We start from the raw sequence: 144,179 nt of genomic DNA on the forward strand, positions 1-144,179 counted from the left end.
GTTGAACCACTCTGTGATCCAGAACTTCCTGTAAAGTAAATCCCAATATAATGTCAGGTTCCCTTACTAGTAAAATGGAATAGAGCGATGAGTTTAAAGGTTAGATCTAGAGTACATATTGATTTGGAAAAATTTCTACATCCTATCTTTTTCTTTTCTTTTTTCCTAATTATTGAGCTTCTCTTCACAAGAGTCTTAGATCACAGTAATTCATATATACAATATACAGTACGCCCACACATCCACCATGAAACCTTGTCCCTTCCACAGCGATAATCTTTTAACTTATACATATCATATTTACTGAAACTGATGTACAGACTCCAAAACAATAGCTTTCAAACAAGGTGACATCTGTGCTTACAATGTGGTCCATACTTTAGGATATACAGTTTTCTAAATTTCTTAGTTATCCTATGTTTTACATTATGATTTACATTATTAGTCTCTCATCCCCTATATGTTTTTGGTGTAATATTACACGTTTTATTTTCATCCTCGTGTACTCTTGCGAAACTCCTCTCTTGCCCCCACATTTACATTGGTTCCATCCATTCAACATCCATTTTCCCCTCCCCTTGGGGTGCACAGCGACAGCCAATCTCCATTTCCCGAGGAGCCACGTCCAGAGATACTTGCAACAGTGTTCAGGGCCTGACTTGCTCAACTGCCCTAATACCCTGGGAGCCACCCTTTCTCTCGAGAGATACAGTTCTCTCTATTTGATGGCATTAGCCCTCCCCAGGATGTGGGTCCACCCCCACTCTCACTACTTGGGTCTCTATCCAATGGTACAACCCACCCTGGCAAAATGAGCCTTCAGATATTCCCCAGGAGTCCGTCCCGCATCAGACCATCCCCTCCGAGCATCCTAAACTGGTAACTCTCCTAATTATATTTTGATACGATTTTCTCAGCATTTTACTCTCAACCAACATCTGACACTCTCCTATGTTCATATATTGACCCTCCCTCTCCCCAATTTTGTGGGCAATATTACCCATCCGCCCATCCCCAGCCCCCCTCAAACCCGCAAAGCCCCACCCAAAGGCAACCCCTTGCTCCCATTTTATCTCTTCTTTGTGCTCAAACTTACCACCAGCTCATTATAGATTCCACCCCTGCAGATGTCGGCGCATATCCTTCCTTCACCCCCCAATTTCCTGTAAGCCTATTTTCCAGTCTCCAGCTCTCTGAGGCAGCTTGCTTATTTCATATCATTGAGGTCATGTAGTATTTGTCCTTCAATGCCTGAGTTGCTTCACTCAACATAAGGTTCTCAAGATTCATCCATGTTATCACGTGTGTTTGTAGTGTATTTGTTCTTACAGCCGAGTAGTATTCCATTGTATGTATATACCACATTTTATTGATCCACTCATCTGTTGATGGGCATTTGGGTGGATTCCAACTTTTGGCGATAGTGAACAATGCTGCTATGAACATTGGTGTACATATATTGGTTTGTGTCCTTGTTTTCAGTTCTGCTGGGTATATACCCAGTAGTGGTATTGCTGGGTCATATGGCAAATCTATGGTTAGTTTTTTGAGAAACCACCAAACTGTCCTCCAGAATGGTTGGATCTTTCTGCATTCCCACCAGCAGTGGATGAGTGTTTCCCTTTCTTCACATCCTCTCCAGCATTTGTATTCTTCTGTTTTCTTCATAGCTGCCAATCTTATGGGAGTAAGATGGTATCTCACTGTAGTTTTGATTTGCATTTATCTGATAACTAGAGATCTGGAGCATTTTTTCATGTTCTTTTTAGCCATTTGTATTTCTTCTTTGGAGAAGTGTCTGTTTAAATCTTTTTCCCATTTTTTAAATGGGTTGTTTATCTTTTTATTTTCAAGATATATGAGTTCTTTATATGTGCAAATTATAAGTCTCTTATCAAATATATGGTTGCCAAATATTTTCTCCCATTCTGTGGGTTCCCTTTTTACTTTCTTGACAAACTCCTTTGAGGCACAGAGGGCTTTAATTTTGAGGAAGTCCCATTTATCTATTTGCTGTTTTGCTGCTCGTGCTTTTGGTGTGATATTCATGAAGCCATTTCCTATTACAAGGTCCTGTAGATGTTTCCCTACACTGCTTTCCAAGATCTTAATGGTCTTGGCTCTTATATTTAGATCTTTGATCCATCTTGAGTTGATCTTTGTATAAGGTGTGAGATGGTAATCCTCTTTCATTCTTCTACATATGGCTATCCAGTTCTATAGGCACCATTTGTTGAATAGGCCATTTCCTCCCAGTTGAGAGGGTTTGGTGGCTTTATCGAATATTATATGGCTATATATATGAGGTTCTATATCAGAACTTTCAATTCGATTCCATTGGTCTGTGTGTCTCTCCTTATGCCAATACCATGCTGTTTTCACTACTGTAGCTTTGTAGTATGTTTTGAAATCAGGGAAGTGTGATTCCTCCACTTTCATTTTTCTTTTTCAGTATGTCTTTGGCTATTTGGGGCCTCTTTCCTTTCCAAATAAATTTCATAGTTAGTTTTTCTAGATCCTTAAAGAAGGCTGCGTTGATTTTTATTGGGATTGCATTGAATGTGTAGATCAGTTTTGGTAGGATAGACATCTAATAATATTCAGTCTTTCTATCCATGAACAAGGAATATTCTTCCATTTATTTAGGTCTTCTTTGATTTCCTTGAACAGTCTTGTGTAGTTCTCGGTGTATAAGTTTTTACCTGTTTAGTTAAATTTATTCCTAAGTATTTGATTTTTTTATTTACTATTGTGAATGGTATTTGTTTCTTGATTTCCTCCTGATCTTGCTCATTATTGGTGTACAGAAATGCTACTGATTTTTGCCCATTGATCTTATAACCTGCGACTTTACTAAACTAATTTATGAATTCTAGAAGCTTTGTTGTAGATCTCTCAGGGTTTTCTATGTATAGGATCATGTCATCTGTAAATAATGAAATTTTGATTTCTTCCTTTCCAATTTGAATGCCTTTTATGTCTGGTTCCTGCCTCAGTGCTCAAGCAAGTACTTCTAAGACAATATTAAATAGGAGCGGAGACAATGGGCATCCTTGTCTTGTTCCTGAGTTTACAGGGAAGGATTTTAGGATTTCACCATTGTAAACAGTGTTGGCTGTTTTTCATATATACTATTTATCATGTTCAAAAAATTTCCTTGTATTCTGATCTTTTGGAGTGTTTTTATCAAGAAAGGGTGCTGTATTTGTCAAATGCTTTTTCTGCATCTATAGATATAATCATGTGATTTTTTTCCCTTCAATCTGTTTATATGGTGTATTACATTGATTAATTTTCTTATTTTGAACCATCCTCACATACCTGGAATAATCCCACTTGGTCGTGGTGTATAATTCGTTTAATGTGTTGTTGAATACGATTAGCAAGTATTTTGTTAAGTATTTTTGCATCTAGGTTCATTAGAGAAATTGGTCTGTAATTTTCCTTTCTTGTGGTGTCTTTGTTTGGCTTTGGTACTAGGGTAATGTTGGCATCATAGAAGGAGTTAAGCAATGTTCCTTCTGTTTCGATTTTTTGGAATAGTTTCAGCAGGATTGGTGTTAATTCTTTCCGGAATGTTTTGTAGAATTCACCTGTGAAGCCTTCTGGCACTGGGCTCCTCTTAGGTGGGAGATTTTTAACGACTGATTCTATCTCTTTGCTTCTGATTGGTTTGTTAAGATCATCCATTTCTTCGTTCGTCAATATGGGCCACTTCTGTGTTTCTAGGAATTTGTCCATTTCCTCTAAATTGTCATTTTTGTTGGAACACAGTTTTTCAAAGTATCCTCTTATGATAGTCTTTATTTCCGTGGGGTCAGTGGTGATATCGCCTTTCTCATTTCTTATTTTGTGTATTTGCATCTTCTCTCTTTTTCTCTTTGTTAGTCTCGCTAAAGGTTTGTCAATTTTGTTGCTCTTCTCAAAAAAACAGCTCTTGGTCTTGTTTATCTTTTCAAGTGCTTTCTTATTTTCTATATCATTTAGTTCTGCTCTTATATTTGTTATTTCCTTTCTTCCTCTTCCTGTTGGGTTACTTTGTTGTTGTTTTTTTCTAATTCCTCCAAATGTGCAGTTAGTTCTTCAATTTTTGCTCTTCTTTTTTGATATATGAATTTATGGCTATAAATTTCCCTCTCAGTACTGCTTTTGCTGCATCCCATAAATTTTGGTATGTTGTGTTATCATTATTATTTGTTTCAAGGTAGTCATTGATTTCTTCTGAGATTTCCCCTTTGACCCACTGTTTTTCTAAGAGTGTGCTGTTTAATTTCCAAATCGTGGTGTGAAATCTGGGCCTCTGTCCCTTGCAAATTTCCAGCTTCACTCCACTGTGGTCAGAGATATTGTTTTGTATGATTTCGATCTTTCTGAATTCATTAAGCCTTTCTTTGTGGCCTAACATATGGTCTATCTTGGAGAATGATCCATGTGCGCTTGAGAAAAATGTATATCTTGCTGTGTTTGGGTGTAATGATCTATATATGTCTATTAGATCCAGCTCCTCTAATATACTGTTCAAATGTTTTGTTTCTTTAGTGATTCTCTTTTGAGATGTTCTGTCCAGAGTTGATAGTGGTGTATTAAAATCCCCCACTAAAATTGTAGATGCATCTATTTTTTTCACTTAGTTTTTCCAGCGTTTGCCTCATGTATTTAGAGGCACCCTTATTAGGAGCATAAATATTTATGATTGTTCGATCTTCTTGACAGATTTTCCCTTTCACTAAAATGTAGTATCCTTCTTTGTCTCTCACAATTGTTTTGCATTTAAAGTCTATTTTGTCTGATATTAATATAGCTACTCCTGCCTTTTTTTGGTTATTGTTTGCTTGTATGATTGTTTTCCAGCCATTCACTTTCAACCTCCATGAGTCTCTGGGTCTAAGATGTGTCTCTTGTAGACAGCATATAGATGGGTCATATATCCTTATCCAATGTCCCAGTCTGAATCTTTTGATAGGTGAGTTTAATCCGTTGACATTCAGTGTTATTACTTTCAAGGAATTATTTGTGTTAGCCATATTTTGATCGGATTTGTGTTCATCATATTTTTTTTGGTATTTTTTTCCTTCTATTTTTGTCTTTTTTGTTGCTCTGACACTCTTCTCCAACTCTGCCTGTCCTCTTTTTTCCTTTCTTCCTGCAGAACTCCCTTTAGAATTTCTTGAAGGGGAGGTTTCTTGTTGGTATACTCTTTCAGTTTCTGTTTGTGAATATTTTGAACTCTCCATCATTTTTGAATGCTAGTTTAGCTGAATAGAGTATTCTTGGTTGGAAATTTTTTTCCCTTTAGTACCTTGACTATATCATACCACTGCCTTCTTGCCTCCATGGTTTCAGATGAGAAATCAGTACTTAATCTTATGGAGCTTCCCTTGTATGTGATGGTTTTCTTTTTTCTTGCTGCTTTTAGAATTTTCTCTTTGTCTTGAGCATTGGATAATTTGACAAGTATATGTCTTGGGTGGGCCTGTTGGGGTTTATGACCAGTGGAGTGTGCTGTGCTTCTTGGATATGTACATCTGTCTCTTTCAGTAGATTTGGGAAGTTTTCAGCCATTATTTCCTGCAACACTCCTTCTGACCCCTTTCCCTTCTCTTCTCCTTCTGGAATGCCTATAATACGTATGTTTGAGCGTTTTGCATTATCATTCAGGTCCCTAAGCCCTAGCTGGATTTTTTCTTTTTATCGACCACTTCTACTATCTGTTTGATTTCTGATGTACTGTCTTCCACATCACTAATTCTCTGCTCTGCCTCTTCTACTCTGCTGATATTTGCCGCAAGTGTATTTTTGATTTCTTGAACTGTGGTGTTCATTTCCCTCATATCTGTTGTCTTTTTGCATATGTCTGCAATTTCCCCTCCAAGTGTTGTCTTCATGTTGTTAATCTCTTCCTTTACTTCATCAAATTTGTCATTGATAAATGTTCTGAGATCTTTCATTGCTTGTGTGAAGTTCTGCTCCCCTTCCTGATTTTTGGTTTGTTGATTGGATTCAGCCATGTTTTCCTGATTACTGGTTTGGTTTGTAAATTTTTGTTGCTGTCTGGTCATCATTTTTTACTTGATGGGTTTAATCAGTTCCTTAGTTTCTTTGTCTAGTCTTGGAGATTAATTAGCTGTTGTTTTTGCATAAATGTTATATCTTCTCATTGTCACTTTGTTCTTCTTATTCTATTTTCTTATTGCTCTTTAAGTTCACTTTAAAGGAAAGTATTAGTGCCGGGGAAAGGCAATTGTGTAAGCAAGGAAAAAGTGTAAAGTAGTATTGGTGATATATGTTAACAAAGCAACAATATGAGATCTGGGAGGATGGAGATTAGATTCATGTAAATTGTGTAGAGTTATAGCAGTAGGTAGAGTACCTATAATGAGGTAGATGACTGAATATGGGAGGAATATGGTATGAACTAAAAAGCTATTGTTTTTGTGAGAGAGGGAAAGAGAAAAGAAAGGTAATAGTTTCAAGAGTGGATAACAGACAGAAAACAAGACAAAAGTATTAGAAATTAAGAGTTAGACACTATGTGGATCAAAGAAAGGGAGGTGGAATATAGGAGAGACATTAGATGATGGAGGATATCAAGATGTAGGGGAAAGGGGATAGTGTAGATATCCAAAATCTATTCGCACAGAAATGAGGCAGTGGAGGATGAGGAAACCCAGCAAACATGAGGTGTTTCCTACAGCACCTATTGTATAGTTAAGATAAAATAGAATAAGAAGAAGATGGAGGATGAGAGAGAGAGAGGAAAAAAAAAGTCTTTGGGGGATATGCTGGGAGAAAAGACTAGGGGATAATCCAATGTTAGCAATCAGAACATTAAAAAAATAAAATAAAAAATAAAAATAGAATAAAAACAAAAACAAAACAAAACAAAAAAGAAAAAATGCAAACGTTGAGGGCTAGGACATTCAAGGACCTCAGATGGACCTCAGGGCATGATGGATTCAGGGATGCAAAGTCTGAGATATTGAGGACTCAAGAGGTGTGAGTCTCTGGGGTGTGGGCCACCATGGTTTATGGGACTCAGACCTGGCAACCTCAAGTCCGGTTAACAGGAAGCCTGGGAGCACCACAGTGCATCACAGCCTTCAGGGATCCCTGCAGGTGGGTGCCAGCCCTATGGGTGAGGTCATATCCACAAGCTCTATCCTGTGTTCTGTACCCCACAATTCACTCACTCACTGGGGTCTATTCTGGGGCTATATCACCAATTGACTTCAGGACCCCTCCCACCCTGTGATCCCCCAGAATGGCCACCTGGGGGTGCCTCTAGGCTGCAGCCAATTTAATGACTCAGATCAATAGCCAGGTCCAGGGAGGCTCCAGCCAGAAATGCTTATAACAGAGTCCAAACCCAAAATTCCCAGGCTTCACAAAATATTCCCGTAATCAGCTTCCAAATGTCTCCCACCCTGCCAGACCCTGGTGGCGTCTCTTTATTGCTATCACTTTAAGTCCACTGTAGATCAGCAGCCAGGTTTGGGGGGGCATGGCTCTAGGTGGAAGTGCTATTGTTTGTGTCCACAATCAAAAATGCCCCCCCGCTTTGCCATAAAACTCCCGTTTGTCTCCCCAAATCGGTCTGCAAGCGCCTTCTGTCCTATTAAGCCCCCAATAGGCCACTCAGGGCTTATGAATTCCCCAGTACTACAGAGCCTCAAAAAAAAAAAAAAAAAACAACAGCCACGGCAGCTCCACCCCCCCAAGGAGGGAACTTTCCGCGTGCAGCCGAGACCGCCGTGTATATTTTATAGACGTATTTTCTCTGTTACCTTCCCACAAAATCAATGTCCAGATGCCTCCTGACCTGCAAAAATCCTGAAACAGCCTGGTCCCCAAGAGCCTCCAACACTGCCCAGTGGCTTCTTTGCAGGAGATATTATCAGGTAAGCTCACTCAGCCACCATCTTGCCCCACCCCGGAAGAACTCTTATCATTGATGGAATGCAGGGGCCACCAGAGGTTTTGAGGAATGGGAGAGGGAAAAATAGGTGTAACATAGGGGCATTTTGGGGACATTATATTTGTCCTACAGGACATTGCAGTGACACATACAGGCCATTGTATATTTTGTCATAACTTACAAAATTGTGTGGGTCAGAGTGTAAACTATAATGTAAATTGTAGTCCATTGTTAGTAGCAATACTTCAGTATGTTTTCATCAATTGTAACAAATGTACCACACTAATGAAGGATGTTTTTAATGTGGAAAGTGTAGGAGGGTAAGGGGGGGGGACATATGGGAATCCCTTATATGTTTTGTGTAACATTTATGTAATCTAAATCTTCTTTAAAATTAAAAAAAAATGTAAAATAAAGAAAAAATAAAAGTAAAACCGAGGCTTTTATAAGCAAAGATGCCTTACATGGAATCTTCACCATCATTCAAATCCATTACTTTCAGTGAATTTAGCCATCAAATTTTGTAAAGATAGAAAAGACCCTTTGCTCTACTAATTACTGTTTGCCCCTTTCACTTGACAAAGTTTTTCAAGACTCTATGTAAGTTTTTTTTTTTTTTTGGTCTGATATTCTATAATACACAGTATAGTTTCTGGTACTAGAAGTGTGTTTTGTCTGAAAAATGGAGCCACCTCAAATATGCTGGGAGTAAAGGATTTGATATGGGAATTAGGGCTTACACCTATGTGGGAGGAACTGAGGCAGGGAAGGTCTGGACAGGCAGCCAGGGGATGAGCAAAACAATCCTCTTCAGAAAACTGGAGCAGTGAGGGAAGCTAGAGTGAACAAAATGGCCAAATATCCAAGGCCTCTGGACACCATGACCTCTTAAGAATGATGGCTTAGCTTTCCAAACCCCATGCACATTCCTCCCACTGGCAGCAATCCAATACTGGAGTATATAGGAAGGAGCATTCTGGGAACCATGGTTCCCAGACTTGGCAGTGAGAGGTGGTACTGCCAAGATGATTGTAGGTAATCCAGAAAATCAATTGCACAATGAAAAAAGAAACTTCATTTACTGAAAATGGGTCTATTTATTGTAACTGATAACTGGTGTACCTGCTAACAGAATGAATTCAGTTTAGCTAACTTTTATTTTGTGAAGAACAAAATATCAGCTGAAGCATTTATGAAATCTTTTCCATCAGATTTTAAACATAATTTTGCAACAAAGGAAGTCCTGTTTTTAATATCAAAGGCAGTCTCCCTGCCTTACTGTCTTGTTGATCAAGGTGAGACAATGGCAGTGTTTTGAGTGATATTGGGCTTCCTTGTCTTGTTTCTGATCTTAGACGGAAAGGTTTCAACATTCCCCACTGACTACAATGTTGGCTGTGGGCTTTCATATATGCCTTTTATCAGAGTGAGGAAATTTCTTTATATTCGTATCTTTTGAAGTGGTTTTTATCAAGAAAGAGTGCTGGATTTTGTCAAATGCCTCTTCTGAGATGATTATGCGTTTTGTTTTCCTTCAGTTTGTTAATTCAGCATATTATGCTATTTGATTTTCTTATGTTGAGTCAACCTTGCATACCAGGAAGAAATTGCACTTGGTCGTTATGTATAAGTCTTTGATAATGCTGCTAGGTTTGATTTGCAAGTATTCTGTTGAGTACTTTTGCATCTATGTTCATTAAAGAGATGGGCCTGTAATTTTCTTTTCTTGTAGTGTCTTCGTCTGGCTTTGATATTAGGGTGATATCGACTTAATTAAAAGTGTGGGGTTATTTTCCCTCCTCTTCAATTTTTTGCAAGAGGTGAAACAGAATTGGTGTTAATTATTTTGGAAATGTTTTGTAGAATTCACCTCTGAAGTCATCTGGTCCTGGGCTTTTCTTTTGTGGGAGATTTTGATGACAGATTCAGTCTCTTTAAATGTGATTGGTTTTGATAAGTCCTTGAATTTCTTATAGTGCCAGAGAAGATTGTGCATTTCTAGGAATTTTACCATTTCTAGGTTGTCTAGTTTGTTGGCATACAGTTTCTCATAATATCCTCTTATGATAATTTTTATTACTGTGGGGTCAGTCATTACTTCCCTCTTTTCATTTCTAATTGTATTTATAAGCCCCTTTTTGTTTTGTTAATCTTTCTATAGATTTGTCATTTTACTGATCTTCTCAAAGAACCAGCTTTTTAAAAAATATGAGTAAATGTACTTTATTAATTATTGCAGAACATAATAGTTTTTGTATTATCCAACTAAACAATTAGGAAATTTACAGAGTAGCTTGAATTCAATAGCTTGTTTCAATTGTTTGCCCATTTCAGGTTTTTAAGATGATACAATTTTTTCTGATACTTCTTTTAATTTTGTAAAAAGAATTATTTGTTATCATATTATTTTTAAATTATCATTTTTAATGTTAATAGATCACACAAAATGTTACATTAAAAATCATAAGAGGTTCCCGTATACCCCACTCCCAAATCCCCACACCATCATTTTGTAAATTGTATTTTTTGAAGATATATAGATCACAAAACATGTTACATTCAAAAAATATTAAGAGGTTAACATATAGCCCCCACCCACCCCATCCCACTGCTACCACAGCAACAACTCTTTCATCATTATGGCACCTTTATTGCATTTGGTGAATACATTTTGGAGCACTGCTGCACCACATGGATAATAGTTTACATTGTAGTTTACACTCCGCCCCAGTACATTTTGTGTGAAATAGTAACTTGAGAAAAAGATAATGAAAAAATAAAATAAAATATTTAAAAAATAAAGTAAAAAATAAATTGGGGTATTAAAAAATGAAAAATATCATAAAATTTTGTTTTTGACATTTGGCCTTTCATCACTATAATTGGTGTTACCTTGCATGTAAAGTGGCAAGGAAATCTCTTCCATTCCTTCCTCAGTGTCTACATCCTTTTTTTATTTTTAATTTTGTCTTCAAAAAAGTTTTAGATCACAGTAAAGTCACATATAAAATATAAGGGACTCCAATATAGCCAACATCAAACACTTTACCCCTATCCCCAGCAATGATCTTTTTATATGTGGTTGTTATGTTTGCTGCAGGTAATGTACACATGTAGAAACATAACCGTGGTTACATTTGGGTTTACATTATGGTTTATAGTTTAGTCTATATACTTTTCTAAATTGTTTGTCTTTCTTTTTTTATTTACGTTTTTTCCTTTCTTGACTGTATTTTTTGAAGATACATAGATCACAAAAAATGTTAAATTAAAAAATATAAGAGGTTCCCATATAACCCACACTCACCCACCCCACTCCTCCCACATCAACAACTGCCTTCATCATTGTGGCACATTCATTACATTTGGTGAATACATTTTGGAGCACTGCTGTGCTGCATGGATTATAGTTTACATTGTAGTTTATAGTCTCCCCCAGTCCATACAGTGCATTATGGCAGGATATATAATGTCCAGCATCTGTCCCTGCAATATCATTTAGGAGGACTCTAAGTAATTAAAATGCCCCTTATCACATCTATTCATCCATCTCCCTGTTCTCAGGAATTAGCATGACCACTTTCTTCACATCAATGTTACAATTTGTTCCATTACTAGCCACAATTGTTCTATAATAGATTCACAGTTAATCAATTCTAATGCATATTAATTTCTTCCATCCTGTGGACCCCGGATTAGAGATGTTCACTCCACCTCTGTATCAAGAGGGGGCTTAGATCCCACATGGCTGATTGGTACAAATCTCCTGCTTGCAGTTGCAGGCTCTCTTGGATCCCCTGTGTGGTGGTTTACCAACTTCACCTCCCTGTTAGCAGGCCTGGTTAAGACCAAGGAACCGAAGCGTATGAGTTGCAACCCTCCTGAGGCTCAGGGCCCAGCTGGAAAATGACCAGCCCAGGGCTTCAAGTCTCCTGGGCATAACCAACCCAGTGCCAAAAAAAAGGTCCAGTAAAAGTGACAAGAGAGGCATGTGTAGAAAGGTCCAGTTGAGTCCAAATCCATCACCCTCAGGAACCCAAATTACAAATTAGAGACCACTGACAAGACACTGAAGTTCAGAGCCATCTGCCATGACCAGAGAACTTGTGTGTCTCCATAGCCCTCAGGAGAACCAGTATCTGGGGTTGTATCTACTTTGGCTGTCTCTGGGATCCTGCTGATGGGTGCATAAGCATGAACCCTCTGATGACCTCCTGACACTTTTTTTTTTCATTTTTTTCTTCTTTATTTTCTTTTAAATGTTATATTAAAAAAAAGTGAGGTCCCCATATACCCCCCACCCCACCCACACCACCCCTCCCACATCAACAAACTCTTCCACCATTGCAGCACATCCACCGCACCCAGAGAATACATTCTGGAGAACCGCTGCAGCACATGGACAGTGGTCCACATTGTAGTCCATACTCTCCCCCAGTCCACCCATTGGGCCATTACAAGACACACAATATCCAGTATCCATCCCTGCAGCACCACCTAGGACAACTCCAAATCCTGAAAATGCCCTCAAAGTATATCTCTTCTTCTCTCTCCCAACCATCAGCAGCCACTGTGGCTTCCCTCTCCACATCACTACTACAATTTTTTTCCCTTACTAATCACAATAGTCCCCCAGCAGAAGATTTAGCCATTTAAATTCATTTGTGTATACCATTGCCTCCTTCTTTCAGGGTCATTTTATAGTTGCATCATCAATTAATGATTGGTAATAATCCCTTGGTGGCAGGGAGGTTCATCCCTGAGAGTTATGTCACACACTGAGAGGAAGATAATACATTTACATGCTGAATTTGGCTTAGAGAGTAGCCACATTTGAGCAATATGAAGGCCCTCAGGAGGTAACTCTTAGGCACCATATATCTCTAGGCTTAGTTGAAATTTCAGACACACAGATCATAAGCATAGTCATCAGTATCAAGGGCTCATCATTGGACTATCCTTCTTCACTGTGATGGAAACTGAGGCATAGTGGTCTCACAAAGAGAGATGTGCTGTTTCCATGGCTACACTTTTAAAATAGGAATGCAGCAATTAAGTCTTTTGGGTCAACAGGACAAAGCTGTCTGGGGCAGGGAGAAATACAAGCAAACACACTTTGCAGTTTGAAAGGAATACTAAATCTTTGTATTCTGAGATAAGTTCTTTAATTTGTGAGTATTGTTAATGTGTAGTTAACACTGCTTGTTATCTCGATAGCTTGAGTATATATAATGACACATGTAGAAAATAAAGTTGTCTGAGGAGTCATTACTTGCAGACCCCCTGATCCCAGCTCGCTCATTCTTTCTCTTTATTTCCTTCCCCCTTTTCTCTCTCTTTCATTCCTGATACCCTCTGGGTCCAAATCTCCAACACACTCGTCATTGCCCTTGCACTTGGAGAATTGTTGCTGTTCCATTGGGGAATGTGACAAAGCTTCCCTTGCTAGGAACTCAGTACTCCCTCAGTTGCCATTTGTAACTGTAACTTCTATGAAAATATTCAATGAATATCAGAAAATGTTTATGCACCCTATATACATGCCCTAGAGAACTCCCTCCCAACCATGTGCCCCCATCAATAACACCCCACACCAGTGTTCCTCCACTACCATAGTTGTATCCCTCTGCGATCCAAAACTTCTTCAAAAATGAAGCCTAATATATTGTCAAATTCAATTAATAGGAAATTGAAATAGAAAGGATTGGTTTAAAGTTAGAAAAAGAATAAATACTAAATTAAAAAAAGCTAAAATAAAGTAAAAAATGAATTGGGGTATTAAAAATGAAAAATATCATAAAAACTTTGTTTTTGATATTTTGCCTTTTGTCACTGTAATAGGTGTTGCCATGTATATACAGTAACAAGGCAGTTTCTTATTCCTTCCACAGTGTCTCCATTCTTTTTGTTTTAATTTTGTCTTCAAAAATGTTTTAGATCACAGTAAGGTCACATATACTATATAGGGGACTCCCATATACCCAACATCAAACTCTTTCCCCCCTCCCTAGAAATGATCTTTTTACATATTCATGCTATAATTGCTGTAGCCGATGTACAGATATTGAAACAAAGCTACCAAATATGGTTTAATTTTGGTTTACATTATGGTTTATATTTTAGACAGTTCAATTTTCTAAAATTTTTTTATCATTATGGTTTATATTATGGTTTACATTTTAGCCTATAGACTTTTTTACATTTTTGGTGTAATATAACATGACATATATCCATCATTGCACAAACTTGTGGAACACGTCCATTACCCCCCATTTACCTTGCTTCCATCTATTCTGCTCCTCCTTCCCCCTCCCCTCAGGACCCACAGTGACAACCAAGCTTCACTACTTGAAGGACCAGATTCACAGAAACTTGCATCAATGCTGAGGGTTTGACACACTAAACTGTCCTCCCCCATTGGTAGCCACCAATTCTCTCTAGAGAACCCTTACTTCTGTTTGAGTACATCAGGCCTCTCCAGGATGGGGGTACCCCTTCCCACACATTGATGGGTCTCCACCCAATGATATTACACACTATGACAAGATGAGCACTCACACACTCCCTAGAAGTCTGCCCCTGTGCCAGATGCCTCCCATTAAGCACCTTAAACAGGTAACCATTCCTTATTATATTTTTTAAAGAGTTTTCTCATCATTGTAGATTCAACCACATACCCGACAATCTCCCATGATCATCTGTTATCCCAGCCCTCCCTCCAATCTCTTGGACCATCTGACTCATTCTCCCAACCCTAACCTCCATCAAGCCTACAAAGCCCCACCCAATAGTATTCCTATGTCCCCATCTTATCCCTTTGGTGTGCAACTCCTTAGCACCACTTTATCATAGATTTCACTGATATAGGCATCAGCTTACAAACTTCCTTTCCCTCCCAATTTCCTGTAAGCCTATCATTCAGTCTCTAGCTCTCTGAGACAGCTTGGTTTGCTTATTTCTTATCAGAAAGGTCATGCAGTATTTGTCCTTCAATGCCTAGCTTGCTCACTCAACATAAGGTCTTCAAGATTCATCCATGTTATCCAATGTGTTTGTACTCTATTCCTTCTTATAGCTGAGTAGTATTCCATTATATGCAAATACCACATTTTGTTTATCCATTCTTCTGTTGATGGGCATTTGGATTGATTTCAAATTTTGGCAATAGTAAATAATGCTGCTATGGACATTGGTGTGCATATATCACTTTGTGTCCTTGTTTTCAGTTCTTCTTGGTACATATCCAGCAGTTGAATTCCTGGGTCATATGGCAAATCTATAGCTACTTTTTTGAGAAAATGTGAAATTGTCTTTCAGAATGACTGAATCCTTCTGCATTTCTACCAGCAAAGGATAAGTGTGTCCATACTGCCACATCATCTGCAACACTTGTAGTAGTCAGTTTTTTAAATAGCCCCCAGTGTTATGGGAGTAAGATGATATCTCATTGTAGTTTGGATTTGCATTTCCCTAATAACTAATGATTTCGATTATCTTTTCATGTGATTTTTAGCCATTTGTCTTTCTTCTTTGGGGAAGCATCTGTTCAAATCTCTTGCCCATTTTTTTTAAATGAACTGTTTTTCTTTTTATATTTGAGATATAGGATTTCTTTATATTTGCAGGATATCCACCTCCTATCAGATATATGTTTACCAAATATTTTCTCCCATTGGGTAGCCTATCCTTTCACTTTCTTGAAAAACTCCTTCAGGTGCAAAAGGCTTTAATTTTGAGAAGGAACCATTTATCTTCTTTTGCTGCTTGTGCTTTGGTTTGAACTCCATGAAGTCATTTCATATTAAAAGGTCTATAGATGCTTCCCTACATTGGTTCCCAAGGTCTTTATGGTCTTGGCTCCTATTTTTAGATATTTGATCTATATTGAGTTGCTTTTTGTGTAAGGTGTGAGATAGTAATCCTCTCATTCTTTTGCATGTGGATATCCATGCATGGGGTTTGGCAGGTACATGTTTGAAACTACAATGTTGGGAATGCTCTTTTGGCAATATGGCAAATGAGGGTTACTGGTTTAAGGTGTTGAATGTGTGAGACATTTGGGGAAGGGTGTGCTTTGGGCAAGCTTCCAGGGAGTGTGTGAGTGTTCCTCTTACCATAGTGTGTTATATCTGTGGTTGGAGACCCAAATAATAGCAGCAGGTGATGGAATCCCATCTAGGGGAGGCCCACCATGTTCTCAAAGTAAGGATCATCTCTCAAAAGCATGGGTGGTCCCTAATAAGTAAGGACAGACCAGTGTGTCAAGCCCTCAATATTGTTGCAAGTAACTCTGAATCCTGCAAAGAGTGAAGCCTGATGGTTATCAGGAGTTCTGAGGGGAAGGGAAGGAAGATATAGAACAGATGAAACAGGGGGCATTTCGGGGCTGATGGAAGTTCTACATGATCTTGCTATGATGGATACAGACCAGGTTAAATTACATAAAAATTTATAAAAATGTATGGTCCATCAGTGTGGCATATTCTATTCCTCTCTCCTCCTCCCCTCAGGGCCAACAGGGACAACAAAGCTTCACTGCATTGTTGCTGAGGGAGGAGTTGGGGGAGTGGGGTATATGGGAATCTATTAAAAATTTTAATGTAACATTTTGTGTGATCTATGTATCTTTTTAAAAAGACAATAAAAACTTTGCTAAAAAAAAGTGTCAGGTCCAAAATGTAAACCAAAATGTAAATCATTGACCTCGGTTAGTAGCTATGTTTCAGTATTTGTACATCAGTTGTAACAAACGTGTCATCCACATATAAAATATTATTAAGTGGGGAAGGAGGAAAAACAGGGAGGATGTTGGGCATAGGGGAGTCTCCTGTATTTGGTACATGATTTTCTGTAACCTAAAACTTTTTTGAAGACAAAATAAAAAAAGTAAGACACTGGGGGAACAAAGAGAAGAAAATGTCACTGTACATATAGGACAACAGATGTTACGGTGATGAAAGACAAATTTCAAACATTTTAAAAATGTTTTTTCATTATTTTTATCACATTTTAAAATTTTTATTTAAAATTTTAAAAATAGTATTTCTTATTTTTGAAACTATCATTATTTCATTCTCATATCAATTAGATTTTACTCTTTTATTGCTTTTTGAAGAAGTTTTGGATTGCAGAAGAGTTATAACTGTGGCAGGGGAGGATCATTGGCTAGGGATATCAGCGATGGGGGATACATGGGGGGAAGCTCACCTGGATATACACATAAAGCATATAAATGTGTTCAAATGTTCATGGGGGCATTGTCATGGTGCATGAAGATTCATGAAGAACTGGAGGAATATCCATTTCCCTTCCCGGGGATCTCTGTTACATTCTCTAATGGAACAGCTAGAATCCCTTGAGTACAGGGGCAATGACTAATGAAGAAGGATGGTCCATTGATTGGCTTTTGATATTGATTACTGTATGTATGAAATTTTCCTCTTGAAATGGAAACTTAGCCTAGTATTATAGGTTGCCTAAGAATTGCTTCTTGGAAGCCCTTTTGTTGCTATTATGTGGCTCCTCTCTAAACTGAACTCAGCATATAAATATATCACCTTCCTCCCAGCATAGTAAATGACTCCTGTGAGTGAGCCTCCCTGGCATTGAGGGATTACTACCAAGCAACAACCAGCATCCAAATGGGAAAAGACCTTGACCAAAAAGTGGGAAAGGTAAAGACAAATGAGTTTATATGGCTAAGAGGCTTCAAGCTGAGTTGGGAGGTCATTCCAGAGGTTGTGCTAATGCATGCCTCAGCAGGATCTCATTGACTGGAACGTAGATATTACCACAAATAACTGGGCTCTTCTGGGTGCTGGAGATATCGTGACACTAAAAACAGTGTAGATAGCTCAGGAGCTTTGTGCCTTGTAAGTGTGCCCTATTTTGGGGTTTGTACTCCCCAGTGTGACACAGATGGACTCAGTTGTGTTTTCCCTACACATGGCTTTTCTGTCCTTCTATATAGTACTATAGAGTTAGTACTAGAGTTGTTAGGTATATGCCCAAGAGACTTAAATCTTTGGTCTGTCCATGTGCCAGCTTGGCTCTGAATCTCAACAGAGTTGAAACACCTACACTCTAGTCCATTGTTCTTACCCAGGAGAGCTAACAAGTAGATGATGATGGACACCACCATACCAAGGAACTGAGAGAGTCTAAAACTGCAAACAAGTGAGCTCCATTCATAGGCCCTATGGGATCACAGCTCCGTCTCAATTAGAGGTGGAGTAGGCATCACCATTCCAAAATCTTCAGGATTGTGGAATGTGCTATGGACTAAAGTAGACATAGTGTTATTCTACTATAGACTTATTGGGATTCAACAGTAGAAGAAATTATATTACTGATGTGCAGGCCATGTCCACTAAAGGTTCTGAGGTCAGGGAAAGGGAAAAAGAGGTGACTACAGGGACATTTTGGGGACTTGGGAATTGTCCTGAATGACATTGCAATGACAGATATAAGCTATTTATATATCTTGCCATAACCTACAGAACTGGGTGGGAGAATATGTAAGGTACAATGTAAATTTTAATCCATGCTTAGTGGCAATGCTCCAAAATGTGTTCATCAATTACAATGAATGTACTACACTAATGAAGGATATTGTTAATGGAGGAAAGTGTGGACAGTGTGGGGAGTGGGGCATATGGAAATCCCCCATATTTTTAAAGTAATACTTATATAATCTAAATATCTTCTAAAAATAAGTAGACTTAAAGCAGAAATTAATAAAGGGAACAGCTAGTCAAAAATAGGAAATAAGAATGGTGAGGCAAAAGCTGATACAATAAAATGGAAGATAGTTCTTTGTTTAAAAAATGGGGTATCGGGTATATGGGGATCTCTTATGTTTTTTAATGTAACTTTTTTGTGATCTATATATCTTCAAAAAATACACTTAAAATAAATAAAATAAAATTTAAAAATCTGAATACAGTCGACTAATAAAAATGTAAATAAATGAGGACTGCTTATTGTTTGAAGAATTCACCAGAACCCCAAAATTGGAAGACAGTGAAGTCAGCTATGTTCTCAGAAAGGTTCCAAAATATAGCAGCAGTTTGCTCATTTCCCAAAGTCCTGCCTTGTTCAGTTTCTTCTTCTCAAGATGGATATAACCTCTATTTTTCAATACTCTCTTAAAACAGTCAATAAACCACAAAAGGACTATATTCAGGGAATCACACCCTGATTACACAGATAAAACAATCAGTGCTTCATTCTCTGGTATACATCTTCATTAGATATATATACCAGATAATTTCAAATTATAACCCTCAGATAATGTTGAATGTGTAAAACTATTGTGAAGAGAAACTATGAAGATTCCTTCATTTTTCTTTTTACTGCATTCAAAATTTCTTTTTACTGCATTTTATGTAGTATGAAATATTCCAGGTCCTGGAGATTCTTTAGGGATCCTAACAACTGGTTCTCTATAGATAAAAGGCTGGAACTCTCGGAAATAAATGTGGAACTAAAAACAAATGGAAGATAAATATGAACATTTCAGCAAGCTTAACGATGTGATGAAAGTACAACAGGTTACTGGGATGAAGAATGAAATATGGGATTGGTAGGGTAGAAGCTATATAGTACTCTATAGAGTGGGATAAAATGTTAATAATTATCTCTATAATTGTTTTGATATGGGGGAATTATATAATAATTATAATAAATATCACAGGCCAGGACATAATTTTATTTCATTTGCCATTGAATTGCTCAAATATTTGAGAGAAATTCAAGGGTTTACTTTATTTTGACATATTTATTTTATTTTTCTCTGAATATGTTATCATGTAGCATGAAAAAATAGCCTGAGAAAATAAAAGTTCATTTAAAATTTTTTATAAATCACATGACTAAGGAAAGGAGCCAGATATTTACTTGTTCAAACTATTTCATTGTTAATATGTGTGATGGTTAGGCTAGTATGTCAACTCAGCCAAGTAATTACCCCCAGTTATTTGGTCAAGCAAGCACTGGGCTAATTGTAATAAAAGGGTATTTATGGACTTTAGTCACCACTGACTTTGTTGCAGTGGTAAATCATAGATAACTGATTACAATTACGTCAGTCAGGGAGATTGCCATTAACAATGAGTGATGCTTTATCCAATCAGTTGAATACCCTAAAAGGGGAAGTGATTCCAGCATTCAGAGAGAATTTCCCAACTCATCTTTGGACAGCCAACATTTCCCAGAAACTCATCATGGACTTTCAATGGAGCCCCTGGTTGCAGCCTGCCTGCAGAACCTGGATTTGTGCATCCCCATGGCCACATGAGAAACTCTGATAAAATCTCTTACTATTGACAGATATCTCTTATTGATTCTGTTTCCCTAAAGAGCTCTGATTAATACACTATTTCATTATTAATATGCTTTGAGGGAAGTAGGTCAAATAGATTTTGTAATAAACTTTAAACTTTAGAACAGTTTTAGATATACAGACTGTTTTGAAGATATTACACAGTTCCCATATATCACACATGCAATTTTACCTGTTAGCATCTTACATTAGAGTGGTACATTCATTATGATTAATGAACTAATATTGATATATTGTAATTTAATAAAATTTATTTTTAAAGAAAAAATAAAAATTAATACACTCAGCTGACACTCTACTCAATGAAGAAACCGTGAACGCTTTCCCACTAAGATCAGGAACAAGATAAGGATGACCTCAGTCACCACTATTATTCAATATTGTGCAAGAAGTTCTAGCAAGAGCAATTAGGTAAGGAAAAAAACCACTAGAATAGGAAAGGAAAAAAGAAAACTTTCACTATTTGAGGATGACATTATTGAAAACATGGAAAGCCCTGAAAAATCTACAACAAAACTTCTAGAGATTAAAAAAAAACAAGTTCAGTAAAGGGGCAGGTTATAAGATGAACACAGAAATCAGTAGCATTTCTGTATATTATTAATAATCTCAGGATGAGACAGCAAATAGATGGCTCAAATTTTCTGTCCTGCAAGTTCCACTAATTTTCTATGCATGCTTTGAAATTCTTTGTGCTCATCTAATATCTTCTTTTTTTATTTTTTATTTCTTTAAAAGATATTTAGATTACATAAATGTTACATAAAAAAAAATAGGGGATTCCCATATGACCTGCTCCCACACTGCCCACCCTTGCTCTCATTAAAAACAACTTTCATTAGTGTGGTACCTTCATTGCAATTGATGAACTCATTTTAATTATTGCCACTAAGCATTAATTATAGTTTACATTGTAATTTACACTCTCACACAATTCTGTAGGTTGAGGCAGGATATATAATGGCCTGTTTCTGTCATTGCAGTGTCATTCAGGACAATTCCCAAACCCCAGAAAAAGTTCCTGTGTTACACTTGTTTTCCATCTCCTTGTCCTCAAAACCTCCAGTGACCACTGCCTTCACATCAATAATATAATTTCTGCCATTGCTAGAATCTTAATAACTTTATAGTAGAATACCAGTAAGTCTTCTCTAGTCCATAGTCCATTCCCCAATCCTGAAGATTTGGGGATGATGATGCCCACTGCAACTCTAATTGAGACGGGGCTTCAGTTCCACATGGCTGATGGTTTGGACTCTCATGGTTGCAGTTGTAGGTTCTCTTCATTCCTTGGTATGGTGGTTGTCCATTATTACCTCCTTGTTAATTGTCAAGGGAGAGTCCAATGAACAGGAGAGTAGGTACAGTAAATCCTTTGAGGTTCAGGGCCCAGCGGGATGGCATTTGGAAAGTCAAAACACTAAAGTCTCCTTGATGTACACCTACCAACACCAGCACTGACTATAGGTTCAAATAGAAAGGACTGAAGAGATGTGTAGGGCAACAACAACTCTTTCCAATTCTGTCACACAGGGGAGCGCAAACCCTAAAGTAGGGCCCACTGTCAAGGCACCAAACTCACAAGCTGTCTACCCCAACCATATGCCTGGGTGTCTCCAGAGCCCCTAGGAGTCCCACTAAATGAGATCTTGCTGGAACTTGTACAAGTGTAACCTCTGGAATGACCTCCCAACTCACCTTGGAGTCTTTTAGCAGTATAAACTCATCTGTCTCTACTTTTTCCTCCTTTTAGTCAATGTCTTTTTCTAGTTGCATTTCTAATTGGTGCTTAGTAGTAATCTCTCAGTGCCAGGAAGACTCAACTTTAGGAGTCATGTCCCATGCTGAGGGGAAATTTTTGCATTGATATGCTGAGTTTGGCTTAGAGAGAAGCCACATTTGAGCAGCAAGGAGGCCCTGGGTGGTAATACTTAGGCATCCTACAATACAATGCTAAATTTAAATTTCAAGAGTAAAGGTTCATAAGACTATCATCTATATCAAGAGCCCATCAATGGACCATCCTCCTTCACTAACCCTTGCATCTGAACTTGAGGCTTCTTGCTGTTTCATCAGAATGTGGCAAAACTCTCCAGGATGGAATTTCAATACTCTTTTAGTTATTGTGTGAATATCCATCCACTGTGACTAACCTCCATTAACATTTTAACACATTTATATGCCTAATATATATGCCCATATGAGCCTTCTCCCATTTATTCCCTTTAAGTGGCACCCCACATAACTATTCCTCCCCTGCCACTATTTAACCCTTCTGAGATCCAAAACTTCTTCAAAAATGAAGCCAATAAAACAACCAAATAAAAATTAGAAAATGGAATAATAATGATGGTTTAAAATAGGAAATAAAATATTTAAAAATTTAAAACATAAAAGTAAAACAATTCTGGGATAATAAAAAAATGAAGAATTATAAAATGTTTTGACACTTTGTCTTTCATCACTGTGAAATCTGCTGCCCTGTATGTAGAGTGATATTTTCTTCCATTTGTTCCTCCAATGTATTAATTTTTTCATTTTGTCTTCAAAGAAGTTTTAGGTCACAGCAATGTCATGTACAGAATATAGGGGACTCCCATATATCAAACAACCTTCCCCTTTTCTCTGTTGCCCTATCAATAACATTTTATATGTATATGGTACATTTTTTACAACTGATGTACAAATGCTGAAGCATATCTAGTGACAATAAGTGGTTTACATCATGGTTTATATTTTGGACTGTACACTTTTATAAGCTTTGATGAAACCTAATGTGACCTGTAGCCATCATTGCAAGATCATGTAGAACACTTTCATTGCCCTCAAAATGCTGCATGTTCCATCTATTTTATTGCTCCCTTCCCTTCCCCTCTGCACCCATAGCAACCAACAGGCTTCACTCTTTGCAGGACTAGATTCATAGTTACTTGCAACAACACTGAGGGCTTGACACACTGGTCTGTCCTCCCTTATTGGGCACCACTCATGCTCTCAAGAGACTCCCACCCCTCTGTTTGAGAATAAAGCAGACCTCCCTGGGTGGGATTCCAGCAACATCCTGCTCATTATGTCCATCTCCACCCACTAATATAACATGCTATATCAAGATGAACATTTGCACACTCCTTAGAAGTCTGTTCCTAGTGCACTTTCTCCCAAATGCCCCCCCCACATCCAATACCCTAAGCCAGTCATCCTACCATGCCCTATTGCCAAAAGAGCATTCTCAACATTGTAGTTTCAATCACATACTCACCAATCCAGGTGTTCAACTGCTTCTTCCCCAATCCTAACCCCAGTTCAATGGACAGTTCAACTCCCCATCCACAAACTACCTCCTAAAGTATCTGAACTGCCTAACCCAATAGCATTACTGCACCACTGTCATATCTGCCCACTGCATATTTACACAATTCCAACTTATCATAGATTTTACCCACGTGGGCACTGGCCACAGCCATCTTCTCCCTTTCTATTTCATAAAAATGAATCTTCCAGACTCTAGCTCTATGAGTCTACACAATTTTCTCAATTCATATCAGTGAGGCCATGTAATCTTTGTCTTCAGTGCCTGGCTTGCCTCATTCAACATAAGATCTTCAGGATTCATCCAAGTTATCCTGTGTTCAAACGTAATGAATGTGTCACACTAATGAAAGAGGTTGTTGATGTGGGAGGCATGGGGGACTGGGGGGTAGAATATGTTGAACTTATATTTTTGTTTAAAGATCTATTTATTTATTTATTTATTTCTCTCCCTTCTCCCTGCCCCGCACCAGTTGTCTGTTCTCTGTATCTATTTGCTGTATCTTCTTTGTCCACTTCTGTTGTTGTCAGCAGCACAGGAATCTGTGTTTCTTTTTGTTGTGTCATTTTGTTGTGTCAGCTCTCCATGTGGGTGGTGCCATTCTTAGGCATGCTGCACTTTCTTTTGCACTGGGCAGCTCTCCTTACAAGGCACACTCCTTGCACGTGGGGCTCCCATATGCAGGGACACCCCTGCATGGCACGGCACTCCTTGCGTGCATCAGCACTGCACATGGGCCAGCTCCACACAGGTCAAGGAGGCCCAGGGTTTGAACCATGGACCTCCCATGTGGTAGACAGATGCCCTAACCACTGGGCAAGTCTGCTTCCCTATATTGTTTAATGTGACATTTTTTGTGATCTATGTATCTTTAAAAAAAGTCGAGTTAAGAAAAAATTTTAAAAAATTAAAAGTACTGTATGTATATGCACAATTTGTATGCATATACCACAATTTGTTTATCCATTCTTCTGTTGAAGAGCATTTGGGCTGATTACAACTTTTGGCAATAGTAAATAATGCCACTATGAACATTGGTGTGCATGTGTCTGTTCATGGCCTTGCTTTCAATTCTTCTGGGTATAAACCCAGCAGTGGAATTACTGGATCATACTGCAGTTCTATAGTTAGTTTTCTGAGGAACAACCATTCTGACCTCCACAAAGTTTGCACCATTCTACATTCCCACCAGCTGTGCATGAGAGTTACCATTCCTCCATATCCTCTCTAACAGTAGTAGTCCTCTGCTTTTTTAATAGCTATGAGTCTAATGGGAGTAAGATGTTATAACATTATAGGATGTTTTCTTTCCCTTTATACATCTTTAATTCCTTCCTCCAAGACATTCCTTCCTTGTACTCTGTCAGGCATCTACTGATATTATTTAATTTATGTTCAATAATTTATGCAAATTTAATTATAGAGTATGTACTATTATTTAGTTTCTATCATCTGGCACAGGGGCAGGCTTCTAGGGAAAGTGTGAGTGTTCATCTTGTAATAGTGTGTTATATCATTGGGTGTAGACCTAGACAATGAGAGGGAAGGTGTACCCCATTGTGGGGAGGCTTAATGTTCTCAACCATAGGGAATTGTGTATCTCCAGGGAATTGGTGGCTCCCAATGAGGGAGGACAGTTTAATGTGTCAAAGCCTTAGCATTGTTTCAATTATCTGTGAATCTGGGCCTTCAAGCAGTGAAGCTTGGTTGTCACTGTGGACCCTGAGGGGAGGGGAAGAGAGGAATAAAATAGATGGAAGCAGGGGTAACTGGAGGGCAATGGAATTGTTCCACAAGTTTGTGCAATGATGGATATAAGGCATGTTAAATTTCACCAAAAATGTATAAATGTGTATAGGTTAAAATGTAAACCATAATGCAAAACATAATGTAACTAAAAATTTAGAAATTGTGCAGTCTAAAATATAAATCACAATGTAAATCAAAATGGAACAATTGGGAAGTGGCTGTGGCTCAATCAGTTGGGCTCCCATCTGCAATATGGGAGGCCCTGGCTTTACATCCCAGGGACTCCTTGTGAAGGCAGGCTCTCTCACAAGCACTGCAGAGTGCTGCCAGCCCACAAGGGCTGCAGAGGGCCAACTCAGCAAGATGACACAACAAAAAGGGAGACAAGGAAAAATCACAGGAGAGCGTGCAGTGAATGGACACAGAGAGCAGAAAACAAGCAAGCTGCAAGGGGGGGATAAATAAAAATGAAATACTAACACAGAAGAATACACAGTAAATGGACACAGAGAGCAGACAGAAAGCAAAAAGCTACAGGTAGGGGGAAATGGAACCATATTTGGTACCTGTGTTTTAATAGTATATCAAACTGCAGCAAATATAACATGAACATGTGAAAAGATCATTGCTGCTGAAGGAGGAAAAGGGTTTGATGGTGGATATATGGGAGTCCCCTATATTGAGTAGGTGAGTTTACTGTAATCTAAAACTTTTTTGAAGACAAAATTATTATTTTAAAAAAAGGATATAGATTCTGAGGAAGAAATGAAAGAAATTACCTTTCCACTGTACATATAGGACAACACCTATTACAGTGATGAAAGGCAAAACATCAAAAACAAAGTCTTATGATAGTTTTCATTTTTAATACTCCAATTTACTTTTTACTTTATTTTAGTTTTTCTAAATTAGTATGTATTCTATTTCTAATCTTTAAATCTATCATTACTGTTTCATTTTCCTACTAATTGAATTTGGCAATGTATTAGGCTTCATTTTTTAAGAAGTTTTGGATCACAGAGGGGTTCAACTATGACAGGGAAGGAACACTGGTGTGGGGTGTTAGTGATGGGGGACACATGACTGGGAAGGAGTTCTCCAGGACATGTATATGGGGTATATAAAAATGTCTGAATATTCTTTGTGTATGTTCATAGGAGTTACACTTACAAATGACAACTGAGTGAGTGCTAAATTCCTAGCCAGAGGAGCTCTATCACATTCACCAAAGGGACAGCAACAATCTCACAAGTGCAAGGACAAAAACCAATGAAGAAGGGTGATCTAATGATGAGCATTTTATAGCAACGACTATGCTTATGTTCCTGAGCCTGAAATTTCAACAAGGCCTAGAGCTGCAGGGTGCCTAAGAGTTACCTCCTGACAGCCTCCATGTTGCTCAAATGTGGCCACTTTCTAAGCCAAACTGAGAATATAAATGCACTACCTTCCCCCCAGCATGGGACATGACTCCTGGATATAAGCCTCCCTGGTGCTGAGGGATTACTACCAATCACTAGCTGGTGATGCAACTAGAAAAAGACCTTGAATAAAAGGGGGAATAATGGTAAAGACAAATGATTTTACATGGCTAAAAGTCTTTAAAAAAGAGTTGGAAGGTCTTCAGAGGGGTCGCACTTATGCATGCCTAAGAAAGATCCAAGAGACAGCCGAAGTAGATACTACCCCAGTTCCTGGTGCTCCTGAGGGTTATGGAGACCAACAGGTTCTGTGGTCATGGCAGATGGTTCTGGATTTCACTGCCTTTTCAATGGGCCCTGCCTTGTAATTTGTATTCCTGAATGTGATGGAGCTGGACTCAGATGTGAAGTTTCTACATGTGATACTTCTATCATTTTTTCTGAACCTGTGGTTGACACTGGGGTTGGTGTATACTCAGGAGACTTGAATCTCTGTACTGGCCATGTGTGTGCTGAGCTCTTAGCCTCAGCAGAGTTTCAATTCCTACTCTCTGGTTCATTGGACTTACCCAAGTCAGCTAACAGGGAGGTGAAAATGGTCAATCACCACCCTAGGGAACCGAAAGTGACTACAACTGCAAGCAAGAGAATCACATCCATCAACCATGTAGGATCTAAGCCCCCTCCCAATTTAGAGGTGGATTGGACACCACCATCCCAGTGTCCACAGGATGGAGGAATAAAATATGGATTAGAGTGGACTTACTGGTATTCTGCTATAGAACTATTATGACTCTAGTAATGAAAGAAACTGCATCACTGATGTACACACAGTAGCCATGGTAGTTGCTGAGGGCAGGGAGAGTGAAGAAGAGATGTGATGTAGGGGCATTTTTTGGGACTTGGAGTTGTCCTAAATGATATTGCAAGGTCAGATGCTGGATATTATATATCCTGCCATAACCCACTGAATGTCCTGGGGGAGAGTGTAAACTACAATGTAAACTATAATCCATGCATTGCAGCAGTGCTCCAAAATGTATTCACCACATGCAATGAATGTGCCACAATAATGAAAGAGGTTTTTGATGTGGGATGAATAGGGTGGGGTGTGGGGTATATGAGAACCTGTTATATTTTTTAATGTAATATTTTTTGTGATCTATGTATCTTTTAAAAATAGGCAATTACATTAAAAAAATTTTTAAAAGAATAATGAAGCTTTTCAAATACATACATTTAAAAAAGTGTTCTGCTTAACAAAATAAAATAATGTTGTCATTTAAAAATGCTATTTCATCTTTAAAATTTCTAAATTCTGTGTTCATTTTATAATGTACATAATATATTAGTACCACAGTATGAAAATATAGTCATGCATGAATTTTGGGTGATTGCTTCAAAAATTTTCCCTAACTGGTTTGTATAATCCAAATGGTCTGTGACAACAGCCTAGAGCTGTGTTGTCCAATATGGTGACCACTAGCTACATGAACCTATTGGGCCTTTGTGTGGTTTGTGTTACTGAGGAACCCCATGTTTTATTTTATGTAGTTTTAGTTAATTTAAATTTTACAAATTAAACAATGTGAAATATATATGAATATTTTTGTTAAGGAAGACATGTATGGTTTCAGTAAGACTACATTTCACTGTAGGTTTTGAAAATTTAGTACAGAAATTGAGATGTCCTGTAGGTTGAAAGTACACGTCATATTTCACAGTATAAAAAATACAAAATGTCACATCAATAATTCTACATTGAGTCCATGGTGGAATGATAATATTTTGGATATTTTGGATTGAATAAAATACATTGTTAAAATGAAAGAGATTCCTAGAGGCTTTGCTGTACTGGGGAGTTCCCAAGCCCTGAGCAGGCTGTTTTAGGGGGCTTGCAGGGTGGGAGGTGTCTGGAAGTCGATTTGGTGAGACAGTGATGGAGGAGATTCTTGCGAGAGGTGGAATTTTGGGTTTCTGATTCAGAGGTCAGAAGTTCCGGGTGAAGCCCCTCCCCCTAGGGCTGGTCGCTGGGCCACAGTGATCTCTGGGATCTTTGTTGTGTGGGGAGCTCCCAAACCCTGAGTGGGCTATTTTGGGGGCTTACAGGGCAGGAGGTGTCTGGATGTCGATTTGGTGAGACAGGGATAGAAGAGATTCTTGCAAGAGGTGGAACTTTTGGTTTCTGATGCGGAGGTCAGAAGGCCTAGGAGGAACCCTTCCACCTAGGGCTGGCAGCCCATCCACAGCAGTCCCTGAACTCATTGTAGTGCAGCGGCACCCCTAGCAGGCTCTTTTGGGGGATTGGAGGGCAGGAGGTGTCTGGATGTCGATTTGGTGAGACAGTGACAGAAAAGATTCTTGTGAGAGGTGGAATTTTGGGTTTCTGAAATGGAGGTCAGAGTTTGTGGGTGGGACAGCTCACCCTAGGGGTGGCACCCAGTTGTGGGGATCCCTAAAGGCTGTGTTGTGCTGTGGTGCTCCCAGGCCCCCTGTTAACTGGATGCGTGGTTTCCCAGGTCTGTGTCCCCTAAAGCCTGGTGGTCCATGCTCCAGAGACTCACACACCTTGAGTCTGCAATATCACAGACTTGCCATCCCTGAAACCGCCATGCACTCAGGTCCATCTGAGGTCCTTGATTATCCTAGCCCTCAGCGTTTGTGAGGGTTTTTTTTTGTTTTTTGTTTTTTGTTTTTTGTCTTGGTTCCTAATATTGTATTATCTCCTGGTCTTTTCTCCCATTTTATCCCCCAAGATCATTTTTTGTTTATTTAGTTTTTTTCTCCTTTCCTTGTCTTACTTGTTTCCCTCCCTTTTCTTTGCCCATCCCCTTTTCTTTCTTCTCATTTTTTTCCTTTTCTCTCTTTTTCTTCTTATTTATTTTATTTTCTTTATATAATAGGTGCTACAGGGAGCGCTTCACATTTGCTGTGTTTCCTCATCATCCATTTCCTCTTTTCTGTGGGAATTGATTTTGGCCACCTACACTATCCCCTTTCCCCCACATCTTGCTATCCTGCATCATCTACTGTCTCTCTTACATTCCACCTCCCTTTCTTTGGCCCACAAATTCTCTGACTCTTTAATTTCTAATACCTTTGTTCTGTTTTCTGTCTTTTATCCACTCTTGATATTATTGTCTTTCTTTTCTCTTTCCCTCTCTCATGGAAACACTGGCTTTTTAATTCATACTATATTCCTCCCCATATTCAGTTGACTTTCTCATTATAAGTACTCTACTTACTGCTAAAACTCTAAACAACTTACATGAGTCTAATATCCATTCTCCCAGATCTCACATTGTTGTTCTGTTAACATATATTACCAAAACTACTTTACACATTTGCTTTTCTTATGCATTTTGCTTTCCCTGGCCCTAATATTTTCCTTCAAAGTGAACTTAGCCAGCAACAAGAAAATAGAGGAAGAAGAACAAAGTGACAAAGAAAAGACATAACACTTATGCAAGAACAACAACTAATTAATCCCCAAGACTAGACAAAGAAGCTAAGGAACTGATTGAACACATCAAAATAAAATGATGACCAGACAGCAACAAAAACTAAAAACCAAACCAATAATCAGGACAACATGGCTGAATCCAATGAACAAACTAAAATCCATGAAGGGGAGCAGAACATCGGACAAGTAATTAAAGATCTCAAAACATATATTAGAGACCAACTTAATGAAGTAAAGGAAGAGATTAACAATATGAAGAAAACACTTGGAGAAGAAATTGCAGACATACGCAAAAAGGTAACAGATATGATGGTGATGAACATCACAGTTCAAGAAATCAAAAGTACACTCTTAGCAAATAGCAGCAGATTAGAAGAGGCAGAGGAGAGAATTAGTGACATGGAAGACAGTACATCTGAAATCAAACAGATAGTAGAACTGATCAATAAAAGATAGAAAAAATCCAGCTAGTACTTAGGGACCTGAATGACAATGCAAAATGCACAAACATACGTATTATAGGCATCTCAGAAGAAGAGAAGGGAAAGGGGGCAGAAAGGGTGTTGGAGGAAATAACGGCTGAAAACTTCCCAAATCTATGAAAGAGATGGATGTACATGTCCAGGAAGCACAATGCACCCCAAACACCATAAATCCCAACAGGCCCACCACAACATATACTTGTCAAATTATCCAATGCTTAAGACAAAGAGAAAATTCTAAAAGTAGCAAGAGAAAAGAAAACCATCACATACAAGGGAGACTCCATAAGATTAAGTGCTGATTTCTCATCTGAAACCATGGAGGCAAGAAGGCAGTGGTATGATACAGTCAAGGTACTAAAAGAAAAAAATTTCCAACAAAAATACTCTACCCAGCTAAACTAGCATTCAAAAATGACGGAGAGTTCAAAATATTCACAGATAAACAGAAACTGAAAGAGTATGCCAACAAGAACCCTGCCCTTCAAGAAATACTAAAGGAAGTTCTACAGGAAGAAAGGAAAAAACAGGAGAGGCAGAATTGGAGGAGAGTGTAAGAGCAATAAAAAAGACAAAAAGAGAAGGAAAAAACAAACAAAATATGACAAACACAATTCCAAACAAAATATGGCTAACATAAATAATTCCTTGAAAGTAGTAACACTGAATATCAATGGATTAAACTCACCTATCAAAAGTTTCAGACTGGGAGATTAGATAAGGAAATATGACCCATCTATATGCTGTCTACAAGAAACACATCTTAGACACAGGGATTCATGGAGGTTGAAAGTGAATGGTTGGAAAACAATCTTACAAGCAAACAGTAATCAAAAGGCAGGAGTAGCTATATTAATATCAGACAAAATAGACTTTAAATGTGAAACATTTGTGAGAGACAAAGAAGGATACTAGATATTAGTGAAAGGGACAATCTCTCAAGAAGAATGAACAATCATAAATATTTATGCTCCTAACAAGGGCACCTCCAAATATGTGAGGCAAACACTAGAAAAACTAAGTGAAAGAATAAATGCCTCTACAATTATAGGGGGAGGCTTTATTACACCACTATCAACTTTGGACAGAAAATCTCAAAAGAGAATCAATAAAGAAACAAAAACTTTGAACAGTGTATTAAAGGAGCTGGATCTAATAGACATATACAGATCATTACACCCAAATACAGCAAAATATACATTTTTCTCAAGTGCACATGGGTCATTATCCAAGATAGGCCATACACTAGGCCACAAAGAAAGGCTCAATGAATTCAGAAATATCAAAATCATACAAAATAATATCTCTGAACACAGTGGAGTGAAACTGGAAATCTGTAAAGGCCAGAGGGCCAGATTTCACACCAATATGGAAATTAAACAACACACTCTAAGAAAAACAGTGGATCAAAGAAGAAATCTTAAAATAAATTAATAACTGCCTTGAAACTAATGAAAATGATAACACAACATACCAAAACTTGTGGGATGCAGCAAAAGCAGTACTGAGAAGGAAATTTAGAGCCATAAATTCATATATCAAAAAAGAAGAAAGAGCAAAAATTGAAGAACTAACTGCACATTTGGAGGAATTAGTAAAGAAACAACAAAGTAACCCCACAGGAAGAAGAAAGAAAGAATAAAGATAAGTGTAGAACTAAATGAAATAGAAAATAAGAAAGCACTTGATAAGATAAACAAAACCAAGAGCTAGTTCTTTGAGAAGATCAATAAAATTGACAAACCCTTAGCAAGACTAACAAAGAAAAAAAGAGAGAAGATGCAAATATGCAAATTAAGTAATGAGAAAGGAGATATCACCACTGACCTCACAGAAATAAAGACTATCATAAGAGGGTACTTGGAAAAACTATATTCCAAAAAAAAAAGTCAATTCAGAGGAAATGGACAAACTCCTAGAAACTCATAAGTAGCCTATATTGATGAAAGAAGAAATTGATGATCTCAACAAACCAATCACAAGTAAAGAGATTGAATCAGTCTTTAAAAACCTCCCAACTAAGAAGATCCCTGGACCAGATGGCTTCACATGTGAATTCTACAAACCATCCAAGAAAGAACTAATGCCAATCCTGCTGAAACTCTTCCAAAAAATTGAAAGAGAAGGAACATTAACTAATGCATTCTATGATGCCAACATTACCCTAATACCAAAACCAAACCAAGAAACCACAAGAAAGGAAAATTATAGACCAATTTCTCTAATGAACCTAGATACAAATATCCTCAACAAAATATTTGCTAACCATATTCAAAAACACAGTAAATGATTTATACTGCATGACCAAGTGTGATTCATTCCAGGTATGCAAAGATGGTTCAACATAAGAAAATCAATCAATGCAATACACCATATAAACAGATTGAAAGATAAAAATCACATGAGTATATATACAGATACAGAAAAAGCATTTGACAAAATACAGCACTCTTTCCTGATAAAAACCCTGCAAAAGAGTGGAATACAAGGAAATTTTCTGAACATGATAAAGAGTATATATGGAAAACCCACAGCCAACATCATTTACAATGGTGAAACCCTAAAATCTTTCCCTCTGAGATCAGGAACAAGACAAGGATGCCCACTATCACCTCTTCTAATTAACATTGTCCTAGAAGTACTTGCTCGAGCATGGAGGCAAGAACTAGATATAAAAGGCATTCAAATTGGAAAGGAAGAAGTCAAAATTTCATTATTTGTAGATGACATAATCCTATACATAGAAAACCCTGAGAGGTATTCAACAAAGCTTCTAGAAATCATAAATGAATTTAGTAAGTCGCAGGTTATAAGATCAATGTGCAAAATTCATTACCATTTCTGTGCACCAATAATGAGCAAGCTCAGGAGGAAACTAAGAAACAAATACCATTTACAATAGTAAATGAAAAAATCAAATGCCTAGGAATAAATTTAACTAAAGATGTAAAAAACTAATACACAGAGAACTACACAAGTTTGTTTAAGGAAATCAAAGAAGACCTAAATAAATGGAAAAATATTCCCTGTTCATGGATAGGAAGACTAAATATTATTAAGATGTCTATCCTACCAAAACTGACCTACACATTCAATGCAATTCCAATAAAAATGAACACAGCATTCTTTAAGGAACTAGAAAAACTTGCTATGAAATTTATTTGGAAAGGAATGAGGTCTTGAATAGCCAAAGACATATTGAAAAAGAAAAACGAAATTGGAGGAATCACACTACTTGACTTCAGAACATACTACAAAGCTACAGTAGTGAAAACAGCGTGGTACTGGCACAAGGAGAGACAGACCATTGGAACCGAATTGAGAGTTCAGATATAGATCCTGATATATATAGTCATTTAATATTCGATAAAGTCATGAGACACTCTCAAATGGGAAGGAATGGCCTATTCAACAAATGGTACCTGGAGAACTGGATATCCATATGTAAAAGAATGAAAGAGGATTACCATCTCACACTTTATACAAAGATCAACTCAAGATAGATCAAAGACCTAAATATAAGCGCCAAGACCATAAAGACCTTGGAAAGCAGTGTAGGGAAACATCTACAAGACCTTTTAATAGGAAATGGCTTCATGAACATCACACCAAAAGCACGAGCAGCAAAAGAACAAATAGATAAATGGGACTTCCTCAAAATTAAAGCCTTCTGCACCTCAAAGGAGTTTGTCAAGAAAGTAAAAAGGGAACCCACACAATGGGAGAAAATATTTGGCAACCATATATCTGATAAGAGACTTATAACTTGCATATATAAAGAACTCCTATATCTTGAAAATGAAAAGATAAACAACTCATTTAAGAAATGGGAAAGAGATTTAAACAGGCACTTCTCCAAAGAAGAAATTCAAATGGCCAGAAAGCACATGAAAAAATGCTCCAAATCTCTAGCTATTAGGGAAATGTGAATCAAAACTACAATGAGACACCATCTCACTCCCATAAGATTGGAAGCTATGAAAAAAAAGAAGACTACAAATGCTGGAGAGGATGTGGAGGAATGGGAATAATCATCCAGTGCTGGTGGGAATGCAGAGGGATCTGGCCTTTGTGGAGGACAGTTTGGTGGCTTCTCAAAAAACTAGCTATAGATTTGCCATATGACCCAGAAATGCCACAGCTGGGTGTTTACCCAGTAGAACTGAATGCAAGGACACAAACCGATATATGCACACCAATGTTGAGAGCAGCATTGTTCACTATTGCCAAAATTTGGAATCGACCCAAATGCCCATCAACAGATGAATGGATAAATAAAATGTGGTATATACATACAATGGAATACTACTCAATTTTAAGAACAAATACACTACAAATACACATGATAACATGGATGAATCTTGAGAACCTTATGTTGAGTGAAGCAACCCAGGCATTGAAGGACAAATACTACATGACCTCAATGATATAAATTAAGTAAACCAAGCTGCCTCAGAGAGCTAGAGACTGAATGATAGGCTTAAAGAAAATTGGGGGGTAGAGCAAGGATGTAAGCTGTCACCTACATGGGTGAAAACTATGATAAGCTGGAGGTAGGTATTTGTACAAGGAAGGGATAAAATGGGGGAATAGGGTTACCTTTGGATGGGGCTTGAGGAGGACTAGCGATGGGAGGATGGGTAATTTTGGTGAGAGTGGGGGAACGTACGAACTTAGGAGATTGTCAGGTATTTGGTTGAGAGTATAATGCTGAGAAAACTTTCAAAAATATTATAAGAAAGGTTACCTGTTTAAGATGCTTAAAGGGGATAATCTGACACAGGACAGGCTTCTAGGGAGTATGTGAGTGCTCATTTTTCCATAGTGGGTTATATCATTGGATAGAGACCCATATAATGAGAGTGAAGGTATACCCACATCCTGGGGAGGGCTCATGTTCTCAAATACAGGGAATTGTATCTCTAGAGAGAAATGGTGACTCCCAATGCATTAGGGCAGTTGAGCATGTCAAGCCCTCAACACCATTGCAAGTATTTCTGAACACGGCCCTTCAAGCAATGAAGATTGGCTGTCAGTGTGGGCTCTGAGGTGAGGGGGAAAGGGGTATTGAATAGATGGAATCTATGTAACTTTGTGGGCAATAGAAGTTTTCCACAAGAGTACACAAGGATAGATATAAGACATGTAAAATTACACCAAAAAGATATAGGGGCTGATAGGCTAAAATGTAAATCATAATATAAAACTTAAGATAACTTAAAATTTAGAAAATTGTATAATCCAAAATATAAACCACAATGTAAACACAAATGTTACCTTGTTTGAAAGCTATTGTCTCAATATCTGTACATTAGCTTCAGTAAATATAGTATGAATAGGTCAAAAGATTATTGCTGTGGAAGGGAAAAGGGTTTTATGTTGGATATGTGGGAGTACTGTATAATGTATATACTAATTACTGTGATATAAAACTTTTTTGAAGACAAGCTTAATATTTAGGGAAAAAAAAAGAACAGACATAGACACTGAGGAAAAGACAGAAGTAGTTGCCTTGCCAATTTGCATACAGGACAACACTTATTGCAGTGATGGAAGGCAAAACATCAAAAACAAAGCTTTTGCATTTTTTAATGTTTTGATATTTATTTTTACCTTAGTTTTTCTAAATTAATATGTATTCTCTATCTAACCTTTAAACTCATCACTATATTCCATTTTACTATTAATGGAAACTGGCAATATATTGGGCTTCATTTCTGAAGATGTTCTGGATCACAGAGAGTTTCAACAATGGCAGGGGAGGAATACTGGTGTGGGATGTTATTGACAGGGGACACATGGTTGGCAGGGAGTTCTCCAGGGCATATATCCAGGGTACATAAAAATGTTTGGATATTTTCATAGTGGGTACAATTAAAAACAACAACTGAGGGAGTGCTATGCTCCTAGCCAGGGGAGCTCTATCACATTCCCTAGAGGAACAGCAGCAATTCCCTAAGTGCAACATCAAAGACCAAAAAAGAAGAAAGGTCTAACAATGAGCCCATGAACTAATGACTATGCTTGTAAGCCTGTGCACCTGAAATAAGAACAAGGCCTAGATCTGCAGGGTGCCTAGGAGTTACCTCCTGAGAACCTGTGTTGCTCAAATGTGGCCAGTCTCAAAGCCAAACTCAGCATGTAAATGCATTGCCTTCCCCCCAGCGTGGGACATGACTCCCAGGGATAAGCCTACCTGACACCGAGGGATTACTACCAAGTACCAGCTGATGATGGAACTGGAAAATGACCTTGAATAAAAGGGTCAACTCAGACCAGCAGAATATCTCAGTCTACATATAATACAAGGAGTTAAAAATGCTTTTTGACCTGAATAAAAGGGGGCAATGAAAAGGACAAGTGAGTTTATATGGCTATGAGTCTCCAAGAAGAGGCAGAAGATTATCAGACAGGTCGTCCTGTTGCACACCTCAGCGGAATCCCACAGACAGATGAAGTAGATACAACCTCAGGTTTTGGTTCTTCTGAGGGCCACAGAGACCCACAGTTTCTATGATCATGGCAGATGGAGTTCAGTGCCATGTCAATTGGTCCTACTTTGGAGTTTGTGTTTCTGTGTGATGGAGCTGGACTCAGATGTGATCTTTGTCCACAAGCCTCTCCTGTTACTTTTACCAGATCTGTAGTTGGCCCTGGGGTTTAGTGTATACCTAGGGGTCCTGATTCTCTGGCCTGACCATGTGATAGCCAGGTCCTGGGGACTCAACAGACTTGCAACTCCTACACTCTGGTTTATTGAACTTACCCCAATCAGCTAACAGGGAGGTGAAGAAGGTCAACCACCACACCAGGGAGCCAAGTGTACCTACAATTGAAAGCAGGAGAATTGCATCCAGCATCCATGTGGAATCTACGCCCCTTTTGATATAGATGTGGAGTGGACACAACCATTCTACAAGGATGGAGGAATATAGATTAGAGTGGACTTACTGATATTCTATTCATGAACTATTGTGATTAGTAATCGAAGAAAATGTGGCATTGGTGTGGAGAAAGTGACCATGGTGGCTGCTGGGGGTAGGGAGTGGGAGGAAGAAATGTGATGTGGAGGCTATTAAGGAAATGCAAATCAGAACCACAATCTGATACCATTTCACACCCACTAAAATGACAACTATTAGAAAAAATGGACAGTTACAAGGCTTGGATAGGATATGGATAAACAGGAACATTCACTCATTTTTGGTGGTAATAAAAAGTAGTGGCAGTTGCTGTGGACGGCTGACAGTTGCTCAGAAAGTTAAGTATGGAACTACCATATGAACCAGTAATCCCACCAGGATGGAACCAGATTCTGAAAACAGTTCCCACTCTAAGCCTTAGGCTTCTTTGCATTTGCTCCACAGCTTTGAAGAACTGTCCACGGTGCTGCCCTTCTCTGGTTGAAGTTCCTTTAGATTCACATGCTGAGAGTCTGAGTCACCATTTTAACTTTTTTTTGTTAGAAAAATAAAATATTTTATTTAAACCTCCTTACTCCAACACTGATGCTCTAACTTTCTTTCAGAAGATGAAATTTTCTGATCTATAACTTTTTCCTTTTCCCTGACAAATTTTGAAGGTTTCTTTTAGGACATGGCTGTTAGCAATAGGCTTCTACATTTTTTTTTTTTTAACTAGAAAAGTATTTATTCTTAAGATTTAATGCATAATTTCTTTAAATACAAAGAATTTGAATATATAGTGTTGAAATTTTTAAACATATTATATTACAAGTAATCCTTTTCTTACTTGCATGACTTTTCAGGATTTTTTTCTATCATTGTTTTTATATAGGTAATCTTTTTATTTATTTAACTTTCTTTCAATTCTTTCAAAACTAATACAGGTTGAACATAATTTGCCTAGATAATTTTTTAAAAAGATTTATTTATTTATTTATTTCTCTTCTCTTCCCTCCCACCCCGGTTTTCTGTTCTCTGTGTCTATTTGCTGCGTCTTTGTTGTCCGCTTCTGTTGTTGTCAGCGGCACGGGAATCTGTGTTTCTTTTCGTTGCATCGTCTTCTTGTGTCAGTTCTCCATGTGTGCGGCACTATTCCTGGGCAGGCTGCACTTTCTTTCATGCTGGGCGGCTCTCCTTATGGGGCGCACTCCTTGAGCGTGGGGCTCCCCTATGCGGGGGACACCCCTGCATGGCACGGCACTCCTTGCGCGCATCAGCACTGCACATGGGCTAGCTCCACACAGGTCAAGGAGGCCCGGGGTTTGAACTGTGGACCTCCCATGTGGTAGATGGACGCCCTAACCACTGGGCCAAGTCTGCTGCCCCCTAGGTAATTTTTTAAAATATATTTTTTACTTCCTTTTAAGAGATACATAGATCACACGAAATGTTACATTAAAAAATATAGGAGGTTCCCAAATGTCCCACTCCCCATGTCCCCCACTTTTCCCACATCAAGAACTTCTTTCATTAGTGTGGTACATGCATTGCATTTGACAAATACATTTTGAATGCTAGACAGCATGGGCTGTTATTTACAGTGTAGTTTACACTCTCTTCCTGTACATTCAGTGGGTTATGGCAGGATATATAATGTCCTGCATCTGTCCCTGCAATATCATTGAGGACATCTCCAAGTTCTGGAAATGCCTCCATATCACACCTCCTTTTTCCCTCTCCCTGCCTTCAGCAACTACAGAGGCCACTGTGTCCACATCTATGATATAATTACTTTCATTGCTAGAGTCACAATAATTCTATAGTAGAATACCAGTTAAACACACTCTAGTCCATATATTATTCCTCTTATTGTGAGGACCCTGGGATGGCAGTGCCTACACCTTCACTTAATTGAGTAGGGACTTCTTTCCCACATGGCTGGTGGATGTGACTCTCAAACGCACAGATGTAGACTCTCTCAGTTCCTTTGTGTGGTGGTTATCCTTTCTCACCTCCCTATCAGCTGACCTGGGTAAGCCCAATGAACTGCAGTGTAGGTGCTGCAACACCACTGAGGCTCAGGGCCCAGCTGGTACATGGATGGCCCAGAGATCCAAGTCTTCTGGGCATAGAGGAATCCCAGCCCCAACCACAGGTTCAATAAAGGGACAGAAGTGGCATGTGATGAAAGTCATTTCTGAGTTAAACTCCATCACACATAGGAGGACTAATTCCAAGTTAAGGCTCACCATTAAGGCACTGATCTCTGGAGCTATCTGCCATGACCATAGTACCGGGGTGTCTCCATAGCCCTCAGGAGCACCACTACCTGGGGTTGTCTTGTATCATCTTTGACTGTCTATGAGATCCTGTTGAGATGTGCATAAGCACAACCCCTCTTATGACCCCCTGATTCATTTTGAAGTCTCTTAGCCACATAAACTCATTTGTCTCTACCATTTCCCCCTTTTATTCTAGGTCTTTTTCCAGTTTCATCACCAGCAGTGCTTGGTTGTGATCCCTCGGTGCCAGGGAGCCTCATCCCCGGGAGTTATGTCCTATGCTGGGGGGAAGGTAATGAAATTATATGCTCTTTGGTCAGAGAGTGGCCATATTGGAGCATCATGGAGGCATTCCAGAGGTAACTCTTAGGCACCCTGCAACAATAGGCCAAGTTGAAATTTCAAGCACAACAGGCTCATAAGCATAGTCATCAGTATCAAGGTCCCATCACTGGACCATCCTTCTACACTGGTCTTAGCCCTTGCACTTGGGGGATTCTTGGTGTTCCATTGGGGAATGTGGCAGAGCTCCCCAGATGAGAACCCAGCCCTCCAACCCTTGTCATGTGAGACTTTACCCACTATAGCTATACCCCATGTACCCTATATGCATGCCAAGGTGAACTCCCTCCCATACATCTCCCATCAATGACATCCTACACCAATGTTCCTCCTCTCCCATAGTTGCATCCTCTGTGATCCAAAACTTCTTTAAAAATGAAGCCTAATATATTGACAAATTCAATTACCAGAAAAATGAAACAGTAATGATTAGTTTGAACATTAGAAAGAAAATACGTATTAATTTAAAAAACTAAGAAAAGTTTAAAAATTGGGGTATTAAAAAGTTAAAAATACTACAAAAACTTTTTTTGATGTTTTGCCTTTCATCACTATAATAGATAGGTGCTGTCCTGTAGGTACAGTGGCAAGGCCATCTCTTCCATTTCTTCCTCAGTGTCTTACCACATTTTTATATTTTTTGTCATTATGTCTTCAAAGAAGTTTTAGGTCACAGTAAAGTCACATACAGAATACAAGGGACTCCCATATACTCAACATCCTCCCCAATTTCCCCCTTCCCCACCAATGATCTTTTTACATGTGGATGTTACATTTACTACAACTGATGTGTAAATATTGAAACATAGCTACTAACCAAGGTCAGTAGTTTACATTATGATTTACGTTTTGGACCATACACTTTTTATAAGTTTTTAGTGAAATTTAACATGGTCTGTATCCATCATTGCAGGATTATGCAGAACACTTCCATTGTCCCCCAATTGCCCCTCTTCCATCTATTCTATTCATCTCTGCCCCTCCCCTTGGGGCCCATAGTGACAACCAAGCTTCACTGCTTGAAGGACAAGATTCATAGATACTTGCAACAATGCTGAGAGTGCTTTGACATACTGGACTGTCCTCCCCCTTTAGGAGCCACCCATGCTCTTGAGAGGCACCATCCCCTCTGTTTGAGAACATTAGGCATCCCCAAGATGGGGGTACAACACCTTCCCAGGCATTGTATGGCTCTGATATAACACACTGTGACAAGATGAGCACTCACACGCTCCCTAGAAGCCAGCTCCAGGTGCATCCTGTGCCAGATGCTCTCCATTCAACCCCCTGAACAAGTAACCCTTCCTTGTTGTGTTGCCAAAAGGGTTTTCTCAACATTGTAGTTTCAACCACATACCTGCCAATTCCCTGTGTTCACCTGGTTGCTCCCCCAACATTTCCCCCTTCCTCCTTCTGATCCATCTGCCCCAACATAGATCCTGTCAAGCTTGCACTGTCCAACCCAGTAGTATCCCTACACCCCTGTCATATCCCTTCACTGCACCACTCAATTCCACTTTATCATAGATTTTGTCTGTATAGGTATTTGCTCACAACCTTCTTCTCCCTTTATATTTTCTGTAAGCCTTTCTTCCAGACTTTAGCTCTCTGAGTTGGCTCAATTTGCTTAATTCATATCAGAGAGGTCATGTAATATTTATCTTTTAATACCTGGCTTGCTTCACTCAACATAAGGTTCTCGAGATTCATCCATGTTATCCCATGTGTTAATACTGCATTCCTTCTTACAACTGTACTCATTCCATTGTACGTGTATACCACATTTTGTTTATCCATTCATTTGTTGAAGGGCATTTGGGTTGATTCCAACTCTTGGCAATAGTGAATAATGCCACTACGAACATTGGTGTGCATGTATCGGTCATGTCCTTGTTTTCAGTTCTTCTGGGTATATACCCGGCAGTGAACTGCTGGGTCATGTGGCAGATCTGTAGTTAGTTTTTTGAGGAATGGCCAATCTGTCTTCCACAATGCCTGACCATTCTACATTCCCACCAGCAGTGGATGAGGGTTCCCATTCCTCCACATCCTCTCCACCACTTGTGGTTCTTTGTTTTTTAATAGCTGCCAGTCTATTGGGTGTAAGATGGTATCTCATTGTAGTTTTGATTTTCATTTCTCTAATAGTTAGTGACGTTGAGTGTCTTTTCATGTACTATTTAGCTATTTGTACTTCTTTGGAGAAGTGTCTGTTCAAATCTCTTGCCCATTTTTTAAATGAGTTGTTTGTCTCTTTGTTTTTCAGGTAAAGGATTTCTTTACATATGCTGGATATTAGGCTCCTATCAGATATATGGTTACCAAATGTTTTCTTTCATTGGGTAGGCTGTCTTTTCACTTTCTTCACAGACTCCTTTGAGGTGCAAAAGGTTTTAATTCTGTGGAGGTCCCTTTCAACTATTTTTTATTTTTCTTCTCCTATTTTGAATGTGAAGCTCATGAAGCCATTTCCTATCACAGTGTCCTGTATATGCTTCCTTACCTTATCTTCCAAGGTCTTTATGGCCTTGGCTTTTATATTTAGATCTTTGATCCATCTTGAGTTGATTTTTGAGTAAAGTTTGAATTGGTGTTCCTCTCTCATTCTTTTGCATATGGATGTCCAGTTTTCCAACCTCCATTTGTTGAAGTGGCCATTCTCTCTCAGTTGAGAGGGCTTGGTGGCCTTGTCGAACATCAGGGACTGTGTATGTGAGGATCTGTATCAGAACTCTCAATTCAGGTCCATTGGTCAGTATGCCTTTGCGACAACACATGCAGTTTTGACCACTGTAACTTTGTAGTATGTTTTAAAGTCAGGTAGCATGATTCCTCTGATTTTATTTTCCTTTTTCAATATGTCTTTGTTCAGGGCCCCTTGCTCGTCCAAATAAATTTCATAGGTACTTTTTTCAATTCACTAAAAAATGCTGTGTTGATTTTCATTGGGATTGCATCAAATCTGTAGATTAGTTTGGGTAGGATGGACATCTTAATGATATTTATTCTTCCTATCCATAAACAGGGACTATTCTTCCATTTATTTACATCTTCTTTGATTTCCTTAAACAGTGTTGTATAGTTTTCTGTGCATGTCATTTACATCATTAGTTAAATTCATTCCTAGCTATGAGATTTTTTAAGTTACTAGTATAAATGATATATTTTTTTATTGATTTCCTCCTCAGATTGATGGTTATTGGTATGTATAACTGTTCGATTTTTGCACAGGTGACGTCCTGCAAGTCGGACAGTATGTGATTGGGTGCCTGGCGCTGTCCGTCAAGGGTAGGGCCACGCCCTCTTAGGGGCGTGGAGACCCGGAGCGGGGCGGGACCTCATTGGCCCAGGCGCAGGCGCAGAACCTCCGGCCCTCAAGTCCCACCCAGTTTATGGCGCGGCGGCTCCTTTAAGAGCCCGTGGTGTTTAGGGAACGCAGGAGGACCTGCTGGCGTGTCCTGGGGGTGCCGCCCGGGACCCCGAGAGCAGGAGGGACATGTCGTCGGCCGGTGTACGGGGCTCCGGGGAGCGCTCGGCTCCGCGCCCCGGGACCCCGTCCGTGTCCCTGGCCCGCGGTAGCAGTAAGTTTGGGGACCCGACTTGGCGTCGGGGCGGGGCGCAGCTTCCGTGGGCGGGGCGGGACGGGGGGCGCAGGGTCCAGTCCGGGGTCCTGGCCCAGCCCGGCTGGCCTGCGGCGCGGGCCCGTGTCAGAATAAGGGTCCCGCAGCCCACGGGACGGGCGTCCCACCCTCCCCCACGCTCCTTCCTGCCCCCCATCATGGTCCCTCCTTCCCACCGAGCTCCTTTAAGCCCCCCACGGCCCCTCCTGCCGCCCCCCCCACGGTCCTCCTGTCCTCCCCAGGACCCTTCCTCCCCCCTCATTGTCCCTCCCACCCCCCGAAAGTCCCTCCCCCACGGAAATGAAGGACCACCTCCCGAAGGTCCCTCCCCACTAAGGTCTCCTCACTCTTAAGGACTCTCCTGCCCCTACAAAGTCTGTCCTGACCCTCCTCGGTCCCTCCTCCCCACCACAGTCCCTTCCCCCTACTGTCCCCCCCTGCCTCCCCACAGACCCTCCTGCCCCCCCATGGTCCCTCCTGCTTCCCCACAGCCCCTCCTCCTCTTCATAGTTCTTCCTCTCCCCTACAGTCCCTCCTCCCTCGCTGGTTCCTCCTGTTCTCTCCAACATCCCCTTTGTCCCACCACAGTCCCTTCTATTCCCTTTAAGGTCCTTCCTGTTCTGCTATGCTTCTTCTACCCCTACAGTTCCTCCTGCCTTCCCAGGGTCTCTCCTCCCCCCAAAGTCCCTCCTCCACCCCCATAGTCCCTCCTAGGGTTTCCACTCTCCCCCCACAGTACCTTCTCCCCACCAGGGTTCCTCTTCTTCCCTCCAAGGACCCTCCTGTTCCCCCTATGGTACCTCCTGCTCTGCCATTCTCCCTCCACTCCCACAGTTCCTTCTGCCTCCCCACGGTTCTGCCCCCCATGGTCCCTCCTTGCCCCCCCATGCTTCCCCTTCCACATTCACCCTTCTGCCTCCCCCACTCCCTCTTGGCCCCACCATGCTCCCTCTTCCACCCACCCCACAGTCCCTCCTGTCCCCTCAGACCCTCCCCCCACCCCGTGGTCCCTCCTCACCCCTATGGTCTCTCATTCCCGCCCCCCCCCCCCCCCCCGGTCCCTCATGTGCTCCCCATGGTCCTTCATTTCCCCACAGTTTCTCCTGTCCTCTACGATCACTTCCTGTTCACTCCTGCCTCCCCTTCCCCCCCACAGTTCCTCATCCCCCTCACGGTCCCTCCTGCCTTTCCAAAGTCCCTCCTCCTCTCCCAGGGTCCCTCCTTTCCATGATCCTCCATCCCCGTGGTCCCTCCTGCCCCCTACAGTCCCTCCTGGACCCCCACAGTTCCTCCTCCATCCCAAGGTCCCCCCCCCCCACTGTCCCTCCTGTCATCCCACAGTCCCTCCTCACTCCCATGGTCTCTCCTGTCCCCTCTTGCCTCCTCCTGTTCCCCATGTCCCCTCCTGTCCCCCACCATCCTTCCTACCCCCCCATGCTCTCTCCACTCTCACTTTCACTCCTGCCTCCCCATGATCCCTCCCTGCCAGAGATTCTTCTCACCCCCATGGTCCCTCCTGCTCCCCCAGAGTCCCTCCTCCACCTTTATGGACCCTCTCCCATATGGTCCCTTCTCTATCCCATAGTCCCTGCCCCCCATGGTCCCTCTTGCACCCCTATATGGTCTTTCCTCCCCTCACAGTCCCACCTGCCCCCCTCCCCATTCCTTCCTGCCTCCTCTCTTTCCTGCCCCCATGGCCCTTCTAGCCCATGACCCCTCCTCCACTGCAGTCCCTCCACCCCCTCCATGGTCCCTTCTCCCCCTCCACAGTCCCCCCTCCCTCCTTGCATTCCCCTCTCCATCCCCCCTTCCACCACTCCTCACCATGGTCCCCCCTTTTGCCCCGCTCTCTGCCCTTCTGATCCTCTGAGGTCCCTGGGGTGCTTCCCCTTTCAGCACCCTCTTCCCAGGCCTTGCACTTCAAATTTGCCTGTGGAGCCAGGCGGAGGCTGCCTGGCTTTCTTCTCCCACCTGGAAAAGTCAGGCTCAGGGACTGGCCTGCAGCAGTAGCTCTTAAAGGGGTTACTGCTGAGGGGAATTGATCACTCCCAGGGAACGGGCTCCTGGGAAGGCCCAGGGGAGCATGACTGACACCTGGTATGTGCCTGCAGGGAGCACAGTGAATGGGGACCCCTCCCGGGAGTGGTGTACAGGTGCAGGTTTGTGTCCAGCCTGGGCATTTTACAGGGATCACAACAGTTGCAACTAAAAGTGTGTATCAGACCCCAGAAGTCTGCAGGTGTGGGCTTCTCCTCTTCTTAGGTGTTTGCATTCTTTGGGTCAAAGCCCTGGTAAGTCTCTTGAGTCTCATTTTCTGTCTTCCTCCCCTGTTTTACTGCATTCTGCTTTCTGGGAGTACACAGGGCATGTGAGCTCTGGGTTCTAGGGACCCACTCCCATCCTGTCCCCTCCTGGCTGTGGCTGCACTGGAGGCCCAGGACAGCTTCAGCCTTGGCTTCCCTCAGAGCTCCCCATGGTCCCAGGGACACTCTTTTCCTTTTGGTAGTGGTTACATACCATATGATCTCTCCGAAGTGTATAATCAGGGCTTATGGTATAATCACAATATTGTGCATTCATCACAACAAAAATTTGAAGACATCTTCAGTACTCTAAAGAGAAAATACCCACGCCCCTTAGCTGTCCTTCCCCAGCCCTGCATAACCACTGATCCAACTTCATCTTTATAAACTGATTTATATTTTATGTAAATTAAATCATACAGTCTGTAGTACTTTGTGTCAGGTTTCTTTTACTTAACATAAGTGACATGATATTAATATTTTGTAGCATTAACATACATTTGTTTAATTTCAAAGAAAAGAGTCATATATGCAGTTTTATCCATATTCATATTTCACACATGGCTTTTTATTTTAAATAATTTTTATTGGCTTTTTAAAAGATAAGTAGATCACACAAAATGTTACATTCAGAAACATAAGAGTTTCCCATATATTGCACTCCACCCCCGTACCCTTCTCCTCCCACATTCTCATCCCCTTTCATCAGTAAGAAACATTCATGGCATTTGGTGAATAACCCAATGAATGCCCCACATCACACCTCTTCCTCCCTCTCCCTGCCCTCAGCAACTCCCGTGGCCATCGTCTCTCTGTCAGTGATATATTTTCTTCCATTTCTAGAGTCACAACAGGTACATAGAAGGACACCAGCAAGTCCACTCCAATTCTTAATATATTCCTCCATCCTGTGGACCCTGGGATGGCAATGTCCACTCCACATCTAAATTGAGAGGGGGTTAGATCCCACATGGCTGATGGATGCTATTCTTCTGTTTGCAGTTGTAGATACTCTTTGTTCCCTGGTGTGGTTGTTGACCATTCTCAACTTCCCCGTCAACTGACCTGGGTAAGTGCAACAAACCGGAGAGTAGGTGTTGCAACTCTGATGAGGCTCAGGGCCCAGCTGGTACGTGGACAGCGCAGAGGTTCAAGTCTCCTAAGCATACACCAACCCCAGCACCAACCACAGGTTCAGTCAAAGTGACAGAGGAGGCACGTGTAGAGAGGCCACATCTGAGTCCAACTCCATCACACTCGGGAGCACAAATTCCAAAGTAAGGCCCCCTGGCAAGACACTCAACTTCAGACCCAGCTGTCATGACCGTAGAACCTGTGTGTCTCCATAGCCCTCAGGAGCACCAGGACCTACGGTTGTATCTACTTTTGCTGTCTCTGAGATTCTGCTGAGACATGAGTAAGTGCGAACCTTCTGATGAACTCCCAACTCATTTGAAGTCTCTTAGCCATGTGAACTCATTTGTCTTTACCATTTCTCCCTTTTATTCAAGGTTTTTTTTCCTAGTTTAATCAGCAGCTGGTAGTGATAGTAATCCCTTGGTGCCAGGGAGGTTCAGGGTGCCTAAAATTAGATAAAGGTGCAGATCTATTTGTGGATGTACCACCTTTTGTTATCCATGCAGCAACTAATAGACATTCGTATTTTTTTTTTCCAGTTTTCACTGCTATGCACTTGCCCTAGGAATCGACGGACACAATTTCATTTGTCTTGGATAAATTTCTTGGAGTGAAATTAGCAAGAATTATGGTAAGCTTATATTTTTAAGAAACTGACAAAATTTTTCCCAAAGCGGCAGCACCATTTTGCATTCTCACCAGAAATGTACAAGGGCTCCAGTTTTTCCATATCTTCTCTAACAGTTCGTATTATGTCTCTTGATTTTAACCATTCTAGTATGTGTAGCAGATTTTAACCTGTATTTTCCTAGCGATGAAAAGAATCAAATGTTTCTTCTTTGGTAAATGTTTATTCACATATTTTCCCATTTTTAAGTGCTGTGTACCTTTTTTTGTTGTTTTTTTTTTTCAAAAGCATACAATTCATCCACAGTGGTCAATCAGTGGTATTCAGCACAATCACAAAGTTGTGCATTGATCACCTCATTCATCATTAGAGCATTTTCATTGTTTCAGTAATAATAATAAGAAATTAAAAACAAATAAGAATTCATCACCTCTCAATCTCTCCATGCTTCCCCTGCCATCAACAGATCCCATTTCTGGCTTATTTTACACAAATACTTTTTTTTCTCTATAAATTAATATATTTTTGTATTTTATGTAAATGGAATCATACATTATCTTACACAATACATTTAGACCATAGTAATGCAGGTTTCCTGTATTTGTCCTTTTGTGTCTCGCTTGCTTCACTGACCATAATGTTCTCCAGGTTAATCCATGTTGTCATATGGTTTACGACTTCATTTCTTCTTACCACTGCATAATATCTTCTAGTTTGTTTATCCATTTTTTGTTTATCCATTCATCAGCTGATAGACACCTGGGTTGTTTCCAGCTTTTGGCAATTGTGAATAATGCCACTATGAATGTAGGTGTGCAGATGTCTGTTCATGTCACTGCTCTCAGTTCTTCTGGGGTATATACCAAGTAGTAGTGTTGCAGGGTCATGTAGCAAATCTATATTCAATTTCTTTTTTTTTTAATTAAAATTTTTTTTCTATTGTCACAAAAAATGTTACATTAAAAAATATAAGAGTTTCCCCACATACCCCACACCCCACCCACCCACTCCTCCCACATCAACAACCTCTTTCATCCTTATGGCACATTCATTGGATTTTGTGAATACCTTTTGGGGCACTGCTGCACCGTGTGGATTATAGATTACATTTTAGTTTACACTCTCCCCCAGTACATTCACAGAGTTATGGCAGGATCTATAATGTCCTGCATCTGTCCCTACCATATCATTTAGAACAACTCCAAGTCCCCAAAATGCCCCCATATCACATCTCTTCTTTCCTTTACCTGCCTTCACCAACTACTGTGGCCATTGTCTCCACATCAATGATAAAATTTCTTCCATTGCTAGAGTCACTGTATTTCTATAGTAGAATATAGGTGAGTTCACTCTAATCCATATTTTATTGCTCCATCCTATGGAACCTGGGTTGGTGATGTCCACTCCACCTCTATATCGAGAGGGGGCTTAGATCCACATGGTTGAAGGATGTGATTCTCCTGCTTGGAGTTGTAGGCACTCTCAGTTCCCTAGTGTGGTAGTTGACCATCTTCACCTGCCTGTTATTCAGCTTCTTTAGGAACTGCAAAACAGTCCTCCACAGTGGCTGTACATTCTGTGTTCTTATCACAGTGAATAAGTGTTCTTGTCTCTCCACATCCTCTCCAACACTTGTAGTTCTCTGACTTTTTACTAGTGGCCATTGTGATAGCTCTGAAATTCTATCTCGTTTCCATATGCATTTCCCTAATCATTAATGAGGGCGAATATTTTTTCATGTGTTTTTTTCCATTGGTGTTTCTTCTTTGGACAAATGTCTATTCATGTCTTTTGCCCATTTTTTAATTGGGTAATTTGTCTTTTTATTGTTGAGTTGGAGCATATCTCTGTATATCCTGAATATTGAACCCTTAGGAAACATGTAGATTTCTAAATATTTTCTCCCATTGAGTCAGCTGCCTTTTTACCCTTTTCACAAAGTCCTGGGAGGTGCAAAAGTTTCAGATTTTCAGGAGGTCCCATTTATGTAATTTTTCTTTTGTTGTTTGTGCTTTGGGTGTAAGGTCCAAGAAACTACCATGTACCACAAAGTCTTTAGATGTTTCCCTACTTTTTCTTCTAGTAGTTTCATAGTATTTGCTTTTATATTTAGGTCTTTGATCCATTTTGAGTTTATTCTTTTTTTTTTTAAAGATTTATTTTATTTATTTCTCTCCCCTTCTCCCACGAGTTGTCTGCTCTCTGTGTCCATTTGCTGCGTGTTCTTTTTGTCCGCCTCTGTTGTTGTCAGTGGCACAGGAATCTGTGTTTCTTTTTGTTGCATCATCTTGCAGTGTCAGTTCTCCTTGTGTGGCACCATTCCTGAGGAGGCTGCACTTTATTTCGTGCTGGGTGGCTCTCCTTATGGGATGCACTCCTTGCACGTGGGGCTCCCCTATGCGGGGCATGGCACTCCTTACGCGCATCAGTGTTGCGCGAGGGCCAACTCCATATGGGTCAAGGAGGCCTGCGGTTTGAACCATGGATCTCCCATGTGGTAGACGGATGCCCTATCCATTGGGCCAAGTCTGCTTCCCAAGTTTGTTCTTGTACAGAGAGTGAGATAGGGGTCCTTTTTAATTCTTTTGGTTATAGATAACCAGTTCTCCCAGCAGCATTTGCTGAAGAGTCTGTTTTTTTCCCAGTAACATAGACTTGGTAGGCTTGTCAAAAACTAGCTGACCATAGAGATAGATGAGGGTTTATTTCTCTAATAAATTCAATTTCACTGATCATTGTGTCTCTCTTTATGGTATTTTCATGCTGATTTGTCCACTGTAGCTTTGTAACATGTTTCACATCAGGCAGTGAAATTCCTCCTATGTCACTCTTCTGTTTTACAATACTTTCATATATTCACATGCCCTTTCCCTTTGAAATGGTTTGGTAGTTGTCTTTTCTATTTCTGTAAAATAGACTGTTGGAATTTTGACTGTACTGCCGTGAATCTATAAATCAGTTTTGGTAGGATTCACATGTTCGTAACATTTAGTTTTCCAGTCCATGTACATGAAATTTCTTTCCAATTGTTTACGTCTTTTGAAATTTCTTTTAGCATAGTTTTGTAATTTTCTCCATGGTAGTCAAGTACTTCTTTTGTTAAATCAACTCCTAGGAATTTGTCTTATAGGAAATGGAATTTTCCCCTGATTTCCTCCTCAAATTGTGCAACACTAGTGTATAAAAACAAAAACATTACTGATTTCTCTGTGTTAGTCTTGCTGCCTGTCACTGTGCTGAACTCATTTATTAGCTCCAGTAGCTTTGTTGTAGACCTTTCAAAATTTTCTGAATATAAGATCATGTCATCCTCTTTTCTTATTTGGATGCCTTTAATTTTTTTTCTCCTTTTATTGCTCTACATAGCATTTCTGTTACAATGTTGAATAACAGTGGTGCTAGTGGGCATCCTTGTCTTGTTCTCAGTCTTAGAGGGAAAGCTTTCAACCGTTCCCCACTGGTTATGCTGTTAGATGTGGGTTTTTCATGTATGCATTTCATCATTTTAAGGAACTTTCCTTCTGTTCATCTCTTTTGAAATATTTTTATAAGAAAGGATGCTGGGTTTTGTCAAATGCTTTTTCTAGCTCGACTGAGATGATCATGTGGGTTTTTTTCCTTCAGTTCCTTCATGTGGTGTATTACATTAATTGATATTCCTGTGTTGAACCAGCCTTGCCTACCAGGAATAAAATGCATTTGGTTGTGATGTATAAGTCCTTTGATATGCTACTGGATTCGATTTATAAATATTTTGTTGAGAATTTTTGCCTCAATGTTTGTTAGAGAGATTGGTCTGTAATTTTCTTTTCCTTACAGTGTCTTTATTTGGCTCTGGTATTATGTTGCTGTTAGTTTCATAAACATTGTTGGGTTATTTTCCCGCCTCTTCAACTTTTTGGAAGAGTTTAAACAGGATTGGTGTTAGCTCTTTTTGAAATATTTGGTAGAATTTATCTGTGAAGCCACGTGGTCCTGGAGTTTCTTTGGGAGATTTTGAAGATAGATTCAGTGACTTTAAATGTGATTGGTTCAAGTTCTTTTATTTCCTGTAGTATCATGTTGGTTGTTTGTGCATTTCTAGGAATTTGCCCATTTCATCTAAGTTGTCTAATTTGATGGCATACACTTTCGCAGAATAACCTCTTATGATCCTTTTTAGTACTGTGGGGTCAGTCATAACTTCTCCCCTTTCGTTTCTAATTGTCTTTGTTTGCTTTCTTTTTTTTTCTTTGTTAATCTTCTTGGGGGGTTGTGCATTTTACTGATCTCAAAGAACCGGTTTTTTATTTTGATTTTCTCTAGTTTTTTCTTTCTTCTCAATTTCATTTATTTCTCCACTAATTTTAATTATTTTTTCTGCTTGCTTTGAGGATTGGTTTGCTGTTCTTTGTCTAGTTTCTCTTGTTGTTCAGTTACTTCTTTGAGTTTAGCTCTTTCTTCTTTTTTACCGTAGGCTTTTTGGTCTATAAATTTCCCTCTCAAGACTGCCTTTGCTGTATCCCATTAGTTTTGAAAAGTTGTGATCTCGTTTTCATTTTTCTGACTACATTTACTGATTTCACTTGCAATTTCTTCTTTGACCCACTGGTTATTTAGGAGTGTGTTGTTTAGCCTCCACACACATTTGCGAATTCACCTTTATCCTGTCTGTTACTGATTTTCAGTTTCATTCCCTTATGATCATCTGAGAAGGTGCTTTGTATAATTTCAGTCGTTTTATATTTATTGAGAGCTGTATTGTGCCCTAACATGTAAGTCTATCCTGGGGAAGGATCCATGGGCATGTGCAAAGAATGTATAGCCCACTGAGTTTGAACGCTGCCTTCTCTGTATGTCTGTTAAGTCTAACTCATCATATTGTTTAAGTTCTCTATTTCCTTGTTGATCTTCTGTCTAATTCTATCTAATGATGTGAGAGGTGTGTTGAAGTCTCCAATGATTATAGTAGAGGTGCCTATTTCTCCCTTCACTTTTCCCAGAGTTTGTTTCCTGTATATTGGGGCACCTTGGTTAGATGCATATATACTTATGTCTGTTATATCTTCCTGTTTGGTTGTCCCTTTTATTAAAATTCAATGTCCTTCTGTATCTCTCATAAATTTTTGCATTATACTCTGTTTTGTCCAATATTAGTATAGCTACCCCTGCTCTTTTTTGGTTACTATTTGCATGGAGTATCTTTTTCCAACCTTTCACTTTTAGGCAGTTTGTATCCCTGGGTCTAAGGTGTGTCTCTGATAAGGAGCTTATAGATGGCTAATGCTTTTTCTTTAATACATCCTGTCAGCGTACATCTTTTGATTGGTAAGTTCAATCCATTCACATTCAATGATATTACTGTAAATGCATTGTTTATCTCCACCATTTTCTTCTTTGGTCATCATATGCCACATCAGATTTTGGTCTGTCTTTTTACTTTCTTGGTTATCCTTTCTGCTATTCTTTCTCCTATTCTCTTTCTCAAGCCTCTCTCTCCTGTCATTTTCTTTGAGGTTCTAGGCTTCCTCTTATATGTCCTTTAAGATGGATTCTTTATTATGAACTGTCTTAGTTTCTCCTTGCTTGTGAATATTTTATACCCTCCTTCATATGTGAAGGGCGGTTTTGCTGGATGCAGGATTCTTGGCTGGCAGTTTTTCTCTTTCAGTATCCCAGTTGTATCATACTGCTGTCTCCTTGCCTCCATGGTTTCTCATGAGGCAGCTGTACTAAGTCTTACTGGGTGTTCCTTGTAAGTGATGGTACCCTTCTCCCTTACTGCTCTCAGAATTTTCTCTTTATCTCTGACATTTGACTTTCTGAGTAGTAGTGTCTTGGAATAGGTCTACTTGCATTTATTCTGATTGGGATATGGTGGCCTTCTTAGAAATGTAGGTTCATTTCTTTCATGAGAGTTGGAAAATTTTCGGCTATTGTTTGCTCAAATACACTTTTTTCCCCTTTTTCCCTTCTCTTCTCCTTCTGGAACTCTTATGAATGTTGTTGCTTTTTGCATTGTCATTCAACTCCTTGAGCCCTTGCTCATTTTTTTGCATTCTTTTCTCTCTTGAGTTTTAGCTGTTCTGTCTTCTGTATCACTTATTCTTTCTTCTATCATTTCAGGTTTGCTGTTTTATGCCTTTAATGAGATTTTTTATCTCACTTATTGTGTCTTTCATTCCTATTAGCTGTTACTTTTTTATGTCAGAGTTCACATTTTTCTTTGTGCTTGTTCAGTATCTTCTTGATGTCATTCATTTCTTTAGCCATATATTTTTTTCATCTCATTAATTTGATTTCAGAATTTGCACGCATCTTGTTAATTAGTTCTCTCAAATTCTGTGTGTCTTTTGGTGCTTTGACGTATTCCTTTTCCTGGGCCATGTTTTCTATTTTCTTAGTCTGGCTTGTAAATTTTTGCTCACGTTAGGCATCTGATTAGGATGCAGGTTACTCAGATGTTCAATTTCTTTCCCTTTTCTTGGGATTTGGTGGCAGGAGTCTGTGTGTTATTGCTGCTCTTTGATTCTTGTTTCAACCTGGGTCATTAGGCTTGTCCCTGTTAGTTGCTCAAAACTGGGCTCTGGACCCAGTGTCTTAGCCAAAGAAGCGCTGAGGCCAAATACCAGAAATCTGCTGGTCTTTGTAAAGGGTGTTTATTTGGGGTAGAAGCTTATTTACCAGGTGATAAAGTATAAGTTACTTCCCTCACCAATGTCTTTTACCACGTATTGCAGCAAGATGGCTGCTGATGTCTGCAAGGGTTCAGGCTTCTTGGGTTCCTCTCCTATTGTGGTTCATTTCCAGGATCAGCTCCTCTGTTTCCACCACAAGGTCATCTCTAGGCTGTGAGGCTCTCTAAGCTTTGCCTCTCTTCACAAGGTCAGCTGTAGAATATCAGGCAAACAGCTCTGTCCTCTCCTCATGGCTTCTTCTGTGTCTAAGCAGCTGTCTCTATTCCTCTGGTGGTGTTTTCCTGCTGTCCCAATGCCTAAAAGATCTTTTCCCAGTCCATTTCAGCCTGTCCTCCAGCTACTTTTCTGGAGAATGAGAGAGTCCCCTGTCTTTCTACTCTGCCATCTTCTTGGAAGTCCTTGCTGGTGTCTTCTTTACATCTCCAATGAATTCAGCCTCAATGAATGTGAATAAACTGACTCTGCATTAACCAAATATACTACAGGAATTTCTACTTGATTAAAGGTAAGATTTTTTTGGTGGAATAAATTCAATTGCAGGCAATCCATTCTATTACATCTACTCACTCATCTTTGTGGTAAAAATAATAGTTATAGATATGAAAATATTGATATCTTACCATTTAAAAATGATCAGTTAGTAACAGTGTATTTTTCTATCAGTCTTCCTTTTCTCCACCAGGTATGTTTATTCATTGACTTACTGACTCTCCATCTTTGGCCTTTAACAGTGGGACAGTCACTGTGGAAGGACGCAGAGGGTCAGTGCTGACAGCCTCTAAGGTTGCTCTTTAGTTGGTTTACAACAAAGGTTTTGGACACCAGGTTAAGAACCAGGTGGAATCTCAGTTCTTATATGTCAAAGACCCTCATAGGGTTTGAGCATCTAGAGGGGCCGTGGTAATGATATAATCCAGTGCACTAACTCATCTTCCCAATGCCTGTGTGCTATGGCAGGGCTCCTGGCTGTGACATCATCATGAGGGTTGACAGGTCATTCTGTGTGATGTCTCACAACTCTCAGGAATTTGATTTAATGCAGAGTCATATGGACTTTCCTTTAATTTTCGACATCAGGAACTATGCCAGATTCTGAGGTTATCTGCACAGCTAGCTTCCCTAGGCCCTGTGATCTGGAGGCCACCTTGTAAAGATGGATGGTTTGGTCTCTCTGTAGACTCAATTATAAGCACAGAAGGTGCAACTCCCTTGCACAGTTTCTTTTTTTGTTTTTCTCTTTGTTTTCTTTTTTTTTCATTTCTCTTTGGTTGTATCTTTTAAAGGTTTATTTTAATTTCTTTATTTCTCCCTATTCCCTCATTGTTTACACTTGCTGTCTCTATCCATCTTCTTTTGTTTCTTTAGGAGGCACTGGGAACCAAACCTGATGTGAGAGGGAGGTTCCTAATCACTCAAACCACCTCTGTTCCCTGCCTTTGTTGTTTCTGTTTTTCTTCTTGTGTTTCTTTTTTTTTTTTCCCCCAAATTCTACTCAATTTATTCATTTTTAAAAAAATATTACATTCAAAAAATATGAGGTCCCCATTCACCCCCACTGCCCCCACCCCACCACTCCCCCCACAATAACACTCTCCCCCATCATCATGACACATCCATTGCATCTGTTGAGTACATCTCTGGGCATCGCTGCACCCCATGGCCTGTAGTCCACACCATAGCCCACACTCTCCCACGTTCCATCCAGTGGGCCATGGGAGGACATACAATGTCCGGCAGTTGTCCCTGGAGCACCACCCAGGACAACTCCAAGTCCTGAAAATGCCTCCACATCTCATCTCTTCCTCCCATTCCCCGCACCCAGCAGCCACCATGGCCACTTTTTCCACACCAATGCCACATTTTCTCGATTATTAACCACAATAGTTCATGAATAGGATATCATTAAGTCCACTCTAATCCTTACTGTATTCCTCCTTCCTGTGGACCTTGGCTTGGTTGTGTCCATTCCACATCTGTGTCAAGAGGGGACTTAGATTCCACATGGATACTGGATGCAATTCTCCTGCTTTCAGTTGTAGGCACTCTAGGCTCCATGGTGTGGTGGTTGACATTCTTCAACTCCATGTTAGCTGAGTGGGGTAACCCCTTGTGTTTCTTGTTGCATCATCTTGTGTCAGCTTGCCATGCCTGCCTATCATGTAAGCTCACTGTCTTCTTTAGGAGGCACCAAGAACCAAACCTCCCGTGTGGTAGTCAGGAGCTCAATCTCTTCAGCCACATCCTGGGTTCACATTAAGGCCCATCCCCTTGGAGCACCAGAGCTTGATCAGTCTATCTCACATGGGGGAAATACACATAGTCACCCCACAAGCTCACACATAGTCTCACAGTCACACTGCAGAGACTAACAAATGGATTCTCTTAAGCCTCCAAACAGCCTAACCTGTAACCCCAAAGGGAGCAGATCCACTCCTGGGGACTGTGGAAGGAAGGACAGAACTCCTTTCATCATGTCCCATATCCCCATTTCACAGTGAGGCTGGGGTCAGGCTAGGTCAACAGCCTACAGCTTTTAGGAAGCCCCCTTTTTAATCTCAGTTTTTCCCACAAAATTTGCATGAGCCCAGAATACCTACCATTTTCATTTGCCTTCCAGGTCACCTGCAATGCAGAAAAGAAAATACAGTAAGGATAGGATTATGTTGTGTTGTGTTTTTTCAGTTCTTGGTGATTAAAAAAAGAGATGGGAAGCAGTGGTAAAGTCAAAGACCCCATGAATAAGTATGGGAGAGACACTTGTGGGAAAGGCTCATGCTCTTCCTGGAGTATGTGATTCACACGTCTATTTACCAAAATGGGCAATTACTAAAGTCTTAGTCAAAAGAGGGAAGAAAATGGTGCTCTGATAATTAAATTAACCTTTCTATTTGGTTTATAACCAGATGCTGACATTTTTAAAGCCCTCTCATGTCAGGGATCTGTTCATAGGATTCTCCTTTTCAATTCTTCCTTCCACAAAACAGCAGCTTGTGTCTGTAGGTACAACATGTAGCAAGATCTGTACTCAATGTGAAAAGGAATGTGAGAAAAACATTTCTGTCTTAGACAAAAACAGGTGGCCTTACCTCAGCATTAGAGGCAGTCTCCTCATCCCCCTGTCTCTAGGAGGCCCCTCCATCAGGTCTTTGATGGGAGCTTGAGGGAAACAGTAGCTGTAAGTGCACTGGTTGCAGTTCATACATTACCTGGGGAACTTTAACTAGACAAGGGCCTATAGTGATCAGGGCTGTTTGGTTAGAAAGCATACATGTGATGCTACTCAGACTTCCTCTGTGTGAGAAAGACTAGTGAAAACCGGAAAATTATCAGAAGTAGAGTCCTTGGCTTTGTAGCCAAAGGCAATCTAAATTAATGTGAAATAATTCATCTAATAATGGTTCTAAATTACACACTGACTCACACAGAGCCCATACCCTTCTGCCCATTTTGCAGCCCAGCTAAATTTCCTGTATCTCCTTGACAACAAGTTCATTATGGATTTGCCTGTCCCATGTATTTTATAAGATTTTGTTAAATTTTATAAGTTGACATGTCTGTAAAGAAAATTCCCATTTTAACCATTTTTATTGGTACAATCAACTCATTGGCATTAATTATGTTAACAATCTTTAACATCACCATTAATCTCCAAAATTTCTTCATTACCTGAAACGGACACTTTTATCTATAGGTATTACTCTCATTGCCCTTTCCCCCTAATTCCTATTAATAATCCTTAATCTCCTTCCTTCTCTGTTTTCTTTTTCTAGATGTTTTACATATGCAGAATCATACACTCTTTGTCTTTTGTATCATCTAATTTGACTCAGTATAATCATATTGAGTCATCCATGTAGTAGGACATCTCAGAACTTCTGTTAGTTTCTATGGCTGAATTCCCTTATATGGATATAGCACTTTTTCTTTTGGTATTCATTCATCTGTTGGTGGACACTTGCATAGTTTTGACCATTGGCTATTGTGACTAATGCTGCTGTGAACATTGGTTTGCAAGTATCTTAGTCGATTTTTCAATACATAGTTATATATCTATGTGTATATATGTCTGTATATAGATTTGTTAGATTGCTGGTCACATGGTTACTCTATATTTCACTTTTTGAGGGATTGCGTCACTGTTTTACATAATATGAGATAATATACATTGGTCAGAGCCTGCAGAGCTTTTCAACAGATATTGAGCCTTCACAGGGATTATTGAAACCGGCACTGTAATTGTGCAAACTGAACAACTAATGCAGTATGCTGAGCAAGGAGGGGAGAGATGGGAGGGGAAGATGTAGGAACTTTAGAACTATCTGAAGTATTCATTTTCATGTGAATCTAAAACTGCTCTGAATAAAGTGTTAATTTTTTCAAAATATGGAAGCATTATTTCAGGGGTATTAGCCAAAGTGGTGCTGATGCAAAATATCAGGTATCTGTTGCTTTTATAAAGGGTATTTATTTGGGGTAGAAGCATACAGTCAGAAGGCCCTAAAGTATCCCTCTCAAGGTACTGTAAGAGGTACTTTGTTACCCAAAGTCATTTGCCACATGTTGAAACAAGATGGTGGGCATGTCTCCAAGGGTCCAGTCTTCCTTCTTCCCTTAAGGCTCCATCATCCCAGCTTCCTCACATCTCAGCTGTAGGTTGGCAAGAGGCTGAGCTCTCAGGGCTTCTCAGCTGCTCTCTTCTCTTCAGCTCCAAACTATCAGGCTTATCTCTGTATTCTTCTCTGCATCTTTTTCTATCTTCTCCCTGAATGAACATCTGCCTAATCTTGATTTAATAAAGTAAAAGTGAAACCTTCTAATTTAATATAATCAGAGGGGTATTATGCCCACTAGAACAGACCAGTTTACAACCATGATCAATATCTCATTTTGGAATTCATAAATAATGTCAGACTGCCACAAGAGGAATTATTTCATCTAATGTTCAAAAATAAACTAATGTCCACACTTTGGGTTGAAACACTGTCCACTATTAGATGTGAACCAATCTTGAGTTGTAAATGCGTCCTTATTTCTGTGATTATGGCACTTCTGATTTAATTAGTAAATTAAAATGTTCACATGTAAAAGAAGAAAATGGCTTAGGCATTTTATGGATTTTCCCTATATATGGGACTGAATAAACTGCAGTCATTATTCTTGAATCGACATGATTGCATTTCCATATTACCAACTGTAGGGCAGTTCCTCGGTGATATCTTCCCATGCTCCCTCTTCTTGGGCAGATAGTGATTTTCATGCTACTGATGGACTGGTGTCATGGGTAGTAGCTTTTTGACTAAGAAACAATTTTTCACTCTTTATCCTTAAGAGAAAGACCTGGGAAAATCATTCACAATTGAAAGAGCTGTTGGTGACTTACAGTCAAAGACAGGAACATTATTAATACTTTATTTACAGTTTAAATTTTTGATCCCCTTATTCATAAGTTGCCTAGTGGACCCGTGAATTAAAGTCGGGTTTCAAGAAAATCTTGTCATTTTATGTTTACTTGAAACACGCAACAGATTGAAATCAAGGCATGTGAAAGTTGCAATAAGTGGTTTGACTCTTTAGCTTACCTTACAATGTTGGGCAGTATTTGGAAACTATAGGCTTGGGAAATTTCAACAATATGAACAGATGCTAGATCTCCCTTATTCAGTATCTAATAGTCCCATTTCACAGTTTAAGGGTAGTCTCATTGTATCAAAACTGAGGTTGCTTGATGGGGTACATGTTAGGCCTCTTCGACATGCGATTGGAAACATTTGTCTCCATGCCTGGGATCGTCCATCTCAGTTGTGTGTGTAATAAACAAACCCACTACATATGACTGTGATAATGACTGAATGAGTTCTATATGTAAACTTGGCAGTGGTAAGATTATAGTCTTGACATAGTTGACAGTGGCAATTGTCCTGTGTGAATAAGACCTATGTTTAGGATAAATACATAGTAGCACACATACACACACAAACATGCACAATCCCGTGACATAGATTTACGCCTTGACAAACCACAACTCCAATTTATAGTAAGCTAGACCGCCCCAAGGGAACACAGCTGATTCCAGGAACTGTAGTAACGTGATCAAAGATCTTTTCCTGAAAATCAGTTTCTCTCACCACATCCATAATCCTCACTCCCACATGGGAAATGTTATCAATGTGCTATCCTCACTAAAGCCAACAAGGAAACCCCATCACAGTCATTTGGATTTCCTTCCTCAGCCAGAGAGATACCAGAATTTCCTCTTGTACTTGAGGCCACCCGTTGTGAAGGAAAAAAATCACTGTGAGGATTGTATCATGGTGGGTACTGTTCGCATGGATTTTTTGCTCTCTTTGTTGCTCCAGAAAAACAGATGGAAAACAGTGGTTGTGTCATAGAGCACAAAAGCAAGATTAGAAGAAATTTGAGTACTGAGGAATTTTATTTCAAGTCCATTCTGGTTGACAATTACAGAATTTTTAATTGAAAGAGGAAATTTTTTTTTTTTTTAATTTTTTTATTTTTTATTGACTTTGTAATAATATTACATTAAAAATATATATGTGAGGTCCCATTCAACCCCACCCCCCCACCCCCCCCTCTCCCCCCCCCCCCCCAACAACACTCGTTCCCATCATCATGACACATCCATTGGATTTGGTAAGTACATCTTTGGGCACCTCTGCACCTCATATACATTGGTTCACATCATGGCCCATACTCTCCTCTATTCCATCATGTAGGCCCTGTGAGGATTTACAATGTCCGGTGATTACCTCTGAAGCACCATCCAGGGCAGCTCCATGTCCCGAAGACGCCTCCACCTCTCATCTCTTCCTGCCTTTCCCCATACCCTTTGTCCATTATGTCCACTTTTCCCAATCCAATGCCACCTCTTCTATGTGGACACTGGATTGGTTGTGTCCATTGCACCTTTATGTCAAGAGGAGGCTCAGATTCCACCTGGATGCTGGATGCAATCCTCCCATTTTCAGTTGTAATCACTCTAGGCTCCATGGTGTGGTGGTTGTCCTTCACCTCCATCTTAGCTGAGTGTGGTAAGTCCAATAAATCAGATTGTAGGTGCTGGAGTCTGTTGAGGCTCAGGATCTGGCTATCACATTGTCAGTCCAGAGATTCAAATCCCCTAAATATATCTTAAACCCCAACATTAACTGCACCTCCAGCACATTAGCATGAAAGTCTTATGGAGGGAGATCCCATCTGAGTCCAGATTCATCACACATAAACACCATTTCCAAAGAGGGGCCATCTGCCCTGGTAGTTAACCCCATCGGCCATGACCATAACTCCCATGGGTCTGAAAGAGGAAATTTGTTACCAATTAAAAGTCCTTCTGCCATACACTTTCCAATCTGGTGCTACCAACACTGAATGCCCTTAGAACCAGAAATCAGCTAGTAAGAGATTCCACTCACACACACACATATGCACATACTACACACACAAGAGGATAGTACCTAAATTCTATGATCTACATGATGTTTTCAAACCTTACCTTGACTGAAAACACAAAAACAAGAAAGCAACGTAAGTATTTCAAGCAAAGAAAGGAAATCTTACCTAAGGATTGCGTGGGTTTTCCTCTTCTGCCTGACAATAGGAAGCTTCTCCAGTGTGTCCCTAGGAGGGACTGAGAGGACACAACTGTCAGTACATTGGTGGTTGTGCTCATGAATTACTCAGGGAAACTTTCTTGTTGAGGAAAGGGCCTCTGTTTATCACTGTTATTTAACAAGTATGAATTGAGCATTTTATCTTCAAAGAAGCTTTAGGTTACAGAGAAGTCATGTACAGAATAGACTATTCCCATATACCCAACATTCTCCCCCTCTCCCCCTTTCCCCTCTTAATAACATTTTATGGTACATTTGTTACAACTGATGTACAAATATTGAAACATTCTTACTAAACATTGTCATTGATTTACATTTTTATGGTTTATATTTTAGACCATACACTTACATAAATTTGATGAATTTTAAACATGCCTGTATCCATCATTGCAAGATCATATAGAGAAAATTAATAAAAGAACAAAAAAATAAAAAGAAGAAAAAAGATCATGTAGAATACTTCCATTGCCTGCAAAATGCCCCATGTTCCAGCTACTCTGTTCCTCCTTCCCCCACCCCTAGGGACCCATGGCAACCCCAAGCTTCACTCCTTACAGAACAAGATTCATAGTTACTTGCACCAACATTGAGAGCTTGACATACTCGCCTGTCCTTCACTGCCTATGCTCTCAAGAGACACCCACCCCTCTATTTGAGAACATAGCAGTACTCCTCAGGATGGGAGTCCAACATTTTCCTGCTCATTAGGTCCCACCCACTGATACAACACACTATGACAAGGTGAACACTCATACACTCCCTAGAAGCCTGCCCCAGGTGTGCATTCTCCCGAATGCTCCCCAGAACCAACACCCTAAACCAGTAACACTCTCCTACCTTATTGCCAAAAGAACATTCTGAACTTTGTAGTTTCAAGAAGGTACCTTCAAATATCCAGATGGTGCCTGGTCCCACCCCTAATACTCCCCATTCCATGGATAGTCCAACCATCCCTCCTCACACAGACCAACCCTGTAGTATCACTTACCACTGTCATGCCCATCCACCGCACAACTACATACTTCCACCTTATCAAGGATTTTGCCCATATGGGCATTTGCTCACAACCTTCTTCTCCCTGTCTCTTGTAAACCTATCTTCCAGCTTCTAGCTCTGTGAGTCTGTTCAATTTTAGTTCACTGAACTAAAATTTATTTAGTTCACTTATTACACTGAGGTAATGTAATATTTGCCCTTCAGTGCCTGGCTTGCTTCACGCAACATAAGGTCTTCAAAATTCATCCATGTTATCCCATGTGTTCTTACTGCATTCCTTCTTACAGCTGAGTAATATTCTATCGTATGTGTATACCACAGTTTGTTTATCCATTCATCAGTTGATGGACGTTTGGGTTGTTTCCAACTTTTGGCAATAGTGAATGATGCCACTCTCAACATTGGTGTGCATATATCTGTTTGTGTCATTGCTGTCAGTTCTTATGTGTATATACCTAGCGGTGAGATTTTTGGATCATATGGTCATTCTACAGTTAGGTTCCCATGGCTGCACCATTCTACATACCCACCAGCAGTGGATGACCGTTCCCATTCCTCCATGTCCTCTCCAACATTTGTAATCCACTGTTTTTCTAATCACTGCCAGTGTAATGGGTGTAAGATGATATCTCTTTGTAGTTTTGATTTGCATGTCCCTAATAGCTAGTGATGTTGAACACCTTTTCTTGTGCTTTTTAGCCATTTGTATTTCTTCTTTGGAGAAGTGTCTATTCAAATCACTTGCCCATTTTTAAAATGAGTTGTTTATCTTTTTATTTTCAAGGTGTAGGATTCCTTTATATATGCTTGATACTAGGCCCCTATTGGATATATGGTTACCAAATATTTTCTCACATTGTGTAGGCTGCCTTTTCACTTTCTTGACAAACTCCTCTGAGGTAGAAAAGTTTTTAATTTTGAGAAGGTCCCATCTATATAGTTTTTCTTTTGCTTCCCGTGCTTTAGATGTAAAGTTCATGAAACCATTTCCTAATACAAGATCCTGTATCAGCTTCCTTACGTTATCTTCCAAGATCATTATAATGTTGGCTCTTCTATTTAGATCTTTGACTCATCTTGAGTAAATTTTTGTATAAGGTATGATATGGTGTTCCTCTCTCATTCTTTTGGATATGGTTATCCAGTTCTACAAGCACCATTTGTTGAAGAGGGCGTTTTCTCCCAGTTGAATGGGCTTGGTGGCCTTGTTGAATACCAGTTGACTGTGTATGCAAGGATCCACATTAGAACTCTCAGCTTGTGTCTGCTGATCAGTATGTCTGTCCTTGTGCCAATACCGTACAGTTTTGAGTGTCCTTTAGTCAGGTAGTGTGATTCCTCTGATTTCATTTTTCTTTTTCAATACATCTTTGACTATTCAGGACCTCTTGTCCTTCCAAATAAATTTCATAATTAGCTTTTCCAATTCAGTAAAAAATGGTGTGGTAATTTTTATTGGGATTGCAATAAATCGGTAAACCACTTTGTATAGAATGGACATCTTAATGATGTTTAGTATTCCTATCTATGAATAGTGAATATTCTTCCTTTTATTTAAGTCTTCTTTGATTTCCTTTAACAGCGTTGTGTAGTTTTCTGTGCATAAGTCATTTACATCTTGGTCTGTTTATTTAGTTCATCTTCTTTCATCAATGTAGGCTGCCTGTGTGTTTCTAGGAATTTGTCCATTTCCTCTAAATTATCTTTTTTGTTGGCATAAAATTTTTCAAAGTATCCTCTTATAATACACTTTATTTCTGTGCGGTCAGTGGTGATATGCCCTTTTTCATTTCTTATGTTATGTATTTGCATCTTTTTTTTTCCCTAAGATTTTGTCAATTTTATTAATCTTCTCAGAGAACCAGCTTTTGGTTTTATTTTTTCTAGTTCTTTTTTATTTTCAATTTCATTTAGTTCTGCACTAATCTTTGTTATTTCCTTCTTTCTCCTTCCTGTCAAGTTAGTTTGTTGTTCTTTTCCAGTTCCTCTGGGTGTGCATTTAGATCTTTGATTTTAGCACTCTCTTCTTTTTTAATATAGACATGTAAGGCTGTGAATTTCCTTCTCAGTACAGCTTTTGCTGTATTCCATAGGGTATGATACGTTGTGTTGTCATTTTCATTTGTTTCAAGGTAGTTACTAATTTCTTTTGGAATTTCCTCCTTTACCTACTGATTGTCTAAGAGTGTGTTGTTTAATTTCCATATCTTTGTGCCTAATCTGCTTCTGTGCCCCTTACTGATTTCCAGTTTCATTCCATTGTGGTCAGATAAATTATTTTGTATAATTTCAGTCTTTCTGAATTCATTGACAGTTGTTCTGTGGCCTACCATGTAGTCTATCCTAGAGAGTGGTCCATGAGCACTTGGAAAGAATGTACATTCCAGTGTATTTGGGTGTAATGTTCTGTATATGTTTATCAGGTTCAGATCCTCTAATGTATTATTCAAGGTCTTTATTTATTGATTCTCTGTTGAGATGTTCTGTCTAATGGTGATAATGGTGTATTAAAGTCCCCCACAATAATTGTACAGTCATCTCTTTCTCCACTTTGTTTTTCAAGTGTTCACCTTGTGTATTTCAAGGCCCCTGGTTAAGTGCATAAATGTTTATGATTTTTCTTTCTCCTTGAGAAATTTCTCCCTTTATTAATATATCATGTCCTTTTTTTGTCCCTTAAATAGTTTTGAATTTAAAGTCTATTTTATGCGATATTAGTATGGCTACTCTTCGCCCCTTTCTGATTGTTTGCTTGTAAAATTGTTTTCTAACTATTCACTTTGAGTCTCCTTGTGTCCCTGGGTCTAAGGTGAGATTCTTGTAGGCAGCATATAGATGGGTCATATTTCCTTATCCATTCTGCCAATCTGTATCTCTTGATTGGAGAATTTAAGCCTTTAACATCCACTGTTCTTACTGCCAAGGAATTACTTATATTAGCCAAATTTTCTACAGGTTTATATATGCCATATGATTTTAGAAATCAAGTTTTTTTTTGTTGTTGTTGTTGTTGTTTTTGGAGGCATCGGTGATTTAACCCAGGACCTCATACATGGGAAGCAGGCACTCAACCACTGACCTGCATCTACTCGCCTATACCATATGTTTTAATTTCTCTTTTTATCTTTTCAGTTATTCTTATGTTCTCCTCCATGTCTTTCTCTCCTGTTTTTTTCCTTTCATCCTGCAGAACTCTCTTTACTATTTCTTCATGGGCAGGTTCACTATGGATGAACTCTCTTAATTTGTGTATATTTGTTAATATATTGAATTCTCCCTCATTTTTGAATACCAGCTTTGCTGGATAGAGATCTTGGCTGGAAGTTTTTTTCTTTTAGCACCTTAACCATGTCATTCTACTTCCTTCTTGCCTCCATGGCTTCAGATGAGAAATCAGCACCTAATCTTATTGAGCTTCACTTGTATGTGATGGATCTCTTTTCTCTTGCTGCTTTTAGTATTCTCTCTTTGTCTTGAATATTGGACAGTTTGACAAGTACATGTTTTGTGGTAGGCCTGCTAGGATTTATACTGTTTGGGTGTGCTGCACTTCCTGGACATGTGCATCCATATCCCTCAATAGAGTTGGGAGATTTTCAGCCGTTATTTCCTCCAACCCTCCTTCTGTCCCCTCTCCCTTCTCTTCTCCTTCTGAGATGCCTGTAATGCATAAGTTCGTGGATTTTGTGTTGTCACTCAAATCCTTAAGTCCCTCCTGGAGTTTTTATATCTTTTTATGTATCTGTTCTACTATCTGATTTCAGATCCACAACAGGGATTCTTTTCTCTGCCTTTTCAAATCTGCTATTATGTGCCAGTGGTGTATTTTTGATTTCCGGCATTGTGCCATTTATCACCCTTATATCTGGTATCTTTTTAGGTGTGTTTACAATTTCTTTAGTATGTTCCCTCAGTGTTTTCTTGATATCCTTAATCTCTTCCTTCACTTCATTAAGTCGATTCATGGTATTTCTTTGATTATCCATGTTCTCTATCTCCTCCTATCTTTTAGTTTGTCATTAGACCAGGCCATGTCTTGTTTCTTAGTATGGCTTGCAGTTTTTTGTTGGTGTCTAGGCGTCTTTTTATTTTGATGTGTTAATTCAGTTGGTTAACTTCTCTTTCTAGGGCTATATTTTGTTCTTTTTGTCTTGTAAGGTTTCCTTTTGACTCTTTGTTCCTTTTATTCTATTTCCTTTATGTTGTCTATGTTCCCTTGAAAAAACATAAGACCAGAGAAAAACAAAGATATAATAATAGAGAAAGAAAAATAGTAGTAGTACTGCTACTAATAAAAGGTAGAAGGGGTGCTGTAAAAGACCCAGCAAAATAATTTAGATGAGAAAAGATCATAAATAGTAAAGAAAAATAAGATGTAAAAAGAGGAATAGAAAAAGTGAAATGAGAAACAAAATAGAGAAAAATATATAGAATGTATTAAAAGCCTGGAACGATAAAAAGAGAGGAAAAGAAAATAGAATAGAAGAAGAAGAAAAAAGAAAGTAAAAAAATAAGGAAAGGAAACAGAAAAAAGAGAGAAATAAAAATTAAAAAATATTGAAACCCAAACAAAAAGAGTTGTGATGAATGAAAACAACAGAAAACAAGAGATAGAGAAAGGAAGGAAAGAAAAGAAATAACGTAGGTAGAAAATATCAGTAAAAGTAAAAGAGGAGGGATGACAAAGAAAGGGGTGTCACAGCAAACAAGAAAGAAAGCAGCAGCAACAGCAACAAAACAGTGGAGAAAACACAGCCTTCCTTTTGAGCCCCTAAGGAGCTTCTCGAGCTGCTGCTGTTCATCATTCACCCTGTAGCCTGCCCTCTGAGGGTGATGTACTGGGTTTTTGCAATTACAATTTAAAAAGTTAAAATTAAAGAAGTTTTGTTTTAAAGAAATAACAGAACCAAGAAAGCCTGAAACAAAAAGAATATTATTTTCCTTGTCATAAAGTACAAGCTGGATGATACCTGACAACCAGGTGGCTCATGCTCTTGATTGACCTGGGAATCAAACCAGGGGCCTCCTATAGTCAAATCAGGAATTCTTCAACTGAGCTAAATTGTCTTCTTAGGTTAATGGCTCTTTAGATAGCTAGCTGCCACCTTTCCCCAAGGTGTTTTTAGACTTCTGTAGCTTGCTAGAGTCCTACTGATGAGGTGCCTGTGCTCAAACCCTCTCTGGTGTAATTGCTTTCTCTCCCCAGGTGGGCGGCCAGTCAGGTCAGGGTCCTTCTGAGATTCACAGGGGCCACAGCTAGACAAAGTCACCACTAAGAAACCACCTGGCTGTGCCAGACCCCTTTCCTCCCAGGGAACTCCACCTCCCAGACCCTTGGCAGCAGCAAGCCAGGGGCCATGCTGTTACTTGCTGTGATTGTGGGGTATATGTGCTGTTTCCAACCACTGGGGTAAGCAACTCAGTTTTCTTTATCTAGTACCTTTCTAGATGACTCAGGGTACCTTCCTGTTCTCTATATATCCAAAGCAGCTCCTTTAGACAGGTCCCTGCCCTCTCCTCTTTTTTTCTTAGAGGGTGTGTCTCTACCTACCTACTCAACCATCATTTTCCCAGAAATCCTCTAGGGTATTTTTTGATACTTGGTCCCTTTTATTCAATATCCTTGCAGTTGTCTCTGTTCCCTTGTAAAAAAAAAAAAAAGGATCAGAGAAAAGAGAAGAATAATGGTAATAATAATACAAAAAAGTTAGATGAGGAAGTGTACAAGAGCTAGGAAACTAAATGATATGAGTAAAAAATTCATTAAAAATAGAAGGGAATAAGAATAAAAAGTGTTGGAATAGAAAAACCTTTAAACAAGAAACAACATAGAGAACCAACAAGATGGTTGTGGAGTAAGGAGTTCCTAGAGGCAGCTCATGCTACAGGCAGTTAGCAAACACCCAGAGCTCTCTGAAGCTAGCTGGAGCACCTGTTTGGAGGCTCCAGGAGGCCAGAAGAGCATCCTGCAACATCCTTGGGGGAGTGGAAGGAGGAGACTGCCCATCTGCAGAGAAGACTCCTAAGCAGAGCTCTCCATGCCCTGGAGGCCAGTGCCCGTCCTCCATTGGAAGCACAAGCCAACTTGGGAGCTGTTCTGTGGCTGGAATTGAAAGCTCCACTTTCCAAGAACAAGGGAGGAAGAGATGGTTGGGCACAAATTTCATCTACTGATGAGTAAATTCAATGGGCTACAGTATGATCTGGAGAACAGCTAAAGTTTGAGCCTGTCCAAATCAAAGAGGCTGGGAGCTGCCATCATAACTCTGCGCCTGGCACAAGAGGAAACAGGGCAGATTGAAAATCCCAGTGCTGGTGGGGACTGGCTTCTTTCCATCCAGATCATATTGCAGCTCTAACCTAGGCCCCAGTGCCACCTCCAGCAGGGAGGAAGCTGTGGGGACCTGCACCAGCCTTTCCAGGAAATTACTGGCCAAGCTACGGAGGCCGGTGATTATCCTACTCTAGTGGCACAAGCCACCCCAGGAGCTGCTCTGTGGCTGGAATTGGAAACTCCATTTCCCAGAAACAGGAGAGGAGGAGACAGTTGGCTGCCAATTTTGGCTACTGATTGGTAGTCTTGGATGCTAAGGGGATAACCCTAGGAACAGCTGATGTGTGAAGCAGCCCAAGTTGGAAAGAGACTGGTAGCTGCCACTTTTATTCCACCGCAGTCGAGGGGAAGCTGAACTGACTGAAACTCTGTGTCAGCAGTAATCAGTTTCTATCACACAGATCAGCCTGCAGCCTTAGCCTAGGCTTCAGCCCTGCCTCTGGCAGGGAGGAGGCTGAGGAACCCTGCACCAGCATATACAGGTAACTGCAGGTAACTTTGGCTGGCATAGACTAAAAATCAGAAGTCTACCAGGGCAACTGCAGTCATCTTGGATCTGCACTGCATAAATTGCTGCCCACACCTGCTGCTCCATCCCCACCCCAGGTAGGGGAGAAAGGGATGTGAAGCTTCATCAGTCTCTCTGGGCAGCACAGTTTAGGCCTGAACTTGGATTATTCCACATAGCTGTGACTCTGTCCCTACCCTTGGCAAAGGAGAAAGTTGGAAGAAGCTTCATTGGTCCCTGGTGCAATGAGAGCAGCTTGAGCCTCCACAGCTTACAGCACCATCTAAATGCTTGGCTCCTACTGCACATACAGCAAGGGAGAAAGAACAGGAAGCCCTAAACTAAAGAGAAAAATTGCACCCAGAAAAATACTCTAGTAAGCCAGACGTGAAGACACCAACAAAAAATTACAATCCACACCAAGAAACAGGAAGCTATGGCCCAATTAAAGGAACAAGATAAGCCTCCAGGTGACATAAAGAGTTAAGACAACTAATTATGAATGTTTAAACCAATCTTCTTAGTAAGTTCAATGAGATGGCTAAAGAGATTAAGAATATTAAGACACTGGATGATCACAAAGAATTTGAAAGCATACATAGAAAAATAGTAGATCTTTTGGGAATGAAAGGTACAATAAATGAAATTTAAAAAACATTGGAATCATATAATAGCAGATTTGAGGAGGCAGAAGAAATGGCCTCTGAAAGTGAACATACAAAAGAACAGATGAAGAAAAGAATGGAAAAAATTGAACAAGGTCTCAGGGAACTAAATGACAGCAAAAGTCATGTAAACATACATGTCATGGGTGTACCAGAAGGAGAAGAGAAGGCAAAAGGGGCAGAAGCAATATCTGAAGAAATAATGGTAGAAAATTTCCCAACCCTATTGAAGGACATAGATATCCCTGTCCAAGAAGGACAACGTACTCCCATCTGAAAAAATCTGAATAGACCAATTCCAAGACACATACTCATCAGAGTGTCAAAGGCCAAAGACAAAGAATTCTGAGAACAGCCAGAGAAAAGCAGTGCATAACATATAAGGTTTATCCAATAAGATTAAATGCTGATTTCTCACCAGAAACCGTGAAGGCAAGAAGACAGTGCTCTGATTTATTTAAGATACTACAAGAGAAAAACTTCCAGCCAAGAATCTTATATCCAGTAAGACTGTCTTTCAAAAATGAGGGCAAAATTAGAATATTCACAGATAAACAGAAACTGAGAGAATTTCTAAGCAAGAGGCCAGATTTTCAGGAAATACTCAAGGGTGTGTTAGAGCCTGAAAAGAAAAGACAGAAAAGAGGGGCCTGGAAGAGAGTCTAGAAATGAAGATTATATTAATAAAAGTAACTGAAAGAGTGGTGAAAATAAAATAGATAAAACTCAAATAGTCAGAAATAAACTTAACCAATGATGTAAAGCACTTGTATTCAGAAAACTGCAACTCAATGTTAAAACAAATTTAAAAAGCCTTAAATAACTGGAAGAACATTCCATGCTCATGGATCGGAAGACTGAATATTAAGATGTCAATTCTACTCAAATTGATATGCAGATTTAATGAAATCCTGATAAAAACTCTACCAGCATTAAAGAAAAAATTGAAAACATGATCATTAAATTTATTTGGAAGGGTAAGGAGTCCGGAATAGCCAGAAACATCATAAAAAGAAAAAGTAAACCCTCATCTCCAGATTTTAAATCATAATACTTACCTATAGTGGTAAAAAACAGCATGTTACTGGCCTAAAACAGACACAGTAGAGCAACGGAACCAAATTTAGGGTTCAGAAACAGTCCCTCACACGTATGGTCAAGTGATTTTTGACTAGACTGTGAAACTCACACTGCTCGTGCAGAACAATCAATTCAACAAAAGATGCTGAAGAATTGGCTATCCATAGCTCAAAGAAGGAAAGAGGACCCCTAATTCACACTTTATCCAAAAATTAACTCAAAATGGATGAAAAAACTAAAAAACAAGAACCATAAAACTTCTCGATGAAATTATTGGAAAATATCTTGAAGACCTGGTGGTAGGTGTTGGATTCTTAAAGGAGATAAGAGAAGGACTGAGTGCACTACTGATGTTTAATGTATGTAGAAGTTTTAATTAGCTTTACTGTAAAAATGTGGAAATTTTTAGGATGGATGGTAACACACAGTGAGTAACCCCTAGTTTATAAATGGGAATGTGACTGAAATGGTAGTGTAGTTATGTAAATGCCAATTCACAGAATGCTAGAGAATAATCTAGGAACTGAATAGCACAGTAAACCAAGAGGTGGATGGGAATTGTGGTTGATGGAACAGATGCAAGAGTGTCCTTTGTTAGCTAGAACAAATGTATATCACTACTGCAGTGTGTTGAGAATGTGGAGAAGCATGGAAAAATATAGCTGGAGTGACTTGTGGACTGTGGTTTGTAGTAATATTCTTGCATCTATGCAAAAGATGTACTGTGTTGATACTGAGGCAGTATGGAAAATGTGAGCCAAATGTACACTATGGACATGGTAACAATCAGATGATATTATTTTATCTGTAGCAAATCACACACCACATTGTGGTATGTTGATGGCGGGGTGTTTGGGAATTCTGCACATGTGCATGATTGTTTTATAAGTTTACAACTTCTGTCAAAAAATATATTTAAAAAACAATAGGGTGGGTTGGGGTAAAACACCAAATGTAAGATAAGGACTATGATTAGTAGTAAGGTTTTGACAATATTCTTTCATAATTTGTAACAAACATCTCATGACAATGCAAGGTGTTGGTGGAGAGTTGATGGGTGAGACCCCTGTGTGATGTTATGCATGTTTGCTTTAAGTTCACAACTTTTACTATACACTTAATTGTTTACGTATGTTCATATATAAATGATACGAAGATGATAATCGGATTGGTTAGGGGAAAATAATAGTAATATTTTGACAATGCTCTTTAATCATTAGTTCAAAAGGTTTAAAAACAGTGCAAGTTATTGGTGGTAGGGTAAGATGTTATATATGTTTGTTTTGTAAGTTCACAACTATTATACACTTATTTATGTATGTTTATGTATGAGTGATATATTTCAATAAATTTTTAAAAAAAGAAACAAACAACAAATTAAAAGTCTGGACAGATGCGTAGGAAAAAATAAAGGAACAAAATAGCAAAGAAGTAGAGTGAGTTAAAAGGCTGAAGAGATGAGAAGAGAATAGAAGGAAAATAAAGAGAGAAAGAAAAAGAAAAAAAATGAAGGCCAAACAAGAAGTCGTGGAATGGAAGAAAAGCTACAGAAGTCAGAAGATGGAAAAATGAAGGAAAGAAGAGAAATAAAGTAACTTGGAAAAATAAGTAAAAGAAAAAAAATTCAAACAAAGGGAAAAGAATAAACAAGAAACAGCACAGTAACAAACAATCTAGGGAGAGCAGCCTTCACTCTTAGGCCCCTGGAGGCCTTCTCAGGCTGCTGGTGCTCATCAGTCACCTGGCAACCTGCCCTCTGCAGGTGATGTATGCAGTTTTAGTGAGTAAAATAAAGGAAAAAGGAAAAAAATATATCCAGTATACCACAGAAGAAAACAATAGAAACTCAGTCAGTAAGTTCCCTATCTTAAGGTGCTGGCTGTGTGCCTTATCTCTCCCTGGATCCCTTAGGAGGTACCAGGGCTCAGACTAGGGATCTTCAAGCAAAGCAGGAATTCCCCTACTGAGCTACAGCAGGTCTATAGGCTAAATAGGCCCCTGAAAGCTTATCTGGCTCTTCCTACCCCCATTTCCCTTAGGCAGTTGGACTTCTAAAACAGTTCTCAGGGGTCAGGCTAGTAGTTAGGAGCCTGTCTCCACCCCTCCTTGACCAAGTTCCTCTCTCCCAGTGCAGCTGGGTGTGGCAGCCTGCCTGATCAGAGTCCCTCTCCCCTCGCCCCAGGGCCACCTCAGTGTGGCTGGTATCTACCCCAAGATTGAAAGGGGGCTCAGGTGCCCAAACCCACAGAAAGGAAACCACTCCCCACACTTAGCCAAACCCCCCTTCCTCTAGGGAATTTTTCCCTCTCACTCAGCTGGCCTTTGTGAGCCAGGGGTTCCACAGAGGTTATTTGCCTTGAGAGTAGGATTTACCCAGGCTTTTCTAGCCACAGGGATCATCTACTTGGTTTTACTTGGGCTCTTTATCTCTCTGTGCAACTGCCTGCTGAATGATGCCTGCAGGCCTGCAGCCTCCTGCTGTGTGGATTCCAAGACAGCTCACTCAGATGAGGCCCCTGCCCCCTCGCTGCCATTTTTTGCAGAAGAACTGAGCAGTACCCATCTACATCAGTGCCATTTTCCCAGACTAGTATCTAAATTACCAATTTTTAATCTGCTCAATGAGTAAAAGGAAAACATGAGAATGATGTCTCACGAAACAGAGAATATCAGTAAAGAGCTAGAAAGTATAAAATCAACAGGAATAGAAATTCTGGGTTGAAAAGTACAATCAGTGATATGAGAACTTCTCTGGAGGTGATCAACAACAGTTGTCTCCCTGAGTAAAGACCCGAACAACTCTCTCAGCAGCCTGGAGAGTGAACCTTGCTATTTAAGTCTTTCCTCACCTAGATCGTGTCCATTCCAAAAGATATAGCAGTGAGACTGTGAGAGGTTTGCAATAATTAACAAGCTGTATCTCAGTTTCCCCTGATATGCACTGGGAAAAGGCAAACCCCCTCTCCTGTGTCTGAGGGCATGGCAGGCACTTTCCCACAGGTTAAACAAGAAACCTCATAGGGTCAGGCATAGAGGGAAATGGAGATCTTTACTACCTGTACCTGCATATCAGAGGAAAACTGAGATGGAAACCTTCGCTATTTACATATCCTTTAATCCCTACAGATGAAAAGAAACATTTCCTGCAGCATCCCAAGAAGCCATAAACTCCCTCAACCCCCTCCCAGTAATTCACTCATACCCTCAACTCCCTCCCACTAACTCATTTCCCTGCTTAGGAAAGTTCAGTATAAATTCAAGTCCCCACCCTCCTTCCAGGAGTTGGCTGAAGTCTCTCTTCAGACCCGGACCATGCTGGTGGGGGGACTGAAGCCTGTTCTTCAGACCCCTCCATTGGGAGAGCTTCTCAATAAATACATATTCTGCCTGTGGTCTGTCAGTCTCCGTGTCCTAGCCGGTTTTTCTCCAACAGAGAATTTCTAGTTTTCTTATGAATTTTACTGGTCACTAGTGATGTTGATTGAAGTGTCATACCCTTGCTTATGTTTAACTCACTGCAGATCCTATGATTTAGGGTATATAAGGGAGGGAAGATGGTCAACTATTTGTTCTTTCAGAGACCTCTACTTCCTTCTGAGAACCCAAGGCTGCACCCAGCCTGAATGAAAATTCCCCAAAAGAGAAAAATGGCACTGCTGTCAGAGATATTCCACATCCTTGCCTCTGAGTCCCCAGGAGACTTCCAGAAAATAGTGACCCTCTATTAACAGGGAGAATTACAACCCAAATTTCTGTGAACCCCAATATCCCTGAGGATCCCACAAATTCCTACCTAAGCTACATCTCAGTGAAAGCCCTCTATTATAAATTAATCTTTCCCAGTCTCACAAAGGAGAAAGGTGATTGTTTTGTCAATTCAAGTCCCTTACTGATGCCATTTAAATTTGAGAATTGGTTTTTCCATTTTTGTAAAAAAAAAATGGCTGCTGGGACTTTTTTTTTTTTTAAGACTGATTTATTCCCCTGGCATTGTTTGCTCATCTATCTTTTTTTAGGAACCAAACCTGGGCCTACCACATAGTAGGCAGGTGCCTAATCACTTGAGCCACCTCTGCACCCTGCTGTGATTTTTATAACTATTTTGAGTCTGTAGTTCCTTGTGGGTAGTACTGATAGTAGAACAATGCAGTCTTATCATCCTTGAATAATGGATGTCTTGCTATATGTTTAGGTCTTCTTCAGTTTCATCAAGAGTGTTTGCTAGTGTTTCAGTGTTTCTATCCTTTCATTACATTCATTCTTAGGTATTTTATTTGTTAGCCTGCTTATTGAATGGACTTTGAAAAAAAGTCCATTTCAGATTTTTTTTTTGCTGTACTATATAAACAAAATGACTTTTTTGTGTGTATCTCATACAATCCAAGTTTGCTTAAAGTCTATATTGCATTAGTTATGTTGAATCTTTTGAAATTATGTATTTAAAAGCTTATGTCGGCAGTGTGTAAGGAAAGCTTTACTTCTTCCATTCCAATTTGAATGACTTTATTTCTTTTTCTTACCCATTTGCTTGGCAAGAACTTCAGGTCCAGTGTTAAAAAGCAGTGATGAAAGTGAGCTAACTTACCTTGTTTGTGACCTGATGGGAGAGATTTTCAGTATTTCACTATTGAGTATGATGTTAGCTGTGGGTTTTTTAGATGCAGCTGTGAACACAGTAGAATGACTTCCACAAATGAATTAGTCAGCAGCAGAAAGTCCCCACATTGTTGGCATCCTGCAAGTGCATTTCTGAAATCCTGTAATGTGAGTTAATTGTAGGATACCTCCATTTTTATGGTTTTGAAGAACTTAATTCTTACTAATATCCATATGTTCAAATTTTAGTAATAAGATAATGGTAGACAATACCTGAAATATTTTGATGTGTTCTTAAATTTTAAAAATTCAGTGAAACCAATTAAATGAATTTTTCTTTTAGAGGTTATTTATAAAATAGTACTTTTAATGGAGCAAGGGCACATATTAAGCACAATCCTTGGGGATCATGGGAACTATAAAGATTACTTTGGGGGGTGCTGGTATGTGTGCCTGATGATATGTATTATGCCATATGGTGGTAATATTGTAGTCCAAATATAAATGACTCTGAACCTCTGTGATTGTGAATCAAAAGCAATAGAAATTTTAAAGAATTTGCTGAATATGAACTATGATTGCTAACACCAAATCTGTATAAAAATAGATTGATATAAAACATAGAAAGCTGATAACTCTTTAGTCATTATAAAATAAGAGAAACTAAAATCTAATGATTGTAGGGATACAATAAATATAAATATAAAAAATTAAGGTAATTCACAAATACAGCATAAGTTATTCAAATAACATAGATAATTGATTTTTAAAATATATAGACATTTATGGATAACTGGTTTTGAGAATATATAGACATTTATAGGGAATGATTAGATTTTGGCAGTGTGGTAATTTTTCTCTTCAGTAGAGGAGTACATATAACAGGAATATTTGGTAGCCAGATGGAAGAAGAAAATAGGGAACAAAAGGTTCAATAGAAGTAATGAGAGTGAAGACCCAGTTTTAAGAGTGGTAGAAGTACAGAATCCAGAAATGTCAGCAAGAAAGATTTCTTACTTGAAAACATTTCATGAAAAATGTAGAGAGAGAAACAGATCGATATTGTTGGGAAAGCTGTTTTCAATTTCATTTCTGTCTATATACTTTTTTAAACTATATGAATACTAACAAAAAAATCCACATTATTTTATTTTCAAGTACCAAGGTAATAATAGGGAGGAGTGAGGGCAGAGAAATTCACAACAAATGGTGATCTACATTATGTGCTGAAATGTACTTTCTGAAAATTAGATAAAAGGCATTAAGAAAATACCCAATATATGACAAGATATAAATTTTATAAAAAATGCAGAAAATGAATGAGAAGAAATAAGAAAATAAAATTCAAAAAATACTTCAACCTGAAATGTAATCTCTAAGAAATAGGGTGACAAGATAATGCTTAAGTAGAAAGAGAAGGTGAAATGCCAAAAGAGCTGATAACACATTAAGTAGAGAATGTTAAGGAGTTGGGAAAAAAAACTAAAAATGTGAGGAATGGTACAGATGGTCCAGTGTCTGCAACCTGGAGTGCCTGAACCAGGAGGTGGGCGGGGCCAACCCAGTCCCTAGGCCCTGGCTGGGCCCTGTGGTGGGGTGGGCCTGCATGTGGGTGGGCCTGAAAGCTGCCCCCCTTCCCAGGATGCTCAGCTCCAGGCTGCAGGCCTTGGCAGTTGGTGGGTGGCCCTGGAAGCTGCCCTGCCTCCTCCCATGATGCTCAGCTCCAGGCTGCAGGCCTTGGCAGTTGGTGGGTGGCCCTGGAAGCTGCCCTGCCTTCTCCCATGATGCTCAGCTCCAGGCTGCAGGCCTTGGCAGTTGGTGGTGGCCCTGGAAGCTGCCCTGCCTCCTCCCATGATGCTCAGCTCCAGGCTGCAGGCCTTGGCAGTTGGTGGGTGGCCCTGGAAGCCACCCCCCCTCCCATGATGCTCAGCTCCAGGCTGCAGGCCTTGGCAGTTGGTGGGTGGCCCTGGAAGCTGCCCTGCCTCCTCCCATGATGCTCAGCTGCAGGCTGCAGGCCTTGGCAGTTGGCATCCAGGCTTCAGCAGCCAGGCCTTTGGTGATGGCTGTGGCTCCTCAGGTGCCAGGCCGCCTTGAGCTCTGCAGCCTGGGGATGTTTGTGGTAGGTGTTAGTCCTGTGCACTGGGGGGTGGAACTGACCCTTCTTTATTAACATAGTGTGTTCCCACTTGTCCAGGGCAGTCCTGGTTTATGTCTGTTGTCCTACCTTTTCATGCCCCACCCCCTCACTGAGTATCCTGATGTGACTTTATATCATATGGTCACACTATTAGGTCTGTTATGGAAATTTCTTTAAGAAAGGTTGACTTAATGACCGAATAACTTAAAAATTTAAGTTAAAAAAAAATCGTGTAAAAAATAGGCTGTAAAATCAGACACAGGCACTTATTTTTGTGCCCGGTGGGCCTGTCCAGCAAGGAGGTGAGAGAAATTGGTAGGTGGGTGTCTGGGAGGGGGAAGAGCTGAGGGAGTAGGGGCTAGATGAGAGGCAGGCTTACCTTTCATTGTGTAGCTTTATCAACAGTTGATTTTTCTTAAAATGGGTGTGTGTTTTTCCCACAAAATATACAATAATAATAAAGATTCTGAAGGGGTCAAGACAGGCATTTGAATATGTCCTGTTACATGAATTTTCCTTCCACGAGTCCCCTAAACAGTGACAAAGTTTTGGTTTTATATTCATGAGAAATATTGGTATGTGTTTTCCATTCCTTTAATATCGTTATCTGGTTTTGCCATTAGGCTAATGTTGTCCTCATAGAGTGAGTTAGGAAATGTCACCTCTGCTTTGTTTTCTGAAAGAGATTGTGGAGAATTGGTTTCATTTTTCCTTAAATGTTTGGTAGAATTTGCCAGTGTCTGAACCTGGTCCTTTTTTTTTTGGAATGTTATTAATTATTGATTCAAATTTTTAATGGCTCTAGGACTATTCTGATTATATATCTGTTCTTGTGTGAGTTTTGATAGTTTGCATCTCTCAAGGAATTTTGAGCCATTACATCTAAGTTATAAACTTATTGGACGTAGGGATGTTCATAGTCTTGTTTGAGTTATCCTTTTAATGTCTCTCGAACCAGTAATAGTGATCCCTCTTCCATTCCTGGTATTGGTAATTTGTATCTTCTTTATTTTATGTTTGGTTAGCCTAGAGGTTTATCTGTTTGATTAAATCTTTTAAAAAGAAAAAACTGATGTTTTAGTTTCGGCATAAGTTTTCATTTCTATGTGATTAATGTGCAGAAGTGCACTTGCTGGGCTGTATGATAAGTATATATTTAGTTTTATAAGAAACTGCTAACCAGTTTGGCTTTTTTTTACCCCCTCCCCCACTTTGTGGCATTTTGCTTGCTGTCTGCTCTCTGTGTCCATTCGCTGTACGTTCTTCTGTGTCTGTATTTATTTTTATTTTATTTCCCTCCCCCCCCCCTTGTGGCTTGCTTCTTGTCTATTCTGTGTCCATTCACTGCATGCACTTCTGTGTTTTTGCTTGTCTCCCTTTTATTTTGTTGTGTCACCTTTCTGAGTTGGCACTCAGCTGCGCTTGCGGGCTCGGTGGCACTCCGCAATGCCTGGGCTGGAGGCTCTCCACAGCATGTGGGCAAGCCTGCCTTCACAAGGAGGCCCCGGGATGCAAACCCAGGGCCTCCCATATGGTAGATGGGAGCCCAACTGACTGAGCCACAGCCGCTTCCAGGCTAACTAGTTTCAGAGTGACTGTACCATTTTACATTCCCTTAAGCAATGTATGAGAGATTCAGTTTCTCTGTAATTTCACCAGCATTTGGTGTTGTCACTTTTTATTTTAGTTGCTTTAATAGTGTGTAGTTATGTGTGATAATGGTGTAGGTTACATGTCTCTAATAGCTAATTATATCAAGCATCTCTTCATGTACTTATTTCCCATCCATATATCTACTATGGTGAAAAGTTTATTCATAAGTATTGCCCATTTTCTAACAGAATTGTTTTCTCATTGTTGAATTTTGAGAAATTTGAAATTCTTTTAATTTATTCTAGATATCTATATTGTTTTTTGTGTGTATATGGTACTAGGGCAAGGGATTGAACCCAGGACCTTGTAAGTGGGAAGCTAGTACTCTACCACTAAGCCATGTTTTTTCCTTTGTTTGCTTGTTTTTGTTTATTTTAGCAGGTATTTGAAACTGAACCCAGAACCTCCCTTGTGAGAAACAGGCACTCAACTGCTTCAGCCACATCCAGTCCCAATATTCTAGATACCTGTTCCAGATATTCTAAGTATCTGTTCTTTCTTTGTCATAGTTAAATTTCCAAATATTATTCTGTTGGTAGTTTGCCTTTATAGTTCTTTTGCAGATCAGTGGTTTAAAGTTTGGTGAAGACCAATGTATCAGTTTTTTTTTTTTTTTTACGGTCTCAGTCAGTGTACTGTCCCTTTGGAATCTTTCCATGTGTTCAATTATGAAATAGTTCTGATGATGCCCCAGTCTTTCTCTTGCCTAGCATGACTCCATTGATACTTCTGCTTCAGTGTCATAATTTGAAGCAAAAAATTTTTTTTCTCTATTTTTAAAGGAGCTTTAGATGACATTGATGTTCCATCAAAATATGGGGAATTCCCATATATCCTACTCCTTCCCTTTAACACCCTTTTCCCATGAATATCTTTCATTAGTGTGGTCCATTTGTTTCACGTGATGACCACATATTGAAGCATTGCTACTAAGCATGGTCTGTAGTTTACATTATGTTTTACACTTTGCACAGCACATTTTTATAAGTTTTGAGAAAATGTATGAGTTGTATCTGTTATTGCAGTATCATGCCAAATTATTCCAGTGTTTCAAAAATGCCCCATGTTAACTCCTCTTCTTCCCTCTCCCTCCCCTCAGAACCTCTTGTGTCCACTGTCTATCAATGTTACAAGTTCTTCCATTATTAGAATAATAACAGTCTAATTTAGTCCATAGTTGCATTCCTCCTGTTTGTTCATTCCTCTATCTTTTGGATTTTGGGATTTTGTCATTTTCTTACCCCACATCAATCCAGCATCAACACTTCAAATATGTGCAAAACCTGACCACCTGGTTTCCCTAACTGTTGCTGTTCTGTCTCATCCACCATATCGCTCGCCTGGACTACTGTGATAGCTGCATAACTGATCTGCCTTTGACATGCTTGCCACTGTGGTCGATTTTTATCTAGCAACCTGAATGATCCTGTTCAAACCTAAGGCAGGTCTCAGTCCCTTGTCACTCTTTAGTGAAATCCCCATGCATTCCCAACTTACAGTAAAATGCAGAGTTATTATACTGTACTACAAGGACCTCCACAATGTGTGCCTGAGTCTTTAAAGCAGTTTTATTGAGATACAGTCACATGCCATAAATCTATCCAAAGTGTGCCAACAGTGACTTAAGTATAATCACAGAGTTGTGCATTCATCACCACAATCAAGTTTAGAACAATTTCATCATTCCAAGAAGAAAAACCCCATACCCTTAGCAGTCACCTCTCAATCCCTCTACCATACCCAGCCCTACATAACCTGTAATCTAATTCCATCTCTATAAATTTATCTTTACATTTTGTATTAATGAAATCATAGAATATGTGGTATTGTGTGCCTAGATTCTTTCACTTAGCATAATGCTTTCTTAAATTATTGTAATTTTTTAAAATTAGGGAAGTTTTATGTTTACAGAAAATTCATGTAAAAACTGTGTTCCCATGTATCCTTCTTGTTGACTCTGCATTAGTGTGCTACCTTGGTTATGATTGATGAAAGAATATTAAGATATTACTGGTAAGTATAGTCCATTTACATTAGGTATATTTTTCCATATACTTTCCTATTATTAACAACATGTAGTAGTGTCATAGGTTATAATTCATGAAATAACAACCTCGTATTTGTACTATTAACTGCAGTGCATTATCCACAACAGTGTTCACGTAGTTAAACAATCCCATGTTTGGGGTTCTAACTTTCCTTCTAGTAACATATATAACCTAAAACTACTTCCCTCAACCACATTCACAAACATGCTCCATAGTAAGGTCCTTCCATCACCAATATCCATTCCCAAAGATTTACAGTCAACCTAAATAGAAATTATGCACAATTTAAGCATCAGCTTTCCATTCTCTACCACTGTTCTATCCCTTGGTAACTTATATTCTAGATTGTAAATCTATGAGTTTGATTATTATAATTAGTTTATACCAGTGAGATCATATAATATTTGTCCTTTTGTGTTTGGCTTATTTCACTGAACATAATGTCTTCATGATTCATCCATGTTGTCACATGCATCAGAGTTTCATTGTTTCTTACAGTTGAATCATGTTCCATTGTATATATTTACCACATTTTGTTTATCCATTCATCTGCTGGTGGTTATTTGACTTCTGCCTTTTGTCTGTTGTGCTCTGAAGATTGGCATACAAATACCTGTATGAATCTCTGCTTTCATTTCTTTTGGATATATGTCCAGAAGTGGGATTGCCAGGTCATATGGTAATTCTAAGTTTAACTTTTTGAGAAACTGCAAAACTGTTTTCCACAGCCAATGCATTATTTTACATTCCAACCAACAGTGTATAAGGTTTCCTGTTTATCTGCATCGATACCAGCACTTGCTAGTTTACAGTTTAAAAAATAATTTCCATTTGAATGGTGTGGAGTGATAACCCATCATGCTTTTGATGTGCCTTTCCCTAATGGCTAATGGGCTTGAGCATGTTTTCATATGATTATTTCCCATTTATGTATCTTTTTTAAAGAAATGTCTATCTAAATACTGTACCCTTTTTAATGGGTTTGTTTGCTATGCCCACCTACCTTGGAGGTTACCCAGTGACTCATGCTCTGTCTTCCTTCTCTACTTGTCACTGACTGTTTCCTTGATGTGGAAATAGCCTCTCACACCTTGGCTGCTTCCTTCTCCTCCTTTGATCCCCAGCTCCAGTCTCGTCTCTTCTGACTTAGGTAAAAAATTTTTTTTGTCTTGTGTTACCAGGTCTGGGCGTTGAACCTGGGACCTTGTATGTGGGAAGCTGGCCCCGAACCACTGAGCCACATAGGCTCCTTTGAGTTGATTTATTCATTTGTTTGCTTTTTTGCTTTTAGGAGGCACCAGGAACTAAACCTGGGACATCCCATGTGGGCAGCAGGTGCTCAACTGCTTGAACCACATCCACTCCAACATTTTTCTTACCTGCTCTGTTACCCTAACACTGACCCTTTAAGTTGTATTTGCTGATTCTTTATCTCTTGCTGGATTGTCAATCACTTCCATAAAGTTTCATTCATCCCTCCCTGCCCTGGGCCTAACACAGGGGCACATATACAGTCATCACTCACTCACCATTTAATAGAGTGTAAAGAGTGGAGGACAGTGCCTGGTGCTCAGCTGTTTCCACCATGTATACAGTGACTCTCCTGGCAGGGCAGGCACTTTCAGACTCACATTTGTGGCACTTGGATGTAGTTGAGACTTGTCATTGACTTTGAGGTCAGGCCAACTTGGGTGGAATTTTGACTTCTGAAGTCATATTCACAGTGGTTTAGCCTGAAGTCAGACTGCTTCCCTATACTTAGATCCTGACATGCACTTGGTGGTCATTTCAGGGAAAGTACTTGAGGTCTTTTTGCCTATTCTTCATCTGTAAAATGGTGATAAGAAAACATCCCTAATTTTTAGACTTTGTTTTATAATTAAAATCTAATTTTAACTTGTCCGCCTCCCCAAATATCCTCCTTCCATCCCTATTCCTCTGAAAGGAGAGTGATGGACTCAGTGGGTCCTATGCTTATTTTAAGATAAAATCTCTAGGAATATGTCATATCTTAGACATATGCATTTCAGTGTTTACAGAGCAGAGGTGACTTTTCATCCCTTGTTCACTCTGGTCCTGTGGCCTGGATGCCAAGCTCACACTCTCTAGGTGATCTGTGATTTGTCTAAACTTAATTAAAAGTAAAAATAACCACCAGCTTCAAAACACTTAATATATCCCATGTGTTTTATTGTGTGTAGTAGTGATGACCCAGCACATTCCACAGTCCGAGTCCCCTTCCCTGGGCCCACTGTCTTGGGCCTCCACCTATCTCTCCCCCTCTCCAGGGCCCTCTTCACCCCAGGTTCCCCATCTACCAATCCATTTCCCCAGACCACTTTTACCCTGGGCACCCCATCTTTCCTTTCCCTGGATCCACTATAGCATGAGCTCCCATCCCTTAAAGTCTAAACACATTTTTAATGTTTATAGGTCAGGTTTCTACTCAGATTTCTTCTGTTTTGCTACTTTCCCCACCCATTAGCTGAGACATCAGAAACTTGAAAGAGTTAATCCTTCCTTCATCTGTCTCCAATTCTACAAGTCAATGGCTTCTCTATACTTGATTTACAGAGGATAGAAAAATTATGTGAAAGAACCAGGTTTCATTTATAAAAGATCTGGAAGACTGACAAGGAAAATGGGAAAGGCAGGAGGTACCCATGGGCAGCAGTGGGTTCTGCCAGCTCCACATCTGGAGGGGGCGGGCCGAGGGCTCCTCTCCTGTCCGAGTAATCTGACTGCTGGGATCCTACCAGATGACAGCACAAACCCCCAACTTGAGAAGCAAAACTGCAGGAAACACAGAGGAAATGGAAACCTTTGTCTCTGGGGCTCCAGCTGGCTCTAGGAGTGAAGAGAAAAGGGTCTATTTATGTAACATTTTTAAACTGAACAACCCCAGATCCAGCCTGCAGAAAAGTGGACAAGGCTGCTTCTTGAGGTTCTGCTGCCTCAGGCCAACATTTGCCTCTTAGACCCTGAGATGGTGGAAGCCCACCCGGAGAGGAGTGGATGGGCTGAGGGCCCACCAGTTCTGTCTCCTGCAAAGCCCTGACTCATTATGAGAGAACCCTGAAGGCCAAGCTGCTCTTGGTGGGTTTGGTGGGAATAAAGGTTGGGATGGACGTTCATGTAAACGCAACAGGGCTCTGAGAGGTTCTGGACCCTCCACGGCCCTGGGTATTGGGCAGCATGTAGGGGCATCAGTGCCTCCAAACACAGGGATACTCTTAGGAGTGCTGGTCCCTATGTTGGCCACAGGGTGCTCTGGCTCCAGGTTCCCACGGCTTCAGGTTCTCACGGCTTTAGGCCTCAGCTTACCTCACAGTGATTCGTGGTGTGGGGGGGCCCACTCCTTTCTGCTCTTACACTGAGTGCTTCAATTTTGGAGCTCCTATCTGTGACCTTCACTTGGTTCCCAAAACTCTTCGGTGCTCCTAAAGCCCCCAACCTGGAGACGACTGGGGTGGTGCTGCCTAATGTTGAGCATCGCTGCTTCATGTTGGGCTTGAATTGGTCACACAGCAACAGGGCATGGTGGTGGCTGCAAAGCCAGAGGCACTGACTGTGTCAGAGGAGAGAACAGTGGGGGTGGACCCAAAGACCAGCTGGAGCCTGGCATGGCTGCCCAAGGTGGAACTTAGGTGTATCATTCCCCCAAAGTGCCACACAGTTGTGTGGTGTTGCCCGGGGTTGGCTAGCCATGAGGAGAGGTTGAATTGGGAGCTGTGAGGTTTGCAAACTGGAAAGAATGGTTAGAGCTGATGGCTCCATGAGGCTGCCCACCAGGAACTCCAAATAGAGATGGTGGGTGGCTCTAGGGGTAAAGGGGAGTTTACATTTCGGGGTAGGGCTGCAGAACCCAAGTGTGTGCAGGCTGAGGCAGTGATGCCACTGGGTATGTCTGAAGTGTCTGGTCAGATGGGAAGGTAGTCACACTGCAGTCAGCAGGAGGCCCACAGAGCAGTGGGGTGAAGGGATGTGGTATTCCTCAGAGTCCCCCCCAAGTTTGGAAGGTGGGAAGCCAAGGCTGCAGGTGTGCTGGTTGAGGGGCTAGAAGTGGCTGCAGAAGCAACCTCTGTAAGGCCCATGGAGTGATGGTCCCCAGGCCCAGTGGTGGAAGGGGTGCCCATGAGAAGGAGTGAGGAGAGTTCACACACACCAGGATCACTGACCTCATTCTGAATATGAAGGGATACCTGGGGAGGGAGGAGGTACTGGGAGCTGTGGGGAAGGCAGAACCGGTATCAGCTGCAGCTGTCACAGAGACTCGGGGATGCAGAGGGACTCCTCTCTCCCCATTCAGGGGTCTCCCCGAAATGGGTTTTACCATGAAGGAGGGGGACCCTCAGTAGCAGCTGCAGGAGCAGGCTTTGGGCTTCTTTCACAGTTCCCACCTCCTGTGGGGCCGGGTGCGGTCACCCCTCGGGCTGAAGTGTGGTTTGCTGGCCTGGCGGGGGAGCAGCCGCGGCAGGCCAAGCTGCTGCCCCCATAATAGGGTGGCTGGTCGGACTCACCGCCACCCCTGAAGGAAGCTCAGCATGGGCGCAGAGTGCCCTCGGGTCTCCCCTTCTCGGCAGCCATGCTTCCGCGGCCGCCCCTCCTCCCGGATGGCGCCACACGATGCCTGTGGGGCGGCACCCTTCTTCTTCTTTCTCCCTGCGCAGGCGCAGGGCGGAAAAATCCAGTCTGCCCTTTTCCCCTCACCCGACAGCAACAGCCAGGCGTGGGCGGAAAAATCCAGTCTGCCCTTTTCCCTCCCCCTGACAGCAGCAACAGCCAGGCGTGGGCGGGAAACTCAAGTCTGCCCTCCACCCCAGCAACAGCAGCCACCAATCCCTAAACTCTGCCCCTTCCCCCAGCAACAGCAGCCACCAATCACTAAACCCTGCCACTTCCCCCAGCAACAGCGACAGCCAATCCCTAACCACCACCCCTCCCCCGTCCAGTACCGCCCACTGACCTTTCTCCGGCAACCAATCAGAACAGGGCGTGGCTTCGACCAATCAGCCTTCCCCAGCCCCTATAAAATTGTTGCCTCTCCCTCAATAAAATGGACTTGCGTGTTTACCTTGTCTCCGCGGTAGTTCTTCTGCCGTGCTCCCTCCAGTCCTGAGAGCCCCCGACAAGGGCCTGGCCTCCCTTGTCCCCAGTTAGTTGCCTGCTTCCCCGGGTGACCCCTTCGTCGCCGGCTTCCCCGGGCGACCCCGTCAGCCGAACCGCGCAACCCCTGTGAGACCGATCCCTCGTCTGCTGCCGGACCGACCCCTCGTCCCAAGTGGGACCGACCCCTCGTCCGCAGCCAGACCCCACCTCTACCGACCGAGCAAACCATCGCAGCCGGGATCCAGGGCAGAAGAGGGCCTAGCACACAGCCCAGCCTGGTTGGTATCTGACGATGGGGTGGCAGCAGGGCTCAGCGAGGTGAAAGAGGCTGAGGGGAGAGGGTGTGCCAGCATGTCAGGTGGGGCTGGGACAGTGAGGAGAGGACGGGTCTGCTGAGCAGCATTTCTTCTGAGGCAAAGGACCCACCTAGGTGGCCACTGCAGTGGATCCCAGGCTGAGCCCTGGGCCTGGGGAGTCCTTCCCATATCCTTAGCTGTGAATTATTGTGGGATGCTGCAGGGGCAGTTGGTGGAGGAGCAGTCCAGGAGCAGGCCAGGGAAAGTACAGGAAGGTTGTGAGGTGCTGCATGCAGGGATGCTTCAGTCTTTCCACCCGGGGAACTGTTGAATCGTCCAGAGCACTGCTTCCTTTTCCTGGGTCTAGATCCTCAGCAGTGACTCAGTACCCTAGCTGGGGTGTGCTTGCGCACACACGCATGATGGCAGCCTCAGGTGGGCCCCTCACCTGTGTGACAGCAGAGGAATATTATGTTAAATGTTAATGGTGCCTGGAACTGTCAGATGTGGGTGAGCCATCCCTTAACTTTTTTCTGCTCTGTGGTGACTGGAGGCCTGATTGATCTGGATCATTCTTGGGGTTTTCATGGAGGCTGAGGAGATAGGAAGATGCCCATCCTCACTCACATTCTTTGTGTACCTGTGGAGCAGCTGGGAGACAGACAGGGCTGGACCTCTCTCCTTCTCAGGGGCAGCAAACCTGGAATGAAGTCTGAGCTCCTGACAGCATTTTCTATGGTGCATGGTTCAGAGAGATCCTGGAGTTCTAGGTGGAGCTGCTTTCTGTGCTTTGTTAGGGAGTTTTCTCTTAAGGCCTGGGTCTGGACAGGAGGGAGGCCAGGCCTCCCCTGACCGTCAGAGGCCTGAATGCAGATTCTGTATTCCCAAGCCATCAGAGCCCTTCTTTCATTGTCCTGATAGGTCTTTGGCCCTTGGGAGGAGCAAAGCTTGCCCAGCGACTATATCCCTAGGATTAGGAATGCCTGAGAATTCAAAGTAGGGGGCCATGAAATGGAAAGTCATAGGTAGGTTCTTCCAAGAAACCGGGACACCAGTGACAACCCCAACCAAAAACTCTCGAAGTTGTTTCTAGTTCAGGGACATCACTTGTTTTCGCATTGGTTAGAATTCCTCTTGGGCACTAGAATTAGGACATTGTCAATATAGGTATTTATGTTCTCTCTTTTTTTTTTTTTTATAAACTTTAACCTTTGAGTACTTACTGTCTGATTTAGAAATAAAGTTCTGTGACTGTACAAAAAAAAAAGCCCTAGAAAACAAAACCAATGGCATGCTCTAGCCAAGAGAAATGAATATTTTTGTTCACATAAAAACCCTCTGTGCCACTCTTTTAGCTGCTTAATCATATCTCCTAGATAAAGGCTGATCTGGTTCTCCAGTTTTTTACTTTGTTTGGAATTGTTTTCAGTGGGTGCTCTGGGTATAAGTTCTCACATACTAATCAGTTAATGCTTTAACAATTCAAGTAAAACGTAGATGCCTCACAGTTATATAGGGTATTTAAACCCTACTCTTGGTTATAATTGTCATATGCATTTCCTGTACCTGCAGTATGGCCATCTACCCCCAAAATCATCCGATTTCTGCTCATTATTCATTTGTATATTGAATTTGTGTTCCTGAGTGTGATGGCATTGGATTCAGATGTGAACTTTCTACATAAGCCTCTTCTGTCACTTTTACTGAAGTGGTTAGTGCTGGGGTTGGTGTAGACCCTGGAGACTTCAATCTCTGGACTGGCCATGTTCCACTCAGGCCCTGAGCAGAGTTGCAGCTCCTACTCTCCAGTTTGTTGGACTTGCACAGGTTGTTGGACTTGCACAGGTTGGCTGACAGGACGGTGAAGATGGTCAAGCAACACACAAGGGAACCAAGAGTGCCTACAGCTCCAAACAAGAGAACCGCATCCATCAACCATGTGGAATCTAAGCCCCCTCTCAATACAGTGGTGGAGTGGACATCACCAACCCAGGGTCCAACAAGAGGGAGGATTAAATATGGATTAGAGTGGACTTACTGGTATTCTACCTTAGAACTATTGTGACTAGTAATGGAAGAAACCATAGCATTGATCTGGAGAAAGTGGCCACGGTACTTGATGAGAACAGGGAGAGGAAAGAAGTGATTTGATGTGGGGGCATTTTGGGGACTTGGAGTTATCCTAAATGATATTGCTGGGACAGATGCTGGACATTATATACCCTGCATAACTCACTGAATGTACTGAGGAAGAGTGTAAACTTCAATGTGAACTATAATCCATGCAGTACAGCAGTGCTCCAAAATGTATTCACCCAATGCAATGAATGTGCCCCAATGATGAAAGAGGTTATTGATGTGGGAGGAGTTGGGAGGGTGGGTTGTGGGGTGTGTGGGAACCTCTTATATTTTTTAATGTAACATTTCTTGTCATCTATGTATCTTTAAGAAAAACTATTTAATAAAAAAAATTAACAATTGTGAAATAGGTTGTCATATATACCCAGATACTCACCATCTCTGGTCATGAAGTTCAAAGTTTTCCTCTTACAATTATTTCTCTTCTATCTGAAGATGTTGCTTTCACATCTTTACAGAGCAACTTGTCAAGTGATGAATTTAGATTTCTCTGTCCTCTTCATCTGTCTTCTTTTTTGTCTTCAATCCTTGAACAGATTTTGCTGTATGTAGTATTCTGGGTTGGTATTTTTTTATTTCAGCACTTTAAAGATCCTGTTTTACCCTCTTCTGGCCTCTTACTGGATCTGAGGAAAAATGACAGGCCTTCAAATTGTTATTCTCCTATAATGTGTCATTTTTCTTAGGTTCCTTTCAGAATTTTTCATCTTTGATTATCAGCTGTTTTTTTTAATGATGTGTCAGGGTGTGATTTTCTTAGCTTCTCGGATCTGTGTGTCACAAGGTTGGGTAGTGTTCAGTCTGTTTTAGCCCATATTTATTGTGAACCATTCTTTCTTCTCCCGTCAGCATTTAGCTTGAATGTTAACTGTCCTACAGCTTTCTGACGTTCTGTTAACTTTATTTATTTATTTTAAGATTAATGTTGTATTTCTCCCTCTCCCTTTCCCCTCCCCCCAGTTGTCTGCTCTCTGTGTCCATTCACTGTGTTCTTCTGTGACTGCTTCTATCCTTATCAGTGGCACCAGGAATCTGTGTTTTGTTGTTTTCTCTTTTTTTTGTCTTTCTTTTTTTAATGTTATATTAAAAAATATGAGGTCCCCTTATACCCCCCACCCCCTCACTCCACTCCTCCTCCCATAACAACCTCTTCCATCATCATGAGACATTCACTGCACTTGGTGAACACATCTCTGAGTACCGCTGCACCTCATGGTGAACGGTCCACACCATAGCCCACACTCTCCCACAGTCCACCCATTGGGCCATGGGAGGACATACAGTGTCTGGTAACTGTCTCCGCAGCACCACCCAGGACAACTCCAAGTCCCGAAAATGCCCCCACATCACATCTCTTCCTCCCACTCCCTATCCCCAGCAGCCACCATTGCTACTTTCTCCACACCAATGCCACATTTTCTTCGATTACTAATCACAATAGTTTATGTATAGAATATCAGTAAGACCATGCTAATCCATACTCTATTCCTCCATTATGTGTACCTTGGAATGGTTGTGTCCACATCTGTATCAAGAGGGGGCATAGATTCCACATGGTTGCTGAATGCAATTCTCCTGCTTTCAGTTGTAGGCACTCTTGGCTCCCTGGTGTGGTGGATGACCTTCTTCACCTCCCTGTTAGCTGAGTGGGTAAGTCCAATAAACCAGAGTGTAGCAGTTGCAAGTCTGTTGAGGCTTAGGACCTGGCTATCACATGGTCTGACCAGAGATTCAGGTCCCCTGGGTATACACTAAACCCCAGTGCCAACTACAGGTCTGGTAAAAGTAACAGGAGAGGCTTGTGGACAAAGATCACATCTGAGTCCAGCTCCATCACACAGAAACACAAACTCCAAAGTAGGGCCAACTGACATGGCACTGAACTCCATCTGCCATGACCATAGAACCTGTGGATCTCTGTAGCCCTCAGAAGAACCAGTACCTGGGGTTGTATCTACTTTGTGGGACTCCGCTGAGGTGTGCATAAGGGCGACTCCTCTGATAACCTCCCAGCTTATGGAGACTCAGCCATATAAACACATTTGTCCTTTCCATTTCCCCCTTTTATTCAGGTCAAAAAGCATTTTTAACTCCTGGTATTATATGTAGACTGAGATATTCTGCTGGTCTGAGTTGACCCTTTTATTCAAGGTCATTTTCTAGTTACATCATCAGCTGGTACTTGATAGTAATCCCTTGGCACCAGGGAGGCTCATCCCCAGGAGTCATGGCCCACGCTGGGGGGAAGGCAATGCATTTACATGCTGAGTTTGGCTTCGGGACTGGCCACATTTGAGCAACATGGAGGTTCTCAAGAGGTAACTCTTAGGTACCCTGCAGCTCTAGGCCTTGTTCTTATTTCAGGTGCACAGGCTGACAAACATAGTCATTAGTATCAAGGGCTCATTGTTGGACCTTCCTTCTTTTTTGGTCTTTGCTGTTGCACTTGGGGGATTGTTGCTGTTCCTTTAGGGAATGTGATAGAGCTCCCCTGGCTAAGAACATAGCACTCCCTCACTTGTTTTTAATTATAACCACTATGAAAATATCCAAATATTTTTATGTACCGTGGATATGTACCTCAGAGAACTCCCTGCCAACCATGTGTCCCCTGTCAATAACATCCCACACCAGTATTCCTCCCCTGCCATGTTGAAACTCTCTGTGATCCAAAACTTATTCAAAAATGAAGTCCAATATATTGCCAGGTTCCATTAATAGTAAAATGGAATATTGTAATGGGTTTAAAGGTTAGATATAGAATACATATTAATTTAGAAAAATTAAGGTAAAAATTAATTTGGGTATCAAAAAATTTAAAAATGCAAAAGCTTTGTTTTTGATGTTTTGCCTTCCATCACTGCAATAAGTGTTGCCCTGTATGCAAATTGACAAGGCAACTTCTTCCGTCTTTTCCTCAGTGTCTATGTCCATTCTTTTTTTTTCCTAATTATTAAGCTTGTTTTCACAAAAGTTTTAGATCACAGTAATTTGTATATACAATATACGGTACTCCCACATATCCAACATAAAACCCTTTTCTCTTCCACAGCAATAATCTTTTTACATATTTATAATATATTTACTGAAACTGATGTACAGTAATTGAGACAATAGCTTTCAAACAAGGTAACATTTGTGTTTACATTGTGGTTTATATTTTAGACTATACAATTTTCTAAATTTTTAGTTATCTTATGTTTTACCTTATGATTTACATTTTAGCCTATCGGCCCCTATACATTTTTGGTGTCATTTAACATGTCTTTGGGTGTGAAGTTCATGAAGCCATTTCCTAATACAAGGTCCTGTAGATAGTTTCCAAATTGCTTTCCAAAGTCTTTATGGGCTTAGCTCTTATTTTTAGGTCTTTGATCCATCTCGAGTTGATTTTTGTATAAGGTGTGAGTTGGTAATCCTCTTTCATTCTTTTACAAATGGATATCCAGTTCCCCAGGCACCTTTTTTTTTTTCCTTTTGTTTGTTTGTTTCTCTCCTTTTCCCACCCTCCACCCCAGTTGTCTGTTCTCTGTGTCTATTTGCTGCGTCTTTTTCATCTGCTTCTGTTGTCACCTACAGGGGAATCTGTGTTTCTCATTGTTGCGTCATCTTGTGTGTCAGCTCTGTGTGTGTGTGGTGCCATTCGTGGGGAGGCTGCACTTTCTTTCGTGCTGGGCGGCTCTCCTTATGGAGCACACTCCTTGCGCGTGGGTTCCCCTACGCAGGGGGCACCCCTGCGTGGCACGGCACTCCTTGTGCACATCAGCACTGCACATGGGCCAGCATGGGCCACCTCCACATGGTCAAGGAAGCCCGGGGTTTGAACCGTGGACCTCCCTTGGGTTAGATGGACACCCTAACCACTAGGCCAAGTCTGCCACTGAGGCACCACTTGTTGAGGAGGCCATTCTCTCCCAGTTGAGAGGGTTTGGTGGCCTTATCGAATATTGTTTGACTGTATATAGGAGGATTTATATCAGAACTCTCAATTTGGTTCCATTTGTCAGTGTATCTATCCTTGTGCCAGTACCATACTGTTTTCACTACTGTAGCTTCGTAGTATGTTTTGAAGTCAGGTAGTATGTTTCCTCCACTTTCATTTTTCTTTTTCAGTATGTCTTTGGCTATTCGGGGCCTCTTTCCTTTACAAATAAATTTCATAGCTAGTTTTTCTAGTTCATTAAAGAATGCTGTGTTGATTTTTATTGTGATTGTGTTGAATGTGTAGATCAGTTTTGGTAGGAGAGACATCTTAATAATATTTAGTCTTCCTATCCATGAACAGGGAATATTCTTCCATTTATTTAGGTCTTCTTTGATTTCCTTGAACAGTGTTGTGTAGTTCTCTGTGTGTACGTATTTTACATCTTCAGTAAATTTATTCCTAGGTATTTGATTTTTTATTTACTATTGTAAATGGTATTTGTTTCTTGATTTCCTCCTGAGCTTGCTCATTATTGGTGTACAAAAATGCTACTGATTTTTTGCTTTGATCGTATAACCTGCAACTTTACTAAACTCATTTATGAGTTCTGGAAGCTTTGTTGTAGACCTCTCAGCGTTTTCTATGTATAGAATCATGTCATCTGCAAATAATGAAATTTTGACCTCTTCCTTTCCAATTTGAATGCCTTTTATATCTAGTTCTTGCCTCAGTGCTCAAGCAGGTACTTCTAAGACAATGTTAAATAGAAGAGGTGAGAGTGGGCATCCTTGTCTTGTTCCTGATCTTAGAGGGAAAGATTTTAGGATTTCACCATTGTAAACGATGTTGACTGTAGGTTTTTCATATATGCTCTTTATCATGTTCAGAAAATTTCCTTGTATTCCGATCTTTTGCAGTTTTTTTTTTAATGAGGAAAGGGTGTGTATTTTGTCAAATGCTTTTTATGCATCTATAGATATAATCACGTGATTTTTTTCCTTCACTCTGTTTATATGGTGTATTACATTGATTGATTTTCTTATGTTGAACCATCCTTGCATACCCGGGATGAATCCCACTGGGTTATGGTGAATAATTCGCTTAATGTGTTGTTGAATACAGCTAGCAAGTATTTTGTTGAGGATTTTTATGTCTAGGTTCATTAGAGAAATTGGTCTATATTGTTCCTTTCTTGTGGTGTCTTTGGCTTTGGTACTAGGGTAATGTTGGCATCATAGAATGAGGTTGGTAATGTTCCTTCTGTTTTGATTTTTTGGAAGAGTTTCAGCAGGATTGGTGTTAGTTCTTTCTGGAATGTTTTGTAGAATTCACCTGTGAAGCCGTCTTGCCCGGGGCTCTTCTTAATTGGTAGGTTTTTAATGACTGATTCTATCTCTTTACTTGTGATTGGTTTGTTGAGATCATCAATTTCTTCTTTCATCAATATAGGCTGCTTATGTGTTTCTAGGAATTTGTCCATTTCCTCTGAATTGTCATTTTTTTTGGAATATAGTTTTTCAAAGTATGCTCTTATGTTAGTCTTTATTTCTGTGGGGTCAGTGGTGATATCTCCTTTCTCATTTCTTATTTTGTATATTTGCATCTTCTCTCTTTTTTTCTTCGTTAGTCTACCTAAGGGTTTGTCAATTTTATTGATCTTCTCAAAGAACCCAGCTCTTGGTTTTATTTATCTTTTCAAGTGCTTTCTTATTTTCTATTTCATTTAGTTCTGCTCTTATCTTTGTTCTTTCTTTCTTCTTCCTGTTGGATTACTTTTTTTTTTTTTTTTTTTTTTTTTTACTAATTCCTCCAAATGTGCAGTTAGTTCTTCAATTTTGGCTCTTCTTTTTGGATGTATGAATTTATGGCTATAAATTTCCCGCTCAGTACTGCTTTTGCTGCATCCCGTATGTTTTGGTATGTTGTGTTATCATTTTCATTAGTTTCAAGGTAGTTATTAATTTCTTTTGAGATTTCCTCTTTGACTGTTTTTCTAACAGTCTACTGTTTAATTTCCATATCTTGGTGTAAAAACTGGGCCCTTGGCCCTTGTAGATTTCCAGCTTTGCGCCACTGTGGTCAGAGAAATTATTTTGTATGATTTTGATCTTTCTGAATTTCTTGAGCCTTTCTTTGTGCCCTAACATATGGTTTATCTTGGAAAATGATCCATGTGCACTTGAGAAAAATGTATATCCTGCTGTATTCATGTGTAGTGATTTGTATATGTCTATTAGGTCTAGCTCCTCTAATATACTGTTCAAAGTTTTTGTTTCTTTATTGATTCTCTTCTGAGATGTTCTGTCCAAAGTTGATAGTGGTGTATTAAAGTCCCCCACTATAATTGTAGAGGCATCTATTCTTTTACTTAGTTTTTCCAGTGTTTGCCTCATGTATTTAGAGGTGCCCTTGTTAGGAACATAAATATTTATGATTGTTCAATCTTCTTGACAGATTGTCCCTTTCACTAATATGTAGTATCCATCTTAGTCTCTCACAATTGTTTCACATTTAAAGTCTATTTTGTCTGATATTAATATAGCTACTCCTGCCTTTTTTTGGTTATTTGCTCATAAGATTGTTTTACAGTCATTAACTTTCAACCTCCATGAATTCCTTGGTCTAAGATGTGTTTCTTGTGGACAGCATATAGATGGGTCATATTTCTTTATCCAGTCTTCCAGTCTGATCTCTTGACAGGTGAATTTAATCCATTGACATTCAGTGTTATTACTTTTAAGAAATTATTTATGTTAGCCATATTTTCTTTGGACTTGTGTTTTTCGGTTTTGTTTGTTTGCTTTTCTTCTCTTTTTGTCTTTTTTGTTGCTCTTATACTGTCTTCCAACTCTGCCTCTCCTGTTTTTATCTTTCTTCCTGCAGAACTCCTTTAGTATTTCTTGAAGAGTAGGGTTCTTGTTGGCATACTCTTTTAATTACTGTTTATCTGTGAATATTTTGAACTCTCCATCATTTTTAAATGCTAGTTTAGGTGGGTAGAGTATTCGTAGTCAGAAATGTTTTTCTTTTGGTACCTTGAGTCTATCATACCACTGCCCTCTTGCCTCCATGGTTTCAGATGAGAAATCAGCAGTTAATATTATGGAGCCTCCCTTGTATGTAGTGGCTTTCTTTTCTCTTGCTGCTTTTAGAATTTTCTCTTTGTCTTGAACATTGGGTAATTTGACAAGTATACATCCTGGGGTAGGCCTGTTGGGATTTATGGTGTTTGCAGTGCGTTGTGCTTCCTGGACATGTCCATCCATCTCCCTCAGTAGATTTTGTGAGTTTTCAGCCATTATTTCCTCCAACACCCCTTCTGTGCCCTTTCCCTTCTCTTCTCCTTCTGGGATGCCTATGATATGTATGTTTGTGTGTTTTGCATTTTCATTCAGGTCCCTAAGTCACAGCTGGGTTTTTTCTATATTTTTATCGATCAGTTCTACTATCTGTTTGATTTCACATATACTGTCTTCCATGTCACTGATTCTCTCCTCTGCCTCTTGTAATCTGCTGCTATTTGCTGAGAGCGTATTTTTGATTTCTTGAACTGTGGTGTTCATCATCATCATATCTGTTATCTCTTTGTGTATGACTGAAATTTCTTCTCTATTCTCTCCAAGTGTTTTCTTCATGTTGTTAATCTTTCCTTTACTTCATTAAGCTGGTCTCTAATATATGTTTTGATTGCTTTAATTACTTCTCCGATGTTCTGCTCTCTTACTTGTTTTTAGTTTGTTCATTGTATTTGGCCATGTTTTCCTGATTATTGGTTTGGTTTGTAGTTTTTTGTTGCTGTCTGGTCATCATTTTATCTTGTTGGGTTTAATCAGTTCCTTAGCTTCTTTGTCTAGTCATGGGGATTAATTAGTGTTGTTCGTGCAGAAGTGTTACATCTTATCTTTGTCACTTTTTTCTTCTTACTCTATTTTCTTGTTGCTGGCTAAGTTTAGGGCCAGAGGAAGCAAAATAAGTAAGAAAAGAAAATGTATGAAGTAGTATTGGTAATAATTGTTAACAGTGCAACAATGTGAGATCTAGGAGAGTAGATATTAGACTTATTTAAGTTGTGTAAAGTTATAGCAGTAAGTAGAGTACCTATAATGAGACAGTCAACTGAATATTGGGAGGAATATAGTAAGTTAAAAGGCCAGTGTTTTCATGAGAGAAAGGAAAGAGAAAAGAAAGACAATAATATCAATAGTGAATAAAAGACAGAAAACAGAACAAAGTTACTAGAAATAAAAAGTCAGACAATTTGGGGGCCTAAGAAAGGGAGGTAGAATGTAAGAGAAACAGTAGATGATGGAGGTTAGAAAGATGTAAAGGAAAGGGGAGAGTGTAGGTGTCCAAAATCAATACACACAGAAAAGAAGAAATGGATGATGAGGAAACAGCAAATGTGAAGTGCTCCCTTCAGCACCTATTATATAAAGAAGATAAAATAAAAAAAGAAGAAAAAGAGAGAAAAAGGGGAAAAAAAAGAGAAGAGAAGGGGGAACAAAGAAAAGAAGGGGGGGAACAAGCTAGAAAAAGAGAGAAAAACAAAATAAATGAAAAAGGACCTTGGGTGATAAAACGGGAGAAAAGAGCAGGAGACAATGCAACAGTAGCAACCATGACAAAAAAAAAAAAAGAAAGAACCAAAGTTTCAAGCTAAGAATCCTCTTTGCAGTTAAATAAAACGCTTAGGGATCTGGCCTTCCTCCTTTCTCCCTTCCTCACTTCTCTCTCTCCCAGGGCAGCAGGGAAGCTGCCTGAGAGGTCCCATAGGAGATTCAAGTGAGTCCTTGTTGAACCAACTCAACACAGAAGAGTATGACTCTCTGTTTCCAGCATGAGAGCACCTACACCTCACCAGAAACCCCAAATATGCTATTGGAAGCTTGGATAGCACGTCCTACAGTCCCTTCCCCTTAGGTGTGCTAGGGGAGGTCTAATTGATTTTCTGATTCCACCTTCTCCCAGATGGAAGTTTCCTATCCCAGGATGTTTAGATAAATTGGGCTTTCTCCTCAGATTCCCCTCTCCTTTCTTCCCAGACTCTCCCCAAGTCAGCTGGCATGCTCCTCCAAGCTCAAAGAAAAAAAAAACTTGGAAGGCTAGGGTAATCACTGACCTCAGATGGATCTCATGGTGCAGTGGATTCAGGAATGGGAAGTCTGTGATATTGCAGACTCAAGGTATGTGAGTCTCTGGAGTGTGGGCTACCAGGGTTTAGGGGATACAGACCTGGGAACCATGCTTCTGGTAAACATGGAGGTTGGGAACACTACAACACAACAAAGTTTTCAGGGATTGCCATGGCTGGGCTGCCAGCCCTAGGGGGAGGGGTCCTGCACACAACTTCTGACCTCCGTGTCAAAAACCCCAAATTCCACCTCTCACAAGAATCTCTTCTGTCACTGTCTCACCAAATCGACCTCCAGATACCTCCTGCCCTGCAAGCCCCTGAAACAGCCTTCTCAGGGTCTGGGGACACCACAGCAGAACCAAGTTTTCAGGGATTGCCACAGCCGGGCCGCCAGTCCTAGGGGGAAGATTCGACCTACAACTTCTGACTTCCGTGTCTGAAACCCAAAATTCCACCTCTTGCAAGAATCTCTTCTGTCACTGTCTCACCAAATCGATATCAAGACACCTCCTGCCCTCCAAGCCCCTGAAACAGCCTGCTCAGAGTTTGAGAACACCTCAGCACAGCAAAGTTTTCAGGGATCACTGCAGCTGGGCCACCAGCCCTAGGGGGAAGGGTCCTGCCCACAACTTCTGACCTCTGTGTCAGAAACCCAAAATTCTACCTCTTGCAAGAATCTCTTCTGTCGCTGTCTCACCAAATTGACATCCAGAGACCTCCTGCCCTCCAAGCCCCCGAAACAGCCCACTCAGGGTTTGGGAACACCTCAGCACAGCAAAGTTTTCAGGGATCACTGCAGCTGGGCCACCAGCCCTAGGGGGAAGGGTCCTGCCCACAACTTCTGACCTCTGTGTCAGAAACCCAAAATTCTACCTCTTGCAAGAATCTCTTCTGTCGCTGTCTCACCAAATTGGCTTCCAGACACCTCCTGCCCTGTACCTGAAACTGCTCAGTCCAGCAGGACTCCATCCCTAATCAGCCACTTCTTTGCAGGAGAGATTATGAGGTGCACTCACTCAGATGCCATCTTGCCCCGTCTCCTCCTGCTAACTTTAGTTTAGCCTTTTCCCCCAGTCTGTGTTCTTCATTAGATCATGTTACTGGTCTACATTCCATGTCCCTGATTCTTTCCTTCATTACCTCCATTCTCTTATTCCACCCAGGGGACTTCTGAATTGCGGGTGTTTTTTTTTTTTCTTTCCATTTTCTTCATTTATTGAAGTCTGTCACTCTTACATAAAATTATGTAAACAAAAAATTTAAAGTAATAGTTGTGAACTTACAAAACAAACATACATGACATACAGGACTCTCATACCTCATCCTCCACAAATGCCTTACATTGTTGTCAAACATTTTTAACTAATGATTAAAGAGCATCCTCAAAATATTACTAGTAACCAAAGTATCTTACATTTGGAGTATTTTTCCCCAAATCCACCCTATTATTTTTATATGACTTATATGTGAACATGCATAAACAGTGCATATTAAAAGTTGTGAACTTAATGAAGCAAACATGCCTAACATCATACAAGGGTCCCATATATCAACCACTACCAACAGTGTCCATTGTGAGACATTTGTAACAAATTCCGAAAGAATGTCATAAAAATCTTATTCCTGACAACAGTCCCTATCTTACATTTGGTGTATTTTTCCTCCACCCTACCCTATTATTATTTTTTAAATATATTTTTATGACAGAAGTTGTAAACTTACAAAACAATCATGCACATGTACAGAATTCCCATACAACACCCTTCTTCAACACACCACTGTGTGGTGGCACATTCGTTAAAAATTGTGAAAGAATGTCATCTAATTATTCCAGGTTCATAGCTTACACTTCGCACACTTTTTCCATACTCCCACATTATCAACACAGTACCTCTTTGGCATAGATGCATGAATATTACACTAATTTTGTAAACCAGAGTCCATACATCATTCCAGTTGTATTTTTCCCATGCTTCTCCACATTCATCCCACCCTGCAAATAGTGATGTATATCTACTCTAGATCACAAAGGACACTCTCACATCTGTACCATCAACTGCTATTGTCATCCACCTGTGGGTTTACTGTGTTATTCAGTTACAATTTATTCTCTAGCTTTCTGTCAATTAGAATTTACATCCTTAGACTATACTTTTCAGCCACATTCCCATTTATACACCAGCTGTTAATCACTATAATGTTACCATCATCTATGTATGTTTCCACAGTTTTACAGTAAGGTTAATTAAAGCTTCTGCTTACTTTAAACATAAGTAGTTCATGTCAGTCCTGCTCTTATCTCCTTTCAGAATCCATTACCTAAACCAGGTCTTGAAGACACTTTCCTACATTTTCTTCTAGAAGCTTTATGGTTCTTGCTTTTATCTTTAGGTTTTTGTTACATTTTGAGTTAATTTTTGTATAAGGTGTGTGAGAGGGTCATTTTTCTTTCTTCTGGCTAAGGATATCCAGTTCTCCCAGCACCATTTATTGAATGGACTGTTCTGCCTGAGCTGGGTGGATTTGACAGGCTTGAGAAAAATCTCTTGAACCTAGATGTGGACTGTTTGTGAAACCATCAGTTCATTTCCATTGGTGTATCTGTCTTTATGCCAATACCGTACTGTTTTCAACAGTATACTTTGGTAATATGATTTAAAGTCCATAAGTGAGAGTCCTCCAACTTCACTTTCCTTTTTTAAGGTGTTTCTGGTATTCATGACCCCTTACCCTTCCTAATAAATTTGATAATCATGCTTTCCACTTAATTTTTAAATGCTGGTGCAATTTTTATCAGAATTGCACTCAATCTGTATATCAATTTGAGTAGAAATAACATCTTAATCATATTTAGTCTTCCAACACAGTGAGCATGGCATGTTCTTCCCATTATTTAGGTCTTTTTAAATTTCTTTCAACAATGATTTGTAGTTTTCGGAATACAAGTAAGTGCTTTATAATGTTTGTCAATTTGATTCCTAAATATTGGTGTTTGATCTGTCATATTTTCACCACTCTTTGACACTTTTGTTTACCTTTTCTGATACACTTTTCATTTCTAGACTCTCTTACAAGCCTCTCTCTCCTGTTTTTTCTTTTCAGGTTGTAACATACCCTTTAATATTTCTTGCAAAGCTGGTCTCCTGGTTATAAACTCTCTCAATTTCTGTTTATCTGTGAATTCTAAACTCCCCCTCAATTTTAAAAGACAGTCTTGCTGGATATAAGATTCTTGGCTCAAAAATTTTCCCTTGCAGCTTCTTAAATATGTCATACCAATGTTGTATTTTTTTAAAAAAAAAGAACACCCAGTTTATTAATGGGAACTTAACTCTGTTCTTACTTACAGGGAATGTGGGATGCAGATGTGGCTCGTGTGATAGAGCCTCTGCCTACCATATGGGAAGACCCAGGTTCAGTCCCTGTGGTCTGCTGGTGAACAGGAAGAAGAGAAAGTGTGCCTGCATGGCAAACCAGTGCCCAAGTGGTGAGCCCATTGCCTGCATGCTGTGCCATGTGCACATGTGGGTGCCCACTTGGCAAGCCGAGTGTCCATGTGGTGTGCTGAGTACCTGCCCAGCGAGCCAGTGCCCATGTGGTGACCAAATACCCACATGGTGAGGCAGTGCCTGTGCAAGTGAGTCACGCCCCAAGATCATGAAGCAATAATAGACAAGGAGATAGTCAAGGTGAAGCACTGCAGAGACCAGGTGGCACAATTGACAGGGAATCTCTCTTCACATCAGAGTTCCTCAGGATGAAATCCTGGTAATTCTAGACAGGAAAGATGAGAAGAGAAGACAAGAAAGAGGAATAGAGACAGATTATCACAAAGATAAAAAAGAAATAGAGACAGATTATCACATAGACAGCAGTAACAGCAGGGTGGGGGAGGGGAATAAAAACTAGTATAAAAAAAATATGGGGAATGTGAGGTCCTTCCAGCAAGATCCAGAAGACCTACTAGACAAATTCTCAAAGAGCTGTAACACTCACGACTGTCTTCTTGCCTCCATGAGAACTTTGCACTTAATCTTATTGGGTATCTCTTATATGTTATGCATTGCTTTTCTCTTGCTGCTCTCAGAATTCTGTCTTTGGCATTTGACATTTTGATTACTATGTCTTGGAGTTAAGTCTGTTTAGATTTATTCATATGGGACTGTGTTTTGCTTCTTGGACATGGATATCCATGTCCTTCAATTGGGTTTCAAATTTTTCTAAGATTATTTCTTCAGATATTCCTTCTGCCCTTTTTCCCTTCTCTTCTCCTTCTTGGGCACCCTTTACACATATGTTTGCATGTTATCATTTAGTTCTCTGACACCTTGTTCAATTTTTTCCACTCTTTTTTCCATCTGTTCTTTTTTATGTTTGCTTTCAGAGGCTATTTCTTCAAGCCCACCAATCCTTTCTTTATCCTCCTCAAATCTGCTGTTATATAACTCCAGTGTATTTTTAATTTCATTTATTGCACCTTTCATTCCCATAAGATCTCCTATTTTTCTGTGTATGCTTTCACATTCTTCTTTGTACTTGTCCAGTGTTATCTTAATATACTTAATCTCTTCAGCCAGCTCATTGCATTTCTTAAGGAGATTTGTTGGAACACCTATGATTAGTTGTCTCAACTCCTTTATGTCATCTGGAGGCTTACCTTGTTCCTCTACCTGGGCCATATCTTCCTGTTTCTTGGGATGGTTTGCAGTTTTTGTTGGTGTCTTGGCATTTGGCTTACTATGTGTATTTATTCTGGGCATGTTTCTCTCTTTAGTTTAGGGCTTTCTTGCCTTTTCTCTCTTGCAGGTTGTGTAGTAGGAGCCAAGGATATAGTTGGTGTTGAACGCTGTAGAGACTCAAGCTGCCCTTGCTTTGCCAGGGACTGATAAATCTCCTCCCCTCTTTATCCTTTACATGTTAGGATAGTGCCACAGCTGTGTGGAATGATCCACACAGTCTCCCAGGGAGACTGACGTAGCTTAAAGTCCCTTTCCCCTCGCCTAGGCAGGGATGGAACTGCAGATGTGAGCAACAAGCTATGGTGTGCATGTGCAAAATGACCACAGTTGCCCCAGTAGACTTCCCACTCTTCAGTCTGCCAGCTAAATGTACCTGCACTTACCCTGAGAGGCTGGTGCAGGGCCCACAAACTTCCTCCCCGCTAGAGGTGGGGCTGATGCCTAGGCTATGGCTGCAGTCTGATCTGGGTGAAAGAAGCCAGTCCTTATAATCACTATCATTTTCAGCCAGTCCAGATTCCCCTCATGTTAGGGACAGAGTCATAATGGTGTCCACTGGCCTCTTTCTGACGTGAACATGTTCACACTTTAGCTGTTCTTAGGGTTATATTTTACCCAGCCAGATTTACTAGTCATTAGGTGAAATCGGTGGACAACCATCTCTTCCTTCTCTGCTTTTTGGGAAATAGAGCTTCCAAATCCAGAATAGTTCCAGAGGCAGCCAGAGAAGGATGATGACAGGCCTCTGAGGCATGTATTTTCCCAGAGAGGCTGTAAAGGGTCCCCCAGCTTCCTCCCTGCTGGAGGTGGGGCTGGGGCTTAGCCTAAAGCTGCAATCTGATATGGATGGAAAGAAGTCTGTCGCTACCAGCACTGTGAATTTCCTTGTCCCAGGGGCAGAGTTGAAATAGTGGCTGCTAGCCTCTCTCTGACTTGGACAGATTCAAATTTTAGTCATTCTAAAGAATATTTACTAATCATTATCTGAAGCTGGTGCCCAGTCTTCTCTTCCTCCCCCATTTTTGGGAAGTGGAGCTTCTGATTCCAGCTGAGGAATAGCTCTTGAGGTGTCTTATGCTGACCGTGGAGGATGGCCACTGCTCTCCAGGGCGTGGAATGCTCTACTTAGGAATCGTCTCTGAAAATGGGTAGTCTCCTTCTTCCCTTCTCTCAAGGATGTTGCAGGATGCTCTTCTGGTCTCCTGGATCCCCAGACAGGTGCTTTAGGTAGCTGTGTATGTTTACCAACTGTTCTGTAGCATGAGCTGACTCTAGGAGCTCCTTACTCTGCTACCATCTTGCCTGGTCGTCCTTGAATTTTAGATGTTTTATATCTAGATCTAAAGTTTCCTTTTGCATCTTTTTGTTGTTTGTTTCTTTGTTGTGAACTATCTTTTCTTTCATTCCAAGAGTATCTACCTTTCTCATTGTGCAGAGACTTCATAAGTGCTTTGTCTGATCAGTCCTTTTCTGGGTCATTTGGAACTGTATCTGCTGATTGTTTATTGCCCTGGAGAAGAGATCAGGTTTTTCTAGTTCTTTATTTGTAATGTTTTATTATATTGGATGATATCCTGCTGGCATGTGCTTGTTATATAGTTGTAGACTTCCAAAAGATTGATTTTGCTAGTTGGGGCCTCTTGCCATTCCCTATGAATTTGAGGATCAACTTTTTCAATTTCTAAAAAAAAAATGCTGTAGAGATTTTGAGAAGTATTACATTTAATCTGTGGATCACTTTAGGTAATACTGATATTGTAACGATATTAAATCTGAAAGGTGAATGTGATATCTTGCCATTTAATTAGGTCTTCTTTTGTTTCTTTCAGTAGAGTTTTGTAGTTTTCAGTGTACAGGTTATTCATCTCTTTGGTTACATTTATTCTCAGGTATTTTTTCCTTTTAGATATAGTGAATGGAATTTTTTAAAATATATTTTTTGTTCTTTTAGGAGATACATAGACTATATAAAATTTTACACAAAAATATAAGGGGTATCCAAATGCCCTTCTCCCCATACCTCCCACCCTTCCTCACATTTAACAGCTTCTTTCATTAGTGTGATAAATTCACTGCAATTGATGAACACATTTGAAGCATTGCCACTATGCATGGTTTATAGTTAGCATTTAGTTTAGACTCTCTCCCACTCAATTCTGTAGGTTATGGAAGGATATATAATGTCCTGTATCTGTTATTGCAGTGTCATTCAGGACAATTCCATGCCCCCAAAAAGACCCCATATAATTCCTCCTTTTCCCTCTCCCTGCCTTCTGCTCCTCTAGTTGCCACTATTTCCACATGAATGATATAATTTCTTCCATTGCTTGAATACCAATATGTCTATAGTAGAATACCAGTAAGTCCCCTCTATTCCATATTTTATTCCCCAATCCTGAAGATTCTGGGATGGTAATGATGACCACTCGACTTCTAATTGAGAGAAGGCTTCAATCCTATATGGCCAGTGATCTGGAGAGTAGGTGTTGTAATTAATGGAATTGTTTTTGTTTTATTTTCTTTAAATTTACTGATGTATATCACTTATACATAAACATACATAAATAATAAGTGTATATTAATAGTAATGAACTTACAGAAGAAACATATAACATCATACAGGACTCTTACACTTCACCCTACCAATATCTTGAATTCTTGTTAAACATTTTCAAGTAATGATTAAAGGGCCTCCTCAAAATATTTCTACTGATGACAGTATTTTTCCCCCAACCCACCCTATTGTTATCTTTATGTCATTTATATATGAACATATGTAAACAATAAGTGTATAGTAAAAGTTGTTAACATACAAAGCAAACATGGGTAACATCATACCGGGGTCCCATATATCGACCCTCCATCAATACATTGCATATTGTTGTGAGATATTTGTTATAGATTATGAAAGAATATTTTCTAAATCTTACTATTTATTATAGTCCTTTTCTTACATTTGGTAGGTTTTTCCCCAAACCCACGCTATTATTATTTTTTAAATAGACAGAAGTTGTAAATTTACAAAACAGTTGTGCACTTGTGCAGAATTCCCAAACAAAACCCCTCTATCAACACACCACACTGTGGTGGAATATTGGTTGCAGATTATATGAAAATATCATCCAATTGTTACCAAATCTATAATGTACATCTGGCACATATTTTCCATACTGCCCCATTACCTACACAGTACATCTTTGGCATAAATGCAAGAATATTACATTATTACTGCTAACCACAGTCCATCTGCCACTCCAGTTGTGCTTTTCCTGTGTTTGTCCTCAGTCCCACTATATTGTATATGATCAAATAGGGATGTACCTTTGCTGTAGCCAAGAAAGGATACTCTTGCATCTGTACCATCAAACACAATTCTCATCCACCTCTAGGTTTTCAGTGCTATTCAGTTCCTGTTATTTTCTAGCTTTCTGTCAATTGGCATTTACAACCCTAGACTACCATTTTCATCCCCATTTATGAACTGGCTGTTACTCACTATGTGTTACTATCCACTCTGTACATTTCCACGGTTTTACAGGAAAGCTAATTAAAACTTCTACATAGATTAAATATCAGTAGGCCATCACAGTCCTCCTTTTGTCTCCATTAAGAATCCACCACTTACCACCAGGTCTTGAAGATATTTTCCTTCATTTTCTTCTAGAAGCTTTATGGTTTTTGCTTTTATATTTATGTTTTTTGAACCATATTTAGTAAATTTTTTGGATCAGGTATGAGATAGGGGTCCTCTTTCCTTCTTTTGGCTATTGATATTCAGTTCTCTCCACACCATCTGTTGAGTGGGCTGTTCTGCCAGAACTGAATGGGTTTGACAGGTTAGTAAAAAATTGCTTGACCATACATGTGAAGGTATATTTCTGAAGTATCAGTTTGGTTCCATTGGCCTATGTGTCTCTCTTTCGGGCAGTACCATGTTGTTTTTACCATAGCTAGGTAATATGATTTAACGTCTGGAAATGAGAGTCCTCCAACTTCACTTTTCCTTTTTAAAATGCTTCTGGCTCTTCAGGACCTCTTAACCTTCTAAATAAATTTGATCATCATGTTTTCAATTTATTTAAAAAATACTGGTGGAATTTTTATCAAGATTACATCAAGTCTGTATATCAATTTGAGTAGCATTGACATCTTAATTTTATTTCATCTTCCAATCTGTGAGCATGGAGTGTTCTTCCCATTACTGAGGCCTTTTTTGTTTCCTTTAAACACTGAGTTGTAGTTTTCTGAATACAAGTGCTTTACATCATTGGTTAAGTTTATTCCCTGAATATTTGTGTGTTATCTGTTATATTTTATTTTCACCACTCTTTTACAGTTTTAGTTACTAGTATTGATAAAATCTTCATTTCTAGACTCTCTTCCAGGCTTCTCTTTCCTGCCTTTACTTTTCAGGCTCTAGCACAACCTTTAGTATTTCCTAAAAATCCAGTCTCTTGGTTAGAAATTCTCTGTTTCTTTTTATCTGTGAATATTCTCAACTAGCCCTAAGTTTTGAAAGACAGTCTTCCCAGCTATAAGATTCTTAGCTGAAAGTTATCCTCTTTTAGTACCTTAAATACATCATACCACTGTCTTCTTGCTTCCATGGTTTCTGGTGAGAAATCAGCACTTAATCTTATTGGGTTATTCCTTATAAGGTATGCATTACTTTTCTTTTGCTGTTCTCAGAATTCTTTCTTTGATTTGGCATTTGACATTCTGATTAGTATGTGTCTTGGAGGTGGTCCATTCAGATTTTTTCAGATGGAAGTATATTGTGCTTCTTGGACATGGATATCCATGTCCTTCAATAGGGTTTGGAAATTTTCTACCATTATTTCTTGACCTACTCCTTCTGTCTCTTTTTCCTTTCTCTTCTCTTTCTGGGACACCCATGACACAGATGTTTGCATGTCTCTTGCTGTCATTTATTTTCTTGAGACCTTGTTTGATTTTTCCCTTTCTTCATCTGTTCTTCACTTTCAGAATACATTTCTTCAAGCTTACCAGTCCTTTCTTCTTCCTCCTCAAATGTGCTGTTATATGACTCCAAAGTATTTTTAATTTCATTATTACGCTACTCATTTCCATAAGGTCTACTATTTTTCTGTGTATGCTTTAAATTCTTGTGATCGTCCAGTGTCCTCTTAAGATCCTTAATCCCTTTAAATTCATTTAGGAACTCATCTGTGATTAGTTGTCTCAATTCCTTTATGTCATCTGTAGGCACATCTTGTTCCTTTAACTGGGCCATAGCTTCCTGTTTCTTGGTGTAGATTGTAATTTTTTGTTGGTGTTTTCACATTGGGCTTACTAGAGTATTTATTTTGGGTGCAGTTTTTCACTTTAAATTAGGGCTTCCTGCCCTTTCTCCCTTGCTGCTTGTGTGGTTGGAGCCAAGGATATAGTTAGTTATGTAAGCTGTGGTAGCTCAAGCTTCCCTCATTGCCCCAAGGACCAATGAAGCTTCTCCCAACTTTCTCCTTTGCCAGGGGTAGGACAGAGTCACACATGCCTAGAATAATCCAGTTCTTGCAGGCAGCCTATGTTGTAGTTTCCCAGAAAACCTAATGAAGCTTCATGTCCCTTTCTCCCCTGCTTGGGGTGGGCATGGAGCTGCAGGTGTGTGTAGCAATCTGTGCATTATGGGCCCAGGGTGACTGCAGTTGCCCAAGTAGATATCCGATTATTCAGTCTGTACCAGCAAAATGTACCTGCAGTTACCTGGATAGGCTGAGCCAGTTGCCACCCTGAGAGAGGTGGGACTGAAACCTAGCCTAGGGCTGCAGGCCAATCTGGGTGAAAGAAACTAGTTCCTACCTTCACTGTGATTTTGGGTCAGGCTGCCTTCCCCCCAAGGTGGGGGCAGACTCAAAATGTTGGATGCTGGCCTCTTTCTGACTTGGACAGGTCCAAACTTTAGGTGTTCTTAGGGTTAAACTTTAGCCAGCTGAATTTACTCATCAGTAGCTGAAATTGGTGGTCAGCTATCTCTTTATCCCTGTTTTTGGGAAATGGAGCTTCCAATCTCAGCTACAGAATAGCTCCTGGGGCAGCTTGTGCTGCCAAAGTAAGATGATTACCAGCTATAGTGATTACCCTGGCTAGCTTCCAGTAGAATTTTGAATAGAAGTGGTAAAAGTGTGCATCCTTGTCTTGTTCCTGACCTCAGGTTTCAGTCTTCCATTGCAAGCTTTCATGCTTTCTCACATTGACTATGATGTTAGCTGTGAGTTTTTTATATTTATCATGTTGTAGATGTAACCTTTTATTCCTATTTTTCTGAGCGGTTTTATTATGATATCATGGTAGATTTCATCAGAAGCCTTCTCTGTGACATTCAAGTGATCAGATGGATTTTTTCTTATGTGGAACCACTGCTGCATTCCTGAGATAAGTCACCCTTGGTCATGAGTTATAATCCTTTAATATGTGTAGTTTGATTTGCTTCTCCAGTGTTTTGTTGAGATTTTTTTGCTTCTGTATTCATATGGGAAGTTGAGAAAAATCATAGTTTCTTTTGTGGTTCTTTTGAGACTGTATCTGCTGATTGTTTTTTTTTCCCCTGGAGAATAGATGAGATTTTTCTAGTTCTTTATATGCTATGGTATATAATTTGGGATGATATTCTGGTTGCTTGTTCTTATATAGTTAGAGACTTCTGAGAGATTGTTTTGGCTGGTTGGGGCCTCTTGGTATTCCATATGAATTTGAGGATAGACTTTTCCCATTTCTACAAAAAAAATGCTGCAGAGATTTTAGTAGGTGTTGCATTTAATCTGTAGATCATTTTAGGTCGTAATGATATTGTAACAATATTAAATGTGAAACATGGACACATGATATCTTGCCATTAGGTCTTCTTTAATTTCTTTCTGTAGTGTTTTGCAGTTTTCATTGTATACATAGTTCATTCTTTTAATTTAAATTTATTCTCAGGTATTTTATTCTTTCAGATGCTATAGTGAATGAAACTTTTTTAAAATATATTTTTTATGTTTTTCAAAGACACTTAGGTTTCACAAAATGCCACAGAAAAAATATAAGGAATTCCCAAATGCCCCATTCCCCACACCTCACACCCTTCCCCACATTAAAAACTTATTTTATTAGTGTGGTACATTTTGTCAGCGGCACCCAGAATCTGTGTCTTTTTTGTCATGTCATCTTGCTCCATCAGCTGTCCATGTGTGTTGTGCCATTCCTGAAAAGGCTGCACCTTTTTTTTTTCATGCTGGATGGCTCTTCTTGTGGTGCACGCTCCTTGTGCATGGGGCTCTCCTAAGCAGTGGACAGTCCGGCATGGCACGGCACCGCTTGCACACATCAGCACTGCTCATGGGTCAGCTCATCACATGGGTCAGGAGGCCCTGGGTTTGAACCTTGGACCTCCCATGCAGTAGGTGGATGCCCTATCCATTGGGCCAAATCCGCTCTTCAGTGTGATACATTCAATGCAATTGATGAATTTTTTTTAATGTATTTTTTATTTTTTTCAAAAATACTTAGGTTTCACAAAATGCTGCAGAAAAAATATAAGGAATTCCCAAATGCTCCATTCCCCACATCTCACACCCTTCCCCACATTAACAACTTCTTTCATTAGTGTGTTACATTCATTGCAATTGATAAGCACTTTTGGAGCATTGCCAGTAAATATGGATTATAGTTTAGATTGTAATTTACACTGAATTCTGTAGGTTATGGCAGGATATATAATGGCCTGTATTTGTCATTGCAGTGCCACTCAGGACAATTCCATGTCCCAAAAATGTCCCCATATTATACCTCTTTTTTCCTTTCCCTGCCTTTAGCACCTCCAGTAGCCACTGTCTCTACATTAATGATATAATTTTTTCCATTGCTAGAGTACCAATAAGTCTGTAGCAGAATACCAGGAAGTCCTCTCTGGTCCATATTTTATTGCCCAGGTTCTGGGATGGTGATACCTATTACACCTCTAATTGTGAGGTGGCTTCAATTCCATATGGCTGATGGATGGCACTCTGATGCTTGCGGTTGTAGACTCTCTCATCTCCTTTGTATGGTAGTTTTCCATCCTCTCCTCCCTGTTAGTTTACCAGGGTGAGGCCAATGAACTGGAGAGTAGATGTTGCAACTAATAGAATTAGTTTTTAGTGCTCATTTCAGACAGTTCTTTCCTGGTATGGAAAAAGAAAACTGATTTTTTAAGGGTTTATCTTGTACCCTGCAACTTTACTAAATTTTTAAATTTTCTGTGGTAGTGTTCTTGCAACTACTTGGGGACTTTCAATATGGAGGAACATACCATCAGAGAATAGTGTTAGTTTTACTTTTTCAATTCTGATTTAAAGGTCTCTCTTTTTTTTTGCCTAATTACCCTAGCTAGAACTTTCAGTATAATTTTGAATAGAAGTGGTAAAAGAATGCATCCTTGTCTTGTTCCTGACCTCAGGTTTCAGTCTTCCATTGCAAGCTTTCATGCTTTCTCACATTGACTATGATGTTAGCTGTGAGTTTTTTATATTCATCATGTTGTAGATGTAACCTTTTATTCCTATTTTTCTGAGTGGTTTTATTATGATATCATGGTAGATTTCATCAGAAGCCTTCTCTGTGGCATTCAAGTGATCAGGTGGATTTTTTCTTATGTGGAACCACTGCTGCATTCCTAGGATAAGTCATCCTTGGTCATAAGTTATAATCCTTTAATACGTGTAGTTTGATTTGCTTTTCCAGTGTTTTGTTGAGATTTTTTTGCTTCTGTATTCATATGGGAAGTTGTTCTATTGTTTTCTTTTGATGTTGCTCTCTGGTTTGGGTATCACAATAATACTAGCTTCGTAAAATGAGTTAGGAAGAATCCCAACCTCTTCATTTTTTTGGAAGAATTTGTGAAGGATTCATGTTAATTCTTGTTTGAATGTTTGGTACAATTCTCTCTAAAGCCATCTGGTCTTGGGCCTTTCCTTGTTGGGAGGTTCTTGATTATTCAATCTTTTTGCTTCTATAGGTCTGTTAAGAACTTTTATTTCTTCTTGAATCAGTGCAGGTTATTTTTATGTTTCTAGGAATTTGTCATGTCCTCTAAGTTATCTAGTTAGTTGGCATATGAATGTTCATAGTATTCTCTTTTTTTTTTTAATACCACCACCACCACCCCAGTTGTCTGCTCTCTGTGTCCATTTGCTGCGTGTTCTTTTTGTCCACTTCTGTTGTTGTCAGTGGCAGGGGAATCTGTGTTTCTTTTTTCTTTTTGCGTCATCTTGCTGCATCAACTCTCCGTGTGTGCGTCGGCATTCCTGGGCCGGCTGCACTTTCACGCTGGGTGGCTCTCCTTACGGGGTGTACTCCTTGTGCGTGGGGCTCCCCTGTGCGGGCACTCCTTGCATGCATCAGCACTACACGTGGGCCCGCTCCACACGGGTCAAGGTGGCCCGGGGTTTGAACCGCAGACCTCCCATGTGCTTAATGGATGCCCTAACCACTGGGCCAAGTCTGCTTCCCATAGTATTCTCTTATAACCCTTTTGATTTCTGTTAGGTCAGTGGTAATGTTCCCATTTTTGTTCCTTAGTTATTTGCATCTTTTCTCACTCATTTCTCTTTGTCTGGATAAAGGTTTGTCAATTTTATTAATCTTTTCAAAGAACCAAATTTTGGTTTCATTGATCCTCTCAATTGTTTTTCTTTTCTTTGTCTCACTTATCTCCACTCTAATCTTTATTATTTCCTTTCTCCTACTTATGTTAAGTTTGGCTTATTCTTCTTTCTTCAAGATATGAAGTTAGGTTATTGCTTTGATATTATTGTTTCCTAATGTAGGAATTTATAGCTATATGTTTCCCAATGAGCAGTGCCTTACTCCTTCCCATAAATTTATTGCATGTTTTTTTTTTAATTCTTCTCTAAGAACTTTCTGATTACTCTTGTAGGTGGACTTCAGAAAATTATCCCGTTGGCCTCAAGGTTTGATGATGCATTGGAAGCACTCAGGAGAAAGGGAACTCTTTGCCCAGGTGGAAGGGAACGAGCTTCTCTTCTGGCTCCTCTGACCAGATGGCAGTGAGGACAACCTGCTCAGAGAAGATCTCCTCAACCCCAAAAGGATTCCTGTTAAATGCTTTTAGAGTGGTGGCCAGATAGAGGGTGGACTGTAGAAATAGCCATGAAATAGGCAGTTACCACAAAGATGTTACAAAAGCCCTAGGGGGCTCCAGCTCTATAGGTGCTGCTTTGCCCTTTGGTGTGTTTGGAAAAGAAGGCACCACCGCCCATGGAGCTGGCCATAGATTGACACTGCAACTTGAAGAGGAAAAGGTTTCCCCACCCTGACATCCTTTCCAGGTGTCTTTTAGGAGGCAGAAAATAGCCTCAATCCTATCAGATGACAAAATCCTAAACCTACCACATCAAAACCAGGAAACTTTCATAGGTAGTGGTTCAACTGATGCCTCATCTGAAGTTTCTCTTACTCTTGGGCAACCCCAGCCCTGGAAATCCTGCCTGGGGTAAACACCTGTGCTGTCTGCTCAGGCTCACAAGCATCCACTCCCATACATCCTGACTTTCTGACTTGGCCTCCCTGGAATCCTGAGCCTCAGGTTTGGCACGAGCAGGACAGGATGGCCATTTAAATGTCATTTTCATGTGCAGGAAGGTCATTGGGCCCTGGAGGATCAAAGGGTCCTGGTGCTGGGGAAAGCTCCCATGGGGATGGTCCATGATGTTTTGCAATAAATTGTCAAAGGCACTATGAGAGGAGTGGAGACCACAGATCAGAGTGGCCTTCCCTGGCCACCCACATTCCCTTCTGAAGGTAACCATGTGTGTGTTTCTGGAGGGCTTCTGTGTATGGTTTTGCCCATCCACATATCCTGCGCCCACTCCACAAACACTGTCACACTGTGCAGTGGCAGACTGTCCCACAGCTGGGGACTCAGGACTCTTGTCAATCATAGAGGGCTTATGTCCAACATTTGAATGAATCTTGCCTACATCAGAGACCCTTTACTCATATCTGTCATTCTTCCCTGCCCCCAACACAGAAGATGTAGAGCTTTACTCAATGTTCTGCATCAAAAACCAGGCGCTCTTAAATGCCTGGTGAATGGGGAACTCCTGCCCCATTTTCCATGTCCTAACTGTACCTCAGCCTGAGGCCAATGTAGGAAGACCTGCCTTATTCAAGCAGGCCTCTCAGTGTCTCATCCTTTTCCTACCGTTTGTTTCTTAGCATGGGCACTGCCTTGCCCCACCTTGCCTACAGCTCAGCTCCCTCAACAGAACATCCAGGCAGAGTGATTAGCAGTTTGCTCAACACACCTACTTCCCTAGGACCATGGATCCCATTTGTAGGATGGTTCAGGTGGGGACAAATCAAACCAAGAAGGGAAATATCAGATCTCAGTGACACATGACTAAGACCTCCACTCCTCAACCTCTACACCCGCTGTACATTTCCAATGCAACTGTGGAGTTTGGAGCCCTTTGTTCTGACCTGTGGACCACTCATTTTTAATTGTTGCACAGTTTTTGCATCTCCTTGAGAGACCAGGAGGACTTTCCCATACCTAGAGAGAGCCATGACTGCATCACACCAACTTTCTGTTTACACCCCATGCGCAAGAGATCAAATGTAGGTGTCTGACTCCCTAGTGGAATGCAAGCTCAAGAAGCAGGGAATTTTTCTGCTTCATTCCTCCAATGAAGCTAGATTTTTCAATGTCCACACACATATAGGTAGCCAGAATATATTTGTCAGTTGAGCTCCATGATGACCTTTGTCCATGTCACTGTGAGTCTGGGGTGACCCTCTGAAAACCCAGAGAACCCTGCTATCATAGGAATTCAGATGGGACCTCCAGGATGGATTCTGCATCATTCTTTGTAAATGGGAAAGAGGCCTGTCCCTTCCAAGAGGGTGTTCAAGGCTGTGAAACATGATCCCCACCAGGAGGAGGAAAACAATCTGATAAGCCCCTGAGCCTCTATCAGCCCATCAGACCTGGGTCAAAGTATCATAGCTAATGTGCTTAGGTTCTGAATATGAACCTGCAGTGTGTGTCCACTCACTCGCACCACCTGAGGAATGAGGAGGGATGCGACAAGAGAATCGACAGACCAAATGAACAACAAATGTGGAGTGAGTCATGGATGTAGAAGGCGCATGATTCTCAGGTGGTGAGGAGCTGGTCCACAACAATTGAGCTGGCCTCGAGATTTGATGATGGATTGGAAGCACACAGGAGAAAGGGAACTCCTTGCCCATGTGGAAGGACACGAGCTTTTCTTCTGGCTCCTCTGGCCAGGTGGCAGTGAGGACAACCTGCTCACAGATCTCCTCCTTGACCCCAGAAGGATCACTGTCAAATGCTCTTAGAGCTCTGGCCGGATGTAGGATGGACCCTAGAAATAGCCACGACATAGGTAGTTACCATAAAGATGGTGAAAAAATTCTGTAGGTGCTGCTTTGCCCTTTGGTGTGTCTGGAGAAGAAGACACCACTGCCCCTGGAACTGGCCATAGAGTTGACACTGCAACTTGAAGAGAAGGGTTCCTCACCCTGACATCCTTTCCAGGTTTCTTTTAGAAGGCAGAAAATAGCCACAATCCTTTCAGATGGAAAACCCAAAGCCACCACAACTAAACCAGGAAACTTCTGTAGGCAGTGGTCCACCTTATTTCCCTTCTGAGTTTCCTCTTATTCCTTGAGAACCCCAGCCCAGGCAGATCTTGTCTGGGTTCTCCACCCATACTGTCTGCTGAGGCCTATAGGCACCTACTTGCAGATATCCTCACCTTCTGCAGAGAGTGGACTCTATTGATTGCAGAAACTGAAATAGATAACGAGCATGATGGGACATCCCTTGAAATATCAAGCCACTCATATTCATATCTATGGAGTCCAACCAGTCCTTGCAGGTAAGAATGCCCTGGACCAGAGAAATTCCCCACTGGCATGGTCCACCCCTGTTTGGAATAGATAGCCGATGTCACTGTGAATGGAGTGTAGACAACAGATCAGACAGGATTTCCTTTAATCCCATTTTCCCTCTCAAAAGTATCCATGTGTGTGTTTCAGAGGGCTCCTCTGCATAACCCTGCCCATTCCCAGACCCTGCACCTACTCCCAAAATACTGTTATACATGGCTAAGGCTGTTTATCCCCTAGCTGCAGACTGCTGGCTATGGTCCAACCTAGTAGGCTCATGTCCAATATTTGAACAAATCTTAGGTATGTCAGAGGCCCTTCACACATTTGTCTTCCCTGCTCTCTGTACTGAGGAATCTGGGTTCCAGAGGGCAGGGGAGGCAGTGACTACTTCCCTCTTTGCACTGTGCTTCAAAAAGAGGGGCACTTAATACCTAGTCAGTGGGGCCCTCTACCCCACATTCCCATGGTCTAAGTATATCTCAGCCTGTGGCGCAGTCACCAAGAGCTGCCATATTTTTTGAGTGCCTATGAGTATAATTCATCCAGGTCTTATTTTCCTCTTAGTGGCAGGAGCACAGCCTAACCCCACTTTTTCTGTAGCTGAGAAGCCACGACAGAACATCCGTGCAAACTCTTTATTATTTTGCTCAACACATCTCCCTGGGACCATAGATTCTGTTCAGAGGATGGGGCAGTTTATGACAAATCAAACCGAGATGTAAATCATGAAATTTTTGTGACATAGGGATCTGTCTTGAGCTTCCCAGAGACTACCCCCACCTAAACTTTCTGACTTGACTGTGGACTTTAAAACCCTTGTAGTTTATGTATATTCTACACACATTTTCCTTAGGTCCATGAGTCTTCCTTGTACTTGAGTGACCTGGAGGACTTTCTCATCCCTAGAGAACTTTCTCATCCCTAGAGAAAGACATTAAGGTTTTACACCTAACCTTCATGTTCTCCCTATGCTTGTGAGGTCTAGTGTATTTGACTCCCTGTGGAATGAACCCCAAGCGGCAGGGATTTTTACTCCTTCATTCTATTAAATTTTGCAATTTCCCTACACACATAGTCACTATTTATTGATTGAGCCCAATCATCACATTCCCAGATGTCAGATTTGGCAGCTGCTATTTCTCCAGCCCCCTAAATGCATTTTGACTAGACCTTGGTTGAAGAACTCTGGGACAGAAGTGTCAGTCTTTACAAAAGGGAAATAGGTTTGTGCTATAGCCCGTTGTAGTTGAGGACTGAGTCAGAGCCTGTTCCCTAGGTGAGTGGAAAATCATTCTGTCCATCCCAGGCCCTATAACAGCCCATCATGCTCAGACTAACTTGGTCAACACTTCCTATATCTCCTCCCATTCAGTCCTCCCAATAACTATTATCTGTTTTCCTGCAGCCCTGTACTCATCCAAGGAGCCACCTGAGGATCTGAGAAATGAATTGACCTCCAATGTCCAATGGCAACGTCTGGCAGACTCAAGGCTATGGAAGGGGCATTGTGCTCACCTGGGGATCATTTTTATCAGTATTTGCTTGGTGGGGAAGAACACTTTCATGTTCCCCAGGACGTTGGATCAGTCCGTACTCCCTCCCCAATTGGGCAGGCATCAGGTGCTGCTCCATCTTCTTGCTGGATCTAAAACTTGTCTGCACTGACCTGGGACCTTTCATCTCAGCCATGTCATTTTCACACTGGCAGATGGAATGTTGGGACAAAAAATGACATGCAGTCACAGCTGCAAAATGTCCAAAAAGATGGTTATGCCTGGATTTCAAATTGGAAATCACTGACCTCAAGTGACTGTGGCAAGAGGTGGATCATGGGTGCCACTTAGTGACAGGGCAAAGGGAGACCAATCCTGGGTTCAAGTAATTGACTTCAATGACCTCAAATATCTTCATTCCTCTTTTTCAAATGAAAGAGTTTTGAGGATGTGAGACTAAAGCAATACTAAATTCTGTAAGGGCTGAATTCCTGGAGATTCCAAGATGGGAGGAAGACTCTGGATTGCCCAAGGAAATGAGCTGATGTGACAGGAAAGAGAAATTCCAAATGGTCTTGAAAATATTCAAGTGCAGATCGCCTTCCAATGAGGCAATTGTAAATATGATTCTGCCTTGCTGTCACCAGATGGACAAGTTTTGAGACTATTCACACCCAACATCAGCTGACTGCAGAGAACCACCAACCATCACTGTCTGCTTTTGGATGCCTGAATTGTTTCAAGGAATTTGGCCCCAGCCATTCAAACTCTAAATGTGTATAATGTTTGAACAAGCCAACCCAATTCTAGTAACCCATTGTGGGTGATCTGAAACTATTAGACTAGTCAAAATCACATGACATTCCTTGAAGCCCAGTTGAAATGGCAAAAGGAAGTAGTCCCATCTAGGTCCAAGGGCATTAAGGCTGAACTTCTGAGGTTCCTAGCCTCTCTTTGGGACATGATGCAGCCCTACCACCTGACCTAGAAGAGTCACAGTATTGAGCTCCATTGGATGGCAAGTTACACAGAAATATGTATTTTAGTGTAATCTTCTCACCCTTTTTTAGGTAAAAACAACCTAGGAAATGAGAGGCTGCTTAAGGATGGAGAGCCAATGTAGCTGAATGCAGGCAGGAAATATGGGGATGGAGAGAACCTAGGAACAAGTAGATTAAACAACCAAGGCAGGATCCAAAACAAAGACTGTTGTGGTTTAATGTGAGGTTGAATCATCATAAAGGGCTCTTTTCTGATATCCAACCAACATTGCACCTGGTCACAAATGGGGCTGAGTTTGGGGTGGTGAGCATTCCCAGATTCCTTATGGTGTGGTCCAGAGTTCCAACGGGGAATTCCTGGCAGGGAGCCTGCAGATTCTGCCAGGGTAGGGTCTAGGTCCTGAAGTCCCCTGTCTTGACCTGGGTGTGGAGAACCCCTCAGCTCCCATTTCACTTCTTGTCTCTTCCAGCTTCTGCTGGTGGCTGTGTGCACCAGCACCCTGCTCAGGTGTAGATGACACCGTCATCCTGATCAGAGCTGGTCTCATGGGTGGATCTCTGCAATGATAGGGTCATCAACAGGGTCACAAGGTGTCAGGACCCTGACTGGTTATCACCAAGAGGACCAACCACACATGAAGTTCTACTTCCAGATGAGGCAAAAACCCTATCTGTATAGACCTCCTCCCAGGATATGACAACTCCACAGATCTGGATCAATGTCTGGGCAGAGGGGCACCAACCCCAGGCTTCTCCTCCTGTCCCTGCCAGCCATGAACTGGACAAGAACATGATGAGCCCAGCAGGTGTCCACCCCCAATCACCTCTTTCTGCCCAGCCTGGTATCCTCTATACACCCATCCTGGGAGTGGGAGGTGCTGAGGCTGCTCATAAGGAGAACAGTGTCAGCCTGGCCTGCATCCCCTGCCCTGGTTCGGTGGGTTACCTTTGATTTCCTCCTGGCAAGTGGCCAGATTCTTCGAGGTTGAGGGTTGAGCCAACGCCTGCAGTGTTGGATCAGGCTCTCGCTATGGGGTTTCCTGTGGCCAAGACTGCAGGCAGGCAGCAATGAGAACATCTCTTGAGCATCTAGGACTGAGTGAGCTGTTAGGTTAGTATCTAGAATGTGGGCACTTGGTTCTGGGGGTTCTAAGTTCTCTTGGGTTCTGTCTCCAGGGAAGTGAGGTAACTTTTTGCTTTCCCTTCTCTGTACTCTCTCCCTGGATAACAGCTTCCCAATGTCCCCTCTGGGCTGCTGACTCTTTACCCCCCTGACCCATTGAATTTCCCATGTGTACAGATTTTCACCAATACAGTCCTCCTTCCTGTCTTGCTGAAGTCTGGGGGCATCAAGAACCGTCTAAGGAGATTGAACTTGGTACACAACCGTCCTACTCCTGCCTATTCTGTGATCCTAGGCATGTCTTTCTGTTTCTCAAGGCTTCCCTGTTGGAAACCAAGGCACAGTGGTCTCACCAGGAGATACGTGCTATTTCCATGGCTATGCTTGCAATGTAAGGAATGGGGTAATTAAGAGTTCCAGGCAAACGGGTTGAAGTTGTTAAAGGTTGAAAGAAAAGATGAGCACAAACCTTTTGTAGTAAGTAGAACACTTAGACTTTGTACCTTGACATAAGATATTTTGAGTTCCTTAGTAATGCTAATAGTTAACTGCATGTTGCTGCTTGTTGTCTCCTTGTAAACAATAAAGTCATCTGATTGAGTCTCTACTCGCAGACCCCCTGATCCCAGCTCTCTCCCTCTTTTTTTCTCCTTCTTTCACTCTCCTTTTTCTCTTTCTTTGATTCCTGATACCCTTCGGATCCAAATCTCCAACACTTCCCAAGTCTCCCCTGCTGCACAATGGATCAGATCTACCTGATCCTTCTGAGGAAAGGAATCAGGTAGCTCAGAGAAAATTCCTAGAAAACTTGAGGGCTGGTCTCACATGTAGCCAATGTACATATGAAGAGAAGGAAGAATTTACAAGGTGGAGTGGGAAGCAGCAGGGAACACAAGCAAAACAGGACTGAGTTGTTGCAGTGTGATCTTGAGAAAGTCATGACCACCTTGGTTTCATGTCACAGTCCATGCCAGGACGGGCTTTAAATTCTGTAGAAAGCAGTCTTAGTCACCTGGAGGTGTCAGACCCTCCAAAGACTTCCCATTCCTTTCAGTTTTAGATCCAAGGCTCCTGCAAGGTCTGACCTGTCCCTGGACCCCATAGATGGTCCTGTGTTCTGCTGCATCTAGCACAAGTCATCAGTTCCCCAATCCTCCAAGCCTGTGTGTGTTCAGTAAGACACCTAAGGTTTAGAACACATTTTCCAGCACCCCAGAATACCATGGTTATCAATAACCAAGGCCAAATAATCCTCCTGGGCTGTGGCACACTTAGGGTCACCCATTCCAAGCACCCCAATTTATAGAGGAAATTGAGGCCTTCTCTCCAGTAGCCTCCCTCCATACTGGGAGTCCATCTTAATTCCAGGTGCTCAGACAGTGGCGGGAGGACCTTAGCTCTGTCCTCTCCTGTTTACTCTGGGGTTGTCCCTGCCCAGGCAGAACCCTGGGAACCTTTGAGATCCCACTGCCCATCAGGCTGGCATCTCCCCTTCCAGGCTTGGGGCTATGGATACATCGATAGGAGAAAGATGCCCTGTCCCATGGTAGAGCTCACTCCAACCCCTCTGTCTCCTTGCCACCTCCCTCCAGGCCTACTCTGATTCCCAGGACATTGTCCCTACCCATTTGGTCAGTGTGTGTGTGTTCAGGCAGTGCTTGTGAAGCCATTTGGGGATCCTGAGAAGAAAACAGCTCCATATGGGGAGAAGCAGGCAGGGGTCCCCATGATTTAGGGGCTGTCCTTTGCAAAGTTTCTATGCAAGAGAGTTGGGTCCACACCTCAGATACCAGAAGTATCCAGGTCCTCTGGATTGTGCCCACACTGTGCTCCTGGGCTTCGCCTTTCTCTGGGTCTCTGTTCCTTAATTGAAAAGTGAGGAGTTGAAAATGGATCTGGGTAAGAAGGTGCTCAGTGAGGACAAGGCCATCCTTCCCCAGCCTGGGAGAAGGTAGGTGAGAACACACTTGGGGCAATCAGGGTACTGAGCTCCAAAAGCCAGGATGTAAAGGACAGCACACAGGGTGATTGGGCTCATGCCCACAGCAGGGAACACACACAGGTCCTTTCCCAGACAGAGGAAGGTACTTGCAATGATCCCTACCTCTCTGGGCATGTGCAAGGAGCCAATAGCTGCCTGCCCAACCCCCAGGTCCTGCTCTGTGTCAACTCCCCCAGGGGACCCGAGAACACCCCAAATCCAGCTAGTGTGATCTGCCTGACCCTGGACCTGGTCTGAGTGGCGATCGGTGTCCAAGGATGCACTGCCTGTGAGATCCACCAGTGGGCATGGATTTGCAAACCTGCAGTAGCCAGTGACACCAAGAGGAGGGCAGGGCAGGACCCCTCCCTCCACCACCTTCCCCCAACCCAGATGGTGCAGCGGGGGTGGGAGTTAGCCCTGGAAGGAGGCCAACCCTTGTGCTGCCCAGAGTGGAATCTCCTCAGTGCCTATTGGCAGGGATCCCCTCTCAGCCCAGGTCTGTTCCCTATTTTATAGAGAAGCCTCAGGCTCCAGCACTCAAGGCCCCCAGCTCTCAGGAACTGAGCCCATCCTACAGGTGGGACTAGGAATCACTGCTCTGTGCCACCACAGGTGCCTGTGCTAACACTCAGGAACTTTTCCAGGCCTGGAGACTCCCTGGCCAAGTGGCTCCTCAGTCCAGGCCCTTCAGGCATGCATTTGCCTGGCCTTATTCCCTACATACCTTCATGTGGTTGGGTCACTCAATACATAGCCTTCAAGGAAACCAAGGCTCTGAGAAGTCACCACATTTTGGAGGTAGATCTGAAGTGCCCAGGGTGAAGGAGACTCTGATGAGGGTGTGTGCTGCATGGGAACCTTGCTCAGGGCCATCTACCTAATTCTCACAGGGCTCTGATACCCAGGGGAGAAGATAGGGGACTTGAGTGCATAGATGGACAGGAGGACCCAGTGTAGCAGGCTGGCCTGCCACAGCCACATCTAGCAAAAGCTGGGATGAGGGCCTGCCTCAGGGCCCTTCTGGGCACTTGGGGGCTTCAGTGGCTGTTTGCCTCCACCCAGGAGTGAGCATGCTGGCTGGAGGCCCAGAGCAGACTCCTGGTCAGAGCTGTCATTCAGGACAAAGTGGTTACCGGAAAGGTCATATCTGGGGACCAGCAGGACACTGCCCCCAACCCCACTCCCCTGGAGTTTCTTATACCTGCCACCATTGTCCACAGTGCTATAGAGAAAGGGAATCTGAATTTCCATCATTTCTCAATGGATTTTTTTTTTTAACATAAATCACCTTTCCATCTTTAAGGGTCCAATCATACTACAATACTGGAATTTATTCTACTCATATAATTTTAATATTAGAAATGCCTTTTATTGGGTTTCCATTTTTAAAGCTGAGTTATAGACAACACAGAGAAAGCAAACAAAATTGCAAAAGAGAATGGTAAAGGCTACAAGCCTGGATTTTTCTATCAGCTGAAAAGCTGGGAGAAGGAAGGGGTGGGGGCAAAGCTAAGCTGTGAACTAGTCTCTTTAGCTTTCAGGCTAGGGAAGCAGTTGATCCTGTGTAAGTTCATGAATCTAATGATGGTTAATTTCACATCAACTTGAATAGGGAATGTGATGGTTTGATGAAAAGTCATGTTCTTAAAGCTGAAGTATTCCTGTGTGTGTAAACCTATTTTAAATATGACTTTTTGATTAGGTCAAATCAGTTAAGTCCTGACCCAGACATTAATCTTCTTACTGGACTCCTTTATAAATAGGGTGAATATGGACAGAGATACGAAGGGAGAGAAAGGCAAGGAAGCCAATAGCTGTAAGCAACACACCCAGAAGAAGGCCTTTTCATGTACAGGGGAGTCCAGGATGATGCAGCCAATCTTTGGGGAGATTGTATCACCTGATGATACCCTGATTTAAATATTTTCATGGCCTCTTCACTAAACTTGTAAGCTAATACATCCCTATTGTCAATCCAGTTCTGGTATATTGTTCTCAGCCGCCAAGCCAACCAGAACAGTAATGGTGTCCATTGGTTTGATCAAACAAGCACTGGTCTGATTGTTACTATGAGGATACTTCATGGCTTGAACTCATTAGTCAGTTGATTGCATCTGGGCCTGATTATGCATACAATCAAAACAGGAACTTGCCTTCAGCTTTGAGGGATATCTTATTCCATCAGTTGAAGACATTAAGGGAAGAATTGATGGTTGCAGCAGTCCAAAAGAGACAGGCAACTTCTCCAGGAGAATTCTTTATCAACTTCATTGGGTTTTCAACTTGCTGTCTGCCACGTGGAACTTGGACTTGCCAATATCCACAGTTACATAAACCAATTCCTCTTTTAAAAATTCTCTCAATATATATTTTTATCTTCTCATTTTTGGCTAAAGTAGACTTTGGTCCTGAGAATAGTTCTGAGAAGCAGAATCTTTAAGGTTTCTGAGTTGAATCTGGCAGTTTGGAATTGGTTCTCTAATATTATTTAAGTTTGCTAACAGCTGCTGGGAGCAATATACTAGAAATGGGTTGGCTTTTGCCATGAGGATTGATTAGGTTAAAAGCTTGTAGTTCTGAGGCCATGAAAGTGTCCAATCAAGGCATCAGCAGGAGAGCCTTTCTCCCTGAGCTGCTGCTGTGGGCAGTCATGCATATGGTGTGTCTGCTTGCCGCTCCCCTCTCCTCCAGGCTCATTGCTTCAGCTTCTGTCTACACCAGCTTCCTCTCAGATTGTGTTCCCCAGGCTTCAGGCTCCTGGGGAGGTCACCCTCAGCTTCTGGGTTCCTCTCTATCAAGGTTTCTTTGGTATCTGTGGCTTTTTATAAAGGACAACAGTAAAGGGATTCAGACCCAACCTGAGCCACACAAGCTAATCAAAGATGCTTGTAGCAGTTTTGATATTTTTTATGAATTCCAAAAATAGATTTGCATTAAGTTTATAAACTGATCTGTTCTTCTGGGCTAGGGATACCCTTATTGTATTAACTTCAGAAGTTTCAGTTTTACTTGAGTAAACTATGACTAGGGCTTTGATTGGGCCACATCACATAGAAAACAAAACAGAGGAGACAGTTGGAGTTTTTGAACCTGGAGACCAGGAAGTAAATACACAGTGAAGCAGATGCATGAGGAAACTGACCAGGATCCATTAGACATGGTAGAGTCCCTGGGAACACAGACAAGCCTTTTGCTTGATAATCTAGAACTGTCCTTGTGGACAACACCGCAACTGAGCCTAGAGAGAAACCACCCTGGGAGACATACAAGACCTATCCCAGTCTACAGCTGATATTGGAAGAAGCTGGGACCACGGTGCCTTAAGGGGAAGAGGAAGCGTGAACACTTGCAGATGTCAGCAGTCATCTTGCTCCAACAAGGTAGCAGTAGACTTCAGTGAGGGAAGTAACCTATGCTTTACAGCCTTTGTGACTATAAGCTCCTATCCCAAATACATACCCTTTATAAAAGCCAATGGATTTCTGGTATTTTGCATCAGCACCTCTTTGGCTGACTAATACAGCTCTTAAATGTAGAAATTTAATCCAAGCATCTCACCTACAATAAGTTTATATACATAAGAATGGATTAGCCCTAAGGACATGATTTTCTGAGTTCCACAAAATATCAAATGGTCACTCACCACCCTCTGGATCTCAGAAATACATATGAGGGAAGCGGACTTGGCCCAATGGATAGGACAACTGCCGACCACATGGGAGGTCTGCAGTTCAAATGCCGGGCCTCCTTGACCCGTGTGGAGCTCGCCCATGTGCAGTGCTGATGCACACAAGGAGTGCCATGCCACACAGAGGTGTCCCCTGCATAGGGGAGCCTCATGCACAAGGAGTGTGCCTTGTAAGGAGAGCCACCCAGCATGAGAGAAAGTGCAGCCTGCCCAGGAATGGTGCTGCACACAGGGAGAGCTGATGCAGCAAGATGACACAACAAAAAGAAACACAGATTCCAGGTGCTGCTGATAAGGATAGAAGCAGTCACAGAAGAACACAGTGAATGGGGGGGAGGGGAGAGAAATAAATAAAAAATACATCTTTAACTAAAAAATATATATATATATATATATATATGCAAACTACATTCATTCCACCACAATATTTCAAAAGCCTTAACTCATTTTAGTAGCAATTTTAAGTACAAAATCTCATCAAAATCAGTTATAGGCATAAAATGTGTCCTGGGCAAAAATTCTCTTCTGATATGGAACTGTGAAACTTAAAAAATAAGTTAACTGCCTCCATTATACAAATGAAGGATTTTCATTAAATAAAAATTCCCATTACCATAGGGAGAAATTGGAAAGGAAACAGGGGTCACAGGGCCCAAATAGTTCCGAAATACTGCAGGGGATATTCCATTAGGTTTCAAAATCTGAGAGTCACCTCTAGAGCTATGGTTTCTCCTCTTCAGGGCCTGATGGTGCAGCAGTCCCACCCACCCTTTCCAAGGCCTTGCCCAGTGGCCATGTTCTCAGCTCCACCCCATCAAGCATCTGAGGGCATCAGAACTCTATAACCCACCCTCTGAGAACACTTGGATAACAGTCTCCACCCTCTCTAAAGCCTGGGAGGTAACACTCTACCAACAGTGGGGCACAATGTCCCTCTCTCCAAGCTCTGGGGTATACTCACCCTTTCTGCACACATGGGTGAGTTCACACTCTGAGCTCAATAAGATGTCTTTACTTAGAACAAAACTTCCATAGCACTGCCATTGCGATCATTTTCCTTCAATGTCTCCCTTTTCTATCTCATTTAATTCAGATGGGCAATGCCTCCATTTCACACAGACTTCACAGAAAACGTACCGGTTCCACATTGTTTCAGTCAGCCAAAAGGGTGCTGATGCAAAATACCAGAAATCTCTTGGCTTTTTAAAAGGTATTTATTTGGGGTAGCTCATACTTACAAGGCCATAAATCACAAGTTACTTCCCTCACCAATGTCTGTTGCCACATTTTGGAGCAAGATGATTGCTGACATCTATAAGGGTTCTGCCTTCCTCTTCCCCTTAAGGCTCCATGGTCCCAGCTTCTTCTAATCTCAGCTGTAGGCTGTCTTTTTCCCAGAGCTGGTTTCTCTCTGGGCTCACCTGCTCTGTTCTCCATAAGGCCAGCTGTAAACTGTCAAACAAATAGGCCTTCTCTCTTCCCAGGGCCTCTGCTTGTCTAATGGAGCCTGTTCTCTTTCCTCATGTATCTGTTTCTCTATGTATTTACTTCCCAGGCTCCAGGTTCAAAAATTCCAACTGTCTCCTCTGCCTTGTTGTTTCCTCTGTGATGTGGCCCAATCAAAGCCCTAGTCATAATTTGCTCAAGTAAAAGTGACACCTCTGAATTCAATACAATCTAAGGGTATCACTAGCCCAGAGGAACAGACCAGTTTACAGACATAATCAGTGTTTCATTTTGGAATTCATCCATAACATCAAATTGCAACACACACGTAGGAATCAAGGTGAAGCAGTCTAGGTCAGGGAATGAAAAGATGAACCTGGGGCCTGGCAGAAAAACACAACTGTGAGGCCCATGCCCTAGAACCCTCCCTGAGGGAAGGACCTTGTGAGAACTCCCCATTTGGAACAGGATTTTGTCTGAGAGCGAAGGAAAGCCCCAGATATTTTTAAGGTGACTGTCATCTGAATTGATGGGTGGGATAAGTAATCAAAACAGCAAACAGCTGGGAATACTCCCCTGAACAAAGGGGGAGGTAAGTAATGGCTTAAAAAGCCAGCGCAGAGACTAAATCAGCCTTCCCCCTCCCCACTTTTTCTCCTTTCTCACTCTGCCTGGACCAGCATGCAAGTCCACCTGGGGATTTATAATCTGCAGTGGGGAGTTGTAATCTGTAAACCAGCCCTTTTTATCATTTTTAGCCCTTTTTCCCTCTCTCTGCCTGGACCAGCCCACAAGTATACCTGGGACCCCATAATCTGTTATTTTCTTTCTCTTCTCTCTTTTTCTTAATAAACTACTGGCATAACTAAACTGGTATGTTCTTAAATTTTCTTTTGTAACATAGCAAAGAACCTAGAGAAAATCTGGCAACAAAGGGTCCATGCTGTCTGTTGGAGATTTGGACTGGAAGGGTATCAGGAATGAAAGAAAGAAAAAGGAGAGGGAAAGAAGGAGAAAGAAAGAAAGAAAAAGAGAGCTGGGATCAGGGGGTCTGTGAGTAGAGACTCATCCAACAACTTTATTGTTTACAAGGGGTTCTCTATATACCCCAGTCTACATGACAACAAGCAGCAACATGCAGTTAACTATTAGCATTACTAAGGAACTCAAAAAATCTTATCTCAAGATACAAAGTCTAACTGTTCTACTTATTACAAAAGGTATGTGCTCATCTTTTCTTTCAGCCTTAACAGCTTCTTCCCATTTGCAGGGAACTCTTAATTACCACATTCCTTACATTGCAAGCATAGCCATGGAAACAGCATGTCTCTCCTTGTGAGACCACTGTGCCTCAACATTTCCAACATTTCCCCCCTTTTGTTTCAGTCGAGGTGACTGTGCCTGTCTTATGTTGCCCTTATTTTGAGAGCCTTACCTGTCATTGACTACTGGCCAAGCTCTTCAACTAGGGGAAGTTATTGAAGTGCTTTTGCTAGCACCAGGTTATTCGCATGTCCCATGGCTGTTACACTTTGCAATTTTCTTCAAAATCACTGTCTGACACAGGTGAGAATCATGAGCAACAGAACAAATATGATTAGCCCTATTCCTAAAGCTGACAGGAAATGCTGTGATTTCCACCAATTACCTGGGTTAAATTTTGTAATATGTGAAATCATATCTGAGAAAATATCCTTATCATTGGCTACATGAATTTGATTTTGAGACATTGCTAATATTTTCCTTTGTAATTCAATTATTTCCAGAGAGATTTTTATGGCCTAACAAATGATTCTTAATTTTTTCCATTGTATATCAGATGAATTATAGGCAAGAGGAGTAATACACAAGTTGCTTTCATTACTATCACATTTCAATCCCCTTAACAAGTTTAAATTATACAATTGATCTCCAATATGCAAAACAGCTGATTCTAAATCATTAACCTGATTATTTAACTGTTCATCAATGTGCGCTTGGCTATGTCACAAATCACTAGCATTTTTATGCCAATCATGCACGTATTGTTGAGTCTGTACTTTCATGTAAAGCTACCATAGCAGTAGCAGCAGCTGTAATGATTCTAATCAGTCCCAAAATGCTTATAAAAGCAGTCCAATAAAATGTCTAGTCCATTTCAAGAATTCTTGTGCCATATGTAGCAATAACTGACTTTCAGGAGATGACTGCCAGACCACATCATTCTCACAAGTATCCAGATGCCTTTTCCTTCTGGCCATCGCTATTTTTTCTCCATTCTGCAACACACTTTCTGATAGATGTGTATACAAGGCACTGTTTTCATAAAACAATGAGTCATTCTTAATAGTTATCTTACCAGTTATGAAAACAAATGGATCTCTAACAGGCTTTAAGATGATATGTTTGATTAAGGGTCAAATACCCTTTTGTCTTATTTCAATTTCCCAACCATTCATAAGTAGGAGCAATTCCAAGAAATACTTTCCACAGATTCTTTTGTAGGTTATGACTATGAGTGTCATTAGCCCAAGGGGCCAGTATCCATTTTACTTTGTAATGTTAACAGTTCCTGCCACAATAACATAAAGAGAGGGCACACAGGCCCAAAGTCCATAGGCAGACACAAGCTGCAAGTTCACAGTTCCAGAATTTGTAGAGTTAATGTGATGTGTGGCAGCAATTGCCACAGGTCTCAGTGAAGTATTTTAATCTCTGGCCATATTTCCACATTTCCCCCTTTTGTTTTTGTAAAGTAATGAATACAGTTCAGGTAGTTTTTTGTTGTATTACTCCCCAGAGGGTTTGGATCATGCATCTGAGGGCCCATTCCTCTTAAGAGCAGAAAGGATCTGAAAGGATCTGATGTCACAGACATTGAAGTGTGCACAATGGACACTCATGGGTGAAATCCATGAGCTGTTGGTAACAGGCAGCTGGAACTGCTGGGCCAGGCACCACAAGGTCTGGTACTCACTATGTTCACATTTCTGGTGGAGCCACTCTGCTTTGGATGTCTCATTTGACCTTTTCTGTGGTTCCTGATACTTATTTGGAAGACTCAGTTCTTCAGGCCCCATGTTGGGTGCCAGCTGTCACCTAGTGAGACTTTCTTCCCACAGATCCTCCTGGATAACTGCCCTTCCCATCCTGACATACACTAAAGTGACTGACTGCTTCCCTGGTCAGTGAAATGCTCACATGGGGTCTATTCTCTGAGGACTCATTTTCCAGAAGCTCAGAACTTTCCAAACTAATAATTTCTGGTTACTTTGTCCCCAAGACTTCAGTTCTTAGCTTATCCCTTTCTTCCCACAGGTTACTATAAACAGGAAGGAGAAGTCCGGCCATATTCCCACATTTAGTTTGGAAATTTCCTCAGCTAAATATTCAACTTGATCACTTTCAAATTATGCCTTCCTTCTAACACCTGGAGTCAATTTTGCCAAGTTCTCTGGCACTTTATAGCAGGAGTTATTAACAGGGGATCTGTAAGTCTGAATTGAAATTTTAAAAAAATTCTTGTGGGGATGTGTTGGTATGGGTGTGATACATTTATTAAATAATACACAATGTAGTGAGGGGCCCATGGCTTAGTGAGGGGCCCATGGCTTATGCCTGGCTGGCAAAGGGGTTTGTGGAACAAAAAAAGGTTAAGAATCCCTGCTTTAAAGCAATGATCACCTTGTTTCCAACTTGCAATGATGTATTCATTATTTCGAAGGCCTCTTCAGAAGTATCCTTTGCATCCATATATCTACTAACAATCCCTTCAAAGCATAAGAGGCTTTTCCTATTAAAGTCTTACAAGTCTTCCAAAATCAACCATTTATAAACCTGTTCACACCCCCTTGGTGTTTGCATAGCAGCATGCACCCCACTCTCCTGGTATCAGCTTCTCTTATCATTTGCTGAAAGCTCCTGGGAGCAATGTACCAGAAATGGGCTAGCATTTACAATGGGGATTTATTAGGATAAAAGCTTAGAGTTCTGAGTTTGTGAATGCATCCAAACCAAGGCATCATCAGGGGATCATTTCTCCCTGAGCTGCAGCTACAGGCCATCAGGCACATGGGGGTGCCTACCTGTCTATCCTTTCTCCTCTGGGCCTTGTTACTTTCAATGTCTATCAAAAGTGGTGTCCTTTCAGTTTTTGTATTCTCTTGATTTCACTTTCTGGCTTCCAGAGTCTTCTTGCTGAGCCTGGGTTCCTTTCTATATCTGCAGCTTGTTTATTATTATTATTATCTGTCTTTTTATTCCACCATTTACAAAGGACCTTGTAATAGGATTAAGACTAAAGCAGAATCATGCAATCTAATTAAAGGCCCTTAACTGACAATTTAATAAAAAATTCCATCCTATTATAGGTTTGTATGTACATGATGATTTTTTGAAGTCCAGAAAAGTTTCAAGCTGCTGCAAATATGAGTAAATTAAATAGCATTAAAGACTGTCCAATGATCAATTGAGTATGGACACTCCATGCATGAAATAGCAATAGAAATATGCAAAATATAACCAATGAACAGTGCTACTTTGCTGAGACCAGCGCAGCAATAGGTTGGCTCAAAAGGATGGTAATGCAGAACTTAAGACATAAAAGGACAGAAAGAAAAACACGAGAGAGGAAATAAAGATGGGACCAGGGGACTCACAGCTTCTGGAACTGAGTGCCTTGACCCTAGTTTCCATATCATATTTATTAGAAATTACAAAGCAGCTGCTTTCCATGTTTACTTTCAAGTCTGTTTGTTATTAGAACTGCAACATTTACAATACTAGGGAACAGGCCATACAAATTTCAAATGCCTCCTCATGCAAAGAATTGTGCTGACAAGACAGTGTTCTGTCTAATCAAGACCCAGTGTTCCTAAGCCCACACTTCTTATCTGCATTATGGAAACATTCTAACTTCAAGCCAGGTTCCCACGTTCAAATTCAAGCTATTTTCCCACAAATCAATTCAGTCTGACCTCTGCAGTGAGGTGGGGTCCTGGACCCAGGAGACAATGGAGGTGATCATCAATCTCAGCCTCTCCATTTCCATTTCTCTGGCCCATCTTCCCTCCCTCTCTGGATCCCTCTCCCAGATCACATGACAACTGTGGGTTGGACACCCTAAGGGTCCTAGAAATGGGGGTAGGGAAGGACCCTGGGCCTCTCCCTGATTGCAGAATTTCCTCAGCCTTTTAAACCTTTTGCTCCCGATGCCTAGAATACCATGGAACCAAGCCAGTGGCCAGAACGGTCATGGTTACCTTCCGTGGTGGTGCCATAATTATGTACTCATCCAGGGAATTCACAGATGCTGCCATGGCCCCACCCAGGAACCCATGAAATTTGTCAGCAGGCCTGCAGCATGTGACCTTCATGGCTCCCTTTAGTGGCCTTTAGAAGACTCCTCAGAGAATCCATTTCTGAGAAGGCTTATGTTCCCAGGGGTGTTTTCCTTCCTCAGAGGAGCATGGGGCACACCAGCCTCCCAGAGCTTGCCTGGAGACCACTGGGTGTCACTCTTCCTCCCTGAGGGTGAAGTCCACCTGTCTTCTCCTCCAGGCTCTCCACCATTGCACCAGTAGGAGTTTCTCAGGGACCTCCCTCAGGCCTACTGTTTTCTTTTCCTAGGTATGTATAAGTACCAGTCACTTCCCCATGTGGTCAGTGGCAGAGCTGTCAACCAGGTGGTCCCCTCCATGGCCCCTGGTTAAATGAGGGGACCCAGGTGGAGAGAGGAAATGATGGGCAGGAGAGGTGGGGCAAAGACCTGACCTTCAAGCATGCTGGCCAGAAGGAAAAGGGCAGCTAGCTCTGTTCCCATCTGCTATCCCCTCTGTGGTGGGCTGAGCAGTGGCTCCCCCCAACCATGGGCTGCAGGCTGCCCAGCAACCAGCACTCAGGCCTTTGCGAGTCACCCAGACTGGAGCAGGCCCCTGGCTTTGGCATGTGTTACAGCTTTTAGTGGCTCATTTGTACATAGATTTGTCACAGCTGCTCTCTCATCTTCAATAGAATATAGGCTGTCTGAAGACAGAAATGAGCCCAATTTGTTCACTGCTGTAAGCTCAGTGGCTACCTCGCTGCTGCACAGGAAGTGATTGTAGAGTGAATTAAAGAACAGGCTTGGGGAATATTTGTTGTCATGCCCACTGCCTCCCTTGTCTTCTTTCCCATCCCCCCTTGACTCTGTCATTATTCCATTGCAGGAGGCCCACCCTCACATCCCAGCAGTGGGAAACAGTTTCAGTGTCATTCTAACAGATCTATTTTTTCGTGTGACCGTTCAAGTGAATTAGGAAACATTTTTTCCTACAATATTATTATTATTATCATTGTAGCTCTTTTAACCATGGTTACAATAGATTTAATGACTAACAGGAATATTGACATTAAATAGCTTTTTCTCCAATCACCACTTTTAACTTGTCAGATTTTCCCTTTCTCTCCTTTGAGTGGATTCCGAGCTTTCCAGTCACTCCTGCTAGGCCCACTCAGAACTGCCATCTCATATCTGTCACTGCTCCCAGCCTGCTCCTTCACTCTTCCTCCCAGTTCAGACCCCAGAACAGAAAGACAGGGGTCATGTGTGCTTTTGGGGGAACCCTTGCAAATCTCCTTGCAGGGTTCTGGGGCCAGAGAGAAGAAGGAGGCACCTCATCTGCACTTCCTGCTCAAGGCTGCCATCTGCCATGTCAGCGGCTATTCTGACATTTGTTTTCATCAATGCAATAGCTTTTCTATTATTTCAATTTTTTTTGGTTACAGTTACTCCAGAAAGTATTTAAGATTTTACCAATAACAAAGATTTGACTAAGTAACCAGGTTTATTTTCTTTGCTTTGCTTTAATATTACCCTCATTAGAATACTTATTTATGGTTCCAATAGAACAGACACAGTCAACAATGTCAAAGCAGATAGAATTATCTGTATTTTATCCAGGACTCCAGTGCTGTTCATTCTACTGGCCACATTTACAGTGTTGCCCCAGATACCATATTGTGGTTTCTGAGCTCCAGTTACACCAGCTATTACAGTTTCATAGTTAATACCTGTGACATATCAGAATTGAGTTAAGTAAATTCAACTTATAGCAACCATTTTAACAGAAAAATTTAAGAGACTACTTGAATTATCATTCTTAAACATCAGTCAAACTCATGGAGCTCAAAGGCAAAGAAAAATAATCCCTATAACTTCTTCACCTCAGGCTGTGGAAAATGAGGCTGAGGCCATTAAAAGCTTCTGCTGGGCCTGAGGAGCAGCTTCTCATGATTAAAGAGAATTACACTCCTGCAGTGCTTTCTGGTTCAGAAGCCTCAAGAACTGCACAGAAAGCCCCTCTGCTTCCCTCAGCCTCATAAGGGTGGACAGCCTCCTGCTGGCCTCATGCTGGCCATGAGCAGCTGGCCCAGGTGGTGGTTTGGTGTCACAGATACCCAGGGATAGGTAAAAAATGCCAGTCCATAAGTGACTCAACTGCAGAATTAACCTCAAATGTTCCACAGGATGTTTCCCTCTGTGCAGGGTCAAAAGTCAAGTACCTGTAGAACCCTGGTGCTGACTGCCCCTGAGAATGCCAAGAATGAGAAAACACCCATAACCCAAGCTTCTTGGCTATCTCCATATTCTTTCCATTCTGCTCTAATGTCCAAAGCCCTTACCGTGCTCTGACCTTGAGCTCCACCTGGCCTTGAGCTCCACCTGGACTTGCCCTGGGATTTGAGCCCCTTCTGGGGGCTTGCAGGACAGAAGTTCTGGCACCAGAGTCCCCCACCTTCCACGCCCTTTTCTTGCCCACTCTGCTCACAGCAGGCCCTTGGGTCACCTGGCAGGAAGATGGAGGCCTCTCTTGCTTTGTCCACAGGCTGCTCTTGACGTCGAGACTTCTCCCTTGTGAAGGAGTCCCTGGCTTTTGTCCTGGTTCTCATATTCCCAGCTGCTAACCCATGAAGATGCCAGTCTTGAGTCTCTCACAGTCCCCACATCTGAGGAGGCTGGCTCACTGCTGCCACCACTGCCTGGCCCCTCATCACTGTCACCTGGTGATGCCAGGCACACTCCACCCAGCAGAGCCCATCACGAGCTCAGGCTGAGCCTGCACAAGGCTCCAGACAGGCCAGTGCCTCCCTCCAGGGGATTCCACACATCCAACCCCAGAAATACCACCACCATTTGACCCAGCAGTAGGGGTTTCCTCATGGTGCAATGCCAGGAAACAAAGAGTCTTGTCACATTGGCAGGGGGCATGTAAGGTGCTCTTGTCTCCATAACACCCAAAGTCGATCTGTGAAGTAAGGAAATTTACATCTGACTTAGCCACGCCCATGCTAAAGTGAATACAGGGATGCAAATGTGGCTCAGACAACTGAGTTCCCACCTACCACATGGGAGGTCTGTGTTTCAGTTCCCAGTGCCTCCTAAAGAAGACAGTAAGCTGGCATGATGGGCAGGCACAGCAAGCTGACACAATAAGATGGTGCAACAAGAGACACAAGGAAAACATAATAAGAGACACAACAAAGCAGGGTATGAAGGTGGATCAAGCAATTAGGTGCCTCCCTCCCACATTGGAGGTCCCAGGTTCAGTTCCCAGTGACTCCTAAAGACACAGCACACAGCAAGAGCAAACAATGAGGGGAGAAATAAAAACAAATCTTTTTAAAAAATGATACAGAATTTTAAAAAAATAATAAACTGAATGTAAACTCCTTTAGCTCTTCTGGCTTTAGGTCACTGATTCCTGTGAGTCCACTTGCAAGAGTTGACTTGGCTTCTTCTCAGGGTACTTTCTCCCACCTATAGTCAAACCTATTAACATTTATCATTTATTGTTTCATGAACCAGCATTCATGACACTTTGTAAACACCATCAGCAGTACCACTTTTTTAAAAAATGTACTTTCATTTGCTAGGTTTTTTCACCTTAAATTTCAATCATTACATGCTTGAAATCATAGCACAGACCTAGACTTAACTCAGCTTCTCTTGGGAGGATGGCACGACATCATTCTGTTGTTCCATCCACAACACATGGCTCATGATAGCCCACAAGCCTACTTAACCCTGGAGATTACTTGCATTTGAGGTTGTTTCCAGTTTTTCTCTATCACAACACTGAATTTAAGGACACCTTTGTCTTCAAAAAGAATTTCCTCTTGCATATTATTTCTGCTTCCTCTAATTTCTCCAAAGTGGAATTAGCCAGTGTGAACAGACTCTTCATCCTAGTAGTGAAGTGGCTTCTCAAAAGAGTTGTGTTAATGTCTAGACTAAACACCTCTTTGTTTGTCCATGTGGCCTGCAGGTTATCAAGGAAATGAGCCTCATTTTGCAGATCTTGGGCTACACATGCAGTGCTGGGGAATAATCAACATGAAAGGAAAGGGGGAACTGAGGACATATTTTATGAACACAGAGATGTCACGGTCACTTTCCCAGAGCAATGTGGCATGCTGAAAGACACCTTTGTGCCCAGAGGACCAGATGTTCAGGAAGGTTCCATGCCCTTTCTGACTACCTCATTGACCCCTCATATCCTGTGTGCATGCTCTGTCCTGTCCCATGGAGCCTTATAGACTTGTTCCTGTGACCCAGTGGCATGTCATTTGGTGTCTGATGTGTGCCAAGATCGTTTTGCCACTGGCACTGTGCTTACTCCCAAGAGAAAGGGAAAGGAACGTGATTTGTGGGAGATAAGGATTCAAGGCACTAACAAAGATGATAGAGGTGAAACAAACAAAAAATTCTTATGGCAATAAAACTAGGGGGTGTATATTATCTTCTGATGCATGTTACTTTCTGGAAAATATGATAGCTCACCAACTGCATCTGCTAGTCAGATATTAAAACACAGTATTGGTGAATAAGTTGATTCTGTCTCCCTACATGGAGTTTAACTGTATTTGTGCACATCTCATCTGTGGCTGTCCATGGGCCCCAGTTGGGATCTGTGGCTCTTATCACCTCATTCTGTTGTCTCATGCCAGTGGCACATTGCCATCCATTACCAGAATTAGTCCTCGCAACCTAGGACCAGTTTTGTACCAAACATGTCTGGTGTTTTGATGCCATTGTCTTTTGTTAGGTTAATTCATTAAAAGTTTTTGGTTTTTTAGTGCCTGTATCTTTTTTTAGTCCTTTCTTCTTTCTCCTGTGGTTTACTCCAGAATTCAGGTTTGGTTTTCTTTTGTTTTGCCCTTCTCCCCTTTTTACATCCATTTTAGTTTCCTAGCTGCTGAAACAAATACCACACAGTGGAATGACTTGTGGTTTTGAAGCTAGGAGAACTCTAAAACCAAGGCATCAGCAAGGTGATGCTTTCTCCCAGAAGATTGTGGTATTTTGGGACTGACTGCTGGCACTCCTTGGTCCTTGCCTGTCACATCACATGGCAATGCACTTGGCAGAGGCTTCTTTCTCTTGAAGTTCTTTTGACTTTCAGCTTCTGGCTGCTCCCTGACACTTCTTTTCCTTTGTCCAATCTCCTTTCCTTATAAGGACTTCAGCCACGTTGGGTTAAAGCCCACCCTCCTTCAGTGTGGACACCTTAATGAACATCATCTTCAAAGGTCCTATTGACAAATGGGTTCATGCCCATAGGACCAGGGGTTGGGACCTGAATCTGCCTTTTGTGAGGACATGATGCAATCCCTAACAACCTCACATTGGCAGTTGTTTCCAAAGAAAGCTCTCCAGATGCCAATATTGAGGTGTCCCTGGGTAACTCAGATCAGGACAAAGTTTTTATTCAGATAATTGAGAATGCAGCACCCCAGAAAGAAAGAAAACAGGCTCCATGTATCTATTGGCCTAGCATTAATTACAGCATCTCTGGAGAATATTTTCAGGAAAAAGTATTTTAATTCTGTGGCCATTTGAAGATTTTGTGGACTCCAGAAAATCCTGTCCTTAGGGCTAATCCATTCCCATGTGTGTAAACCTATTGTAGATGAGGACTTTTGATTAAATTACTTCAGTTAAGGGGCTTTGATTAGATTGCATAGCCCAGGGAAGGTCTTGATCCTCTTACTGGAGTCTTTTTTTAAAAATAAAACAGAGGACTGAAATGCCACAGACACAGAAAAAGCTGCAGAAACAGGAAATGCCCAGAAGCTGAGAGGGAAGGCTCCAGGAACCAGAAGCTGAGGGAAAACACTCTGAATAGAATCAGAAAGCAACAAGGCCCAGAGGTGAGGGGAGAGAGGAGCAGTCTCCACCATTGTACCTGATCACCCACAGGGCCAACTCAGGGAGAAAGCATCCCCTGATGAAGCCTTGAATTGACAGTTTCACAGCCTATCATTATAAGCTTTTAAGCTTATAAATCCCCATTGTAAAAGCCAACCCATTTCTGATATATTGCCTTGGTAGCCTTTAGCAACCTAACACAAATGGTCAAAAGATTCTCTACCAGCAAAAGCACCCATTTTAGTGTCCTAGACTGCTCAAGCAAATACTATGATATGGGTTACCTTAAACAATAGGAATTTAAAAGAAGGTCCAAATCAAGGTCATGCTTTCTTCCCTAAGACTCTGGTGTTCTGGGCTGGCTGCTGGCAATCCTTGGTCCTTATTTATTTCATGGCAAGACACATGGCAACATCTCCTGGTCTCTCCCTTCTCTTCCATGTTTTACTGATGTTGAGCTTCTCCTCCATCTGTGGTTTTCTATGTCTGAATTTCATTCTTTAGTGAATACATTTTGGGACACTGCTGCACTGCATGGATTATAGTTTACATTGTAGTTTAAACTCTCCCCCAGTACATTCAGTGGGTTTTGGGAGGATATATAATGTCCAGCATCTGTCCCAGCAATATCATTTAGGACAACACCAAGTTCCAAAAATGCCCCCACATCTCTCTTCTTCCCTTTCCCTGCCCTCAGCAGCTACCATGGCCACTTTCTCCAGATCAATGATACAGTTTCTTCCATTACTAGTGATAATAGTTCCACAGTAGAATACCGGTAAGTTCACCCTAATCTATATTTTATTCCTCCATCCTCTGAACCCTGGGTTGGTGATGTCCACTCCAATTCTACATTGAGGGGGGCTTAGATCCCACATGACTAATGGATGTGATTCTCCCTCTTGGTGTTGTAGGCACTCTTGGTTCCCTGGTGTGGTGATTGACCATCTTCACCTCCCTGTTAGCTGATCTGTGCAAGTTAAACTGGAGAGTAGGAGCTGCAACCCTGCTGAGACTCAGGGCCCAGCTGGCACATGGCCAGTCCAGAGATTGAATTCTCCTGGGGATACACCAACTAGTAAAAGTAACAGATGAGGCATGTGTAGAAAGTTCACATCTGAGTCCAACTCCATCACAGTCAGGAACACAAATTCCAAAGTAGGGCCCACTGACCAGGCACTAAACTCCAGAGTCAACCACCATGATCATAGAACCAGTGTATCTCTGTAGCTCTCAGGAGCACCAGTACCTGGGGTTGTATCTACCTTGGCTGTCTCTGGGATCCTGCTGAAGCATGCATAAACACAACCCTCTGATGACCTTCCAAGTCTTTTTTGAAGACTTAGCCATATATACTCATTTGTCTTTACCATTTCCCCCTTTTATTCAAGGTCTTTTTCTAGTTGCATCACCAGTTAGTGATTGGTAGTAATCCCTTGGTGCCAGGGAGGCTTATCCCTGGGAGTCATGTCCCACAGTGGGGGGAAGGTAACATGTGTACATGCTGAGTTTGGCTTATAGAGTGGCCACATTTGAGCAACATGGAGGCTCTCAGGAGGTAACTCTTAGGCACCCTGCAGCTCTAGGCCTACTTCAAATTTCAGGCACACAGGCTCATAAGCATAGTCATCAGTATCAGGAGCTCATCATTGGAGCCTTCTTCTTCACTGGTCTTTGCCCTTGCACTTGAGGGATTGTTGCTGTTCTATTGGGGAATGTGACAGAGCTCCCCCAGCTAGGAGCTCAGCACTCCCTCAGTTGTCATTTGTAACTGTAACTACTATAAAAAATACCCAACATATATTTGAACATTTTTAGGTAACCTATATACATGCCCTGGAGAGCTCCCTCTCAACCATTTGTCCCCCATCAATGACACTCCATACCAGCATTCCTCCCTGCCATAGTTGCACCCCTCTGTGGTCCAAAATGTCTTCAAAAATGAAGCCTAATATATTGCCAAATTCAATTAATAGGAAAATGAAATAGCAGTGATAAATTTAAAGATTAGAAATAGAATACTTACTAATTTAGAAAAACTAAAAGTAAAAATTAATTGGGGTATTAAAAAATGAAAAAGATCATAAAACTTTGTTTTTCACATTTTGTCTTTAATCACTGTTATAGGTATTGCCCTGTATGTACAGTGGGAAGGTAGTTTCTTTCCTTTATTTCTCAGGGTCTACATCCTTTTATTTCTAATTTTTTTCTCTCTCTATTTTTTAAATGTTACATTCAAAAAATGTAAGAGGCCCCCACACACTCCTTGTCCCCCTCACCCCACTCCTCCTACATCAACAACTTCTTTCATCATAGTGGGACATTCATTGCATTTGGTGAATACATTTTGGAGCACTGCTGCACCACATGGATAATAGTTTACTTGTAGAAAGTTTTAGATCACAGTAAAGTCACATATACAAATAAGAGACTCCCATATATTCAACATCAAACCTTTTTCCCCTTTCCCCAGCAATGATGTTTTTACATGTTCATGTTATATTTACTGCAGCTGATATACAGATATTGAAACATAGCTGTGAAACATGGTCCCATTTTGGTTTACATTATGGTTTATATTTTAGACTGTACAATTGTCTAAACATTATGGTTTACATTTTAGCCTATAGACTTTTATACATTTTTGGTGTAATTTAACATGTCCTATATCCATAATTGCACAATCTTGTGAAACATTTCCATTGCCCCCCAGTCACCCTGCTTCCATCCATTCTTTTCCTCTCTCCCTCTTCCCTCAAGTCCCACAGTTACAATCAATCTTCATTGCTTGAAGGACCAGATTCACAGATACTTGCAACAATGCTGAGGGCTTGACATACTAGAATGTTCTTTCCCATTGGGATCCACCGATTCTCTCAAGAGACACAATTTCCTCTGTTTCAGAACATCAGGTCTCCCCAAAGCTCTTTGTGCTCCAGGCAACTGAAAACACTTCTGTGAGCTAAAAATGCAAATCAGAAGCCTTAGATTTCATTTCCGTCAGGCCAGTGAACAGTGATATCCATAGGTGAGTAAAAATACCCATCCTCAAGGTTCTCCTAAACCCTTAAGTTTTGTAGGCAGTCTTCTTTCATTAAAAGCACTTTAGAGGAAGCAGATGTGGCTCAAGCAGTTGGGCACCCACCTACCACTTGGGAGGTCCTGGGTTTGGTTCCCAGGGCCTCCCAAAGAAGACAAACAAGACAGTGACCTGACATGAAGGGCTAGCATGGCAAGCTGATGCAACAAGATAACACAATGAGACAACAAGGAAGCACTACAAGAGACACAATGTGTATTGAGACAGATGTTGCTCAAGTGGTTGGACACCTTCCTCCCATATGGGAGGTCCCGTGTTCCATTCCCAGTGCCTCCTAAAAAAAAAAAAAAAAGAAGAGAAGCAGACACAGAAAGCAGACAGTGAGTACAATGAAAGGGTGAGAAATAAATAAATAATAAAATCTAAAAAACACACTTTAAGTTCACACCCTTTAAAATTCCAGTATTTCAAAAGCATCTGTTTAGAAATGACTAGGCTTTGTCTTGAATCCTCTATGTTATTCTTTTTCCAAACTCAATGTGCAATTCTTAAAGGCAATAACCACTCCACTTCCCTTTCTCTAGATATATCTAACAATAGAAAAGTCATCATTGACTAATGGTGGAAATTTGATAAAGCAAAACAAAATATTGTAATCTAAGAATATGTTTCTGTTTGGTGTGACTTTAATGGGCTTATTTATTACCTTTAAGTTGAAAACATCTCATCTACAAAAATACATTTAATTTCCTTAGCTGCCTAACAAATGCAAGATCTTTTGAAATCTTGCCCAATTCAAACCCTGCTTATTAAAAGTGAGCACTAAAAGGTTAATGGCCTAATTTAAAGTAAATGAAAATAACTTAATTTTGAAGTTAATTTATTGCAGTCACTTTCAGATGAAGGCATCTCCTACAGATGCTTTGCTTTTCTTGATAATCAAGACTGGAGAAAGAGTAATTTATAAAAATGTCTATAACCCAAACTTTATATATTTTCTTATTGTATTACCAATATGATATAATGGATCCAAAGGCATTCTGAATAAAATATTGCGAATTGTTTGAAAAAATGAAAGGCACCTATAGTGAAAAAGCTGGTTTCAAATGAATAAAGAAATATTTAGAAGTCACTCACCCTTGAAATGACCAGTAATTCAATGTCACAGGTCCTTTGAGAATGAACTGGGGTTCAAAACAATAAAACAAATGATGGAGGAACAGGATGGAAATCAATTAAATCACCTCCCCATCAACTGCTAAACTGGAGAATTTAATCACAATAGATGAGGGATTATCTCTTCCAAGGGATCGCTCCACTAAAATATAGATGGTATCTCAACACTTGAACAATTTTTCAAATTCTCTCCAAAGTAAACATTTCCAAATGAGGTTAAAAGTGACTGCTTCGAAAACCACCCAAAGTTGATGGTCATTGCTACATTTGCTGAGTGTGGTTCTGAGCTGGAGGGCCACCTGTATTACGACCAACTCCAGGAGCTCACTGAGCCCTCCACAGACTCAATGACGGGAGCTGAGTCATGTCTCCCAAGGCACGTTCAAGTCCTGGTCCCCGGTTCTGTGGGCGAGAGTTATTTGGAAGGATCTTAAAAATCTAATTAAGATGAGACCAGACTGAGGCAGAAGGGCCTTCTTTCTAGAGGACTGGAGACCTCACAAGGAGAGGATTGGACAGATGGACCCCTGTGCAGAAGTGGAGACCACAGGAGACAGACAGCCATGTGATGAGCAGAGGCTGAGGCACCAGCAAGACACCCTGCTGCAGGATGGCGTGGCTGTGCTCCCTTGATTTGATGTCTAGCCTCCAAACCCTGAGACAATGAATTCCTGCTGCCTGTGGTATGTGTCATGGCAGACCAGCCAGACACAGACACAGACTAGGTTAGGATCCCCTGCTGTAAAGGTGGGGGAATGTAGACGCCAATAGATGACATGACTTGCACTAGACCTTGGAGCTAGAAAGCAAAGGAGCCAGAATTTCACCCAACCCTGGTGAATGCCAAGGTCCATGCTTTCCCCATGACCTCAGCTTCTTTTCACTTGTGAAGTGACAGCAGAAAATGCTGGACACCAAGACCATCCATCCTTCCTAGGGATCTTTGTCCTCAAGTGAACAAAATTCCATTATTTGCAGTTCAGACCATTGGGGAGAAAGTGCATTGCGGTATCTGGAGTTCAATTGTGCCAAAATGTAACTTTCCTTATATTTCCTCTTGAGGAAAGTAAAAGGTAAGGGTTGTTTTGTGTACACTAGAGATAATATCAGGCAGTAGTGGCTTCCATGACTATTATGAAAATAACTCCACTCCCTCCCAAAATACAAATGTGGAGCCCATGAACAAAAACACCCAGTCACTTAAGGTGGGAGGAAAGGTTTGATGTCATGGAGGTGCCCGCAGGGAATGAGGTACCAGCATCACTTAATCTGAAATAGTCTCATGTAAAAACCAGCCTGCCCAATGCCCCCACGTCTTAAAGGTTCCGCCAGGCCCTGACGGAGGCCCCTTAGGGAAGCTGCTCGATGTTCATCGTCCCCACTGTAAGGCTGGACGGAAGCATCACTGCAGTTTCTAGGTGTCAGCACAATGGGGACTTAAGGCCCCAGGCTCCCCCCTCTCTGTGAAAGGGGCCCCTGGGCCCTTGGAGCCTGGGGCAACCTCAGGCTGGAGAAATGTGCCCAAAGCCGGGGGCCTTGATGCTGGGAATGTCATTTCTTCCTGTAGAAGTCAGCCCTC

General features: G+C 41.1%; 1 long non-coding RNA gene and 1 other non-coding gene across 4 annotated transcripts; one reads left to right on the plus strand and one right to left on the minus strand.

Moving 5' to 3' along the window:
• The first annotated feature begins 43,564 nt into the window (after positions 1-43,564).
• Positions 43,565-120,706, plus strand: LOC131276458 (uncharacterized). Of its 3 annotated transcripts, XR_011647695.1 has the most exons (7): positions 43,565-43,793; positions 47,138-47,204; positions 47,812-47,903; positions 80,553-80,659; positions 91,352-91,416; positions 113,481-116,469; positions 117,888-120,706. It is a non-coding gene; the product is annotated as an uncharacterized lncRNA (long non-coding RNA). The 3 variants fall into 3 exon arrangements; XR_009183930.1 differs by lacking the exon at positions 80,553-80,659 and having other exon boundaries at positions 43,571-43,793; XR_011647696.1 differs by lacking the exons at positions 80,553-80,659; positions 91,352-91,416.
• On the minus strand, positions 102,757-102,819 carry LOC131276475 (U7 small nuclear RNA). The gene has a single exon (XR_009183948.1). It is a non-coding gene; the product is annotated as a U7 small nuclear RNA (small nuclear RNA).
• Positions 120,707-144,179: the final 23,473 nt, after the last annotated feature.

This window comes from Dasypus novemcinctus, chromosome 28 (assembly GCF_030445035.2).
Source record: "Dasypus novemcinctus isolate mDasNov1 chromosome 28, mDasNov1.1.hap2, whole genome shotgun sequence".
NCBI lineage: Eukaryota > Metazoa > Chordata > Mammalia > Cingulata > Dasypodidae > Dasypus > Dasypus novemcinctus.